The 135,967-nt window shown below is 38.6% G+C and overlaps 3 protein-coding genes and 1 pseudogene across 27 annotated transcripts; 2 read left to right on the forward strand and 2 right to left on the reverse strand.

The window, feature by feature from the left end:
* Window positions 1-266: 266 nt before the first annotated feature.
* CSTF3 (cleavage stimulation factor subunit 3) lies at window positions 267-72,532 on the forward strand. Of its 8 annotated transcripts, XM_036326296.1 has the most exons (22): window positions 15,845-15,880; window positions 16,000-16,095; window positions 19,071-19,128; window positions 25,151-25,268; window positions 50,754-50,786; window positions 51,108-51,205; window positions 52,186-52,252; window positions 52,335-52,369; window positions 52,453-52,579; window positions 54,075-54,152; window positions 54,985-55,147; window positions 56,597-56,706; window positions 57,329-57,445; window positions 57,706-57,780; window positions 58,979-59,122; window positions 60,541-60,643; window positions 63,566-63,635; window positions 64,931-65,126; window positions 68,059-68,212; window positions 69,130-69,224; window positions 71,402-71,462; window positions 71,882-72,531. In XM_036326296.1, the coding sequence occupies exons 4-22, from the start codon at window positions 25,230-25,232 to the stop codon at window positions 72,082-72,084; spliced, it is 1,968 nt and encodes a 655-aa protein (XP_036182189.1). In that variant the 5' UTR covers window positions 15,845-15,880; window positions 16,000-16,095; window positions 19,071-19,128; window positions 25,151-25,229; the 3' UTR covers window positions 72,085-72,531. The 8 variants fall into 8 exon arrangements, with proteins under 8 accessions (XP_036182187.1, XP_036182189.1, XP_036182193.1 ...); XM_036326294.1 differs by lacking the exons at window positions 19,071-19,128; window positions 25,151-25,268 and adding an exon at window positions 267-468 and having other exon boundaries at window positions 15,779-15,880; window positions 71,882-72,527; XM_036326298.1 differs by lacking the exon at window positions 25,151-25,268 and having other exon boundaries at window positions 15,846-15,880.
* Window positions 72,533-76,529: 3,997 nt separating this feature from the next.
* Window positions 76,530-103,518, reverse strand: TCP11L1 (t-complex 11 like 1). 17 transcript variants are annotated; one of them, XR_004970560.1, is made up of 12 exons: window positions 103,381-103,518; window positions 101,184-101,268; window positions 100,081-100,264; window positions 95,750-95,882; window positions 92,356-92,476; window positions 90,751-90,971; window positions 87,336-87,472; window positions 84,751-84,947; window positions 81,261-81,442; window positions 78,583-78,755; window positions 77,836-78,147; window positions 76,785-76,923 (listed from the first exon to the last, which is right to left on the reverse strand). XR_004970560.1 is itself a non-coding variant. In XM_036326305.1 (11 exons), exons 3-11 carry the CDS (start codon window positions 100,238-100,240, stop codon window positions 76,721-76,723), a joined length of 1,527 nt encoding a protein of 508 aa, XP_036182198.1. In that variant the 5' UTR covers window positions 100,241-100,264; window positions 101,184-101,268; window positions 103,381-103,518; the 3' UTR covers window positions 76,530-76,720. The 17 variants fall into 17 exon arrangements, 3 of the variants coding, with proteins under 3 accessions (XP_036182198.1, XP_036182200.1, XP_036182199.1); XR_004970561.1 differs by having other exon boundaries at window positions 100,081-100,288; XR_004970564.1 differs by lacking the exon at window positions 103,381-103,518 and adding an exon at window positions 102,924-103,149.
* On the forward strand, window positions 92,487-93,122 carry LOC118664090 (annotated as a pseudogene).
* Window positions 103,519-106,903: 3,385 nt separating the features above from the next.
* On the reverse strand, window positions 106,904-125,300 carry DEPDC7 (DEP domain containing 7). Of its 2 annotated transcripts, none has more exons than XM_036326303.1 (9): window positions 125,169-125,300; window positions 113,808-114,198; window positions 112,155-112,282; window positions 111,171-111,360; window positions 109,078-109,289; window positions 108,171-108,313; window positions 107,854-107,979; window positions 107,520-107,598; window positions 106,904-107,224 (listed from the first exon to the last, which is right to left on the reverse strand). In XM_036326303.1, the coding sequence occupies exons 1-9, from the start codon at window positions 125,239-125,241 to the stop codon at window positions 107,031-107,033; spliced, it is 1,536 nt and encodes a 511-aa protein (XP_036182196.1). In that variant the 5' UTR covers window positions 125,242-125,300; the 3' UTR covers window positions 106,904-107,030. The 2 variants fall into 2 exon arrangements, with proteins under 2 accessions (XP_036182196.1, XP_036182197.1); XM_036326304.1 differs by having other exon boundaries at window positions 125,122-125,253.
* Between the last annotated feature and the right edge of the window lie 10,667 nt (window positions 125,301-135,967).

The raw sequence follows: 135,967 nt of genomic DNA on the forward strand, positions 1-135,967 counted from the left end.
CAGGATTCGACGGTGAAGAACCGGGACCCACAGCTTGATAATGAGATTCCAAAAGCCGCGCGGGCCTTCCTGCAAGTTTCCCGCCTCCTAGCCGGTAGCAGCCAGTTCCGCAACAGTCGCCGCAGCCCAGCGCCGTGACGTCATCCCAAGCCAGGAACCCGCCCCCGGGATCTCTGCTTCTGCGCGGCCGAGTAACCGGCGAGTTGCGCTCTTAGCCCCGCCCACTGCCCCGGAAGTTAATACCGAAGCCACGCCTCCCCTCGACCGGCTGGGGCGCAGCCATTTTAATTCATAGCTGAGTGGGCGGTGGCGTTTCGTGTTGGCCGTCTGGCCCTGCTGGGCAGGGGGTGACTTTATTGGTTTGGGGGTGGTTTTTAGTTTAATTTTTCTTCCCTAGCTTCACATCTCGGGCCAACTTGCGCGTTCTAATTATCTGAGATCATGTCAGGAGACGCCGCCGCGGAGCAGGTGAGGAAGGAGAGCGGTGGGGCCTCGTGGCGACCTCTTCTCTCCATGTCTCTGTTCGCCCTGATTCTCCAGCCATGTTCGCTTGAGGAAGGGGACCAGGGGGCACGGAGTACAGAGAAATGGTGGGAATGGGGCGCAAGAGCTGACTGAGATGTACAGTTATCTTTCGGCTTTTCTGTTTTAGGCATTAGTATGAGTACATTCGGTTTAGACAGTAACGGGGAAGCTGCTTCCACCAGTTTAGGTTCGTGGGACAACCTCGGTTGGATGCCTTCCTTTCATACCATTTCGGTAGGAATTGATTGTTGAAACATGTACTCGCTGATAGCGAAAAACTTGGCAGTCTTCCCCCGCCTCTTCTCCGATATATATATACTGTACCCAGAAATAGGTTAATAGCCCGAGAAATAATGTGAGGTTAGACTAAGCTGGGAAAATAGACGCTTGCTCGAGCGAATGAGGGAAACAGCCTGGGAGTAGAGCAGAGTTTTGCGGGGTAAGAGTTGGGGATTTTGTGGCTTTCTCCCACTTCCTTCTTTATCTCTCCTGTTTACATTTCATTTTCGTTCGCACGAGACAGATATTGCAGAATTTGATAAGTCGAAACTGAGAAGTCTGTTTCGGCCCCTCTAAATAAAACCATCGGTGTTCATACTGGATATAAGTGATGTTTAAATATTTCAAAATGAACAATTTTAGATAATTTGTTTCTTTTGCTCTTTATTCAGAATTTTGTGGGATAGTGTTTACCTTTTAGTTTGAAAGATGAAAACTGATATTTAATGATAGATGTTAATTAGTTTTTACAATTTAAGTTTTGGTATATGTTTAGGTAAGTAGTTTTTGAAATGGGAGCTAGCTGGCCTGCAGTCTCAATTTTCTGAAATTTCCCATTGCCATAGCAACGAGATACACTTAGGTTTTCATTTTCAAGTCCCCAGCTTATAACCTGGAGGTAGTCTGTGTGACTAAATTTTGGGAAAGCCTGGCTAACTGAATTTTGTGTTTGCTCATCGACTGATTTCAGTCCTAAACTCTTGGCAGTGTTTACATTTTACATGATGCCCAAGAATGCAGTCTTATAATTAGTGTATCAGATCTGTTTATGCACACTTACCCTTTTTCTGGACTCATTTTTTTGTTATCAGAGATTCAAGGGAGGAGTAATATACAGAGGTTTCATTGAAAGTTTCCAGAATTCATTGTTATTTCTTACATTTTTCTAAAATTGTAAGGACATTGAAATGTTGCTGTGACCTCAGATTTTTCAGAACTGTGGTGTTTTAAATGGGAGAGATGTTGGTGAAAATTTACAGGGGGGGAAAAAACCTCATCCAAAAATTTTATTGTTTAGAACAGAAAAAAGTTAAAGTGCAATGAACACCTACAGTACAATTATTCACTTAAAATCAACAGTTAAACATGTTGCCGTATTTGTTTTATCTCCCATACAAATTTGTCAACACATATTTCAGCATTACCATTATTCAGCATCAGCCCCACATCATTCAGCATTAATGCTTTTACATAACCATCATGCCATTTTCCCACCTAAGGAAATTGATATATGATTTATAAAATCCAGTCCATATTCAAATTTCCCCAGTTGTCCCAAAATGTGATTCATAGGGTTTGTTTTGTTTTGTCAGAATCTAATCAAGGTTCACATTGTATAATTTGCTTGTCTCTTTGAATAGTCCCCCAATTTTTACCCCCTTAGGACAGGGGTGGGAAACGTTTGGCCTTCGGGCTGTATAAGACCTGCAAAATAATTTGGTCTCTACTTTTAACAAAAAAAAAGAAGAAAAAATTGGTCTGGCCATGCCAAGGCATTAGGGGTGAGTTAATTAAATATCTGAGTAAATATAGCAGGCTAATTGTTAAGTTGATAATTTTGTATGGCCCTTGAATGATACTATAAATGTCCGAATGGTCCTTGGCAGAAAAAAGGTTCCCCACCCCTGCCCTAGTATGTCTACTTGAAGAGTCCAGGACAGTTTTCTTCAGAACTCTCATATTCTTGGATTTCTTTTATTTTTGTGTATGCAGTGTCATTTAACTTGCCTTTTCATCTTTTGTATTTCCTGAAACCTAAACTCAACTTTGACAATATTTTTGGATAGAAAACTTTATAGCATTACATAAAAAGGCACTTATTTCATGCTAGATTGTTCCACTGTTAGTGATGTTTAAGTTTGATCACTTGGTTAGGGGGATACTGCTGTAACTTTTACAATGAGTAAAAGATTATTTTCCCCTTTACAGTTAATAATCTGGGTTGATATTGTGTTCCTCAGTAATCTACCTAGTTACTTATCAATTGATAATCATTGAATAAAGCAGTTATTACATTGGAGATAATCATTGAATTTTTTTTTTTTTTGGAAAAGCAAGCAAGAATTTGACTGTAACAAAAACACTTAGGACAGTGAAACAAGGAAGGGCTCAGAAGAAGCAACAGGAGAGCCTGGGCTGGGCTGCTTGACTCACTGGAAAGTCAGAGAAAAGGGGGCCTTGGAGATAGGTTTGGGGGATTAGCCTGGGAGGAGCTACCAGTGCCCATTGCTCCCCTGGTTACAAATCTCCTGGGGTCCCTTGGAGATTAGGAGGTAGGTGCTGTGGGAGAAGGGGCGGGGGGAATGGCACAGACATGCTCTCTGGAGGGACAGTGGGCTGGGACCTTCTTCAGGGGTTTCAAAAGCTAGGCCTTTAGGGGAGGGTCAATAGAATATTAAGCATTATGCTGGTGAACCAAAAGGAGATTTATTCTCTTACTTTGTCCTTGGGTATGGTTGACAAATGTCCCTGATTGGATTTTTGTTATCTGTCCCTGAGTAGGGTGATTTAAGCTATTTACCTTCTGGTTGGGGAGACGTGCAAATCATTTACTCCCCTGAGTGTCCTTGGTTTAGGGAAGATAGGATTTACTAGGTGGCTGCAAACTGCTGTTTAGCTATCTTAGTTTTCCTATCCCGTTTGTCCTGGAATTTTCCTAGCTTCTTACTATACTGTAACATTCTTCCCTCAGAGATTTTCACCCCTAAAATCTTTTAGGATTGAGAGGGAGGATGGTCTGTCTTTAGTAGTTGTTCCCTGCTGAAAATGGTTTTTTAAAAATTCTAATATTCTGTCTCTACTTACTGGCTCATATTTTTCTGTAAAGAAGTTTCCTCTTTTTTTCCCTTTCTCCTTTTCAAAGATTATTGAGTATCACTGTGAATTTATAGGTTTCTCTTTATTTCATGTTTTCAAATCAGTTATAACCATTTTCTTTTGGATGTTCATCTTGTCCCAACTTTAATGGTAGCTCCTATATCTTTTTCCTATCAATCTAAAAAACATTTTTTGACATCTCATTACCAACAGAGTCATCTTCATATAATACTTTCTTCAGTTTTTTAATGATATATTTCAAACATTCAAAAAAGGAAAGAATTGTATAATGTTCCTATCATAGAGTTCAACTCATAGCAAATCTTGTTTTTCTCCACACTTTCACTTGTTCTTCCCACCTCCATTATTTTAAAGCAAATTCTAAAAGATACCTGGAAGAGTGAGATGATTAATTATGGATTAACTAGCTTAACTAGCTTGCTTTATTAAGTGTAAGACAGCAGTCAGTGAAAATTCAGAGGAAAAGAGGAGTGCCTGAAATGATGGACAAGAAAAAAGAGACTAAGTAAATGTGAAGAATAATAAGAAAAAATCAAAACCACTCTGAAACATGGATTTGCTTTGGAAAGGTGTCAAGGGATGGAATAGACAAAGAATCCTGCAAGATAACGAAGTGTGGGTTTCTTTTAGCCTTTTAGCATTGAAGCTTAAAAATGTTTGTTGAATAAACCCAATATTTATAATTTGTTACTCAAAATATGGATGATCATTTCATTTCTTTCTTGGTACTGAATCTCTGGATTTGTGCCCTTTGAAAGTGGGAAATGATTGTAATCAAAATCACTGCTAAGGTTTATTGTAAATTTTTTTACTCTTGTAAGGAAGGAAGTTTGCATTTCTAGAGTTATTTAAATGATCTTCCAGTGTTTGTGGGTATTCTAGAGTTCATGTTTACTGTCTTTACCAGTTTAATGGTGACAGGACTGTGTGTACTAGTATTTAGGTTCCCCCCTACTCCCAACAAAGTACATCTTCGTCCTTTGTGGAATTATGGCTATAGTCTTATTTTGTAGATACTTTTTTTAACTGCTCAATTCAACTTTTGATCTCATTCTTCCTTAGCTCTGTTTTACATTGTGTACTACTCCCTACAGTGTTTAGTAGACTGTTGTTTAGCGTTCCTCTACTGAGTTTGAGCTTGGATTGAAGGTGCTTCCTTACTTATTGTTGCATCTTACAAACCTAGGAAATACATATGGGTGTTAAGTAAATGAATGGATTAATTTGGACCAAAGCTATGTGTTATATGTTACAAAGTCTCAAATAATTTAATCTCTTGAGAAAACAAGTACATAAATAATTAATAAAAACTAAAATATTTGGGGTGTAAATGGATGGTTTATAAAGTTTTATTGGATAAGAGGGGGAGAAATGGGTTAGGCCAGGTCAATCGATATGAACCTTTAAGTCCCTAAAATGTTTCTACATTCTTACCTTTTGGAAATAAGACTTCACTTTTTAAACAAACTATATATAGCCTATTCTAAAATTAGGGGAAGGCTCAAATATAAACAAAATGATCCTCATTTTGGGAAAATGCCCCTTATTTTGGAAAAATGTTATGACTTGAAGAAGCTCAAAGGAATTGCCACTTCAGGGCCATAAGTCAATATTTTACTTTTGGGGAAAAATAAGCTTGTGGAGAGATAGAAAATGAAAAATGTGTGTTCTGTTATATACTTATCAATGAGGAAAGGGAGATGAAACACCCACAGTGTTGAAACCTGAAGCCTGGTTTATTTTGTTGGGTAATTACTAGTCCTTATTAGCAGTTAAGAGATAACAGAAGTGCCAACTAATTTTATTTTATTTTTTAAATATATTTCTTTATTGACTTCAGAGAGGAAGGAAGAGGGAGGGAGAGATAGAAACATCAATGATGAGCCCTGGCTGGTTTGGTTCAGTGGATAGAGCAGCCGTGGGCAAACTACGGCCCGCGGGCCAGATTCGGCCCGTTTGAAATGAATAAAACTAAAGGAAAAAAAAAAAAAAGACCGTACCCTTTTATGTAATGATGTTTACTTTGAATTTATATTAGTTCACACAAACACTCCATCCATGCTTTTGTTCCGGCCCTCTGGTCCAGTTTAAGAACCCATTGTGGCCGAAACCGGTTTGACTCAGTGGATAGAGCGTAGGCCTGCGAACTGAAAGGTCCCAGGTTCGATTCCGGTCAGGGGCATGTACCTGGGTTGCGGGCACATCCCCAGTAGGGGGTGTGAAAGAGGCAGCTGATCGATGTTTCTCTCTCATCGATGTTTCTAACTCGCTATCCCTTTCCCTTCCTCTCTGTAAAAAATCAATAAAATATATTAAGAAAAAGAAAAAAAACGAACCCATTGTGGCCCTCGAGTCAAAAAGTTGGCCCACCCCTGGGATAAAGTGTCGGCCTGTGGACTCAAGGGTCCCAGGTTTGATTCCGGTCAAGGGTCTGTGCCTTGGTTGCGGGCACATCCCCAGTGGGGAGTGTGTAGGAGGCAGCAGATCGATGTTTCTCTCTCATCGATGTTTCTAGCTCTCTGTCCCTCTCCCTTCCTCTCTGTAAAAAATCAATAAGATATATTTTAAAAAAGAAAAAAAAGAAACATCAATGATGAGAGAGAATCATGGATCGGCTGCCTCCTGCATGCCCCCCACTGGGGACCGAGCCCGCAAGCCAGGCATGGCCCTTGGCCGGAATCGAACCAGAGACCCTTCAGTCCGTAGGCTGACGCTCTATCCACTGAGCCAAACTGGCTAGTTAATTTTAAAGCCAAACTGAATGTGTGTGGGGTGGGGGGTAGGAAGAGAGAGGGAGAGGGCCAAGAATGTATGTTAGATAATGTTTTCTTTGAACCCAATTATCTTTATGTTTTTAACAACAAAATCTGTAATAGCATTTTCTACTTTCCCCCCTCTTTTTTTGTTTTTTTTGTGGTTTCTTTTTTAATTCTCACCTGAGGATAATTTCCTATTGATTTTTAGTGAGAGTGGAAGAAAGGGAGGAGAGCCACAAAGAGAGAAAAACATTGATGTGAGAGAGACACATCTATTGGTTGCCCCCTGCACGTGCCCAACCTGGCCAGGGATTGAGCCTGCAACCAAGGTACTTGCCGTTGACCAGAATCTAACCTGGGACCCTTCGGTCTTCGGGCTGACACTCTATCCACTGAACCAAATCGGTTAGGGCCCCCTCCTATTTTTAAGTGATATTTATTTAGTATAGCAGTTTGGGCAGGCAAATACGATTTGGTCTTTATTGTTTTTTTGTTTTGTTTTTTTCCTTTTTTTTTTTAAATTAAATCTTTATTGTTCAGATTATTACATTTGTTCCTCTTTTTTCCCTCCATAACTCCCCTCCTCCCAGTTCCCGCCCCACCCTCCGCCCTCACTCCCCACCCACTGTCCTCATCCATAGGTGCACGATTTTTGTCCAGTCTCTTCCAGCATGGTCTTTATTGTTAATGTTCATTAACATATGAACTATCCTACATAATAAAGAGGTAATATGCAAATTGTCATTACAACATCATGTGTAATGATCCATCAGCAGGAGGGCAGGGAGCGAGCTACCTGGGGTGGGAGAGCTATGAGCGATGGTGGGTGGGGCGGCCAGCTGAGGCAAGTAGCAGCAAGCTACTTGGGCACGGATTTGTGCTCAGGGCCACTTGTACAGAATTTTTGGCAATGATTGTTTCTAAGAGATTGATCTGTGTTTACAGAACTATTGGTTTTTCTTAGAGGTACAGCAGAAAGGTACTCTTAAGAGAGATTGCTTTCTCTCAGTGTTAGGATTACAGAAGTTTCTGGGAATACCAGAGTTGACATACTGGATAGACCAGTGATGGTGTACCTCTGACACGCGAACTCATTTTTTTGGTTGATTTTTCTTTGTTAAATGGCATTTAAATATATAAAATAAATATCAAAATATAAGTCTTTGTTTTACTATGGTTGCAAATATCAAAAAATTTCTATATGTGACACGGCACCAGAGTTAATTTAGGGTTTTTCAAAATGCTGACATGCTGAGCTCAAAAGGTTCACCATCACTGGGATAGACCTTCTGGGACAACATCTGTATTCAGATGTTTGTGCCTATTAAGTGGACAATTGCCAAAAACAGTTCATAAATTTAAGGTCTTCTGTCATTGTCCCTGATTCTCTTTAAACAAGACTTACCTGTGAATTTGAGTCGTTCTGTTTTGCAGGATAGTTGGTAATAATGTGAGAATTAATCTAAAAAGGAATTTGAGTTGGGCCAATGTTTAAACTATTTTTAGATTAGTAGATATTTTATAATAAGCAGTAAATACTGAATAAAGCCAGAAGGCGGAACTATGTTCTAATTGGTATTTTTCTGTTCCACTTAGTTTATCTGATGACTTAATATCTTGGCTACTCTTGGTTTAAAGAAGCTACATTTTTCAAATTCTAAAAGATAAAGATTTTTATTTGTAGTTTGTATCTATTTGTTTCCTAGGAGACAAATAAGCAAATATGATAAGTATAATTATTTGGATCAGTAACCTTTAGCCTATTTTTTTCTTAAGTTTTTGGATTGTTTGCATGTTTAGTAGATTTTTAGTTTTTGAAAGGGTTGAAGGGATTATATGCAGGATACATACTCAGATTCATAACAAAGTCATCTAGTAGAGCAGAGCTCTGTTGCACTGGTAAAGGAACACAGGACTAAGCAGGCATCCAGTCCTAATGTTACCTGTCACATAAAGTGCTATATTCTCTAGGCATATTATTTGGCTTAGTTAGGCCTGTACTTGCACATGCTTTTTATTGACTTTTAGAGAGAGAGAGAGAGAGAGAGAGAGAGAGAGAGAGAGAGAGAAAGAAACATCAGTGAGAGAGAAAGATTATTGATTGGCTGCCCCCTGCACACCCCCTACTAGGGATCCAACCTGCACCCGAGGCATGAGCCCTGACTGGGAATCAATCCGGTGATCTCTTGGTTTCTGGGTTGATGCTGAGCCACACTGGCCAGGCTACCTTAGTCTACTTTTGAATTTTTATAGTTTACCTGTTAAGAGACTTCAAGTGTATAGTATAGTATGTGCAGTTTTCTTAATGCTTTAGCCAAAAAAAAAAAATAACTTAGGTCTGATGCCACTTTTTTTTTTAATGAAACAGCATTTGGAAAACATTTATTTACAGAATAGATAAATTGGGTAGTGCTTCTCAGAATGGAGTCCTTGATTCATTCCATCATAATCATTTAGGTGCTTTTTAGATGTGTAAGTGCTGTACCCCAACTTCAGACATACTATAACTCATTCTGTAAGTGAGGTTCATAATATTCTAGATGAGTACCACAGGTGATTTTTGTGTAAATGAAAGTGTGCAAACCACTTAATAGGGGTTGAAGATACCTGGACTTCAGAAGTTGTTTTTGAGTAAATTCCTTTTTTGTTGTTGTTTTACATTTTTTTTAACTTATTTATTTTTCTTCTTCTTGAGTACATTTCTTTTTTCTTTTCTTTTTTTTTTTAAATATATTTTATTGATTTTTTACAGAGAGGAAGGGAGAGAGATAGAGAGTTAGAAACATCGATGAGAGAGAGAAACATCGATCAGCTGCCTCCTGCACATCTGCTACTGGGGATGTGCCCGCAACCAAGGTACATGCCCTTGACCGGAATCGAACCTGGGACCTTTCAGTCCGCAGGCTGACGCTCTATCCACTGAGCCAAACCGGTTTCGGTTTGAATACATTTCTTGATAAAATTAAGTGGGGAGAAAAGTTGCAATTTTTTTGAGAATGGTTAGGCTTTTAATAGAGTGTTTTACTGATTTTCCTCCCTCTACGATAGTCAGTCATTACCCTGAACAGTGGAAAATTCTGAAAAAAACAGGTTTGAGACTCATCCTCTGCTTATTCTGTTGGTCATGGTCAATTGCTTATATGGGTTTAAATCCTTTACCACCACCACCCCATACTTTTGACACTTACACTTGGGTTAAACTTTCATTGACTTGTATTTTAACATAATTTTGGTGTGACCTCTAGAATAACACCTTCTTCATTTACCACAAAGATAGCTCTTTAGAAAAAGAATACTGCCTTTTTTTTCTGTCCACGTTTTACTTCCCTAGTGCCGTGGTCGGCAAGCCGCACCTCTTTTGCCCCTTGAGTGTGGCTCTTCCACAAAAATACCACGTGCGGGCGCACACGTACAGTGCGATTGAAACTTCGTGGCCCATGTGCAGAAGGTATTTTGTGGGAGAGCCGGTATTTTGTGGAAGAGCCACACTCAAGGGGCCAAAGGGCCGCATGTGGCTCGCGAGCCGCAGTTTGCCGACCATGGAGCTAGATAGAGAATCACACAAAAAAGTAAGTCAGTGCTGTTGTTTTCATTATTTTCTTTTTGCTTTGGAAACATTTTTTAAATGAATTTATTTAAAAATGAATTGAATTAATTTTTAAATTTTATTTTTAATATAATAATTTTGGTAGAAATAACGCTCATTTTAAAATAATTCTTTGTCTCCTTAGTATTGAAGAGTGAAAAGTCATTCTTTACAAAGTTTTGAGAATTGTTGCATGGTGCCTGTGAGGCCAGTATCTTAAGTTCAATTTCTTTGAGTTAGCTTCACATAACAAACAAAAGGTTAAGCATGGAAAGTGAAAAGACAACTCACTGAATAGGATAAAATTTTTATAAAATATATATCTGAAAAAGGACTTGTATCTATAACATAGAAAGGACTATTGCAATTCAGTAATAAAGATAACCCAATTAAAAATGGATAAGAATCTGAATAGATATTTCTCCAAAGATATACAAGTGGCCAATAAGGAAATGCTGAACTTTATTAGCAATCAGGAAAATGCAGATACTTTTCACATACACTAGGATGGTTATGTTCATCAAAAAGTAAATAACAGGCCGAAACCGGTTTGGCTCAGTAGATAGAGTGTCGGCCTGCGGACTGAAGGGTCCTAGGTTCGATTCCGGTCAGGGGCATGTACCTGGGTTGCGGGCACATCCCCAGTAGGAGATGTGTAGGGGGCGGCTGATCGATGTTTCTCTCTCATCGATGTTTCTAACTCTCTATCTCTCTCCCTTCCTCTCTGTAAAAAATCAATAAAATATATTTAGCCCTGGCTGGTTTGACTCAGTGGATAGAGTGTCGGCCTGCGGACTCAAGGGTCCCAGGTTTGATTCCGGTCAAGGGCATGTACCTTGCTGCGGGCACATCCCCAGTAGGGAGTGTGCAGAAGGCGGCTGATCGATGTTTCTCTCTCATCGATGTTTCTAACTCTCTATCCCTCTCCCTTCCTCTCTGTAAAAAATCAATAAAATATATTTAAAAAAATAAAATAAAATAAAATAAAATATATTTAAAAAAAAAAGTAAATAACAGGTGTTGGTGAGGAGATGGAGAAATTGGAACCCTCATAACACGCTGATGAGAAGTAAAATGGTTCAGTAGTTGTGAAAAACTGACAGCTCTGCTGGTGTGCTTCAATGTTTGAGCATCTATCTACCTATGAACCAGGAGATCATGGTTTGATTCTCCATCAGGGCACATACCTGGGTTGTGGGCTCGATCCCCAGTGTGGGGCCTGCAGGAGACAGCCGATTAGTGGTTTTCTCTCATCATTGATGTGTCTATCTCTCTCTCCCTTTCCCTACCTCTCTGAAGTCAATAAAAATACTTTTTTTTTTTTTTAAAAAAAAGCACATCATTAAATTCACATTTTTTTTCTGATTTTTGTACTCATTTGAAATTGTATATGTTACTATGTATATCTGTATACTCCATACAGTTGCATTGGTTTTCTGGTTTTTAATATTGTACATATCAAAGAAGTTTCCAAAGTCCTACTAATATCATCGGTAATGTGTATGCCTTGGAAACTAGTCCAGTTTTTGTTATGTTTATTTGATTTGGGGCCCATCCTACTCCCCATTAACATATAGAGAGTGATAATGGAATTATAGTTTATTACAAAGGCAAAAGGTAGATTTTAATAGAGTTTCTTATAGTAATATGTTCTGGGACACATAAGCAGGGGACGGTGGTTCTCTTGCCATAGTGATCAGGGTTCTGACCTCATTCCATTATAAATAGGCACTGGAAACTTGCTGTAAGTTTTTTTAAAGTGACCTATTCCTCTGATCTGTCAATAGATTCAGGAAAAAATAATAATACAACTCCATTCCTTTTTTTAAAAAGTTGATTTTAAGAGAGAGGGAGGGAGGGAGAGAGAAAAAGAAACATTGACTTGTTGTTCCACTTCTTTATGTATTTATTGGTTAATTCTTGAGTATGCCCTGAGATCAACAAACCTGTGCTACATTGGCGTATTGGGACAATGCTGTTAACCAACTGAGTTACCTGGCCAGAGTATATATAATCCATTCCTTAAGGAGGGGCAATCTCCTTGTAGATACTACTAACACACTGTCCAGTTTTCAATTTTACTTTGCCCTATATCGCAATATGATAACCAGGCCAGAAAACAAAGACATTGTGCTGTTAGCTACCCAAATGGTTCATAGCTGTAAGGATGGATGACTTTTTTTTTAATTTTAATTTTTTTAAATCCTCACTGGAGGATATTTTTCCATTGACTTTAGGAAGAGAGAGGGAAAGACAGAAATATCGATGTGAGAGAAACACATCTATTGGTTGCCTCCTGCACGAGCCCTGAACAGGGCCTAGGATGGGGAAGAGCCTACAACCGAGGTACGTGCCCTTGACTGTACTCGAACCCAGGACTCTTCAGTCTGCAGCCCGACACTCTATCCACTGAGCCAAACTGGCCAGGGCTGGATGACTTTTTATTGTGAGAATTAAATATTAAATATGTCCATAATGACCAGAGTATACTTTTAGTCATTTTGGATAGCTTCCATTGTTAATTAATGCACTTGATGGAGAATTATCTATATAGATTACTTTATGGACATTTGTCTACATCCTTGATCAGAGGAAAATAGGGATGTAACAGCTTTTATAAAGAGCTGAGCCATGGTTCTGTTAGCAGTTTTATGTAATTTAATTATATTTCTTATGCAATTGAGTTATTAGTTAACGAGGAGTGATGGTTAATACCGGACATAGATGTTTTTTCACATTTGATCTACAATATCCTTTGTATGGGTCCTTTCCCCCAGGTGTCTGTGAATAGAATTTTATGGGTTCCCTGAACTTGGATGGGTAATATAAACCTTTTCTTTTCACGAATCTCAACTCAAATTTAGCCTTTTCTTTAATCATGAATATAGGCAAGAAACCGCACTAGTAGTGTTAGCAACAGCTATGATTGGGACATAAATATTCAACATATTGTTGCATTCATCACTAGACTCGCCACTGGATCTTGTTATTTAATGTGTTAAGTATCTATTACTACATAAGACTTCGTTTTAAAAAATATTTCAATAATATTTTAATAAAATTGGTTTCCTTTGAAATCCCTCAGAGTTTATATATTTAAAAACATTATTCTGAGAAAGGGTCCTTAGGCTTCACATAGAACTTCACTGGAAAGTTCTGTGGCACCAGTAAAAGTTAGGAAGCCCTGGAAGCCATGGTTTTCTTTTATTTTTTTTCCATCTCCATTTATCCTCTTCCCGCTTCCACCCCCACCCCACCCACCAATCACCACACTGTTGCTCATGTTTGTGAGTTCTCTCCTTTTTATTTTTTGCTCAATTCCTCCAACACTTCCCCCTTATAACACTGCTCCCCCCACCCCCAAGCTGTCTCCCTGCTCTTAATGAGTCTGTCTCTATTTTGCTTGGTGTTCAATTTGTTCATTAAATTCCATATATGAGTAAAATCATATAGTACTAGTTTTTCCTCTTACTGGCTTACTTCACTTAGCATAATGTTCTCCAGGTCCATCCATGCTGTCACAAAGAGTAAATTTTTCTTCCTTTTTAAATTCTCTTTCTCCCAGTTGATTTCAGTGTGCTGCTAGGATTGAGAATCACTAGTGTAATGGTATCTTACAAATTAAGATCCTATTTTAAAGTTTGTTTTTTTCAAGAAGTAAACTCTTGAAATAGGTCTATTTTGTTGTATCCCAAGTGCCCCTTCAACTGCTTTCCTCTTTATCCTCTGTTGAATATACATATACACACACACACACACACTAGTAGCCCTGTGCACGAATCTGTGCGCCCATAGCTCACTGCCGCCCGCTGCCCCACCCTGCTGTAGCTCCCTCCGTCCCCCTATCCCCCTTATAGCTTGCTGCCCTGCCCCCTCCTGTAGCTCTCTGCCGCCTGCTTGTAGCTTGCTGCCCCACCCTCCTGTCTGATCCGTGATCTGATCATTACGTGGTCGGTCGTTACACTTCATGGCATAACAACCATTTGCATAGTACATCTTTATTATATAGGATACTTAAGTATATTTTTATTAATTTCAGAGAGGGAAAGGGAGAGAGAAACATCAATGATGAGAGAGAATCAATCATCCACTGGCTGCCTCCTGCCCCCTACTGGGGATCAAGCCTGCAACATAGGCATGTGCCCTGACTGGGAATCAAACCATGACCTCGTGGTTCATAGGTCAGTGCTCAACCACTGAGCCACACTGGCTGGGCTTGAATATTTTTAATGTGTAGGATCACTATAGATTTCCAGAAGTTCTGAAAAAACGCAGAATGAAACTTCATATAAATTAACATTTATCTGACTTATTGAGAATTGCTTTCTTTTTGTGGTACACAGTAGTATTCTTAACAATTTGGGAACTAATACTTGTTTTCATGCATCGGGTGCTAGCTGCTACTAAGATTATATTTCTACTATCGGGTCTCTAGTAGAAATATAGTCTTGCACCGGTGGGGTCCCTCGGCCTGGCCTGCACCCTCTTGCAATCGGGGACCTCTCGGGGGATGTCGGACTGCCGGTTTTGGCCCGATCCCCACAGGCCAGGCTGAGGGACCATGCATCCGGGCCTCTAGTATGCATATATAATCTTTGGTTAATCTCTTCCCGCCTTCCCCACACCCCCCTTCCCTTTGAGATTCATCAGTCTGTCTCACGTTTCCATGCCTGTGCATTGAGCGTCTGCCCCCTGGTGGTCAGTGCACATCATAGCTAACGGTCAAATGGTTGCTTAGGCATATATATATATATATATATAACTACCTTATTTAAAGGTTTAGAAAATACTGAAAGATAGAAAGGAGGGAGGGAAATCACCTATACTTTTATCATCCATCACCCACATGACCCTAAACATTTTAGTACAATCTTTAAATCTCTTATTGTAGATTTATTTTATAGCTTTTATTATGCTGTATATAAAGTTTTTGAGTCACATTTTTAAACTTTTCTATCAAAATAAGCGTTCATATCATTTCATGCTTTATGGCTCAGGATGAATGCCCTATAGCAGTGCTTCTCAAAGTTTGTCTAGGGACCTTGTGGGTTCCTAAAACTTTCAGAGAATCTGTGAATTCAAACTGTTTAATAATAAATTTAAAGCATTATTTGCCCTTTTCACTCTTAACCTCTTGTGAGTGTATAGTAGAATTTTTACATGATGTGATATTATAACAGATTGAATGCAGAAGCAGGTATGGAAACCCAGCTACATTTTTAAAAGTCGGACATTAAATTTATAAATATGTAAAACAAGGATGTTCTCAATTAATATGTAAATAGTTTTTTAAAAATATTTTTTTTTTATTGACTTCAGAGAGGAAGGGAGAGGGAAAGAGAAACATCAGTGATGAGAGAGAATCATTGATCAGCTGCCTTTTGCACTCTCCACACTTGGGATTGAGCCAGAAACCCAGGCACGTGTCCTGACCAGGAATCTCCTGGTTCAGAAGTTGACACTCAACTACTGAGCCACGCAGGCATGGCAATAGTTTTATTATTTGAACATGAATAAATATGTAATATTTTTTCTTAGTTTTAATTGTAATGGTAAATATTGAAATAAACCACATAAACAACCTTTTTTAAGGTATGTGATTACTTGATTTTGTTTTTATGCAGTTGACTTAAGGTAACATATAGATTACAGAAAATACAGGCCTCTTTTATAAAAAAGAGAACATTTTTATTCTTTGTATTCTGATACTGTATACTGATATCTTGTGCTTGAATAAAATTAGGCATGAAATTTTTAAAATGGTAACTTCAGTTTGTTACTTTTCTCCCCTCAGGCAGCTGAATATGTCCCAGAGAAGGTGAAGAAAGCTGAAAAGAAATTAGAAGAGAATCCATATGACCTTGACGCTTGGAGCATTCTCATTCGAGAGGCACAGGTTTAGTGATATAGGATTACATTTCCTTCTCTATGGGTCCAGTCACACTACTTGGTTCTGCAGTAAATATTTTCATAATCCTAACACTGTAAATGCTGTTTATTGGTTTTCAATTTTAGAATCAACCTATAGACAAAGCACGGAAGACTTATGAACGCCTTGTTGCCCAGTTCCCCAGTTCTGGCAGATTCTGGAAACTGTACATTGAAGCAGAGGTTAATATTTTATTTTATTTTTCTTATATAGCATCTGATGGGAATTGCAGCATACACTATAGTGGTAAAGACAAGTTAGGGACATAGATAGCACAACTCGGACAAGGAGGGTTTAAATGTCTCTTGCCTTTATTTTGTAAAATAGATACAAAGGAGTGATTAAAATGAATTTTTGAAATTTGGGTCTTTACAAGCTGATGATTGTTGCATTTTGCAATTGCAACAACATTAAAACAGTTTCAATGGTATTGGAGTGCTTTAGCCTTTTATTTACTTGTCATGTGTCAATTTATTGCCTCCTGTGTCATTTATTTAGAACTCATTTTTCTTTTGATTCCTGCTTACAAAAATATGAACTACTGGTATTATAAGAAAATACAGAAATGTTAACTTAGTTTCATAGGTTTTGAACATCTCTGGTAAAATGAAACATTTAGATGAAAAGTTATTTCAGATTTTAATTTCATGGAAATACATGGTTTGTCAATAAATGTAAGCACTTCAATAATTTAAAGAAAATTTTTTTCTGTCGGAAGAAGTTTACATTATAAGGGATAAGCTAATGTGACTTAAACTTATGTAATCATAATTTACACCATGATACTTTTTAAAAATTGCTTTTTAACTGTTTTGATATTTGAAGTCAGGTATGTTTATTTTAAAGAGTAAGGGCCCCATTCTTAATTATAATTAGAAGGGAATGTTCCTTTTTGAAGACTGGAATTAGTGGTCAAGATGATAATAAAGTGTTAATGTGTTGATAACATTTGGCACCAAGTAATCCTTTTTCAGGTTATAAGTTAATGGAATGGAAAGGGTGAGGTGGGAATAATTGATATCCACATTATAACTTATGAAGTATTCTTACTTTCAATATTAATTTTGTAATATAAATTCTCAACATAATCAAGTACACTGCAGCCTTGTCATATTTTTACACTAGCTGAAATTTGATAATATGTGGGTCTGTTTTTGGACCTTTTCAAAGGGCTTTTAGTTATCTGTGATACTGAAAAGACTTCAGCACCACACAGTGTTCTTACCTGTGATGTGTGTCTCAGAATGGACTCAACCAATAGCAGCTTTAAGTGGAGGCTACAGTGTACTCATTGTATTTGTGATATAACTTGTATTACTTTGGGAGGGGGACAATTACTGAACAACAGCAGGAACATTGTGTGTGTGTTAAATTTTGTGTGTGTGATTGTATATGTAGTATGTGTGTTTGTATGTTTGTTGTGTAAGAGAGATTGTACCTTATGTGGAGTCTGGTTGTGGTTTTGGCCCAGAATCTTATCCTTAAGTTTTATCCTATGGGACCATTTCTTTTGTTAATATATTTAATCATCAGAATAGACTGGCATGAAATTCAGCAGGTGAGTGAATAGGTCTGTCTGAAGTATGCTGAAGCCAGTGCTGCTTTGTAATACTTACTAAAGCAAGGAACCTGAAGCACATGTACTTGCTCTGCATTCCAGTTTGACTTTACAAACACAGTTTATATGCAGACTCATCAGAAATGAACATCATTGGAATATAATAGTTTTTCTATAATGAAGTAGTATGTTCTGAGTTTTAGAAATTTCAGTTTCTCAAATATTTAGTCATTATTCATGTGCTTTATTATAACGTAAGTTAAACTGAAGTTGGCAGTTAGATTCCATTCTATAAGTTTAAACACAATAAGTCTGTTTCTCCAATTTCCTAACTAAAAATATGAAGTGCATTCTAAAAGAGAATTTCAAGACAGACCAGATGTTATTCCAAGGGGCTGAAAGTTTAAATATCAGACTCATTTCATATATTTCAGAGCTGCTAGCAGTTGACTAATTTACTTAGTTGGTAATGTTTGCAGTTATTTTGCACACATACACACAAATATAAATATACGTATAAAACATCTTTTGAGAAAAAGTGGTAAAGAATATATTGTATATTTTGTAAAATATATATTTCCGGTTTAAGAGTTAAGATGTTAAACTGAATCTTAATTTCGGAAATCCATATCCTGAGCTGTGTTTTTCTCTTTTTTGATTTGCTCTTTATTTTTTAAATTTTTAAATCTTTTACTTTGTTTAGCCTGCGAGAGGCTAAATTTTTATTTGCCCGTATTTCCCAATGTGACCCTTAATGTTTCTGGTGAAGACACATAACCTGTTCATAATATATTAAAATCTAAAGTAATAAGAATGTCTTTACATCAAAGGTAGTACTAACAATGTTTACATAACGTCCTATTTGCATTCTCAAGAAAATAAAATTTGGTAATACATTTGTTGTAACTCAGTACTTCATGGTGGGGAAATTGTAATGTTTCATTTATTTATGTTCAGCTAAACCAACTCGTATGAATCCAAATACATTTAGTTTTTCTCTAATAGAAAATACATAATATCTTTCATAACAAGAGATTTGATTTCCCAGAGAAGTTTCTTATAAATCCTACTTAAGATCAAAGTGGGGGCGGGGAGCATATATTTGCTTTTAAATTTGAAATACCAATTGCAAATAAATAATTCTCAGTAAAGTAGTTAATGACACTAATCTAATATTTTTTAATATTTGCCAATATATCAGCTTTTCTTATATCAGTGAGCATTTAGCAAATACCTGACTTCTTGTGTAAAAGTTGAACTTTATAATGTCATCCTTAATTCATTACCTACTTTTATTTTTTTACTAAAGCATAGAAAGTGTTGGAGATAAATTTTTTTTGTTCTAATGGAAGGGCATTTAGGACCAACATCTTTGTATCTATGATGTTACATAATTTCAAAATTAAGCCAAATTACTTTAGTGTTGTACCTATTATACAGTCATGCGCCACATAACGACAATTGGGTCAATGACGGACTGCATATACAATGGTGGTATACCGTAGGTCTGTAGTAGGCTATACCATCTAGGTTTGTGTAGGTGCACTCTATGATGTTCACACAGTGACAAAATCGCCTAACAATGCATTCATTTCTCAGAAAATATGCCTGTCGTTAAGCAGCTCGTGACCATATAGGCAATCACATTTTGCCTCAGGTATGTGAAAGATAATGTTTTACTCTTGAATTCCAGAACTGCTACTTTACATGATTTAACGTCATAAGAAAAACCAATTGTATGACTATTCTTAAAGTGCTATAAATATCAAATATAGTCTAATTGTAATTGTTACATGAAAATACTTTTGCTGCTGGTTAGTTTTATTTTTAATATATTTTTATTGATTTTAGAGAGAGGAAGAGAGAAGGAAAGAGAAACATCAGTGATGAGAATCATTGATCAGCTGCCTCTTACTGGGGATCAAGCCATACAACCCGGGCATGTGCCCTGACTGGGAATCAAACTGACCTCCTGGTTCATGGCCAACACTTAACCATTGAGTCACACCAGTCAGGTCACTGGGTAGTTTTAAAGTAAACATTTTAATACATTTACAGCCATTTAATTGATTCCTTAAATCTGCAGTGTCGGTGGGGTTTTTTGTTTGTTTTTTCCTGTTCCACTTATTTATGCATTCATTGGCTGATTCTTTTTTGTTGTTGTTCTTAATCCTTACGGGAGGATTTTTTTGTTGTTGATTTTTAGAGAGAGTGGAAGGGAGAGAGGGGACACACACACACCCACACACACACACCCACCACTGCCTTCCACATGCTCCCTGATCGGGGCCAGGGATCAAACCTGCAACCCAGGTATGTGCCCTTGACCAGAAATCAAACTCAGGACCCTTTGGCCAGGGCTCATTGGTTGATTCTTATATGTGTCCTGACTAAGGATCAAACCTTCAACCTTGGCATATCAGGGTGACGCTCTAATCAACTGAGCTATGTGGCCAGGACTAGTGTAGTATATTTTTGAGTTTAAGAAATGTGAGTTTTAAAAAACTAGAGTTAATGGAGTGTCCCTGAGAACCTGAATACTCTTTAAAGAACCACTTTTTAGAGTGGTCAGAAGGGTCACTAAGTATCACAAAATTGAGACAATTTATAGTTTTGCCATTATGTTTTTTAAGTTTTTCTCTCCCTTGTGACTACAGCTTTTCATGTAGCTAGGTAGTCAGTGTGACAGCATGTATGTACATCTTATTGTTAGAAGTAATTTGTTTTGCATTGGGCCACATTCATAAGCAATTGTCCTATGAAAGGATGATGTTTTTTTTATTGGTAGATAAAGGAGAAATGAAAGTAATGCTGCTGGTAATAGCAACAATGTATCTTGCTGTCTGTGAAAGCTGTAATTCTTGAATAAAAGCAATATAGAATTGATTGCATTTTCTTTTAAAGAATTTAAAAGCATTAATACTTAAATAATGGGTTGTAAAGTATATATTTTTAATTTTTTCATAATAATCTTGCTACTTGGGAAAAATCATTTACAAATACCTTTCTTCATGGCAAATGGAAGTGAACTCAGGATGGAACATGAGTGACCTAAATTGAAATAAACTTCTCTACTGTCTTTACTGTTTTAATGCCTCTGAATAGCAGTTTAAACTGTATTATGTTTTGTACATATTGAGCAATGTTATTTTTTTAAATGCAGATAAAATTATGGCCTTATTTATGTAGATTATAATTTTTCTATTCAGCTTGCAATCTTTAAAAAAATTGTACTCTTTTTCCTATAAATCTCTTCCTGTTTGTAATAAATGTTGGTCCATGTCTGTGTGATTATTCAGATTTTACTCTAAAACATAATATGCTCTGTAGTTTCCTAAATACATGTATAATGTAGTGTGGGGGTGTAAAAGAAAACAGGAATTATTTGCAAACACAGACCTGAGTGGTTAAATATCTGAAAGTGCTTTGAATAATAACATAACTATTTTAAAAACATAGGAAATATTTTCATGTTTACTGTAGGCAGTAAACAACTTTTTTGGTTTTATTATAATGTCTCATCCCATATTCCTTTATATTGTAGCATAGATGTTTAGGTGTTGTCACTTCTAACATGGTCTATACATTTTTTTTACTTGAGAGCCTTTTCACCCAAGGCATTGTGTACAATGAAACTACTTGCAAACAGACGTAGTAAATTTAGATAAAATTTCTTTTTTTGATCTCATTTATGTCTTGTAGGTAGTTTATTATTTTATGTGAAATATAGGCATTTAATTTTAAACAAAACCTTGCACTATTCAATCTAATCTAATCTATTTATGTTTCTCAACTTTTTATAAAGCAAAATTATATTTTTTGAAGCCACTGATAAACATTGAAAAAAATGGTTATCTTTTTCCCTCGGTAAAGACGCTTAAACTTAACTCATCTTCTTTATATTCTATTTTTGTATGTGTAATAAGAGTTATGATTTATTTTGAAAATGTAGAAAGGCATCTCTAACCAGATTTTAATAAAAAGTACATACATTATATTTGTTTTGAAACAAAAAGGGCTGTTTGATCGTATAATGTGCAGTTCCCCTGTAGGTGGTGTTTTAGCCTAAATTTCTTGAGCATTTATGGAATAGCATAACATTTAATTTACAATACCTAATAGTTTAAAAAATTATTGGGCATTGTAGTCAATAAGATTTTAGGGGATTATTTTGGTATATTTCCCTCTATGCCTATCTCAAGACGTATTAAAGATATGCTCCAACATGGCATCCATGAATAAGCACAAACATATTTAAGCCCATCATAATATTACCGTTAGAAACTTCCACATTTGGATATAGAACTAATTATAATACACACAAACGTTTTAGGGTGCTCTGTATTTTGGTTCTAACTTGAGCATAAAGGAACCAGGTGGCAATTAATTGACTTTCTCTTAAAAAACAAAGACCTCTTAAAGTCAAAGGTTCAGCTATTTTCTGATGGATTCATTGTGAGGGTTTTTGTTTAGTATGTACTTTCATCTTGCAAACAGCTATTTATTTGAATGAGTCTGTTTCAAGGCACTTCTAAGAAATGAAGATGTTAAAATAATACTAGTAATATCAGTTAAAAGCTGTACTTCTGAGTGGACAAGACTACATTTATTTATAAATAATTTACTTTTTAAATTTTAATTTTTATTACTAAACAGTTTTGGTCTTACAAGTTTGGAGCAGAAAACAAATAGTATAATGGTATAATCAAAGTCTAATTTTTTCTCATACATATTCACTGTCCACAGCAATATCAACAAAATTATGAGTATTTGCTTTGAATACAGCTTGTTGAGAAACTAAACAGCATTTTTAATAACTTGAGTAAATTTTATGGTTTTGTATGCTAGAAGGCTTCCAAAGAACAATTTCCTATTTGGAAATACTAAGTAATAGTTATAAAAACAAAGAATGTTACATCTAAGACAATATATTTAAATATAGTTTTATAATAATAATTTGAAATGTAATATGGTCCAAAGAGAAAATGAAACCTATTTTTAATATTTCTGATACTTTTTAGAACATGTTCAGTTATGACCTTTTTTTTTTTTTTAAGCAAGATTTTAGCTTTGGCATATACAGATAACATTATTGTAAGTCTTTGTCTAATGATTCTTGTATGGGAAATGGTCTTTTTTTCTTTTCTAGTTTATTGAGATATAATCAACATTTAACATTGTATAAGTTTAAGGTGTACAACACAATGATTTGATATATGCACATTGCAAATGATTACTGCAGTGTTTAACATGCATCACCTCACATAGTAACAAGGGAAATTGTCTTTTGTGGTGACATTTTCTGTACATTTTCATATTGAAATTGGAGAAGAAAAGTATTGATCATTTCATGATGATTTTCTTGGAAAAATTTCTATTTAACAAATCCTGAATATGCAGGTATTATGTATTTAAAGCCAAAGTGAACATTGAATTTAAATCAGAAATTTAAAGCTGGAAGACAAAATAAAGTAGTTCAGCCCTCTTACTTTATATATGAGTAAAATCAAGAGATGTTGTTTCTTAAACTCAAAGCTCATAAACCACACCAAATGTATAGGCATTGCAATTAGCATGCTAGTATTGCTGACGTAGTCTCCAAAGAATGGACACATGGAATCTGTTATTAGGTGTTTTGGTAATTGAGACATTGCAAGGCAGCAATTGAATCTGAATGCTGTGAGTATGTTTCTTATCTTGCAGAATACTCCTTAAACTTGTCTGGACTATAAAGTCTGCTAATTCTTTCAAATGTACCTTGCTGTGCTTTATCAATCAGTATACAGTGGGGCCTTGACTTACGAGTTTAATTCGTTCTGAGACCGAGCTCATTAAGGAGCTCGCTAACTCAAATTACTCTGTCAACTCAATGCAAAAAATAGGCCAAGAGACAGCTGGTATCTCAAAAAACTCATTAGTCGGGACACTCGTAAGTCAAGGCCCCACTGTATAATCAATCAAGACTTAATCTTAGAAGCATGTATTATGTGCCTGGGAGTATTCTTGACAGTGTGGTAACTTTCTGAGGCCTGCAGTCAGGATTAGGGTTGTGTAAGATTGGATTTTCCAAGTTCCCAGAATAGTTGTGAGATTTACATTCAAAGAACACACTCCAAGTCAAAAGAACTTATTTATATAAGTGTCTGTGACTTAATTCTTATGTAGTTAGTGGAGTGGTTACTTGCCATGTGCCTCAACTGCAAGGTGAGAATTCTACCCATTATCTGTCTTATTGAAACAGTGGCCTGATTATTTTTTGTAGTGTAGAAAGATGTTTAAAAATTTGTTAATTTTTTTAAACGGCGGGGAATTTGTAGGTTTCTCTATAGAGGACATATGGAGGAATAAAAATGACACAATTTAGAATATGGTGATGTAGGACTTCCTTTTCTTGGCTCTTCCATGGAATTACTGTGACTTTGGGAAGCCATTAATCTCTCCCCAATTTTTATTAGGAAATTTTTAAGATAAAAATTGAAAGAGTAGTATGAATATTACTGTAGATGCCTCTGTACCTTCCATCTTGACTCAGTATTTTGTTTTGCCATGCATGCTTCTTTCTCTGATTATATAAAGAATATAGTCCTCCATAACCACAATATCATCACACTGAAAAGGACCAGCGGTGTTCTAATATAACTGGAGGCCTGATGCACGAAATTTGTGCAAGGGGCTTGGACCTTGCAGCCCCGGCTTTGTCCGGAAGGTCGTTTGGCCTGGTCTAATTAGCATATTATGCTTTTATTATTATAGATATCGATCTCATGTTTACCTTTTTCTGTCAGATTTATCATTTCTAAAATTCCCTATTTCTATTATCAGTGAAATCATTTGAATTTCTGCTGTGCCTTCTGTGTATATCAGTTTACCACACAGATTTCATACTATTTTTATTCTCATCCCCTAAGAATTGTGACATAAATGGAAAAGTTTCATTCACTGTTCCAGGCAAGAGTTTTCTTTAGACTGCCATAATACTGAGGAATGGGGTGGGAATTTTAATTTTTGTGGCTCCTACCCAAAATATGCATGGAACTGTACTGGAGTTCTTAAAAGCAAGCAGGTGCTTTTCAGTTCTGTTATATTTTAGGTGTACATCTGCAAAACTGAATTTTATGGAAAATAGTATTCTATATGAACATTATATAAGCAGAAGTATGTGAGGAAGACATTTTGAAGGTGAAATATTCTAAAATAGAGTTTTAGAAGAACAAAGATAGTCTTCATTTTAAAAATCCATTTTAAAATGAATTTTCAGTTGTATTTTGATGGTGATTTTTTTTTCTTTATTCTGATTACTTGCCTCAACAGTAACTAAAATTTAATAGGCTTTTAATATATTCTGGGAACTGTTTAGTGCTTTATGTGAAATTCTAGGTTATCACATTTTACCATTTGAGTTAGGTATCTATTATCCCTCATTTTCTTATTTTGTTCAGCTTTTCTGAGATTTAGAGGCCTTAAGTAGCTCTCCTAAGCTCAAAAACATTAAAGGTTATGCTACTGGGAAGTAAGTGGAAAAGGTGGTATTCTAATATCTGGGCCTAGGCTCCTAGTCACTAACCAGTATACTAACTAAGCTAAGGAACCTAAAGTACAGTATATTGTAGAAATAACTATATAGTGGATTCATAACTGACATTTTTCTTTGCTTAAGAGTATCTTACATTCTCATTTAGTTATTAGGATTTGGGGTTACATTTGAAAAAATAAACTCAGCAACTCAGCCACATAAAATCTCTACAAATCTTTTAGAAGATGACATGTTACAATCACTTCTGTGCACCTCATCTCGTGGTATGTATAAAATCTTAGCTCTGAAACTCTACTTTGCCATTTGTACTTTCCCCTTCACAGTTTGAAGTGTTTTAGTCATATGTACTTGGATCTAATTTCAAATAGCAGGAATCCTGTACACAAAACAGGCAAGTTTTAGTAATTACGGACCTTTAACTTTAAGAACAACACATTCTTTACAACCCCAAATGCTTATTTACATTCAATATTAATGTGAGGACAATAAGTTTTACTTTCTGGTCTAACAATTAGGAGTTTTATTAGAATGGAATATCTGCTTACTAAACAGTGTTCTTTATATTTTTCTATCCATTGAACTGTATAATGTATAAGACTTGCAAAATACGTTTTCTGATGGCATAGACTATACTTTATTGTGATTTTTTTTTTTTTTGTATTGGATGGGAGACCTTTAAAATATTTGAAATTATTGCCATGGTGGTGTGGCTCAGTTGGTAGGTGCATCGTTCCATACAGTCAGAGCACATACCTCGGTTGCTGGTTTGATCCTTCGGGGCACATGAGGGAAGCAACCAATTGGTGCTTCTCTCTCCCTATCCTTTCCCCTCTCTAAAAATCAATGAAAATGTCTTCAGGTGAGGATTTTTTTAAAAGTTGAAATTGTGAAACAAAACATAATGAAATAAAATATTGAAGTCAGAGGCACACAATATCTAGCTCTCTTAAAAAAACGGTTTGAAGGAGGATCTTGACTCCTGTAGTTAATGGAAAAATCACATTTATTGAAACTGGACCAACATTTCCAGTTGTTTGTATTTTGTGCTTTAGCAGACAGACATTTAAGAAATATTTTTGAGTACATCTCTCTGTCACTGGAAACTGAACTATCTTCATGCAGCCTCCTGATATTGCTCAGTATATTATAAGTAAACCATTAGGATATATCCAAACTTGAAATTACCTATGAAACAGTTTTGTAATTTTAAGTTTCCCACAATGGAACTGTAGAAATTTGGTGTATTCAGTGGTGCTTATCCTAAGATACTTTTTGTTTTTTGTTGGATTGTTTTGTTAATCCTCACCTAAGAATATTTTTTCCATTGTATTTCAGAGAGGATGGAGGGGAGGGAGGGAGGAATAGAAAAGAAAGAAAAAATCTGTGTGAAAGACACACATCAACTGGTTGCCTCCTGCATGGAACCTGCGACCTTTTGGTGCTTGTGGCCAATGCTCTATCCACAAGCAACACTTGTGGGGCCTATGATACTTTTTAGATAGGAAGAAAAGTATAAGCTGTAGTTTAACTTTCATGAGATTCTCTGCAAATTAAAATATGCAGAATTTTGTACCCTAGCTGGTTTGGCTTAGTGGATAGAGCGTTGGCCTGCAGACTTGAAGGGTCTGGGTTCAATTCCAGTCAAGAGCACATGCCCTGGTTGTGGGCTCAATCCCCAGTGTGGGGTGTGCAGGAGGAGGCAGCCAATCAGTGATTCTCATCATTGATATTTCTATCTCTCTTCCTCTCCCTCTCTGAAATCAATAAAAGTATTTTTTTTAAAAAAAATAAAATATGCAGAAAATAGTTAGCGAATGCTTTGGCAGGTGATTTTATATGTGGAGCCTTTGCAAGTACCCTGAAACGGGTGTTTAGTAAAATGACTTAAACAGAAGCCTATTCACATACAGGGTGAGGCAAAAGTACATTTACAATTCACATGGAAAATAATAAGTAATACAAGAATAAACTCTGTTTCGTGTACTCACAACTATAAACCTACTTTTGCCCCACTATGTATTTGCCTGGGTTATATTCAGAAAATATTGCCAGAAGTGTTACACTATTTTTCAGTGGTATAATTGATGAATTTATAGGTTCTCAAAGTCATCTTCAGGCCCCACATCATCTATTTTCATAGGTTTTTATTTGGCTACAAGCAGAAAAGTACATAAAAATGTTTCAGGTTCTTGCTTTGACTTTATATATCAGAGGAAGATGGTAATTACTTTTTAAGTATGTAGTAAGTGCATGATAGACACTTAGATGCTATAGACACCTCTGAACAAATTTACAGTTTGGTATAGGAGATGATTATAATAAGTGGTATGCTATAATTGAGAAAATACCTATGTTTGATAGAAACAAATATTTGCTGAAAGGGGAGAAAAACATGCTTTATTTGAGGTATTGAAACAATCTGATAGTTTAAAATTTTTATTGATTTTAGAGAAACATTGATTTGTTATTCTACTTATGCATTCATCGGTTGATTCTTTTTTTTTTTTTTTTAATATATTTTATTGATTTTTCACAGAGAGGAAGGGAGAGAGACAGAGAGTCAGAAACATCGATGAGAGAGAAACATCGATCAGCCGCCTCCTGCACATTCCCCACTGGGGATGTGCCCGCAACCCAGGCACATGCCCTTGACCAGAATCGAACCCGGGACCCCTCAGTCCGCAGGCCGACGCTCCATCCACTGAGCCAAACCGGCTTCGGCTCATTGGTTGATTCTTATATGTACATTGACTAGGGATTGAATATGCAATCTTAGTGTATCAGGATGATGCTTTAACCAACTGAGCCACCCAGCTAGGGCCACAACTTGATGGTTTTTTAGCTGAATTTTGCTTCTAGTTCTTCCAAGTATTTCAGGTGACTATTACATAAAAAATTTTTAAATTACGAAAACATGAGCTTGATAGTTAATCTGGAATTGTAGCTAAACTGTTAATTAAAGAACTGGAGAAAAGGCATAAATATCTGAAATTTTATAAAGGCCAAAATAATGTGAATGTAATTTTGCTCCAGGAAAACCTTAAGTTGAGATATTTATAATTCTGGGCCCTTGTTTTAACTCAAATGCCTACATGAATTTAGAAGTGAACTGAGTGGAAGTTTCCTTTTCACAGAAAAATTGCATATTGGCTAGAAATTCTTTATTGGTTTCATTTTTATATTTGAGTCTTAAGAAACTAATAGAAATAAGAAGCCATGAAACCTTATTGCCTTTAATAATCTTCATATAGTTTTGGGGAAATGTGACATTAATTGAACAAAGTATTCATTTTGGGAGAGAAGGGAAGACTTTTTTTCTAAGGGAGAAAATTGAGGAGTTCTCTCAATTTGATTCCTAGAAAAATTTTCACCATGAGTAAAATGTTTGTACCACATTGCCAGTATTTATTTTTCAGTAACAGTTTCCAGATTGATTCCTGCACAGAAAAAAAATGATCCTCGTTTGTTATGTGAATTGTATTAATGAAAAAATTTGAAACTATCTCCTTATTTTGTTAAATGCATACGTTAATATGCAAGTGTGCACTAAAAGGGACAGTTATACCAACAGGACAAAGAATTGATTACCAGGATTTTAAAATGCCACTTTTATTAATATCAGTATCAAAAATCAAAACCCTTGAACTTATGTCCTGGCATCTTGTGAATATTAATAGAATACTTAAAGACTGGCTAAAATTAAGAAAAGTGAAAGCACAAGAATTGGTTTTCAAACATCTCTTTTTTTAAAAAATATATTTTATTGATTTTTTACAGAGAGAAAGGGAGAGAGATAGAGAGTTAGAAACATCGATGAGAGAGAAACATCGATCAGCTGCCTCCTGCACATCTCCCACCGGGGATATGCCCGCAACCCAGGTACATGCCCTTGACCGGGATCGAACCCGGGACCCTTCAGTCCGCAGGCTGACGCTCTATCCACTGAGCCAAACCGGTTTCGGCTCAAACATCTCTTTAACAAAAATTATTGGTAAATCTACATCAGTCCCTAAATTTTATTTTCAAAATTTTGTAAAGTCCAAAAATATTAGGGAATATTTTTTACCTATGGCAATATGTTAGATGAATAATGAGAGAAGTATGGAATTGTATTAAGGGGATAGTGATTTATTGTATTTTTTTTGGAATGGTATATGGAATACATTGTTTTTATAGCAGTAAGTAATTGAGGATTATAATGGAAATTTGGTCATTAAATTAGTGACATGATTGTTGATTGGGTGATTCTTGATTGGGTTTGGCCACTTTTGGAATCTTCCAATACATTAGAATAAGCAGGGTTCCATTACAAGTAGAAGTTGGATATAGTAAAAAAAAAAAATCAAAATAAGTCATACATTTATATGAATTTATATTTCTGTCTAACATTTTTATATGTTTCATAGACAGTTATTAGTCATAAATTCAGATAGGTTGTTTAAATAAATTTTTAATAATTAGAAATAGTGTAAGGAGTAAATTAGGGTACCAACTTAAGTATAGGATTTTGTGCTTGGTATCTTTGGTAGATAATTCACATAGTAGTCTCTTCAGTCACACTGGCTTTATTAAACATTGACATATTCCCACCTCAAGGATTTTATTTACATTAGCTCTTTTATCTTCTCTAAAGAAATTTATCCAGATAGCTGCCTGATAAAATCCTCTGGTTTCTTCAAATTTTTGCTGAAGTGTTATCTTCTCAGTGAGGTCTGCTATGGCCATCCTATGTAAAATTACCACTTTTATTTCTAACACCTTAAAAACTTGTCCTTTTTTTCACCTATATAATACCATCTTCTGATAAAGTAACCAGTTTACTGTGCTTAGGGTTTGCCTTCTGTGCATTGTTATGTTTTAGGAACCTAGAACAATGGTATAATAGTGGCATTCTAAGTATTTGTTGTATGAAAAATTCACAGCGGAAAATAAAGTTCAGTTTATCATATTTTACAACTTGAATTTAATTTCTAAGATTTAGAGTATGATATCAATTTATAACAAAATATATTATTTTTTATAAAATTATAGGTGGTCAATACCTTTACTGTTAACTAACATTAAAAAACTTATACATTAAAAATATATCTTTACAGCCGAAACCGGTTTGGCTCAGTGGATAGAGCGTCGGCCTGCGGACTGAAAGGTCCCAGGTTTGATTCCGGTCAAGGGCATGTACCTGGGTTGCGGGCACATCCCCAGTAGGAGGTGTGCAGGAGGCAGCTGATTGATGTTTCTCTCTCATCGATGTTTCTAACTCTCTATCTCTCTCCCTTCCTCTCTGTAAAAAAATCAATAAAATATATTTAAAAAATATATATATATCTTTACAGTTTTTATAAACATACAAAACATATTTGAGTTAGAATAAGCTTCATTTGTATTTAAAATTCATGTATGACCAAGAGAAAGATTTTTAAAGAATTACTCAATATAAAAGGCATAACTAATTTACCTAATGTTTGGAAGTACCTTTTTTAAAAAGTTTTTTTTTTTTTTTTTTTTTTTTTTTATTGATTTCAGAGAGGAAAGGAGAGATAGAAACATCAGTGAGGAGAGAGGATCATTAATTGGTCACCTCCTGCATGCCCCCTACTGGGGATAGAGCCCGCAACCGGGCATGTGCCCTCACCTGGGAATCAAACCTGAGACCTGGTTCATAGGTCTACGCTCAACCACTAAGCCACCCCAGCTGAGCTGGAAGTACCTTTTAAGAAAATGTTTGCTTGTGTTTTCAAAATACTTTCAGAGAAAATTTAAAAACCTGATACAGAAGATAAATCCCTGACTGGTTGCAATAAACTTTTAGCCACATATGGGGCATCCCCCCAAAATATATATACACACTTTGACTAATTATAGAGGCAGTTATTATTAAAATACATTTGTTTTCAAAATTGAGCTATCAGCTGTTAAAGTGTGCACACATTTTTTTGGGACACCCTATATATTGGAGTAAAATTTCCAAGCCAATTGTATGTGTATATATGAGATGCAAACTTGAGTTTTCACAGCTTTTGTCACATTGGTGAGGCATAAGTATTCCAACCCCCTAACCCCCTTTGCACAACTTTGATGTCGTGTATGTGTATAATGCCAACATATAATTGAGGAGAGGACATTCATTAAGACATATTAAATGTCTATCCCTCTCCCTCAGGATTTTCCCATTCCACTCAGGATTACAGATAGCAACTTATTTAAATTAAATTATTTTAATTTAATCCATAAGCTTGACTTTATATAGGTTTATTTTTAAAACCATGTAAAAGATTACTCTAGCTTTTGTCTTTTAAAAAAGCTGTAGAATTCGGTGTTAAATATTGTCATTTTTCTTTTTTTTTCTTGTGGCTTTCACCCAAACTTTCTTTACTTATGTATAGCAGACATTAAAGGTAAGCTCAAATTGGTGGATTTATAAAGTGTTTCAGAGAACTGAGTTACACCTATTTGGGAATGCTATAAAATATTACAGGAAATATATTTGATTGAGTTCTATAATGTTTTTAACCTTTGGAAATGTAGAGTTTCAATGACATTGGGTTTTAAAGTTTTTAGTTTTTTTTTTCAGTAAGAGTATTTGAGCCAAACTGACGACATTGCTGGGAAACAAGATCACAAATGCTCCTTTGGTTGCTTTAAATTAGTTGCAAATTTTTTTGAAAGCTATACTATGTAATAAAGAACTAATATACATATGATCGTCACACCCTCGTGCCGGGGCCGGTGGACCTGAGGCCGCACACCCGCCGGGCTGAGGGACCTGAGGCTGCACCCCCCACCTGGCGGGGCTTGATGGGGGACCTGAGGCCATGCCCGCCACGCGGCACTGGGCCGGGGGACCTAAGACTGCGCCCCCCCACCCTGCAGGGCTTGATGGGGGTGGGGCCAGCTGGGTCTGGGTCTTGCACGATTTTGAGGCACACACAGGTGGATGGGGACTTAACTCTTGGTCCCGTGGTGTGCCCCAGACCTGACAGGAGGGAGATTTTTTTTTTTTAAATATATTTGATTTTTTACAGAGAGGAAGGGAGAGGGATAGAGAGTTGGAAACATCGATGAGAGAAACATCGATCAGCTGCCTCCTGCACACCCCCAACTGGGGATGTGCCCGCAACCAAGGTACATGCCCTTGACTGGAATCGAACCTGGGACCCTTCAGTCCGCAGGCTGATGCTCTATCCACTGAGCCAAACTGGTTGGGGGGGGGGTAGATTTTCATGTAAATTTTACAAATTTTCTTTCATCTCTGACACTTCTATTATAGAGAAAGGGAAAATAGCAATATTAAAATATTTCCTCTAATTCCCTTTTAATGTGCATGAATTTTGTGAACTGGGCCACTAGTATGTTAATAAAATATATTTAAGAGGATTTGGTTAATATGATGAGCTCTTCTATGTAGATCAGCTCTCACTGAAAACAAGGCAGGCTGCTGAACAGAATTTTTGAAATATCTTAAAAGCATTGAAGAACTAGTGCATTATAAAGAATTACCAAGTGGAAAACAAACACTTTCCTCCTCTCCCCCAAAAAGAACATTGGGAGATAAGCTGAGTACCTAAACTTTTTATTTTGAGAACTGTTGCCAAACTGAGAATACTTAGGCTGAAATTTTGAGTGCTTCTAGAGGTTAAAGCAGGAAAAATCAACGTTCAAGGCATACCCAGCAGGACGTCCTCTCCCTTTAAAGCTGTGTGCAGGCAGTACTCAGGATGACAATGACCAGAAACAAATGAAGGCTACCTTCCTAACCTTGGGAGGCTGAGGAAAGTTGCTATCTGTAATCCTGAGGAGAGTGGAATGGGAAAATCCTGAGATTTTACAACGATAAGTTGGCCCTTGCATGGGTTTGTGGTCCAAATAAACATCACTTGGGTATTTCAAAAGAATTTGAACCGTGAATGTTAGTGGACTCGACCTGAATTATGCTCTTAGGTGCCTAGTAAAGCTTATTCAAACCCATTAAAAATAAATTTTTTAAAATTGAATTTTCAAGAGTGAGAGGTAGAGAGAGAGAAACGTCAATGAGAGATAAATATCGATCGACTGCCTCCTGTGCGCCCCCTACCTGGGCATCTGCCCTGAACAGGTATTGAACTGACAACCTCTTGGTGCATGGGATGATGCTCAACCAACTGAGCCACACTGACCAGTCTCGAATCCTTTCTTGATGAAAAGTAGTTCAATTGTTAAAAACTAAGCAAATAAGGAAATGGCATATAGTAGAAACATCTGCAAAGATTTCAAAAACTAGAATTAAAGTTGAAATAGGTTGATATAACCCTTTAGAGCTGAAGAGAGAATTGGAGAATTGAAAAACAGACTGGAGCTTAAAGAGACTGAGAGAAAATAAGAAACTAAGGATTAAGAGCCACAATGGATAGAGTGAAAATTTGCAATTGAAGTTTCAGAAGTAGAAGAGAAATGTTGGGACAAATCACAATTTTAACAGAAATACTAAGAATTTTCCAGAATGGCTAAAGAATTCAACAGTTTCGGGATGTTCAATGAATCCCAAATAAGAAAAATTACCCACCTATCCTTATGAGAATGAAACTAGAAAACTAAGGACAAAAATATAAATCACAGAAACAGTTGGATACAAAGAAAAATGACCAAAGGATTGGCAGTTAACCTGACAACTCCCCAACAGCAACAATGGAAGCCAGAAGACTGGAATTGCCTCTTGAATTTGCAGAAGAAAATGAGCTGTCAAAATTCTGTATGCAGGGGAAAAAAATCTATGGAGTGAAAAAAGATATCCTACTGGTAGACACAGTGAAATAACATTGTTAGTTACATGTGTACTTTTGGGCATTACTGATTGTAGCATAATTTCAAAAAATACAGGAGCACTGTTTTATGGCTGGTTTTCTCTAAAGCCAAGATGGCAGCCAAGCAACCCCTCTCTGAAGAGTATAGGGTTGCTATTAATCATGTGGCACATAGTGATGTTGGTTTATCTACTAGAGGCCCGATGCATGAAATTTGTTCATGGGTAGGGTACCTAGGCCTGGCTGGTGATCAGGGGCAATCTGTGGGGTGGGGGCCCCCTACTGGCACTGGCCTTGGCTGGCCTGGGGCCTGTGGGCTGGGGACAGCTCCTGCGTGGAGTGTCTGCCCCCTGGTGGTGATTGCACGTCATAGCGACCAGTCATTCTGCCTTCCAGTCGGTGTGCATATTAGGCTTTTATTATACAGGATGGCCTGTTATTGAAGGCCCAGAAGAACCTCATCTTGCCACATTCTGTGAAAATCAAGCTGAGGTGAAAAGGAAACATGGAAAGCAATTCATAAGATACCTAAGAGAAAGTAAAAGTACAATCTTCCTTCTGGTGATTAAGAGGCCTGAGAGCCCTAGATGGTTTGGCTCAGTGGATAGAGTGCCCACCCTCAGACTGAAGGGTCCCCGTTTCGATTCCAGCCAAGGGCACATGCCCGGGTTGCAGGCTTGATCCCCAGTAGGAGGGTGCAGGAAGCAGCCAATCAATGACTTTCATATTGATGTTTCTCTTGCTCCCTCTCCCTCTCTGGAATCAATAAAAATGTATTAAAAAAATAAGAGGCCTGAGATAGATAACTGGGGAATAGGCGTACAAGCTCTAGAGCAGGGGTCCTCAAGCTATGGCCCGTGGGCCACATGCAAATACAAATATTGTATTTGTTCCCGTTTTGTTTTTTTACTTCAAAATAATATATGTGCAGTGTGCATAGGAATTTGTTCATAGTTTTTTTTTTAAAACTATAGTCCGGCCCTCCAACGGTCTGAGGGACAGTGAACTGGCCCCCTGTTTAAAACGTTTGAGGACCCCTGCTCTAGAGTCTGCTCTGGAATTGGAGAACCAGTTAACCAAACCCCTGTTAGACGTGAAGACCATAGCTTCTGCCAATAGCGACACTAATATCTTATGCTTCATGGATGAACAGAAGAGTAACACAGAATACCTGCAACACCAGCTAGTATATCTTAAGGAATTAGAAAATCAGGCCCAGGAGGAGGAAGACCCATTGAAAAAGCCTGAAGTGTTGGGTAAATAGACCCAACATCTGAAGGCAACAAAGCAAGTCTTGCCATTGTAGTCGGTCCCCAAATCAGCTACTTACCCTTAATCTCCATTTGTCAAAAGACTGCTTTCCTTCATTGGTGTGTATATAAATCCTTTTGCATTATTAAAAAAAGAAATAGATTTGTATATTTTTTTTTTCTTTTTCCAATATATTCTATTGATTTTCCACAGAGAAGAAGGGAGAGAGATAGAGAGCCAGAAACATCGATGAGAGAGAAACATCGATCAGCCGCCTCCTGCACATCTCCCACCGGGGACGTGCCCGCAACCCAGGCACATGCCCTTGACCGGAATCGAACCCGGGACCCCCCAGTCCGCAGGCCGACGCTCCATCCACTGAGCCAAACCGGTTTCGGCAGATTTGTATATTTTAAAGAACATCTTTTCATTTAGTAAGAATCCATCAAGTCACTATTTTTGTAATAAACTGTCTTCCCCCAAGTCATTCTGTCATAAAATTAAAGGACTTTCATTAGAATTGTAACAATGGTATTTTTTAGCTTCCTTTTTAAAGAGTTAAATGATTGAATTTTTTTTTTTTTAAATATATTTTATTGATTTTTTACAGAGAGGAAGGGAGAGAGAAAGAGAGTCAGAAACATCGATGAGAGAGAAACATCGACCAGCCGCCTCCTGCACATCCCCCACCGGGGATGTGCCCGCAACCCAGGTACATGCCCTTGACCGGAATCGAACCTGGGACCCTTCAGTCCGCAGGCCGACGCTCTAGCCACTGAGCCAAACCGGTTTCGGCTAAATGATTGAATTTTATTTTTATGTTTATTTATAAATAAACTTTGTAAATCTCACTTGATTGGTTTAATGCCAGAAGTTTATAAAGTCTGTGGCTTACAACAGTTTCTTAAATGTTGACTTTTAGTCATATTTTTACCCATGTATATTACTACAGTAATCTCATTATTAAACGTTAGAAATAATCTATAAAACTTTTCTAATATAGTTCAAAAATCCAAGATAACACAAGGGACCTACAATGAAGTCTTTCATATACCTGTCTTTGAGGCACCCAAGTGTTCAGTGTGTTTGCTTTTTTTCTCCTTTTACAGGAATAATTTAAATAAGTACTTACTTTTCCGTATTTTAACCTATCTCCTACTGAATGACATTTAGTTTCTTCCCAAACCAGTTTTATTGTAAACATTTCTGCATTGACTATTATCTGTATACGTGTCTTTTCCATTTGTATCAATATATCTATATATAAAATTTGTAGTTGAGGACTTGCTGAATCAGAGTATGGGATTGAAAACTTTTTTATATCCAAATGGCTTTTCACAGAGTTTTTAACAATTTAAAATTACATTGATAATGCTTGAAAGAACCAATTTTATATTCTCTTTACAAAATATGTTATTACACTTTAATTTTTTGCCAGTTTTCTTAGGTAAAGAACTATAATCTCAGTGTAGTTTTGATTTTCACTTCTTTTATAAATGAGATTGAGTACATTTCCTATTTTCAAAGACCTTTATATTTATTTTTCTGAGGACTGATCCCCTTTACCCCAATTTTCTGTTGTTTCTTAATTTGCAGGAACACGATATATTAGGAGAGTTAAGGGAAATGTTTAACTTTTGCATGATTACTAGAAGTTCAAATAATTTTGATATAACTAAATAGTATGTTATCTTTACTGCTAATGTTTTTCTTAATGTCAGATGAGAAGGAATGATAAGTATCTTTGAAAGACCAATATTTTCCTTTGTTTTGGTGTTTTACTTTAAATATTTTTCTTTCAAAAACATGTCGTGCTTATAATTTCACTTAGTTCATTAAAACCCATTTCTCATTTAAATCTTGTTTGCAAATTATTTTTCTTACACGTCTCAAATCTTTTATATTGCTACTCAATGTTAGAAAGACATAAGACTTGAATTGCCAATATGTAATAATAATAATTTTAAATAGATTTAATAAGAGTATGTTCTGTTGGTAGTTACATTTTTCCCCTTAAATTGATTTGCCTATAAAGTATTTGTGAAGAAAAATCTTGATACACAGTATACATTTTCTTAAGTTATTCAATAAGGTCATTGAAAATAGAAAAATGAAAGCATCTTTTAGGAATTATAGAGATCCCTTTGATGTAAGTTTTATGTAGCATATGGATTATATTTGTACTATTTAATATTAAATATTTTAAAAATTAGTTTTCCCAATGGTGAGGTAATTAAACATTTCATAAAATCTAGTTTATAATAAAATATATTGATTCCCCCCCCCCCCCCCGCACCCTCTTCCCTCTCTTCCCCAGCTGCAGGATATTGATTGATTGATTGATTTTTTTTTTTTTTTTTTTTTTTTTTTTTAGAGAGAGCGGTTGTGGGGAGAGAAATATCAATTTGTTGTCCTATTTTTTATGCATTGATTGGTTGCTTCTTGAACCTGCAAACTTTGCTAATTGGGACTGGACAACCCTCTAACCAAATGAGTTATCTTATCTGGTCAGGGCACATACAATCTAGTTTTCCAACATGCTTGCCTTCCTATCCAACAGTGTATTTCAACTGTAGCAATTGAAAGCCCATCCTTAAGATTATTTTAATAGTTTTTTTGTGTGCATATTGTGGGATGATGGACGGAGAGGAACAGAACAATGGTCTTGTTCCTGTTCTTCAGGTTTAGGTAGTGATTAGGAAAGGGCTGTCGGGAGCTCAGGTTCTTTGGGAAACTGAGTATTAGGGAAATGTTATTTTTCCTATTATTTTTTCTATCACAGCTTTTGATCATCTGACAGCTCTTACTAACTTGTTACATAAAGCCAGGACAAAATTAGATCTGTATATTAGAATCCACCGGAAAGAATGACCATGTATTTGTTAGATTACAGGAGCCTTCCTCCAGACTTCATGTATAGGATAAAATATCATCTTGACCCAGAGCTTGTAGGTTTTTTCCTCTTCAACTTTACTTACATTTCAGTGATAGCACAAAAATCTCCTTTTAATGGCAGGAATTCCCATCTGGTCTTTATTTCCTTCTTGTCTACTGAAATCTTAGTGGGTATTCCATATAGGATTTCAGCCTAATTTGTTACTTTCGGTGGTATCACTTTGGGAAATATCATCAAAAACTTATTTTGGAGAGGTGAAATGTAAAATACTAACCAAACATTTCAAACCAACGGATATAAATAAAATTCCAGAGAAAATAGTGCATGCTTTTGTTCAGTCTTTAAATGTGACCCTGTTTGGAGAAATGCACTTAGGAACTTAAGAAGTAAGGGAAAAAAATTTTAAATACGTACCTATTAGATTACATTATAAACATTCTGGAGATAATACTTAAAATTTCCAAATAAGACTTAACTCATTAAAATAGAACCAAAATTTCATCTTTGGAACATGTCTCTCAGCGGAAAATGATTCATCTGTCTCTTAATTGTGCTGGAATTTAATATTTTAACCTGAATTTTTTGTTTTTTTAAAAATATATTTTATTGCCAAGACTGGTTTGGCTCAGTGGATAGAGCGTCGGCCTGCGGACTGAAGGGTCCCAGGTTTGATTCAGGTCAAGGGCATGTACCTCGGTTGCGGGCACATCTGTAGTAGGGAGTGTGCAGAAGGCAGCTGGTCGATGTTTCTCTCTCATCGATGTTTCTAACTCTCTATCTCTCTCCCTTCCTCTCTGTAAAAAATCAATGTTTCTCTCTCATCGATGTTTCTAACTCTCTATCTCTCTCCCTTCCTCTCTGTAAAAAATCAATAAAATATATTTTTTTAAAAAAAAATATATATATATATTTTATTGATTTTTTTTTTTTACAGAGAGGAAGGGAGAGGGATAGTTAGAAACATTGATGAGAGAGAAACATCGACCAGCTGCCTTCTGCACACTCCCTACTACAGGTGTGCCCGCAACCGAGGTACATGCCCTTGACCTGAATCAAACCTGGGACCCTTCAGTCCGCAGGCCGACGCTCTATCCACTGAGCCAAACTGGTCAGGGCTTTTCTTGTTTTTTATAAAGGTAATTAATTTGATAGGTATATCTACGTATTTAAACCTCCACTTTCAAAATCCCAGTTTTTCACCTTTTACTTGGTTATTTGAGGCAGTGTTATATGGGAAATCATGTTTTCATTCAAGAGAATTAATGAAAAATAAAATTGATTTGGGTGTTTACATGGAATTCTAATAAGCCATGTAAAAATCTTTTCAAAATCCGTTTTAGAGTTTTAATGGGTCCTTAACTATTTTTAAAGATAGTATTTTATTCTGAATTGACTGGCAGTATAATTTGTATCATTCTTCCTAAAACCTTTTATTTAAGTGTGGTGTTTTTGTTTTTTTTTTTAACAAGAATAACAACTCCTGAGCTTTCTATACAAGTTCCATGGTTTCATTTTTATATTTCCATTACTAGTTAAGTTAGTATAATATTAATTCCACAAGTAATAAATATTTAATCAGTGACAGATTTTTAGCCACATTTACTTAGCCATATTTATTGAATGTCACTATATGTGGGCACTATTCTAGGTGCTTGGAAATAAACTGATAAAAATCTGTGCCTTTGTGGGATTTTATTTTATTTTCTGAAAGACAATGTTTATTGAGCCATATCTCAAAAAAGGACCAAGTCCTGGAACATACAGTCTAAATTACCAGCAGCAGCACTAGATAGAGAAATCAAACATGTCCTGTGGGATTTTTTTTATGATGGAGCTAGAGGTCAGGTGCACGAATTTGTGCACCAGTGGAGTTCCTTGGCCTGGCCTGTGGGATGGGGCCGAAACTGGCTCTCCGACATCCCCCGAGTGGTCCCAGACAGTGAGAGGGCCCAGACTCGGCCGAGGGACCCCACTGGTGCATGATCGGGGCTGGGGACACAAGAGGTTGGCCAGCTGGGGAGGGACCACGGGAGGGCTCCAGGACATATCTGGCCCTTTTCTCTCCGTCCCCAGCAGCAAGTTAACCTACTGGTTGGAGCATCTGCCACCTGGTGGTCAGTGCACGTCATAGCAACCAGTCGACTGCCCCCTGGTGGTCTGTGCACATCATAGCAAGAAGTTGAGTGGCCTTAGCATGTCATTAGCATATTATGCTTTGATTGGTTGAACGATGGACCAGACATTTAGCATGTTACACTTTTATTATATAGGATAATACCTAGATGGACTACTGAAAATATAGTTAAACAGTTGTCACTGAAGCTAAATATGGGGATGAATGAAAATTTTGGAATTAAATGGTACAATTTTACAAAGCAAGCATAATGATATATCAAATGAATGGAAGTTGAAAAAAGATGAGGAAGGAAAAACAGAACTTGTTTTTTAAAAAGGAAAATAAATTTAAAAGAGTAATACAGCCCTATCCGGTTTGGCTCAATGGATAGAGCATCAGCCTGTGGACTGAAGGGTCCTGGGTTCAATTCTGGTCATGGGCACATGCCCCGGTTACAGGTTCCATCCCCAGTAGGGGGCGTGCAGGAGGCAGCCAGTCAATGATTCTCTCTCATCATTGATGTTTATATTTCCCTTTCCCTTCCTCTCTCTGAAATTAATAAAAATATATTTTAAAAATAAACAAAATAGTACTATAATGTGGTTATTGCAGGAAAATTTGAAAAGTGTAAGCATAATGGGAAATAATTCATATTTCCACTATCTTTTACCACTGTTAGCTTTGCTAGATACAGGTTTCTATAAAACAAAAACTCAAAACTTTATTGTAACATGTTTTTTATATTTTTGTTGTTATTCGTTATACGAAATTACTTTTAAATGTGCTAAATTAGTACATACAGATGTATGCTACTTAACCAATCCTTTATTGTTGTATATTCATATTTCCATTTTTTGCTTTATAAGAAACTAACATACAATTTTACTTAGGTATCTTTAAACATTTATGGTCATTTCTTTAAACTGATCATTTAGAATTGGTATTTCACTATCAAAAGTTGCTGGCATGATCTTTCAAATTGAGTTAGGCAATGAGATTTTTTTTTTTTTTTTTGGCAATGAGATTTTTTAATTGCCTCAGAATTTAGTAAAATAGTTTGTCCAAGTGTAAAGAGGAAAAGATTAAGTAAATGTATGATTTTGGTGAAAAGGATGACTTGGAGAATATTTGATGAACATTTTAAAGGAATGTGCAATTAAGTCATTTAAATTAAAAGTAAAAATAACATATGCATATAGGATTGAGAGAACTAGAATTGGCTCATAATACAAATGCTGATTTTATTGGATACAATGATTAAAAGTATCAATGGCAGAATTGCATAATGTAATTGAAATAATTTCAGATCTAAAATTAAGAGTTTGAATAGCATATTTGGATAAAAACATGGTATTTTAGTCTGAGGAATGCACTATAAAAGTTTTATGGAACAAGGAAATGTGTTGTTTTCCGCATTCATAAATCTATTGATAGAAAAATACTAGACGAGTAGGCACATTGCTCAAAAAGTAGAGAAATTTAATCCAGTTTTTGAAAAGTGATTTTAAGAAAGACTAGGTAAAGCATTTTTCTTGATACTAGATGTCTATTATAATTGTTATTTAGCAGCATAACAGTAAATCACCTATCAGCTCTCTTTTTTTCTTAGTGTTCTCCTTTGATTTTTTATATGTGATTTTATCCTTTCTCTTATCTCAAGCACTCTGAGTTTCTGTTCCTTTTCTCTGCCTGGTAATGGCTGTTTTTCAGAAATTAAATCAGTGACTCAAATACACATCTTGTTTTATTTGAAAACCAATACCTTATGTCCTAACTTTAAAAAGTTTCTGAGTTAGTTATGGTTACCACATTAAATCCAATAAAATGTAAACTTGGCTCTGGCTGGTGTGGCTCAGCTGATTGCCATCCTGTGCGTATAAAGGTTGCCAGTTTGATCCCCAGTCGGAGCAGCAGATGGATGTTTCTCACATCAGTTTTTCTCTCTCCCTCTCCCCTCTTCTCTAAAATCAATAACAAACATTAAAAAAAGAAAAAGTAAACTTGCCCTCGCCGTGTAGCTCAGTTGTTTGGAGCATTGTCCCCAGGACTCCAAGGTTGCAGTTCGATCCCTGGTCAGGGCACATACAAGAATCAACTAAAGAATGCGTGAGTAGATGGAACAACAAATCAATGTTTCTCTCTTTTTCTCCCTCCCTCTCTTAAAATTAAAGCAATAAATAAAACACTGCATTAAAAATAGTAAAAAGTAAACTTTACAGTAATTACCATAACATTTTTCATTTTTATTTTTTTTCATGAAAAAATACACCTCTGGTTTTTCCCCTCTGTATTACTATTTTTCTCTCCCTGCCTGGCCTTCTCCCAAAGCCCAGGCCACTGTTACCCCAGTTAAGGATGATAGCAACAGCTTCTTAGCTATTTCTCTGCCAGTGCCTTGCCTGATCCCATGAGACTGAAAGCCACCTTTCTATCTTCCCCAATTTCACTCTCCTTCACCCCCCAACCCCACTGATGAGCCATAGTTTCTGTACTTTCATTATTGGGTGACATCCAAATTTTGTGTATATCAGTTTTAAACTCTGCTTGGCTTTTTGTTTAGGCCCTCTGTAATGGACTGCCACTGCAATTAGCCCGCCTGCTTTCCTAATACATATTCTTTCCACTCTTCCACAGAAAACTTCAGAGACTCACACAACCTTTTTTTCTGGATTTCATCTGCTCAGCAAAACTTTCCTCAGTAACTAATTTGCATGGGACTCCTTTTCCTCTTAATTTTATAGGACATGGTGATATATATAAAATTAAATTTAGTCCTCTGTTCTTCCCAGTAATTTCGTGTTTCCAACTTGATTATAAGATCTTTAATAAAATCCAGATCCATGGACCCATATCCACCTGGTAAATCTGAAGCACACACTGCAAATATTTTTTAGTTGGTTCAGAAAAGTGGAAGATTAATAACAAATTTGATTAGTACAAAAAATAAAAATGGCCCTGGCCAGTGTACTAAGTGGGTAGAACATCAGATTGCATGGTTACTGGTTCAGTTCTTGTCAAGGACATATACTTGGGTTGCAGGTTTGATCCCTGGCCCCTGTTGGGATGTGCACAGGAGACAACCAACCGATGTTTCTCTCTCTTCCCCGTCCCCCCTTCTGTCCCTTCCACTCTCTAAAAATCAATGGAAAAAATGTCCTCAGTAAGGATTAACAAAACAAAAAAAAAGGAATGTAAACTCAATCTAAAACTAATTTGCCCTGAAAATTATAATTTCAATTATAATGTTACTATAACTGGTTTATATTCTCTACTCAGATAATGTTGTTTCTGTAACACAACTTTAAGTATCTTGAACAAAATTTATGGGATAGCAATAGGTTTTAGCCAACTTGTTAAATCTAAATCGGTGTATATGTAAGCATACATTTGTTTTTTAGTTTTAAAAAAAATTTAAATCCTTACTTGATATTTTTTCCATTGATTTTTTTTTTTTAAGAGAGAGGGAAAGATAGAAATATCAGTGTGAGAGAAGCACATCGATTGGTTGCTTCCTGCACACACCCTGACCAGGGCCTGGCCTGGGGAGGAGCCTGCAACCAAAGTACCTGCCTTTGGAAACTGGGGACCCTTTGGTCCATAGGCCGATGGCCTATCCCAGGGGTGGGCAAACTTTTGACTCGAGGGCCACAATGGGTTCTTAAACTGGACCAGAGGGCCAGAACAAAAGCATGGATGGAGTGTTTGTGTGAACTAATATAAATTCAAAGTAAACATCATTACATAAAAGGGTACGGTCTTTTTTTTTTTTAGTTTTATTCATTTCAAACGGGCTGGATCCGGCCCGCGGGCTGTAGTTTGCCCACGGCTGGCCTATCCACTGAGCCAAACTGGCTAGGGTAGTGTTGACCAATGATCCAGGAGGTCACAGTTCTATTCCTGATCAGGGCACATGCCCAGGTTGTTGTCTTGATCCCAGTAGGGGGCCTGCAGGAGGCAGCTGATCAATGGTTCTCATCATTGATGTTTCTATCTCTCCTCCCTATCTCTGAAATCAATAAAAATATATTTTTTAAAAATTTGGTAGATCTTAAAGTGCCATTCTTCAATATTTTCCAAATTCCTTAAAATAACTTAGGTCTGTAATATCCAGTACACTTTTTTCTGGGTATAAGGAATTGGAGAGTCCCAGAAAAAAGTAGTGAAAAAGGGGAACTGAATGGAAGATGGGGTTTGTGTTCAGGATGCCATTTGCTTTTAGGTTTCCGGATTGGGGCTAAGCTTTTTAGAATGAAAAAGACAAGCAGAGCCCTAACTGGGTGGGCTCAGTGGATAGAGCGTGGGCCTGCGGACTGACGGGTCCCAGGTTCGATTCGGGTCAAGGGCATGTACCTTGGTTGCGGGCACATCCCCAGTAGGGGGCGTGCAGGAGGCAGCTGATCAGTGTTTCTCTCTCATCGATGTTTCTAAGTCTATCCCTCTCCCATCTTCTCTGTAAAAAATCAAAAAATTATATTTTTTTTAAAAAGAAAAAGACAAGCAGAATCAGCTTTTACAGCTCCAACTCAAATTGATTGTCTCAAGTTCCACAAAAGTGCAAATCTTGAGAACGATATGGGAAACAAATTAGGACGGTGTGTTTGCAATTAATTCATTTATTCATCCCATTTGTAGAAGCAACTGCTATGTAAACTCACTTGAGATGGGGTCTAACCCTGTAGTGTCTTAAAACAAGCATTGGCTTGTCTCAAATGGTGATTTTATATGAAGACCTAAACAAGTATATAGAGACTTCCTTTAAATTGTTTGGTTTGTTTACTTTCCTCGATGCCACTGGTTCTCAACCTTCTGGCCCTTTAAATACAGTTCCTCATGTTGTGACCCAACTGTAAAATTATTTTCGTTGCTACTTCATAACTGTAATGTTGCTACTGTTATGAATCATCATGTAAGTATCTGATATGCAGGATGGTCTTAGGCGACTCCTGTGAAAGGGTCGTTTGACCACCAAAGGGGTTGCGACCCACAGGTTGAGAACCGCTGCTCTATAGGATTATGTCTGTTAGATTCACTTGTCAAATACGTTTTTGAATTATTTAAAATGAATTGTATAGTTACTTATTAATAAGTACTTCTAAAAATAACATTTAAAAAATTCTGATAACAAAAAATTTGTTATTGAGGAAAACAGCCAAAATTTTCTTTACATGTAGAGATTTCTCTGTTAAGGAAAATGTCAGCTTTATAGGCATTTACACCATTTTATAAAATGTTCAATGAAATATGAAAAATATTCCTAATATTACTTAGGGAAAACTAATTTATTTTTAAACAGTTAAATATTGTAGCTTCTTTACATCTTCATATAAAAACTAGAGGCCCCATGCAAAAAATTTGCACACAGGTAGGTCCCTAAGCCTAGCCGGCAATCAGGGCCGACCAGTGGGGCGATCGGGGGGGGGGCCCCTGCTAGCACCCGCCTTAGCCAACCTAGCGCTGCCCCCTGATCGCCAGCCAGCCCTGCCACCACCACTGGTCGCCTCCCTCTGTGGGCGTTTGGGGGGAGGGGGACCCCCCGCTAGCACCTCCCTTGACTGGCCGGGGACCTGTGGGCTAGGGGCAGCTCCTGCAATGAACGTCTGCCCCCTAGTGGTCAGTGCGCATCATAGCGGCCAGTCGTTCTGCCATTTGGTCGATTTGCATATTAGCTTTTATTATATAGGATGTTCCAGATAAAGGGCACAGATATCTAAACTTAAAAATGGATGTTACCACAGTTAGTAGTTTATTAGACATTTCTTCTGATAAGGTTTACATTTTGCAAAGTTAAATAATCTGCTGTGATTATTAGTTTCAGTAAATGCCCAGAGGGTAGTTTTAGTTCCAAAAGATAATTAATGTTCAATTATGCTTGAGAATAATCATAGACGTTAGCAAAGAACTAGAATTAAGAAGTGTTTAAAAGTATCTGAGATCTTGCTTCCCGCCATATGCAGTTTGACTCAAACTTATAAAAAAAATTTTAATGTATCAGGAATAGATCTATATTTATTCATTGTTATACTTGTTTTACTCTTCCCCCAATAACCAGTCTAATTTTGCTAATCTAATTATCTTCCTTTTTTACAAAATAAAAATAGGGAGTTGACAATTTAAAATTTTTTCTTCCTTTCCCTCCACAGCATCTTTTCATATCTTGGTAAAATTAAAATGACTCAGCAAAAGAATAAAATTTCAAGTGCATGACAATTTTATTTTCTCTCTTTTCCTCTCCCATCACCATTTATCCCTTCATACCCTCTTCCACCTTAACCCATCTCCTGCCCCTGGCAGTCACCACACTGTTGTCCAGATCCATGAGTTCTTTCTCTGGTTTTTCTTTTTTTGCTCAATTCCTCCACCACCACCCTCTCAAAACCCCTCTATTAGAGCTGTTTGTCTATTCTCTATGAGTCTGTCTCTATTTTGCTTGGTAGTTTAGTTCATTAAATTTTACATATGAGTGACAAAAAATTCTACATATGAGTGAAGTAATATGGTACTTGTCTTTCTCTGATTGACTTATTTTACTGAGCATAATGTTCTCCAGGTCCATTTATGCTGTTGCAAAGGGTTAAATTTTCTTCCTTTTTACGGCTGAGTAGTATTCCATTGTGTAAATGTACTATACCTGTTTACTCATTTACTGGTGGACTCTTGGGTTGCTTCCAAGTCTTGGCTATTGTAAATAATGCTGCAGTGAACATAGGGGTGTACATATTCTTTCAAATTAGTGTTCCGGGTTTCTTCAGATAAATTCCCAGAAGTGGAATGGCTGAGTCATAAGGCAGTTCTGTTTTTAATTTTAAAAAAATACATATTTTATTGATTTTTTTACAGAGAGGAAGGGAGAGGGATAGTCAGAAACATCCATGAGAGAGAAACATCGATCAGCTGCCTCCTGCACACTCCCTACTGGGGGTGTGCCTGCAACCAAGGTACATGCCCTTGACCCTATTGAACCTGGGACCCTTCAGTCCGCAGGCCGACGCTCTATCCATTGAGCCAAACTGGTCAGGGCCTGTTTTTAAGTTTTTGCGGCAACTCCATACTACTTTCAATAGTGGCTGCACCAGTCTACATTCCCACCAACTGTGCACAAGGATTCCCTTCACATCCTTGCCAACACTTGTTTACTGATTTATTGATGATAGCCATTCTGACAGGTGTGAGGTGATAATGATTAGTGACATTGAGTTTCATTTTTTTAAATATATATTTATTAATTTCTGAAAGGGTGAGAGACATAGAAACATCAATGATGAAAAAGAATCATTGATAGGCTGCCTCCTGCATGCCCCCCCCCCACCCCAGTGGGGAGCAACCAGGGCATGTTCCCTTGACTGGAATCGAACCTGGGACCCTTCATTCTGCAAGCCCACGCTCTGTCCACTGAGCCAAACCAGCTAGGGTCCATTGAGCATCTTTTCATGTCTGTTGCCCATTTTTTCATTGTTTTTTTGTTTGTTTTTCTTTTTGTTTTTTGGTGTTGAGTTTTATAAGTTCTTTATAAATTTTGGATATTAACCCCTTATGAGATGTATTGGTGAACATGCTCTCCCATTCCGTGAGTTGTCTATTCATTTTGTTGATGGTTTTCTTTGCTGTGCAAAAACGTTTTAATTTCATGACAAATTTTTATGACTAGCAGTAGATATATCAGAAAGGTGAATATTAAAAATTATCCTCAATTTTTTCTTGTAAGGATTTTTTAAATTACAAAAATAATATAACTACATTATAGAAATTTTGAAAAAACAATTATTCCTTCACACTAACACATAAATTGGTCATATGTTGGTATATTTCCAACCATTTTAAAAAATCTTTGCATTAGTATAACTTGTGATTCCTGTTAAAAACAGAATTCTACACTTTTACCAACTCAGATGGGTTGCACATTGAAGTTTGAGAACTAAGAACAAAAATAATTTTTAAGGGCCCCTGTCATTTATAATTATATAGCATTACTTTTAGTAGATAGATATTAGCAAGTTTATGTATGCTTTTAAAACTATGTGTATGGATATAATGGACTTTAAATGGAGGTATTTTTGATTGGTTAATGATAGACTTGAGAATCTGATGTCAGACAAACTTCAAAGCAGTATTAAGAATTTTTTAAAATTGAAATCAAGCTTTGGTTTTCAAGTAGAGCCCTGTAAGCATGTTTATATTTATTATAATATAGAGACGTAGTTTTTACTGAGATGCATAAATGAAATCATGTACATGATATAAAGCCTCTTTTTTCTTATCTCTATTCCTCCACTGATAGAACTCTGCCCATCAACTACATTAACAACTTTGTGTATGTTCCTTATTTTCTCCATGCTCATAAAATCATACAAACATACATGTATACAAATAAGATTATTTATTATTATTTTTAATCCTCACTCAAGGATATGTTTCCATTGATTTTAGAGAGGCAGAGATGAATATGTATATGAGAGAGAAACATTGATCAGTTGCCTCCTGCACATGTCCAACCAGAGATGGAGCCTGCAACCTGGGTATGCACCCTGATCAGAAATGGAACCCGTGACACTTTGGTGCATGGGACAAAGCTCCATCCAACTGAGCCACACTGGCCAGTGCAAGATTTATTTTTTGAGCATTGTTTTACAAAAATGTAATGTATTATACACATTTTAATCTTTTTTTTATTCAATAAAATCTTGTGAAAATTCCCTCAAACTACCTGCTACCAGTCCTAATTTATTTCATATGGGTATATAATATTCCATTATATGAATGCACCACAATTAATTGAACTATTTTTCTATTGATGAGCATTTACTTTGTTAACTGTTTTTGTTTTTCCCATTTTGTAAGTTTGCATGTGTTGCCATATTATCTTTTTTTTAATTTTTTTATTTTTATTTTTTTAAGTTTTATTGCTTAAAGTATTACAAAGGGTATTACATATGTGTCCTTCCCCCCCCCCCCCCCCGCCCTTGACAATCCCCCGTCCTCCCCTACCCCCCAGTGTCTTATGTCCATTGGTTATGCTTATATGCATGCATACAAGTCCTTCGGTTGATCTCTTACCCCACTCCCTCCTGCCCCCCAACCCTTTCCAACCATTTTCATTTTCTCTCCTGGAAATCACCTATTCATATTCTTTGCCAATTTTCCCAGTAGTTTTGGTTTCCCTAACCTATTGTAAGAACTGTATATAATCTGTCATTGCCTTTGGAAGCTAATGACTTCAACTCATCTTACCTCACTGCCATTCTCAGCCTATTTACCTCTACTGAGCAGAGCAGCTGGATTCAAGGAAACCTCAGGTTTTGTGGCTGTCTCAAAGAAGAGGGCTGGTGGAGAGCCTAGGGCAAGGTATTAGAAACTGACCCATAGAAACACTTGGAAGTCCTGGACTTTCTACCCCAGAGGAATATGGACATCAGGCGGGCTGAGCCCTCCCTACTCTTGAGCAAAGACTTCTTTCTGGATCTTTGTCAGAGGACTACCAACAGCCTATTTCCTGTCTACACCTGCTACATAGCTGTCATGGTAGGGAAGGGATCAGTTACTATCCTAAGACTGCCAACACAGCGTCAGGGAACAGACAGAAAAAATAATTGCAGTTAATGATGCAGCAACTGTCAGGATAGGCCCCAACAAAAGAGCTGCTGAAGGGGAGAGACAATAACTTGAACAAAATAATATGAATGCAATGAGATTGAAAGGACAGTATTAAAATCTGGAGCCAAAAATCAACAAATTCTTTTACACCTAGATCAAAGAAAGGGTAAAAATAAGCAATTTTGAAGGTAGAATAAGGAGGCATAATGTGTATAATAGGAGTTCTAAAGGGAAAAGGAACAGAAGGAAGAGAGACAATTTTAAAAAGAAGAAAATTCCCAAGCTGAAAAAGAGACCGTCAGAGTTCTCACCTGCAATATCTTAAGCCAGAAAACTGGGAAAGTTGGTATATATACTGCTGAGAGAAGGATCACAAGCCAAGATTTCTCTAACCAACCCAATTATTCACTTAGAGTAAAACAAAGACTTGCTGATAAATCATAATTGAGCAACTAATCCTACCTACCATCTGATGAAAACACTTGGAAAAGAAAAGGAAATCTAATTATATTTAACCTTGGTCTTTGCCTGGAATAACTCCTCCCTTTATTCACCAGTGTAACGCATCATTCTTAATGTCTTAACTTTTTAGGAGATCTTGTGCAACTCCCCAAGTCTGAGTCTTGTGCTCCTCCTAAATGCACCTAGCACCCTGTACTTCCCCCAGTTTGGCATTTATTCCCATAAAATCGTCAGCTCTATCAGAACATGGGCAGACTGTGCAGGTTGTGTTCACTGTAGCCCCAGTGCCTGGAAAATAGTAGTTTGCCTGAGTGACTAAAATTTAGTCAAAATGAGCAAAAAAAAAAATTTCTGTTCTACTCTGCTTTGTATGTCTGTATTCATCTTGTTGACTATTTTACAAAATTTTAAATTCACAAAATTTCAACATAAATGAGTACAAGAAAATATTCATATAGGATGAATTTGTATACGGCATATATTTATAATGCATATATCCATAATTGGGTTCAAACTTCTATTATTTATTTTAGAAAGGCAGGATTAACAGGAAAGTATAGAGATGAATTTGCAAGATTAGTTTTTTAAAAATGAGAGGTAGTGTTTTAATACTTTAAGAAGAGTGATGTTAATCTGATATTTTTCTGTTTCTCTTCAGATTAAAGCTAAAAATTATGACAAGGTTGAAAAGGTGAGTTCTGTTAAAGATACTTTGACTTTTATGCTGAAGCTTAACTGAGGACTTACCATATTAGGAAAATATAGTAAAGTGTTAACAATTATTAAATCTAGGTAGTGATTATATAGTTCATTGTACTTATTCAGCACTTTTGTATGTTTGATAGTGTTTATAATTAAAAAATAAGAAGTAGGTAGGAGTTGTTTTTGCCATTTGCTTTGTTAAGAAGATAGATTCGTGAAAGGAGCTAAGTTTGTTTTGTAAAGTTCCATTTTACCCACGCACCTGTGAAATTTACCCATGGATTCTGATAATGTTTTCTTGTATTTATAGTTATTTCAGAGATGCCTTATGAAGGTTTTGCACATTGATTTATGGAAGTGTTATCTTTCATATGTCCGAGAAACCAAGGGCAAACTACCAAGTTACAAGTAAGTTAAATCAGGGTCTTAAGAATGCAAGTGATCCCAGGCACACAGTCAGTCCCACAGTAACTCACCTTCTCTTAACGCCAGGGAAAGAGACAGGCTTGTTGTCAAAACTTAATAAAGAGCATTTTATCACTTGTCATGGCACCACTTTTGGTAGGTGGCAATGCAATGTGCTACTTAAGTATTCCAAGGCACGTTTGACAGTTCTATTGTGTAGTTTCCCTGCTCTGACTCTCGCCCACCCATCTAACTTCACTGAGTCTAAGTAATGGACCTTCCCAAATGTTAAAACACACATCTCAGTTTTATCTATAACTAGAATTCTATCTTCCTTTCCTCATTATCCTTTATTGTCTTATATTGAAGAGGAAGTTCTTTTACTCTAAATTTTACTTCAGAGCTAATAGATCTTCATATGTCACTTACCTGCTTACACCAGGTATTTCCACATTTTACTTTGCTACATATAAGATTAAACAATTTAAAGGATATAAAAATAAATAAAACCTGGGCCTGATCATTGATAAGCTCACAAGCAGAAGGTAAAAGAAACAAGTGACATTGGCAAGCTAACCAAAAGAAGCACTTTGTGTACTTGTAAGGATACCTTTACATTTTTGTTTATATATACAAAAAGTTCAAATGCTGTTCTGATACTGTGATCAGCAGTTATGATTGTGTTTTAGTTGTAGATACATTTTTAAAAATATGTATTTTTATTGATTTCAGAGAAGAAGAGAGGGGGATAGAAACATCAATGATAAGAGAGACTCATCCATTGGCTGCCTCCTGAATGCCCACACTGGGGATTGGGCCCATAACCTGGGCATGTGCTATGGACCAGAATCAAACCTGGGATCTTTCAGTCCACAGGCCGATGCTCTATCCACTGAGCCAAACCGGCTAGGATTAAAACAAACTTTTAAAATAAATAAATAGAATTTTTTTTTAAAAAAACATGTCTTTCACATTTATTTCAGAGAAAAAATGGCTCAAGCATATGATTTTGCATTGGATAAAATTGGGATGGAAATTATGTCTTATCAGGTAGAGTTAAAATATTTTCAATATATACACTATAAATTTAAAAATATCAAGAAAGATACTAACGTTTTATTTTATTTCTTAGATTTGGGTGGATTACATCAATTTCTTAAAAGGCGTGTAAGTATTTTTATGGATGTTTTTCAGTGTGCACATTTGATTTAGGTATAATATGATTGATGGCATTTCTTACCCAACACCAGGGAAGCTGTTGGATCTTATGCAGAAAATCAGCGAATAACAGCTGTCCGAAGGGTTTATCAACGAGGTTGTGTTAATCCAATGATCAACATTGAACAGCTCTGGAGGGACTATAACAAGTATGAAGAGGTAAACTAGGCCAGAGTAGTTATTATAACCACACCATTTTAATTTTAATTTTAATTTTAATTTTAATGCATTGTGGGCCTGTGGATTCTAGCCTCTCTGATATTAGGTACCCCCATATCAGTGCTGCGCATGTCTGTTTTTATGTTGATTGTAATGAAAGAACCACTTCTGACGTTTTTGCAAGGTTTTGAGAAAGTCATTATTTTTTAGAGACTACTCTGGGAAAATCAAAATTCTAACAAAACCCATTTTTATTCATTGTTAAACTATACCCACACATTGATCCCTTATGAAATGGTACCTTTTTAGAATTGTTTTTCCAATGGTAGTAATCATTGCAATACACCTCTTTTACCTAGTTGTAGATATGATTGTTGGCTTGCATTTGTGAAATGTGGAGCTACCATCCAAGATTTTTGGCTTATTGGCATATGCTTTAATCATCTGAGCTAATAAGTAAACATGCATGCCAAGTAAGCTTCATCATTAAAAGAAAGTTCCTCACATGTCCACTGTGATTTGGAAGAACTATGTAGAGTATTAAAATTGTTCCCTCATACATATGAACAGTAGCTCTCTTAACTTTTTATTTTTGGGGTTTTAAAAAGTATTGAAGACTACAAAGAACTTTTCATTTTAATATGGGTTTTATATATCATATTTTGCATATTAACATTAAAACTGAGAAATTTTAAGATACTTTTTAATCATTTAAATTTTACAATAATAAACTCTTTACATTTTAACATAAATAGTATTGTAACAAACTGTAATTTCCAAAACAAGAAAAAATTTAATAAGATTGGCATTGTTTTGTATTTTTTTAAATTTCTTTAATATTGAGTTTAATAGAAAATAGCTAGATTATATCTGCTTCTAAATTCAATCTTTTATAATAGTGAATGTCACATAGTCTCTGAAAAGCTCCACTGTATATTTGTAAGAGAGGCAAATGATGTCTAGTATTATATGAAAATTGTTTTGATCTTATGGACCTCACTGAAAGGGTCTTGGAAATCAGAGTTTCTTGGTCTGCTCTCTGAGATCTGCTGGTCATGAACGATAATGTTTATGTCTACTTCTACCATTGCATTTCTTTTTCTTTCTTTTTGTCCTGCAGTAATTTTGCAAGTTATGCAAACTTAGAAAAGTACTTTTCAGGATTAATCCACAGCTATTCTGTCAGATGAATCTGTACATCATTCTTTATTAAAATTTTATATGAAATAGAATTTATATCCTTTCGAAATCATTCCGTAACTTTAGAAATTCCTGATCTATGGAAATTTTTTGCCAGTTTATATCAGACTTTAGCACATCTTCCTTGATCTCTGAAGCATATAATGTGATTGAACCTTTATTTTATTAACAAAAAAAATCTTTTAAAATAAGAAATTTAAAGTAATTTAGTACATGAATAAATTTAACTATATTGTGCTAATATGAAAGTATAGTTAATTTAAAACTAACATGTTTTCTTTTGTTTTTTTCTTAGGGTATCAATATTCATTTAGCTAAAAAAATGATTGAAGATCGGAGTAGAGATTACATGAATGCTAGGCGTGTAGCAAAGGTATGAAATTCTGTCAGGCCACTTATTTTAATGATTGTTATGAGTTTGTTTACACAAGAGCTTTTCCTGTATGGTATTTTTCTTAATATTTTCAATCATTAGAAATCTTAATGATGATTAGTTGCATTGTCTGAGCAGATGATATATTTGAAATGAAATACCTCTTTTTTTAAAAAATAATTCTTTATTATTGAAAGTATTACATATGTCTTCTTCTTTCCCCCATTGACCTCTTCTAGCCTGCCACTGCAAATGAAATACCTCTTTACAGACATGTTAAAGGGCAAAAGAGAATAAGTTGAGTTTGGAAGAAAAATTTTAAATATTGAAAATGGTCGTAGAGACAAGGTTCCAGCTATAATTGATGAAGTTCTTATCCTCCCCTCCTATTTGCTCATGCATATCTGAATACTATATTACTCTGTTGTCTATTAACAGCTCTCAGAGACAGACTTTTGTCTTGGGAACATAGCTTTTCACTAATTGACACGGTGAGAAGTTAGGGAAAATAGCCTAGTGATACAGGTTTAAAGAGACACAGTTTCTCCAGAGATGGCAGTAATGATGCCCCGGGTCATCAGTCATGCTCTGTGCTGGAGAGTGGCCTCCTGGATTAGCCCACAGACCAGGGGGGTTCTTGTCAGCCCGTCCTGATAACCTGTGCTTGGGTAGGTAACTTGCCGTAATCTTTCTCCCTGATTTTCAATATTTAGATTATATTAAAGTGGTATTTGGAAGAAATGGCATTTTAGCAAATTATTCCAAACTGATCATTTTGTATATCTGAGTTGTTCCTATGCTCACCACAGAATGCTAAATGCTTGTTGTCTAGGAATACGAGACAGTAATGAAAGGTTTGGACCGCAATGCTCCCTCAGTGCCTCCTCAGAATACTCCTCAAGAAGCTCAGCAGGTAGATATGTGGAAGAAATACATACAGTGGGAAAAGAGCAACCCTCTTCGTACAGAAGATCAGACCCTTATAACAAAAAGAGGTAATGAGATTAACCCTTCTGGGATTCCAGTTACATGCATGTTACACCACTTGATATTATCTCATAGGATACTGAGGTTTTGTTTTTGTTTGTTTTTTTAAATATATTTTTATTGATTTCAAAGAGGAAGGGAGAGGGAGGGAGAGATAGAAACATCAATGATGAGAGGAAATCATTGATTGGCTGCCTTGGACCAAGCCCGCAAACCAGGCATGTGCCCTTGACTGGAATCGAACCTGGGACCCTTCGATTCGCAGGCCAATGCTCTATCCACTGAACCAAACCGGCTAGGGCAAGGGACATAATGGAAAGTACAATGTGTTTACCCAGTCCATGAAACTTGATGGGACTCAATTCCAAACTTGGTCTCCAATACAGTGGGCAGCTTCAGCGATATCTATTCAGCTCTTTCAACCTTCCAGCTTTGCTTTCTACTTACTACATTTTATAGTTGCTCTCTTAGTGTATTCTCTCCTATGCATGTCCATTTGGGGTATCAGCTAAATATTTGGGGGCATGTTTGCCCAGATTTTCAGGCCCCACCTTCGATGGCTCTCTTTTGGGGAATTTCCTCCTTAATTTTCAGCTGTTTTCATAGCTCAGAATTACATCTTACTTATCTCAAGCCAGTAAGTCTTCAGCATTTGACTTGAGTCCTAGCTATCCCAGAACTATACACACAAGGGTATGCCCTTGAGGGGAAAAGCCATATTAAATATGGATCTCCCCAGTGTAGCTCTGATTTTTTAAGGGCTCAGTCTTCTCTGGTTTCTGTTCTTTTGGTCATTCTCCAGTGCCTTTAAATAGTTGCTTTTGTATTTTTCAGTTTATGAATTTCATTTTTGGGAGAGTTGATCTGATACAAACTCCTCTGCCACTGCCAGAACCAGAATTTGGAACTTTAAAAAAATTTCTCAATCTTGCCTTGCTTTCCCACCTATAGGCCTTTGCAAATACTGGTTTTTGTTTTAGTTTTTTGCCTACACCATTTTTGTGTCTACTCCTGACATTCCTGCACTCCACTTACTGTCTCATCTGACCAGCTTCTATCCCTTCTTCAGGTTTCGCTTTAGATGTCAGTTCCTTAGTGAAGCCTTTCTTGAGTCCCTAAACTATGTTAAGTCCTGCTGCTGTAAGTTTCAAGAGTACCCTGTACTTACCTAATCACAATACTTATTACATTTTGAGTATAGGAAGTCTTAGATTCACTGGTGTATTCATGGTGTTTTTTATATTCCTAGCATATAGTTGGTGTTCAATAAATATTAATAAATGATAGATAGGGCTTGGGAGGATGATGGTGCCAGAAATCACTAAAACTTTTTATTTCCAATTACCATACATTATTGAGTGCATTGATGTAGCCTAATCATTTAATTATGATGCTTGTATTGATAGTTTTGTAAATAATATTTATCTTAATTGAATGTTGTGACTGTCTTTCCTTAGTTATGTTTGCCTATGAACAGTGTCTGCTTGTGCTGGGCCATCACCCTGATATTTGGTATGAAGCCGCCCAGTATCTTGAGCAGTCAAGTAAACTGCTAGCAGAGAAGGGGGTGAGTATTCCTTTTGGTCCCTTCCTGTCTTTCCATGGTTTTGGCATAGTAATAATTTGCTAAATATAGCACGGAGCCCTGGCCACTGCCGCTCAGTGATTAGAACATCACCTCACACACTGGAGGGTCTTGGGTTTGACTCCTGGTCAAGGGCACATACCTGGGATGCAGGTTTGATCCCTGGCCTTGGTCAGAGTGCATGCAGGAGGCAACTGGCAACCAATTGATGTTTCGCTCTCTCTCCCGCCCCTCCCTCCTTCTGCTCTTTCTAAAAGTCATTGGAAAAAATATCCTCGGGAGAGGACTAACAAAATTTTGGTAATAAAGAATAAGTGTTGAAAACTTTAATTTATGTCAAAATGAATCTTAGGGACACTCTTACATAATTAGACTTCCTTAGTCAGAATTAAAACATAGTAGCTATTTTTCAAGGTATTACAGTGATAAATCATTGACAGTATTTTATGATTCTTCTGTTAAAATAATGAGATGAGTCTTTGAAATATTCTTAAAATCCAGAAATGCATATGTGTCTATATGTGTGTGTGTGTGTATGTATTTTATTCTCTTTCAGCTATATTAACATTATTATAGTGAGCTTTTCTTTTGTTTTTCCTCTTAGGATATGAATAATGCCAAACTATTTAGTGATGAAGCTGCTAATATATATGAAAGAGCCATAAGCACTTTATTAAAGAAGAATATGCTTCTGTATTTTGCATATGCAGATTATGAAGAGGTGAGTAAAAAATATTTAGAACTTTCTTATAATTGGATTTTTTACTGCAGGACTGAATTTTTTTCTGGCTGCCTCTTTGCCTAAAATATTATTTTTGGTAGACAAAGATGATATGAAATGAACATTTATTAGTCCTCAGCTCATTACATATTCATGCTCAAAGCAGGTGCCATTGTGGGGTGCAGCCTCTGGATTCCTCAGAGCTCTGATGTGCTTGTTTAGAGTATATATTCATATCCACTTCTTCTCTACCACCTTAGAGTCGCATGAAGTACGAGAAAGTTCACAGTATATATAATAGACTTTTGGCAATTGAGGACATTGATCCCACATTGGTGAGTACATTACAAATCTCTTTCCCATCTTTGCAGTCTGCTTTAACAAACAAAAATTTATGTACATACAACAAAACTCACTGTTTTTATTGTTCAGTTCTATGAATCTTGACCAATAACAGTGAATATTGGGACCATCATGATGATGAATTATGGGAATCATCATCCAGTGACATTTGTTCATCATAATTAAATATAAAACACTTCAGTGGCTCCCAAACATTCTCACGTGACCCAATTGTAGTCAACCCTTCTTTTTCCCCAATCTCTGGCAGTTACTGATCTGTTCTCTACTCAGTCTTCTTTTTTTTTAATGCAGCAATATGGCATAGCTGCTGTGGCACTTTCTCCGACACCTTCATTGTGATCGTGGTTGGAGCCATTTATGCCACATAACTGTAGCATAAAAAATATTTATTTTTAAATAAATGGAGGCAGGAGAAACAAGCATCCTGAGAAGAGATTGGACAGAAACTCACTTTGACCTGAATACTGCTCTGTAATAATGGTTTTCCAAGTCCTGAGTTTTGTAAAAGTACCATGGGTGTGAGATCCAGAAAACGTAATGAGGATGAAGATTCACCGAAGAAGCTCTATCTCTTGGTCACCTATGTACCTGTCACCACTTTCAAAAATCTGCAAATACTTAATGTCGATGAAAACTAACTGCTCATTGTTTACTAAAGTTATAAAACTGCCTCCTCCCCCACAAAAAGTGAAATTAAACATATATTTTAAGTGTGCTTGAATTATATAAAAACTTGAGTTTTCTATGTGGTATTCATTAATGGAGTGTTTTCTAGTAGTTTCACTTTTATTAATAGGGAAATTAACAAATTCCTTAATTACTAATTTCACGATCTGAAATTACATAGTGGTAATAAGTGCACAATCTTGTAAAAAAAAGAAACTCATTGAATTGAATTAATTACACACTTAAAGGGTGAATTTTGTGGTATGTGAATTATATCTCAATTTTAAAAAAATAATGTGCATGCATCTTTAATACCGGAACGAATTTGCTCATGGATTTAAATAGTGCAATGTCTATAATCTTACTTTCTGATTTCTTGGTTATTCAAGATTTATTTCTTATACAGAAAATATATTAATATTAAAGTAACATAAGCCAGTTTCGAACACTACACGGATCACATTCTGCCTTATTTATAGAACACAAATACTTGGTTTTACATAGGTATATATCCAGTATATGAAATTTGCAAGAAGAGCAGAAGGTATCAAATCTGGAAGGATGATATTTAAAAAAGCAAGAGAAGATACCAGAACCCGCCATCATGTCTACGTTACTGCAGCACTCATGGAGTATTACTGTAGTAAAGTAAGCACTGAAATAAAATACAACGATGAAATAATTTCTTTCCTCTGAGATACTTAATTGAAAGAAAGGTAGTTCTAGTTCCTGCCATTAGGCTTTAATTACTCTTGTCATAAAGGAAGTCTTTTAAAAATATATATATTTTTATTGATTTTAGACAGGAAGGGAGAGGAAAAGAGAGAGATAGAAACATCAATGATGAGAGAGAATCATTGATTGGCTGCTTCCTGCACGCTCCCTACAGGGGATCGAGCCTGCAACCCAGGCATGTGCCCTTGACTAGAATCAAACCTGGGACCCTTCAGTCCGCAGGCTAACGCTCTGTCCACTGAGTGAAACCAGCTAGGGCAGTGGTCGGCAAACTCATTAGTCAACAGAGCCAAATATCAACAGTACAACGTCTGAAATGTCTTTTGAGAGCCAAATTTTTTAAACTTAAACTATATAGGTAGGTACATTGTTATTAACTTAATTAGGGTCCTCCTAAGCTGGCCTTTGCTAAAAACGTCCTCAATCTGATTGAGGTACTTTCACTGAGGTGGACCCCTTCCAACTCTCCCATCCACACTTGTCTTGTATACTTGTTTTGTCTATCTTTTGTCACCCGCGCGCGATTTGTGGACGTGACTAGCACTAACCACTGCACAATGGGACTGCTGACTGACTGGCTCACTCAACTCGGGCATGAATCGCACGCGCCTCCCCGCGCTGCGTATCCCGCGGTCCGCCTGAGCCGTGTCTCCTGTCCACCGACCGACACCCCCCACTTCTTCTAACGCCACTTCTTCAAAATAGACTCGCCCAGGCCGAAAACCGACTTCTGCACATGGGCCACGAAGTTTCAATCGCACTGTACGTGCGTGCCCGCACGTGGTATTTTGTGGAAGAGCCACACTCAAGGGGCCAAAGAGCTGCATGTGGCTTGCGAGCCACGGTTTGCCAACCACTGAGCTAGGGCATAAAGGAAGTCTTAAGTGCATCTGTGCAATTACATGGAGCATCATCCCAAACCCTCACCGCCTGCTCATTTCTACCTTATTAAACTCCATATTTCTGAATCTAAACCCCCTTGAGTGGTTTTTAGCACAGTAATTTTTACTTAATATGGTATTAATTTTCATTTTATTGCTCTTTTTTAAAAATATATTTTTATTGATTTAGAAGAGGGAGAGTGATAGAAACATCAATGATGAGAATTATTGACCGGCTGCCTCCTGCAAGCCCCCTACTGGGGATCGAGCACCCAACCTGGGCATGTGCCCTGACCAGGAATCGAACTGTGACCTCTTGATTCAACGGGCAGGGTTCCATTTTAATTCTTAATGTAACTTGCCACATTTAGGTACTGTAGTTTTAATATCCTTTTGAGTATCTTGTCTGACACTTCATGGAAATCAGTACTTTCCTCTCTCTATTTCTAGGACAAATCTGTTGCCTTTAAGATTTTTGAGCTGGGGCTAAAGAAGTATGGAGACATTCCAGAATATGTTCTGGCCTATATTGACTATCTTTCTCACCTCAATGGTAAGTAGATCTATAATGATTACATAATATTAAGCCATCAATGTTATTCTCTGAAATTATGTTGTTGGATTTTTTCCTTCTCAATGTATTATAATCATGTTATCACACCAGAATCAGGCACTTGATAGTCACTCAGGAAATATTTGTGGCCTGTCAACCAAGAATTTATATTTATTGAGAAATGGTGGGTGCCTTTTGACTCTGCAGAATCATCTTCAGTGCATCATCAGTAAATTCCCATCAATAGTAGGATAAAGCTGTATATTTAGAGTTGGAGACAGAGTTGTCCATGCTCATCTCTGATGACTCTGGGTAAATTGTCTCTTGTGTGGGGAAAGGGGTAAGGGGTGATAGGACAGGACAGACAAAAAACTATAGCCAACAAAACTCAAAGGTGCCCAAGCAGTAAAGTAAGATGCTTTGAGGCTACTGGGGAACCAACTTCAAAACCAAACATTATGTTTATTTAGCATCTTTATTTTATTTCCCTGTTCTATTATAATAATAATGGCCATCCATTGCTGAGTTCTTACCTTATACCAGGCACTAAGCTAGGGTATTCATATATACTGTACATGTATATCTCATTTAGTCCAGTTACCCACAGCCCAGGATAGGTTTTGACCAAAAAATGGTATCATAAAAGTTGATTTAAGAAAGAAATATACAAGTATATGCCATGTGAATGATTATAGAATTAGATATCACAGGTATTGACCAATGATTTTAATCATAGTTTCAGGAAATATATAACATTCTGTATACCTAAATAGTAGAAAAGAATACAACTTATATATGATTTTGTATTTCAGCTTAGTGATTCTACACTCTGGAAAAGGACTTAACTTCAAAAAGTGAGACAGTGGAGCATTTAATTAAATTTTTTTTCTTGTATGAAATTAATGTTCCTCACTAATTTTTAACTATTTTGCTTGATTTTTTTTTAGAATAGTTACTAGTATGTGTAATATTTGCTATTCTAAAATTGAGGACGATATCTGCTGTAGGCATTTTTGTCTTCCAGCCTCAGTGTTTTAGATAGTCTGCCATTCATTTATCCATCCACTCATCTATCCATCATTTATTTATTCAGTACCTTCTGGTTCCTAGGGCCTGGGAATAGCAAGGTGAATAGGACTCCATTCTTTCCCTGAGAGCATTCTCATGGGGGAATCATATGTATAAACATAATTGCATCATTATTTGGTCCTTAATTAAAGCATGAGTTCTGGGATTAGGTGTATGAACTTGTTTCAGATTTCTCACCTGCAGAACAGTCATAGTAAATACCTTTCATATGATAAGTTGAGAGGATTATATGAAGTTTTGACTTTTATATGGATGTAGTAAGCATGCTATATATAAATGTTAACTACTTAGGATATGGTGGCAATCATGAAAAAATGTGCTAAATTCTGTAATAGAGCCCCGGGTGAAGTACTTTGGAGGCATAGAGAGGAGACTATAATTTAAGTTCTAGAGCTATGCTGTGCTATTATGGTAGCCATTAGACTACTTAGTTTTGAACACTTGCTATGCAGCCAGGCCAAAATGAAATGTGGTGCAATCAGATTTCAAAGAGTTAGTATGAAAACAAAAAAAAGGTAAATAAAATATCCTAATTTTTCACATTGGTTGCATGTTAAAATGATAATAATTTAGATATATTGGGTTAAATAAAATATATTAAAGTAAATCCCACCATTTTTACTCTTTATTTTTTTATTTTATTGATTTTCCGAGAGAGAGGAGAGGGAGAGATAGAAACCTTGATAAGAGAAAAACATCCATCGGCTGCCGCCTGCATGCTTCCTACTGGGGATCGTGCCCTTAGCCCAGGCAGGTGCCCGGAGCCAGCAACCTCTTGGTGCATGGGATGACACTCAGCCAACCAAGCCACACTGGTGGCATATTTTTACTCTTTTAAATGTGGCTAGCAAAAAATTTAAATTTTCTATTTGGCTTGCATCATACTTCTGTTGGGCAATGCTTTCTAGAGGGTGTCATAACGAAGGGGACACAAGATGGGTCGTGAAGGATAAGCTGTAGTTAGCCAGGTAAAGAGAGGAAATGTGCTATTCCAGGCAGAGAACAATATGACAAGCAGTGGAAAGTTATATGGAATGGCAAAATGTGTGCCTAAAGCAAAGCGTGGAACACAGCAAGAAGAATAAAATGCAGGATTTACTTGCCACTCTTTAAAGTACAGTAGAGCTCAGGCTGCCCTGGCAGGCACCTGCCACCCTGGGCACGAGAAAGGGATGTGGGCCGCACCCCCCCCCCCCCGCCGCCCCCCCTCCCCCAACTGGCCCAGGGAGCACAATGCGAAGAGACAAACTTTTGGGGAGCTTGGGAGCCGAGACCAGTGTGAGACTTTCTTTTCAATTTGGGGCAAAAGAGAGAGAACCTAGAGCGGGCATGTTCTCCTCATTCTTAATTCATTTTCCATTTGCATATTTGTCTACCGGTCTAGATATTATTGTACCTATATAGGAATTTAAACCTAAATACCTATATTTAGAGCAGTCCTGGTGTTGCAAAATAAGAAACTCAACTATATCTCAATTTGAGTTTGCCATCCTTCCCACTCATTGTATTTAAAAATATCTACAGACTGACACTTCTAATGTCAGCAGATATGTAATTTTCATTATTTTTAAAGGCAAATGATGCCAAGCTTAGACCTGGTGATAGTTTTACATTACAACTGCAAGGCGGGCTGAACTACAGGTAAAAAGACTTGGTTTCAAGTTATAGCTCGGTTACTCAATAACAGTGAACCAGATCAACTACCTTAGTTTTGTGAACCTCAAGTTCCCTCATCTATAAAAATTGGTTGTGATAATAGTTAATGCATGTGCAAATACACTGCTGAATTGTGAAACTCAATATTTTTAATATTTAAAAACTCTTTTATCCTAGAGGACAATAATACCCGAGTTTTGTTTGAACGCGTTTTAACGTCTGGAAGCCTTCCTCCGGAAAAGTCAGGGTAAGCCATCGTGAAAACTTGCTGGTCAGGTCCTAATGTGGCTTGAATACTTGAATTGTGAGCTATGGAATGAACATTTGCTTGTTGAGTATAAATTTCAGGAGAAATTTCCCATCTCTCTTGAAGGTTAACTTACAAATGCCTACCCTCAATATTTTCATATCTGTTTAAGATAATTTTTTTAAAAATTTTTGTTTTGTTTTTAAAGATACATTTTTAGTGTTTCATACTGATCAGAATTGTTTTGAGAGAAGCCTTAGCAATTTATTATTGACTATTTTAATATATTTTTCTAGTTTACTATATCCTTAGAAATTGATCTGAACAAATAAGAGACGTGTTCTGAAATTTTACCTCCCTTGAGAGCAAAGATTCTTATAGATTGAAAGTTTGTTTGACACATTATATTCCTGATTTATGGTTTTACCTCTATCAGTTTTACCAAACAAAGGAACAACATGAAGTAGTCATATAGTGGAAATAGTAAGGCTTGAAGTCTTGGGTTCAAATTCCAGCTTAGCTAACTACACCCTGGGCAGATTTCATAACCTTGCCAATCCTTACTTTCCCATCGAGTAACAATAATCTCTACCAGTGTTGGATTTTTGTGATAGTTTTATACCTGGTATGTAATAGGTATTCAGTATATTACTTTAGTACAGTGGCGCTTAATGACACTTAGAGCCTCAGAGAATTAATTTTGGCTGTTAGAATAGTAGTGAGGCATAAATTGATCCTCAGTGATCCATACTAATGGGAAAAATAGAGAGCTTTTTTATATTTTTATTCATAAAATTGAATGAAGAATGTATTCTATGTTGTAATTCATGCCACTCGACAAAAAGTGAAGCCACATTATTCAGGAGAAATTGGAAATCTATCCAGATTCTTTTTTTAGCTCTTCCACCTGGAGTTTACCTTTTCCAGGGTAAATATCTGTCTTATTGACCACAAAGAATAGGAAGGTATGCTAAATAAAAAATCACAACAGAGCTTAAATATAAAAGTATTTAGGGTGAAATATTATGATGTCTATAATTTACTTTCAAATACTTAAATAAAAACAAGATAAAGCAAATATGGCAAAATATTAGTAATGATTAAATCTAGGTAATTAGGTAATGATATATTTGTTGCACTATTCTATTTTTCTATAGTTTGGAAGTCTTTATAATAAAAAAAGAGACATAATTTTTAAAAGGGAGGGGGAAATATAAGGCTTTTTTTTAAAATAAATGGATTTCCTGCCCCAAACCCAGAACAATTAAGTATTGATTATATTTATTTTCTTACAGAGAAATCTGGGCCCGATTTCTAGCTTTTGAAAGTAATATTGGTGATCTAGCTAGTATACTCAAAGTGGAGAAAAGACGGTTTACAGCATTCAAGGAAGAGTATGAAGGCAAAGAAACAGCTTTACTGGTAGATAGATACAAGTTCATGGATTTATATCCTTGCTCTGCAAGTGAACTAAAAGCACTTGGTTATAAGGTATGTACTTAGGGGCAAGATGTGTGTAGTGTCCTTACTTTTCTGAAGTTTTAGAACACTTCATGGATAAACTTCACTCTAAATTCTGAAGTAGAAAATAATCTAGTTTTAGAATAGATTTGCAGAAAACAAAAAAGTTCAGGGAATTTTCTTGGTTTTATGAAACACTGAATATCAAATGTACTGCCCTGGCCAGATGGCTTAGTTGGTTGGAGTGTCATCTTGTACACCAAAAGGTGGTGGGTTCAATTCCCAGTCAGGGCGCATTCGGGAGGCAACCCATTGATATTTCTTTCTCTCTCTCTTCCTTTTTCTCTTTCTAAAAATCAGTAAACATATCCTCGGGTGAGGATTTTATAAAAAAAAAGTACTGAACAAAATGAAATTTAACAAATACAACAAAATGAAAATTTTTTTTAAATGTATTTTATTGATTTTTTACAGAGAGAAAGGGAGAGAGATAGAGAGAAACATCGATGAGAGAGAAACATCGATCAGCTGCCTCCTGCACATCTCCCTCTGGGGATGTGCCCGCAACCCAGGTACATGCCCTTGACCGGAATCGAACCTGGGACCTTTCAGTCCGCAAGCCAACGCTCTATCCACTGAGCCAAACCGGTTTCGGCAACAAAATGAAATTTAACAAATACTTTCATTCCCTGAAATTGTCAGTGCCCTAATGTCTGATGGGCAGATAGATGGAGGTGTTGGGTGGGAAGAAAAACAAAAGAAAATATGACTGTCATCTTAGGTATTATATATTTTCCTCAATAGTTCTTAAAACGCAATGTATTTGGATAGATCTTAAACCAAATGTAGCTCCTGGTACATATTTGTAGGTATAATGAAGAAATGTTACAGTTTGTTAAGTAAATTTCCTTGAGGGATCTATATCTTTGAAACATCAATCCTTCCACAGGGCCCTTGAGGAAATTAGCTTATCTAGGAAAGGAACTCCTCTGTGTAGACCACTGAGTCATAAGAAAACAAATCTGGCTACCTGAACCTGTTCCGACCAGGAGGAAAAGTTAATGCTTACACGGCCCCAGAAATAGCCCTTGCTGAGAAAACCGTTGTTGTATTATTTCTTGATTTTTCTTGGTCATGTTAGCAAAGACCAAGGTGGAAATTCAAAGGGAAGAGTCCTAGATTGGTCCCCTTAATCCAGCCAGCATTAGGGTATTCCTGACCATCATTCTCCATTTCCTCGCTGCCCTCTTTTGGCCTGGGTCTCACTGGTCTGCTGTCCAAACCAGGTTGAAATATTTGAGAAAAATTACTCATAATTAAACTTCAGACTTTTTATGAATGGATGTTCCAGTTCTGTGCCAGTCCCAAGCTCCTTTTCTGAACTAAGGGGTTACTGCCCAGGGCTGAGCAGGTTCTCCTTCTAGTTTAACTATTTCTCAATGAAAAGCCAAAGATTACCACATGATCTCACTCATTTATGGATAATAAAGACCATTATAAACTGATGAACAAAAATAGATACAGAGGCAGAGCAGCATCGAATAGACTGTCAAACTACAGCGGGCAGGCTGGGGAGGGTTGGGGGCGGGGCGGGGGGGAGGGGGGTAAGAGACCAACCGAAGGACTTGTATGCATGCATATAAGCAAACCAATGGACACAAGATACTGGGGGGTAGGGGAGGCCGGGGGAATGTCAAGGGGGGAAAAAAAAGGAGACATATGTAATACTCTTTGTAATACTTTAAGCAATAAAACAAAATTTTAAAAAAAAAAGAAAAGCCAAAGATATTTTAGACTGTGTGACTTTATTAGAAAAAGTCTCAACTTTGCAAAGATGAAAATGGAAATTCTGGAAGTTAATGAAAATAAAGAGCTATCTCCAAGTAGAACGTCTTGAATATGAATTTTCCATCTTATATTGCTCTTTCTACTCTTTTATTTGGAAAGATTCATGTGTTTCTGTGTGTGTAGCATGTTAGAGAGGGAATGTGAGAAAAGAGTAATTCCCAGTGGGCCTACTCATTTAGATTTGCCTCCAGCTGCATGTGAGCAGAATTTGAGGTGGAAGCTTGTATATCCCTTGATGGTGGCAAAAGAACTCTTGATTCCAGACAGGTAGAGCGACACAGGTTGCCTGTAGCAGAGGCACTTCTCTGGGGTGGGGTATCTGCTAATGGGAGGCTTCCTTCGGAGAGTTGTTCTCGGCCCTGGTGGGGCACTGCCACATACTAAAGTGAAGACGGTGATGGGTTTGAGGTCAGAGAGGCCGGTGCTCCTAATCCTCTCTACTTGGCTGTATGACCTTGGAAATACCACAGCCTCTTTGAGTTTTCAGTCACTTCACTAAAATGGAGATGTTACTATTTGCCTCATTAAAAAAGTAATAAGAGGCCAGAATTATCTGACAAATAATGGCTGCTCAGTAAGTGTTCCTTCTTCCTGTAATTGTATGTTGGGAATATTTTATTTCATTAACAAATTCTTCTTAATCTTAACTAGTGTAAGCAATGATAAACTTTATTTTAGCTTTCATGAAGCAGGACCTCACTTAATCTAGCTTCTTCATTTAAATGGATGTTGTTCAATTCCAGTGGAAGAGAGGTGTCAGAATTGCAGATTTTCTTCCAAATTACCCTAGTGTACTTGGTGCCCAGTCTTACGTATTTACCCACAAAAGATTGTGTCTATCTAACAAATGTCCTAAATGATTTTTCCCCACCCCTAAATGATTCTTAACAAGTTGGGTAAGGTTAAAAAACACCAAATCTTTAGAGCCTCTTAGCTTTCCTTGTTGAGTATTTACAATCTTTACCATCAGCAAGTTCTTGCTTATTCCTCTCCATTCTCTCTTTCTGTGGTTTTTACCCAATTATTCAGTGTATCCTCAAGATTGTAGAATTGCACAATTATACTCTATAAGTCCCTTTTTCAGGTTTAGGATTCTTCTGTTCTGCATTTTCAGGATGTCTCCCGTGCTAAGCTAGCAGCTATAATTCCAGACCCAGTTGTAGCTCCTTCTATAGTGCCTGTTCTGAAAGATGAAGTGGATAGAAAACCAGAATACCCTAAACCAGATACTCAGCAGATGATTCCATTTCAGCCACGACATTTAGCACGTAAGCCATAACTTTAGATCCAGTACTGATTTAAATCCAGAGGTGTGGGGGGGCAAGAAATGTGACCTTTCCATTGTAGGTTCACTATTAGACTAGGGTCACTATGACAGTGACTAGACCAGGGGTGGGCAAACTTTTTGACTTGAGGGCCACAATGGGTTCTTAAACTGGACCGGAGGGCCGGAACAAAAGCATGGATGGAGTGTTTGTGTGAACTAATATAAATTCAAAGTAAACATCATTACATAAAAGGGTACGGTCTTTTTTTTTTTTTTTTTTTTTTTTTAGTTTTATTCATTTCAAACGGGCCGGATCCAGCCCGCAGGCTGTAGTTTGCCCACGGCTGGACTAGACTGTAATCTTTGACCTATGTTAAGAATGTCTTTAAAACAAAAAAACTCAATAACCCAGATTCCAGTGACCCATTTTGGCAGTGATACTTAGACAGCTTTCAGAAATGCTGCTACATACAGATTATCTGTACAGCTGGAAACTTACTTCAGTCATGTTGTTTGGTATTATTTATACTTACTAATGGACAGTAGTCCCTCTAGATCCTATTTGAACCAGCCCCTTATGATTAAATATGTTGTTGAATACCTAACTGACTTTAAACAGGATTGCTAACAAATGGCTTTGTGAGGCTTAGAAATGGTCTTTGACAATGGACTTCAGTTCAGACCCTGGGTTGTCTTATGCAAAGTCATCTAAGTTTACTCTCTGCCATGGGGTCGAGACGGCTTTCACTATCTCACCCTCTTGAGTTTGTTCAAATGTGTAAAGCCCTGAACACAACTTTAAAATGTCCAGAAAAAAGCAACATAGACATAGAACATCTTTATGTACAAATTACTTATTTTAGCTCTTAAATGTACAGAATTCTTCCATCGTCTGATTCTTGCTTTTCTCTCTTATAGCTCCAGGTTTACACCCTGTGCCCGGTGGAGTATTCCCAGTACCACCTGCAGCTGTTGTTTTAATGAAACTTCTCCCTCCTCCGATCTGTTTCCAGGTTAGTTCACAGTTTTCTTGATAGATACTTGCTCTGTGAGTTAGAGTAACTGCGTACTTTTCCTCTTGTATTATGGGAAATATAAAGTAGTGCTTTTTTAACTTGTCAGATTTGGGGGATTAAAATTTGTGTCAACCTCACTAATCACCAGAGAAATGCAAATTAAAACCACAATGAGATATCACCACACACCTGTCAGAATGGCTATCATCAATGAATGAACAGACAAGTGTTGGTGAGAATGTGGAGAAAAGGGAACCCTTGTACACTGTTGGTAGAAATGCAGACTGATACAGCCATTGTGGAAAATAGTATGGAGGTTCTCCAAAAAATTAAAAATAGAACTACCGTATGATCCAGCAATTTTACTTCTGGATATTTATCCAAAGAAATCCAAAACACTAATTTGAAAAGATATATGCATTCCTATGTTCACTGCAGCATTATTTACAATAACCAAGATAAGGACACAACCTAAGTGTCCAGTTGGATAGTAGACAATTGTATAAAGATGTAGTACAGCCCTAACCGGATTGGCTCAGTGGATAGAGCGTCGGCCTGCAGACTGAAGGGTCCCAGGTTCGATTCCGGTCAAGGGCATGTACCTTGGTTGTGGGCACATCCCCAGTAGGGGGTGTGCAGGAGGCAGCTGATCGATGCTTCTCTCTCATTGATGTTTCTAACTCTTTATCCCTCTCCCTTCCTCTCTGTGAAAAATCAATAAATTATATTTTTAAAAAAAAGATGTAGTACATATATACAGTGCAATATCATTCGGTCATAAAAAAAGAATGAAATAATACCCATTTGCAAGAACATGGATGGACCTAGAGCAGCCGTGGGCAAACTACGGCCCGCGGGCCGGATTCGGCCCGTTTGAAATGAATAAAACTAAAAAAAAAAAAAAAGACCGTACCCTTTTATGTAATGATGTTTACTTTGAATTTATATTAGTTCACACAAACACTCCATCCATGCTTTTGTTCCGGCCCTCCGGTCCAGTTTAAGAACCCATTGTGGCCTTCGAGTCAAAAAGTTTGCCCACCCCTGACCTAGAGGGTATTATGCTAAGTGAAATAAGTCAGACAGAGAAAGATAAATAAGATATGATTTCACTTATTTGTGGAATCTAAAAAACAAAATAAATAAAATAAAATAGATTCATTGATACATAGAATAAACTGATGGTCGCCAAATGGGAGGGGGGTTGGAAGACTGGATGAAAAAGGTGAAGGGATTAAGAAGTATAAGTTGGCCCTAGCTGGTTTGGCTCACTGGATGGAGTGTCAGCCTGCGGACTGAAGGGTCCTAGGTTCGATTCCGGTCAAGGGCATGTACCTTGGTTGTGGGCACATGCCCGGTGGGGGGTGTGCAGGAGGCAGCTGATCTGATCGATGCTTCTCTCTCATTGATGTTTCTAACTCTCTATCCCTCTCCCTTGCTCTCTGTAAAAAATCAATAAAATATATAAGAAAAAAAAAAGAAGTATAAGTTGGCAGTTATGAAATAATCACGTGAATATAAACTACAGCATAGAGAATATAGTCAATAATATTTTATGCCCTAACCGGTTTGGCTCGGTGGATAGAGCGTCGGCCTGGAGACTGAAAGGTCCCAGGTTCGATTCCGGTCAAGGGCATGTACCTTGGTTGCAGGCACATCCCCAGTAGGGGGTGTGCAGGAGGCAGCTGATCGATGTTTCTCTCTCATTGATGTTTCTAACTCTCTATCCCTCTCCCTTCCTCTCTGTAAAAAATCAATAAAATATAAATAATAATAATAATAATAATAATAATATTTTAACTATGGCCCTGGCCAGGTAGCTCAGTTGGTTAGTGGGTCATCCCAGTGTGCCAAGGTTGCAGGTTTGATCCCTGGTCAGGGCACACAGAATGAATGCATAAATGGACCAAGAAATCAATGTTTCTCTCTCTCTCTCTCAAATCAATCAATAAAACTTGTTTATAAAATCTGGGAATTAAAAAATATTTTTTTTAACCATGTATGGTGCCTGGTGGGTACTAGATTTATCAGGGGTTCACCTCATAAATTACATAAATGTCTAACCACAATGCTCTACACCTGAAACTACTATAATATTGAATGTCAACTGTAATTTTAAAAATATTTTTAATAAAAAGTTTAAGAATAAATAAAATTTATTTATATCAAAATAGGGTCCTTTTGTACAAGTGGATGAACTGATGGAAATTTTCCGAAGATGCAAGATACCCAATAGTAAGTCATGAAAACTCCACTTCTTAGAGTGGAATTCACATTGTTGTCTCCTATGCAGGAGAGATTGTTAATCTTTGCCACTTAAGTTTCCAAAACCAGCTAGCCATCTCATAGAAGTACAAAGAAACAGAGTGACCCTTGGCACAGAGACTTCTTCATATTCTAGTTTCACTAAGTAACATGTCATAAAAGCTTATCTTTTCTATTCATGTGAACAGGCACTATTAGACTTCGCCTATGAAAAGTTTTATTGAAGTTAGCAGCTTTTGTCTTTTCCCTTAATTATTGTTAGTAGTACTATACCAGGCTTTGCTAATAGTAGGCTATGAAATTAACTACAAAGTAGCCAAAGTAGTACATACTCATACCAGTGTGATCTTCAACATCTTCCAAAAGCCCTTTTTGTTTTATTTCAACAGCTGTTGAGGAAGCTGTGAGGCTCATTACTGGCGGAGCCCCAGAGCTCGCTGTGGAAGGCAATGGCCCGGTGGAAAGTAATGCAGTACTCACCAAGGCCGTCAAAAGGCCCAACGAGGATTCAGATGACGACGAGGAAAAGGGAGCTGTCGTCCCTCCTGTTCATGACATTTATAGAGCACGGCAGCAGAAGCGAATTCGGTGAAACGGGCTCAAAACCTGCCTCTAGAAGAAAACTTTTATCCGGGATTCCCTTTTTGCCTCCTACGTCATATGTTTAAGAGACAATGCTTTGTTACAAGGTTCTTGGAAACAAAGTTGTATTGTCATTGGTGCCTCTATCATATGGTTCTTGAGAAAGAAAACCAACCAACCTGTGTGAATTTTACAATATGGAACTGAGAACAGTGCAAAATGGCAGAACCACATTTTGTTCCCTCTTCAAGGGTGTCTTGTATGTGCCACTTGAAGATTTTGTGAGTTTTCAATAGTTTTATTTTAAAACTGGATGGCTTATGATTGTAAAGCTTTTATCACATTTTTCTGAAAACAGTTGTTCTCAGTTTGCTTATGTAGAGTCCTGCCTTATTGTTTGTTTTATTTATGGCAGAATGTATGGAATCTGTTTTGTAGTTTAAAATTTTAAAACAATCCTTTAAAAAATAAAAGGATCTAAAAAAAAAATAAGTCTTGTCTCCTTCTGCTGCTTTCATTCAGAATTTGTTTAAAATAGCTCCTTAGGTTATTTAGCCAATACCATCAACATTACAAGGAAGGGTCATACGTTATTTACTGTGTGTATACTTAACTGCATGTCCTCCCTAATCTTTTTTGGTACTAACTGAAAACATGAGGGATCCATTTTTTCAATATGTATTTTTATTGATTTCATAGAGCAAGGGAGAGAGAGACAGAAACATCAGTGATGAGAGAGAATCATTGGTCAGCTGCCTCCTGCATACCCCCGACTGGGGATCAAGCCCACAACCTGGACATGTGCCCTTGACTGGAATTGAACACGGGACCCTTCAGTCTGCAGGCCAATGCTCTAGCCACTGAGCCAAACCTGCTAGGGCCCTTAGTGATAAGAGATTCCAGGAAAAAAATTGGCTCACTTACCTTCATAGAGCAACAACAAAACAATTCAATGTGAATATTGTGCTTCTGAACTTTACCTCCTTCACTCTTGGCTTTTGCCACTTGCGGAAGGAACTCCATCAGTGGAAGGAGGTGGTGGGGGGGGGGGGTCATGAGAGTCTGTGAGGCATTACAATTTCAAACAAACTTAACTTAGTCAATTTAGGAACTCATGAGGGAAAAAATAATACTGTAAGAGTTAATTCTTACAAAAGAAGGCAAAAGAATTCTTGAGATTTAGGAAGACTAACTATAGGAAGTGTATTTGGGGGTAAAGCTCCTCTCCTTCACCCTTGGAGAGGGAGGGAGAAAAGCCCCAATACTCTGGGCTGAGGTAGGCAAAGGAGTGCTGCCCCTGGGTGCTCCGGCTTGGAGCTACTATCATATAGCACAGCGGCCACAGAGCAACCTTAACCATAGGACCAATCCCAGAAGTGACCTCACTGAACACACTAGAAAAATTGAATTTTGATTTTTTTAGTTCTACTTACTTAACTTTTATCACTTTCCAATAAAACTAGGGAAGATTTGTCCTTTAGTCTTTAATAATATGACTTCTGGCCACAGAATACAGCATGCATCTCTGACTACAACAAAAAATACATAAACGTGTAGCATGTACTTGGAGAAATTGCATTCTTCCCAATATAATCAACCCTTCCCTCCTCTGAAGCCTGGTTTACGTCTACGGGTTCAGTGTTCATCTGGCTGCTTCCAACTCCGTCCCTCCAGCCTACCCTTTTTTGCTTTGTTTCAAGGTATCTTTTAATTTCTTCCTTGACCTATTGTTAATCCATTCCTCGTTTAGTAACATGTTATTTAGCCTCCATGTCTCTGTGTGTTTTTCAGGTTGTTTTTTGTGTATGATTGATTTCTAGTTTCATACCACTATGGTCAGAGAAGATGGTTGATATTTCAATCGTCTTAATTTTATTGAGACGTTTTGTGTCCCAACATATGATCTATCCTAGGAAATGTTCCATATGCACTTGAATGTATATTCTGCTGCTTTGAAGTGAAATGCTCTAAAGATATCAATTAAATCCATCTGATCTAGTGTGTCATTTAAGGCTGCTGTTCTCTTATTGATTTTGATGTCAATGGGGGTGTTAAAACCCCCTACTATGACTGTATTACTGTTAATCCCTCCCTTTAGGTCCATCAAGATGTTCTTGACATATTCAGGTGCTCCTATATTGGGTGCATAAATGTTTATCAGGGTTACATGCTCTTGTTGGATTGCTCCTTTTTTTTATTATTATTATGTAGTGTACTTCTTTGTTTCTTACAGCCTTTGTTTTAATGTCTGTTTTGTCAAAAATAAGTATGGCTGCCCCAGCTTTTTCTTTCATTTCCATTTGCATGAAATATAGTTTTCCATCCTTTACTTTTAGTCTCTGTGTCTCATGTTCCGAGGTGGGCCTCTTCCAGACATTGTATATATGGGTCTTGTTTTCTTATCCATTCAGCTACCTCATGTCTTTTGATTGAAGTATTTAAGCCATTTACATTTAAAGTAATTATTGATAGGTATGTATTTATTGTCACTTTATTTTTTAAACTATATTCCTCTCTCCTCTTCCTCTTATTCTTCTTAAAGTAGGCCTTTTAAGATTTCTTGGATCTTTAAGAGGGTGCCTGTGGCCCTACCATGTAGCTCAGTTGGCTAGAGCATTGTCCTGATATGCCAATGTTGCAGGTTTGCTTCTGGGTCAGGGAACATACAAGAAGCAACTAATGAATGCATAACTAAGTGGAACAACAAATCGATATTTCTCTCAAATCAGTAAATAAAAATTAATTAAAAATAAATAAGTTGGTGCTTGGTCTTCAGTGGACGTTCGTCTTTCCCTGGCAGACACAAACCTCACTGCTTTTCACAGCCAGATGTTATATGAGTTCCTATTCCAGGCCTAGTGCTCTAGGCTTAGAACCCCCCACAGCTGAGATATACTTCTGGGACCCCAGCAGCTGTCCGCTGGAGTGGGGCCAATGCTTTCGGATCTCCGCCTTTCCTACTAGTTTCAAAGTGGCTTCTGTAAATCCTTGGTTATAAGACTTCTCCTCAGTTAGTCTTCAGTTGTTTATTCGGGATGATTGTTCTATGTTTCAGTTGTAATTCGTTTGGTCCTTGGAAGAGGTGACTGTAGCTTCCACCTATTCCACCACCACTTTGGATCTCTGTCCTCATTGCCTTTACTAAAGGGATTCCTTGCATTATTTCATCCCTTGCTGTTCTGACAGCTAGAGGCCACTCCAATAACTTCATGGCTCTGCTAATACAATGTCTCTGTCTAAAATACACATGCACATTTTATATTTTTTAATAGAGCAGGTAGTCTATGAGACCAAAACTCCTCTTTCAGTTACAAGATATGTTGGTAATTCTGGTCACTGAAGTTCCTCAAAAAATAGTGCTCAACACCCAGGGATTTTTCTATGACTTTCTTATCAAAGAAATAGTGAGTTCACACTATTTTATCTGAAATTCTAATCCAATCAATACAACAGTTAATTGTATGACAGTGAATTTTTCAGTGAAAACGCCAGACATTTATCTCTTTTTATATTACTATATTTTAAATATATATAATTTCCTCCTCAACTCTCCAAAGTTTAAGAGTCAAAGAACTTCCTCTCTGTAGATCCCATAAATCATGTAACTGCTATCATTCAGGCTCAGGAATAATCTATAATAATAAAAGGGTAATATGCTAATTAGACCAGACAGCTGGACATCCTTCCAGATGAAGCCAGGGCTGCGAGGGCCGAGCCCCTTGCACGATTTTCATGCATCGGGCCTCTAGTTCTGTATAAAAGAATAAAGTATTTAAAATCAATTAACTCTCCTCTAGAACAAACGGGTTCTGGGGCTCTGGCTGAAACAGGCAGGGGAAAAGCAATAAATAGGGTCAATGTCAGGGTAGGGGATGGAGGTGAACAATAAGACTATAGCCCTTTTATTTTTATTTTTTAATGTATTCTTATTGATTTCAGAGAGGAGAGGGGAGAGAGACAGAAACATCAATGATGAGAGAGAATCATTGATTGGCTGCCTCCTGCACGCATGCCCCACACTGGGGATCAAGCCCACAACCTGGGCATGTGCCCCAACCAGGAATCGAACCATGATCTCCTGGTTCATAGGTCAATGCTCAACCACTGAGCCACACCAGCTGGGCTTATCTATGGCCTTTTAACACAAAATACCTGGAAGGAGAAGGGGTTCGAGGCTGTGCCAGAGGGGCAAAAGTCTAGACAAGGTCATGGCTTATGCTCTTTCATTATTGGGTGTCTGAAAGAAAAATTACCCGGTAACAGAAGAGAAGTCCCAGCTTTCTGGGAGAGACAGCTACAGTCTTGAGAGAGTGGGGGTGGAGACACATGGCAGTCAACCATTCCAAAGTTGAGTGCTTCCTGTGAAACTCAAGATAACAAATGCTTTCTTGATTTATAAACTTGCACTTATACATACAAACCCTCAAAATAGAATTCAGTGCATTTTTCAACAAGTCTTTTCTTTCTTTTTCTTTTTTTTCAACAAGTCTTTTCAATAGTGATACACAATAAATATATTCTTCCTTTTGGAATCAATGCTATTAAATAGAAATGTACTAAAGAGCCATTTTCCAAAGCAACATTAGAGTTGAGAACAGGCAATCTGAGCAGAGTAGATAATATTGCTGCTATTGGGAGCACACGTGTTAGGATCTAACAAGGATCTTACTGAGGACTGCATCATAGTAGGGACTGAAGACCATCTTGTTATAGTTGACCAGACGAACAAATTTAATAGCAACTTCCTCCAGCTCTTTGTGGACTGGACCCAATCCCCCAGGTATTGTGGGCAATGCCTTCTCATGGCCTGAGGCAAGGTAGGTTTCTAAGAAGGTCAGGATTCGGGAATCTGTGATAGAAAAGAATGCAATTAGTTGTTTCTTGTCCAGGGTGACTTTATAAACATGATTATGCTTCCATTTTTAACTTAAACATCACCTTTTTAGGAAAGTCTTTCCTGACCACCTCCCAGATCAGGTACCCAGAGCCCCTTGCACTCTGAAGAGCCATCACATTTGCATTGTTTCCTCTCCCCCTCTAGGTGGTTAGTTTCATGAAGGTAGGACTCATGCTTATTGTGTTCTTCTCTCCCCAGCATCCAGCATAGTCCCTGGCATGAAACCTGGCCCCTATAAAAGCTCAAAATACATTTGGAAAGCAAGAACAAATGTATGGATAAATACTGGGAAACCAGAGCATTAGCAGGCTCTGCTCTCAGAGGAGCAAGTCATACTGCGACCAACATGAGCCATGGTTGAAGATCACATAAAAAAAGTGGGAGGAAAAATAAAGCAGGAATCACAAGTTCAAAAGCAAAAAGAAGATTCCAGCACTGATGGCTTGTGATCTGTCTTTTCCCACTAAGTCCGTATGAAAGAAGCATGAACTTCCTTCTTCAATGCCTACCATGGGAGGCCATGGAGTTGGTGGCATTTGTGAAGTTGTCCTACTCTGAGGAATAATTTAGGTTGATGCTTTTTTAGCCCATTCCCTTCTACAATGCTTCTGCACTTTCCTGTGTGTCCTCATTAGCCGAAAAATTGTGAGTATAAGCCATATTTCTTACAGATTTTATTACAAAAGCAATAGAAACATTTATATTGAATGGGCTTTTCCACACTACTTGCCCACACCCTGCCCTGGGGAACCCTCTCAGGAATAAATGACTCACACCCTTCAGAACCCAAAAACGCAGAGAAACTGCTAACTGATCACCAAAGTTAGTTTGGTTTTCCAAGGTTCCCAGAGCTGGAAGCCTCACCCAGAAGTGGAGATCCTTGTGTCATTCCTTTGTGAGGGCAGGTTTCTATCTCCATGTCTATAACTGGCTGTTACTAAACAACCAGGATGGCAGGACAAGGACAGCTCTATTTACAGGCACTTTCCTGCTTCTCAATAATATTAATCTTGATGGTCAGAGGGCACGGCAATATCTTCAAGAGGCTGCTCCGGAGTGACGCACAGGTGAAATTGTGACCATTGCAGGACTGGGACAAAATATTTTTTTCAAAACCACTGATCCACGTACCTCTTTTTTCATAAATATGAAAAAAGTAAAAAAAATATTCTTTTACTAAGAATAAAAAAAAAAATCATAGTATTAGAAGCAGACCCACCACTGGTCCACCCTTCTATCCAACCTAATATCTAATAACCATGAATCATTCAGCTTTTGCTGGAGCAGGATTTTTTTTTTTTTAAAAAAAGTATGTTTTTATTGATTTCAGAGAGGAAGGGAGAGAGAAAGATGAATGATGAGAGAGAATCACGCTCCACAACCCGGGCATGTGCCCTGACCGGGAATCGAACCGCAATCTCCTGGTCCAAAGGGCCACGCTCAACCACTGAACCATGCTGGCAGGCCTGGAGCAGGCTTTTGGACCAAGGGCTGTAATTTCAAACTCAAAGCCTTCAAAACAATGATGGCTGGCTGGTCATTTGCCCAAACCTTTGGGTCATCCTAATGGCAAGTGGTGATCCCTGCTTCCTGCCTTCCCCCAAAACGTACCCATGATCCTGCGGATGGGGTTGTCAGGACTGGCCACCGCCTGGATCTGGCCCTTGAGCACGATCTCCTTGTCCGTGGTAAAGGGGGTGAACCCACACAGGGAAAGGCAGCTGCTCACCTCCAAGCAGACTTTCTCACCAATGGTTGTCAGGGCATCCTTCAGATGGAAGGAGCTTGAGTAGAAAAGGGAAAGGAGAAGCCAGGGAAGAAAGAACCTATAAACAAGGTGCACCTCTGCCCATGTCCTGATAAAAATCATACAACCAAGTTGTGGGCTGATGTGTCCAAAGGAAACATCTGTGACTCTTCGCTGCCCATAACCTCTCCCCTCTACACTCTCTCCCTTCCTCTCTCTTTCCTCCCAACCCCAGAAAGGACAGTGGGGAGGGGAGAACTCAGAAAACATCAGGACCAACAACTCAAAACCCAACTTCTTGCTAGCATGTGTGGTAAAATCAGCCTGGAACTGACTTAGAATATCCTGAATAACTCTGGAACAATACACAAGACACCAGAAATTAGGTAGCAATGGGACAGAAGTGGGAGAGAAACTTTTCATTCAATACACCTTTTCCCGTTTAATTTTCAAAAGACGTGAGTATAACTACTTTAAAAGAATGAGTAAAACTGAAATCTAAAGGTTAAGATAATTAATATATGGATTTCTTGGGGGCCCAGGTCTGCTGGGAACCCTCCCAGCAGCTGGGTATTCTGGGAGGTATTCTGCTGGTCTGCTGGCAGGTATTTTGTGAGAAGGCAATTAATTGCCTTTGTTGGGGGTCTAGAGTCTTAAAACGGCAGAACTAGTGGGAGCAAATGTGCAAGCCCTGCACTCACTGCTGGCACCAGCTCTGACTGCCAGGGTGAATATGGCCATGCAGGGCTGGACTCCTAAGGACTCGCTGAACAGGGCCCCTCTCATCAGTAACTGACAGAGCAGTGTTACTGGAGGGGAACCTTTGTGACAGCTCAGGGTTACACCTGCACGAGAGCCCCAGGCTAGGCCTCAGCTCAGCAAACACCCTCCTGCCCTATTGAACCCCTAGTCACAACATGTGGACGTGCCCCTCACTGCACCAAACACATGCATGCTTTATGCAAACTCAGCAGTAAAAGTCCTCCTTTCGTAAGGATGAAAATGTTTTGGGGACATTCCCCTTGAGGAATCTTCTCAATTAGACCTTGTCAGACCTTGCTTACTTAGAACCATTCTAAATTTTCCATATGCTATAAACCACATAAATGGCCTAATCTGACTTCACTGTAAGAGCAGTTACAGCAGCTGCCCTTAAAAGTTGGATTAGCCCTGGCTGGTTTGGCTCAGTGGATAGAGCGTCGGCATGCAGACTGAAGGGCCTGGGTTCGATTCTAGTCAAGGGCACATGCCCAGGTTGCAGGCTCAATCTAGAGTAGGGGTGTGCAGGAGGCAGCCAATCAATGATTCTCTCTCATCACTGATATTTCTCTTTCTATCTATCGCTCTCCCTCTCTGAAATCAATAAAAATATTTAAGAAAAAAAAGTGTGCATTAGTGCTGGTTGATAAAATAATCCAATATACCCAGCACAAAATGTCTATGAGAAATGTGCAAAGGGCAGAAAACTTAAAAAATATATTTTTATTGATTTTGAGAGAGATAGAAAGGGAGAGAGATAGATAGAAATGTAGATGAGAAACATTAATCAGCTGCCTCCTGTATGCCCCATACTAACCCAGGCATGTACCCTGACTGGAAATCAAACTGGTGACCTCTTCGTTCATGAGTCGATGCTCAACCACTGAGCCACACCAGCCAGGCACAAACAGTATTTTTATTAAAATATATTTTTATTGATTTCAGAGAGGAAGGGATAGGGAGAGAGAGAGATAGAAACATCAATGATGAGAGAGAATCATGGATCTGCTGCCTTCTGCATGACCCCTACTGGGGATCGAGCCTGCAACCCAGGCATATGCCCTGGACTGGAATCAAACCTGGGACCCTTCAGTCCGCAGGCCGACGCTCTATCCACAGAGCCAAACCAGCTAGGGCAGCAAACAGTATTTTTTAATGGAATAGAATAGAAATACCTGGGTGTATTAAACATAGTTAGGGTAGATTGCAATTTTTGAAATCTTTATTTACATATGTGATGTGTGTAAGTGTGTACTAGGTCACAATAGAAAATAAATTTCTTACTATGGGTCCTGGTCAGAAATATGTGAAAGCCACTATCCTAGAGCCTTTCTAACATGGAGTTGATGCTAACTTTGACCATATGACTGAATAAATTCTGCTGGAGTAAAGAAAGCTGGAGAGCAAGGTCTCTCGATTCCTAGAAGGTGGCCCTAGAGCAGGGGTGGGCAAACTTTTTGACTCGAGGGCCACAATGGGTTCTTAAACTGGACCGGAGGGCCGGAACAAAAGCATGGATGGAGTGTTTGTGTGAACTAATATAAATTCAAAGTAAACATCATTACATAAAAGGGTACGGTCTTTTTCTTTTTTTAGTTTTATTCATTTCAAATGGCCCGCGGGCCGTAGTTTGCCCACGGCTGCCCTAGATCTTGCCTTACACTTGGAGACCTCAGTTCCTGCCTGCTCTCTGCCCACCCACTGCCTCCACCCATCCATTAAAGGCCCTCTACACACAGGGGACAATGCCCTGGGAGGACCCAGGGTATCTTTAGCCACTTACGGCAGATGCATATCTGTGAGCAGGATCTTCACGATCATCTTGAGTTTCTCAGCGAAGGTGGCCTGGTTGGAAACACCTGAGGCAGCCATGCTGAACGTGACCAGCAGCACCGCCCCCAGGACGGTGAGGTGTTCCAGCTGGAGCTGGAGCTCTTGGAAGCGAGCCTGGTCCATCAGCACTGTCTGTGATGAAAACAGAAATCACCCTTGAGCTGTAGACTCAGGCTGCCAGCAGAGGGCGGTGGGGCCACAGCCTCTAAATTTTCCCTCAGATTTCCTAGTCATTTCACAGCCATAAAGAAATCATGTGTGAATTATCCTTCCATTCACACGTGGGCTAAGACTAGGAGCCCCTTCTTCCTCAGAGAGGCTGCAGTAGAGCACACCCATTAAGAACACGAGACAGCCCTAACTGGTTTAGCTCAGTGGATAGAGCATCGGCCTGCGGACTCAAGGATCCCGGGTTTGATTCCAGTCAAGGGCACAATCCCCAGTGGAGGGCATGTAGGAAGCAGCCGATCAATGATTCTTTCTCATCATTGAAGTTTCTCTCTCTCTCTCCCTCTCCCTTCCTCTCTGAAATAAAAAATATATATACTTTTGAAAATTTTAAATAAAATAAATAGAAGTTACATCATTAGATAGGAAAGGGTAATGAGGTACAGAGCACGGGTAACCAGCTCATCCCAGTTTGTCCAGGGCTGTCTCGGTTTTAAAACAGAAACCAAGTCCTGTGAACGACCACCACGTCAGAGTGAAATGCCCCACCTCTCCGACTCCGCGTGTGCAAGGCTGCCTCGTTCCAGGCCTCAGGCCAATAGCTCCTGTGTGTCTGGCACACAGACATGCTTATCACTAGAGGAACTCTGCTGTGGCTGGAGCCTTACAAAATCAGCCCCGCCCACATTCCATTGGGCTGGTGCAGAAGAGGCCTGACCTCTGTACTTCCAGAAGGTGGATTTGAGGTGAGGCCTCCCATCTTCTTGGTGCCTCTTGATCAATAAACCTCCCCTTACTCTAGACTCTGAGGTTTTGAGTTTTAGTTTTTCCAAGCATTGAGCACACCCTCCCCACAACACATACACACACACATCAGTCCTGGGCAAACCAGCGATTCACTTATCTGGTACCAGAGTGAAGGAGGAAAGTCCTTGAGGGCAGAGCCTATACTTATTCACCCTCATTACCCAGAAAGGAGATGCTCAAGAATTGGTAAGTGGTTAAAGAAAGAGAAAAATAAACAGTAAACGGAAAAAGTGGGAATGACAGGTAATAACCCAAAGCCTCCTGGAAAGCAGTCAGTGGTGAATTTCCATGGCTGTGTCCTGTGTTAAAGACACCCTGGGTCCTCCCAGGGCAATGTCCCCTGCATGGAGTGAGGGAAAGAGCAGAAGAAAGACTGAGGAGATATGACTTCTGATCTGAGTTTTTACAGGTTAATCAAATGAACTTTCAGGACCAGTCTTGCTATAAGAAGCTGACACACCAACTCAAGGCAGTAACAATTTGGGGTCTTAGCCCAGAATTCGTCTCAAGGAGTAAAAATTATCCTTGAAGATTGAGATTCAGTTGTTAAACACAAATGCCCTTAACCAACTCGGTCTCTTTTTTCACTTCATTTTGCTACACAGCAGCGTCCTTACTTTGATGCCTCCCAATAGAATGCAGTATAGTGAGTTTAGGACGCCAAAGATTTCCAAAAATCAATTCCAAAAGTAATCATCTATCCCCAATGAAAACACCGTCCTCTTCACAGCTATTTTTTTAAGGCTGAGAACTGCCCTCCAGCAGAGAACCCGCTCCCGACTCCCTACCCCTAATTCAACACCCTCTTGAGGCACAAAACACGGAACTCAGAGGCAAGAGATGAAACCTTAGGCTTTCAATGTCATGAAAACAATCATAAGGAACTTAGAGATAACGATATTTAGAGAAGTAGCAGTGCCTGCGGCTAGAGATCAGAAGCCTGAGTGCCCTCAAAAAAGAGGGGGAGTCTACACACCAAACCAGCTACTTGCAGACAAAATGGGGAAATTCCTTGTTAGTCATCTCCTCAAAGGACTGCTGCAGTTACAACTTACTGTGAAAAACACAGTAAGAAAAAATATCGCTCGGCATGGAAAGGGAAGAAGTTTCTTTAGATAAAACTAACAGGCACCATCAATGCTACTGTTTGATCAAGATGAGTAACAACAGGATAGCGGTTCAGCAGTACAAGTTGGAAGCCCCATACATTGCTGATGGGACCATAATATGAGCAGCTACTTTGGAAACCAGTTTGGCAGTCCCTCAAAATGTTAGAGTCACCACATGACCCAGAAACTAATCGTTTGAGATACCCAAGAGAACTGAAAACATACGTTCACACAAAAACTTGTACCCAAATGTTCACAGCTGCTTATCCACAACAGCCAAAAAGTAGAAACAATCCAAATGTAATCCAAATGTTCATCAACTGGTAAAGGAATAAACAAAATGTGGTATTGCCATGAAGCCTTAAAAAGAAATGCTGACACATGCTACAACATGGATGAACTCTGAAGACGTTATGCTGAATGAAACAAGCTAGACACAAAAGGACAAATATTGTATGGCTGAACTCATATGAGGTACCCAGAGTAGTCAAAATCAGAGACACAAAATAGAATGGTGGCTGCCAGGGGCAGAGGGAGGAAAGAATGAGTTACTGTTTAAAGGGCACATAGCCCTGGGTGGGGAGTTCAGTTGGGAAGAGTATGGTCCCGAAACACCAAGGTTGCGGGTTTGATCCCTAGTCAAGGCACATACAAGAGGCAACCAATGAATGCATAAATAAGTGGAACAACAAATCAATGTTCCTCTCTCTCTTTAAAATCAATGAAAAAAAAATAAAAATTTAATTTAAAAATAAAATAAATAAAGGGTACAGTTTTAATCTGTGAAGATGGAAAAGTTCTGGAGATGGATGGTGGGGATGGCTGCACAACAATGTGAATACTTAAGGCCTTCAGAGGCCCTGGTGCATTACTGAACTATACACTTAACACTGATAAATTCTGTAATGTGTATTTTACAAAGAAAAATACAACTAAAAAAAAAATAGGAATGACATACTGACACATGCCACAACATGGGTGAACATATCTTTAGTGAAAGAAGCCAGACACAAAGGCTGATACTGTATGATTCCACTTATAAGAAACGTCCAGCATAGGCAAATCCACAGAGACAGAAAGTAGATTCGTGGTCAGGGATGGAGGCGGAGGGTGGGGAAGGTAGTGACTGCTAATGGGTACAGGGTTTCTTTTTGAGGTAATGAACATGTTCTGAAATGAAATAACGGTAATGGTCACATTACTCTGTGAGTATCCAAAAAAAACCAAACACTGAATTGTACAATGTAAAAGGGGAAATGTTGTGGTATATGAATTATAGCATCACAAAACTATTATTTTTTAAAAGTTCGGCAGCACAAAAAGAAACGAGCAGTCACCCTGCTCTGGAGCACTTACCTCGGGGAAAGGTTGCTGGAGGTGGTCCCACTTCAGAAGCTTCAGGTACGCGTGATTCTGGACAGCAACGGGACTAGGCGTGGGACTGCCCCCCGATCCGGCGGCCCCTCCCACAGCTGGCAGGGCATTTTTATACGTCTGATGCATAAGGTCATCTGCGGCTTCTCCCAACCACTGGGTGACAAAGTCCAGGGAATCTGTGAAAAACAAGGCTGTGGGCATTACTGTAACCATCAGGAGGGATGCTTCTCGGAATTACCTTTGGGAAGGCCATCCTGGAGGTGTGGTAGAGTACAGAGAATGGACTTTGGAATCAAATAGAACTTGGTCCAAATCACAGTATCACTAATTACTGGCTGAGTGATCTTAGGCAAGTCATAATCTGTCTGAACATCAGATTCCTAAAATAAGGAAGTGTGCATCACGTGACAGTCTGTTGTGCGGATGAAACAAGATTGTGCCTATAAAGCACCTAACCTGGCCTTGCCACCTACAGATGGTCAATGAACTGCTCTCTTCTCTCCCACCCTGGCTTTTCCTTGTCTAGATCTTAGTCTCCTTTCAAGCTGGTTTACCATTAGCCTTGCAGGAGGTGAGCTTTGTCACACGTTTGATGTGTATTATGCAGCGTTTGGAGCACTGTCTTTCATCCACTATCACCCTCTCCCTACTTTTCTAAGTAGAGTAAGGCACCAGGGACTCTGAAGGACACAAGAGAAAGAAAATGAGGCTCCTGCCACATTATCTGAGCAAGAAATCCCTCTGGCAGGTCCTGGAACGGGGCTCAGCTCTGCCAGTGGAGTCCACCTGAAAGCCCGTGGGCAGCCAAGGCCAGGGCTGGAGTTCACTCTTGGTTGATGCAGGAGACACACCTCTGCTTCTGTCAACACAGGGATCACACGGAGCTCTTGGTTCTGAGCTTCGCTCTTGCTTTAGCCTTCTTCTGCCAACAGCATTCTCCAGGCCCAGCAGCTTTGGGAAACCTTAGCTTTTATGCTGTGAGTATTAAGTTCTAGACTCTGGCCACAGTGTGCCCTTTGCGGGGTCCCAGCTGCCGGACCTGGCTCTCACACTAAGTCTCTTCCGCCAGTCAGACTGCAACCCTGCATGTCTCCTGAGAGGCAGGACAACACTGGATGAGGAAGTGAGCTGTGTGGTCAATCAGTTCTAGCCAAAAATCTCTCAAATCTATGTCCACATCTATAAATGAGGTTAAATATAGGGCCCACCTCAGAGGCTTAGTGTGTGAGGGTTATACTTGATAATGCACGTACACCCTGGGCACAAGCCTGGGACGGAACAAACATCAGCCAGTCTTCCTCTGGTCTGATACTTCTACTCTGCTCTGTCCTTCTCCTCCTGGCCCAGCACCATCCCAAACGTCTCTGTCTGGGGCTGGATGAACAACTGCTCAGGGCTGAATGAACTATTCTGGTCCGGCAACACAGTCCATGCCGAGACAGGCACTTTCACTTTGTGACCAGCAAAGTTACAGGTTAAACGGGACTAGTCTTAAAATAGATCTGAAGATTGCAATTTACCCAGACAGTAGCTGCGAATCCAGAGACCCGCAAGTCACCCTCGAAATGCAACATAATTTTGGATTCTATAGTCATCTGTTTTCCTGCAGTCATCTGAGAGGTTCATAAAAGTAAGACTTTTCTGGGTCTGAAGACAGATTTATGAATATGAAACCGAAGCAAAGTGAAATTTCTTGATGTACCTCACAGGGAAGAGAAAAGTGAATCCAACAGTCACAAGAAGTTTGTCATGTTTGTTTCATTTTTTAATTTAATTTAATTTTTTATTTCAAAGAGGAAAGGAGAGAGAGAGAGAGATACCAACATCAATGATGAGAGAGAATAACTGACTGGCTGTCTCCTGCAAGCCCCACACTGGGGACCCAGTCCGAAACCCCAGGTGTATGCCCTGACCGGGAATCGAACTATGACTTCCTGGTTCATAGGTTGATGCTAAACCACTGCGCCATGCTGGCTGGGCTGTCATGTTTTAAAATCAAGGCCAAGCATAAAATTTATCTCAAATTGGTGTCATCATTAAAAACCTATTTAAGATCATCATTCTTTCGATATGGGGGGGAAAAAAGGAACAACTGTAATAATCTGAACAATAAAGATTTAATTTTAAAAAAAATCACCATTCTTTCAATTTTCTATTCTTTTCTTTAATCCTTACTCAAGAATGTGTTTTTTTATTGATTTGAGAGAGAGAAACTTCAGTTGCCTCCCATATGTGCCTGGACCGGGGATTAAACCCACAACCTGGGTATGTGCCCTGACCAGGAATCAAACATGTCACCTTTTGGTGCATAGGACGACACTCCATCCAACTGAGCCACACTGGCCAAGGCTTAAATTTGTATTTTTATATCCTACTTATATTTCTCTTGTTTGTCAATTAAACTTTCTTTTCAAGTGCTAATGTCTGTGCTTTTCTGTCTTCAAATAAGACTATTCTTACACTAAAGTTTTGCTTTGAAAATAATATTGTTATGCAACAAGCTACAGCAACTAAATTAAAAAGAAACAGACAACAAAAGAACATCCCAAAACATTTAAACATACTTGGCTGCTTCTCCAAAAGCTCTTGAAACTTCTTCCTTTCATATTCAACTGACTGCTGCATGAGATGTGGCCTGATGCTACTGACAGCAAAGTTCGCCATGTCCACTTTCATCAGGTCCAACACAGAAAAAATTGCCCTAAAAGAGGAGAGCAAAGGATTTAGAACTGGACACTGTAAAGTAAACATAGTTTTAACAAAAAGAGGTGATCTGAGATAGTCTTTTCATCTCAGAAAGGTTGGCAGGAAAAGTGAGAAAAATCATGAGGAAGTGAATTAAGAAAAACACATTCAGAAAACACAAAAGCTTAAGTAATAGTTTGAAAAGACTGCAAATTTTTAAGCTGCTTTCTGTCCCCACCCCTTTACCCCGTGCCCCCAAGCAAACATAGCTCTCCCCACTGCCTGTCTAGACCGGAATGCATTCCTTGGCTTTGGGGCAGCCCTCACAGCAGCCACAGAGGAAGGAAGGAGCCCAAGATTCGAGGTTAAGGGCAGAGAGCTCATCACCCAGTAGCTATTCTCACATAGGTTAATTCACGTTCCTAGGGGAGAAAGGAAATTAACTCTCCTCTCTCCTCTCCTCCTACCTCAGTGTCTCTTACTTCAGGGCATGCTTTACATTCTAGTTCTGGTGGCAGAACTGCTGTTTCATTCTCCGAATGTACCCAATGAGCAGACTTGACACAGTCATCCCATCTTAAGAACCTATCTTTAGGAAATAACCTAAAATACAGGTAAAAGTTTTGTGCACAAAGATGTTCATTGCTGGGTTAAATAGTAAATAATTATACATAATCTAATTGTTGATTTTCACACACAAAAAAAACACCTTAATTATATTCAAATGAATATTTTGCAGCTATTGAAAATGCTTATAGGGAGTTTTTTAAAAATCATATAAGTTGGTTATAAAAGGGCAATGCAAGAGATCCTTGTGGTGTTAAAACTGTTCAGTAAATTAAATGTGGTGGCAAATACACAAATTCACACAGATAATAAAATCATATAAAAATACACAAACACACAAATATATATACAAGTAAATCAGGAAACCTAAGTGAGAGTAGTAGATTGTATCAATGTCAATATTCTGGTTGCAATACACTACATTTTACAAAATGTTACCATTGAGGGAAAACTGGATAAAGTGTACTATATTATTTCTCACAACTCCATGTGAATATACAATATCTCAATGACACTTTAAATTTCCAGAGACATGGAAGCATGGAACAGATGCAGAATCTCAGAGGGAAGGTGGGGGAGAGTAGGTGGGTGGGGGGTAATCAACCAAAGACCTTATATTCATATATGCATAACCCATGGACACAGACAATAGGGTGCTGAAGGCCTGGGGCAGGGAGCAGGGGCAGGCTGGAGGGAGTCAATGGGGGGAAAAAGGGGACACATGTACTACTTTCAACAATAAAGAATTATTTTTTAAAAATAAGTGAAATGATTAGGGTATAATGTTAACAGAGAAAGGCCTGCAATGCTCACTAAGTCTCCTCAGGTTCATCTGAATATTCACACTCACAAGACTATCATAAGCCACAGCCTTGGCACCATCTAGTCACACAGCTTGCCAACAGGGCAGCTCCAAACATTCCTCTTCAACAAGAGTTTCAGTACCAGCCACAAGCACACAACTCAGACATGTGAGAGCCACCTGGCTTAAAAGCCTCAGGTGAGAAAATATTTTTTTAAATTTGTTTTATTGTTTAAAGTATTACAAATAGGAGTACATATGTCTCCTTTTTTTCCCCATTGACCTTCCCCTGGCCTCCCCTAGGCCGCCCCCCCCCCCCCCCCCGCGCATGCCCTCACCCCCCCGCAATGTCTTGTGTCCATTGGTTATGCTTATATGCATGCATACAAGTCCTTCGGCTGATCTCTTACCCACCCCCCCAACACTCCCCAGCCTTCCTGCTGTAATTTGACAGTCTTCAGGTGAGAAAATATTTTGTAACAACTCTATAGCATGGCTTCCAGGGTCCTCACTAGGGGTCCAATTATAAAAGCTACCTCACTAAAGGAAGTTCAAAGTATGGTGTCCCATCCAGTATTTATAGTTCATTATTATTCCTTTCAGTCCAGACGCAATTCACCAATCAGAGTTCACGTGCCCCATAAGCAATGTTGCCTAGTGCCATTTTGATACAAAACATCTTTATCTGTTCACAGGAACACACAGCTAAGCAGTTAACCAAAAGTCAAAATCTCAGGCAGCATCAATCAATTCTTTGTCCACATTAGCATAACAATTATATAAATTTAATAATAATGATATATATTTAAATATAAACATGCAAAAGACCAAAGAAAGTTAATATAAAATATGTTAGTTAATAGGATTATATTAAAGTTAAATTTATTGAATGTCTTGTTTGTATTCTGATTATATAGAATGTCTACATTCTTAGGAGATGCTGAAATATTTAAAGGTGAAATGTCACAATGTCTGCCATTAACTCTCACAAGGTTCAGGAGAAAAAAACATACACACATGCATACATACTCACAAGTATATATAAAAAAAGCAAATTGGGAGCCCTGGCTGGGTGGCTCAGTTGGCTGGAGCATCATCCCGTACACCAAAAAGGTTGTGGGTTCAATTCTTGGTCAGGGCACATGCCTTGGTTGCAGGTTCCATCCCCGGTAGGGGCATGTATAAGAGGCAACCAATCAAGGTTTCTCTCTTACATCAATGTTTCCCTCTCTCTCTCTCTCTCTCTCTCTCTCTCAAATCAATAAAAACATATCCTCGAGTGAAGAATAAAAAGATAAAATAAACAAAATATAAAGAAAGCAAATTGACAAAATGTTAAAAATTGGTGGATCTACATAAAGGGTATATGAGTCATAATTATACTGTTTTTGTGACTTTTCTGTAGATTTGGAATAAAAAAACATTAATGGTAAAAAACTAAAAAAATATATATCAACATTATAACAGTGATTGCGCCTTTTGGTGGTAAAGTTATGGGTGAACTTTTCTCTTCTTTCTACCTTTCTATGTTTTATAAAATGTTTCCTGTTTAAAATTTTTTTAAATGCCTGAGTTATCTGCCCTAGCCAGTTTAGCTCAGTGGATAGAGTGTCGACCCACAGACTGAAGGGTCCCAGGTTCAATTCTGGTAAAGGGCATGTACCTCGGTTGCAGGCTTGATCCCTGGCCCTGGTCGAGGTGCATGTGGGAGGCAACCAATCAAAGTGTCTCTCTCACATCGATATTTCTCTCTCTCTGACTCTTCTCCACCCTTCCACTCTCTCTAAAAATCAACGGAAAATTATCCTCGGGTGAGGATTAACAATAACAACAAAAATGCATGAGTTATCTGTATTTGAGAAGAGGTTTTTGAAAAGAGGTTCTGTGTTCTAGGTGCACTGAGGTGATTAACACAACTCTCATACCTGAAAAGGGGCACTATTTCCTTAATGTCCTTTAGCTTCTTAACTTCCTCATCTCGAGCAGGTGCACACAGTGTCCCCATCATGCCAATAATGAATTCAACTAGCTTGGAAATGTCAAGGGCCCCATTCTCTGCCTCCTGCTTTATGAGATCCAGATCCAAGACTTCCGTAATCTGGTTTCTCAGTCTAGTGTGACCAGGCAGCAAGAAAGATAAGAGAGTCTGCAAAAGAGTACAGCCAACTTTAATCAGTTTCCTAGTCAGACATCATTTTTTATTATATATACAGGAATTTACTCCTACCCAAATGAGGACTTACCAACTGTTACTATAAGGTTGCACATATTTTAACCCCTCATTCAACAAGTCTACAGAAAAACATGTCTACAAATCATTTAGAGCTATTTAAGTTTCCATTTAAGTTCTAGGTAACGCTCAACTGAATAGAAGTGAGAAAAGTAAAACACATTAACACAAGCCTGTGAACCAGCCACAGAGGCCAATTTCCACAGAAACATCTCTTCTTTGATACTACTGTAAAAGGCATCACAAAAACAGCCCTTTCACTTAAGGCCTTCTCTATTCCTCAGGCTGAATCACTTTTTGGCCACTATAAATTGAACGTGTCCACACCTATTGAAAATTTTATAAATCACCTATATTTCATAAAATAAATTTTCTCTAAATAATTCTGGTTTTTTTTAATTATTTTTATTTTTATTATTTTTTTATTTTTATTTTTTTTATTGCTTAAAGTATTACAAAGAGTATTACATATGTCTCCTTTTTTTTTCCCCCGCCCTTGACAATCCCCTGGCCTCCCCTACCCCCCAGTGTCTTATGTCCATTGGTTATGCTTATATGCATGCATACAAGTCCTTTGGTTGATCTCTTACCCACCCCCCTCCTGCCCTCCCACCCTCCCCGGCCTTCCTGCTGTAGTTTGACAGTCTGTTCGAGGCAGCTCTGCCTCTGTATCTATTTTTGTTCATAAGTTTATAATGGTCTTTATTATCCAGAAATGAGTGACATCATGTGGTATTTTTTCTTCATTGACTGGCTTATTTCACTTAGCATAATGCTCTCCAGTTCCATCCATGCTGTTGCAAATGGTAAGAGTTCCTTCTTTTTTATAGCAGCATAGTATTCCATCGTGTAGATGTACCAGTTTTCTAATCCATTCATCTACAGATGGGCACTTAGGCTGTTTCCAGATCTTAGCTATGGTGAATTGTGCTGCTATGAACATAGGGGTGCATATATCCTTTCTGATTGGTGTTTCTTGTTGCCTGGGATATATTCCTAGAAGTGGGATCACAGGGTCAAATGGGAGTTCCATTTGTAGTTTTCTGAGGAAACTCCATACTGTCTAATAATTCTGTTTTTTAAAATATTAATCTTTTCTTTGTCTACAAAGGAATGCCTTCAGGTTATCATAGCTTGTTTGAAACATTAAAAAGGGCTTTAAGCCAAAAGTACTCAATCCACATTTTGGCAAGTAATTTAATTTCATCCTTAATTTCTTTAGTCTTCTGGCACAGTAACACAGAGAAGTGGAATATTCCTAACACACCAGAAAAGCACCACAATTTGCTCTTCACCTTACCTCTTTGATCTCCCCGAGAAGTTTAATGGCATGGTCATAGGTTGGGGGGTCCTCACTTAGCTGGACACTCAAGCAATCCCAGAAAGCTTTATGTACAATCTCCTTCACTTTCTTCTCCAAACTGGAGGCAAATGGGGGAGGGGGGAAGCAAAAACAAATAAAATATTTGAGCTCAAATCACATTTTAAAAATTAAAACAGCTTTTTTTGAACTATGATTTACATACTATAAAATTCACCTGTTTTAAGCATACCATTCAAAGATTTTTAGTAAACTCATCAAGTTGTGCAACCATCACCACAGTCCAACAAAACATTTCTATCACTTCAGGAAGACCACTCGTGCCCAAGTTGTGCACCAGGTTCCAAAGATGCCTGAAGGCATTCCCAGAGTACAAGCCATTGGGCTTGGCCACCCTGCCCCTACCCTCAACCTAGTTGAATACGACATATCTCCAGAAACCTGGAAGGCACAAGCTGAGCAGGTGGCCATAAGATACCTGCTTACAAGAGAGTACCTGCTTCAGTACAACGAACCCAGTCTCCTAGAGCCCATCAAAGATCCTGCTTTGAATCATTGGGCCTACACAAGATCAGCAAATGCCTATCCCAATTTCAGACCCATTCTCAAGGCCTCACTCTTAGGAGCTGTGATTAGAATTGGGTCCCTCTTCTCTGGTATTACATTTTTAAAACTGATAGAGAGATAGGAAAGAAAAACTTATCCAGGAAGGAAAATTGGATCAAACATTTAACATCTCACATTAAGTCTACTATGAGTACTATATGTATTATTGTTTAAATAAGTCTTCTATTAATTATTATAAAAAACAAACATCCTTGTGCCTATTAGGAGTCACTGCCCAGTTCCACCCCAACCCAGGCAATCACTAATCTACTTTCTGTCTCTACAGATTTTCTTCTCTGAATTTTTCATGTAAATGAAATTGTACAGTATGAGGACTATGGGTCTGGATCCTTCTACTTGGCAAAATGCTTTTAAGCACTGTCATCCATATAACATGTATCAGTGCTTTGATCCTTTTTATGACTGAAACATATTCCATTACATGGATATACCACATATTATTTACCTATTCATGTGATGATGGGACAGTTGGGTTATTTCTACTTTTGGCTATTATCAAATCACTTTCAAAAACACAAATTCTACAGGTTTAGGGTGAGAATTTTTTTTTAATTGGAATAAAAGAAAGATTTACCAGACATAATTAAACTAATCACATGTCTTCTTATTTTTAGTTAGTGATTTATTTCAATAAGTACCTCACTGGAAAGAATAACTTTCAACTAATTTGACAGATGGCATTAAACCAGTTAACAGCATTAACAATGCCATATGATAAAAAGAATATTGGAAAGTTTAGAGCTGTTAATTTTTAAGTTTTTTTATACCATCAAGTTTCCTAAGGTATTTATGATTAAGTAGTTTAAAATAACAATCTGGCATATATATATATATATATATATATATATATACATACACACACACACACACACACACACGCATACACACACACATACACACATACATACATACATACACATACATATCCTTTATTTCCTAACAAAATCCTATTTCCATGTGATATATGAAACAACTGCTTAGACGAGGTACCAAACTATAACATCTTATAACACTTCATTAAAACCAGTAATTATCGCCCAGCCAGTGTGGGTCAGTGGTTAGTCCACCAGCCCACATACTGATGGGTTGAAAGTTCGGTTCCTGGTCTAAGGCACTTATCTGGGTTGTAGGTTCGACCCCCGGCCCCAATCAGGGCACATGTGGGAGGCAACCAATCGATGTGTCTTGCCGGGGTCCAACCCCAGCAGGTCCAGGGGTCCCCAAAGGCGTGGACGGAGTCGGCGAAGAAGGAAGGACATGGAGACAGTGTTCAGTTGATCAGCAGCCTAGCCAGGATGTCCAGCCAGGATCTCCAGCCAAGTTCTGGTCTGGATCTCCAGAGAGGTTCTGGTGTTTATTGTCTTGTTACATCCATATTTATACCAGTTGATTTTAATCCTGTCAATTTCTATTACAAAGGTTAGGGCGTTTCTTATCTCCATTCCAGGGAGTAAAGATTATGTAGCTTAAGCATGATTGTTTGTAGTTAAAATGATTAACTACCCACCTGGCACTTAGTTAAGGAGTTTCATCCCCTCCCTAACTTCAGGGAAAAATCCCTACCTGGGGAAACAACCTTTCTCGGAGAGGTGACCTTGGTTAAAACACACAGCGCTAAGGGGAGCAAACATATTAAGAACAGTATGCTATATACGCCAGGTCCCTTGAAACATATGCTGTGCAGATGTTTCTATCCTGCAGCGACTGTGTCAAGCAGCAAGGATGGACCGGCTTCCGGCAGTGTCTCCCTCATATCGATGTCTATCTTTCTGTCTCTGTCTCTTCTCTCTCTTCCCCCCTTCCTCCTTCCCTTCCACGCTCTCTAAAAAAATCAATGGAAAAATATCCTTGGATGAGGATTAATAAAATAAATAAATAAAACTTGTAATTCTACTACGAGAGCAAAACAAGTAATTCTGCATTATTACTGTGAAAAAGTACTATCTTGGCAGAACACATAAGAAATGTCTGTAAAGTCATATTTAAAAGCCTATTGTGGGAGACACTAGCACTTGCCAACCCAGCAGCCATTCCTCCTCCTTTCTTTTTTCCATGGCCCTTTCACAATTATAATGGCCAATGATTTTTCTTCCTTATGACCATACATCTTAAAAGGTGCACCTTACAATCAATAGAGTATTAGATTCAATATGGTATTTGCCAGGTGCTAGGGATACAGAGAACAAGGTATAGTTCTTGTCTACAGAGCAGGGTGGGGAACATCCAGCCTGCCGGGCCATACAAGGCCCACAAAATCACTTGGGCTGGCCCTGCCAAAGCATTAGGGTGAGTTCATTAAATGTTCGACCAAATATAGCAGGCTCATTTTCAAGTTGATAATTTTGTATGGCCTTTGAATGATGCTAAAAATATCTAAGTAGCCCTGGGCAGAAAAGGTTCCCCACCCCTGATGCAGTTTACAACCTGGTAAGAAACACAAGTAAACCAACAGCTACAGTGCAATGTGATAGTTACGAGAAATGAATGAAACGAGCAATGAAAACACAGTAGGAGGCAGCTAAGTCCTATGGAGAAGGGAGAAGTGAACATGAAAGATTTTTCTTTACATTTTTGAAGGATCAATGGTCCTTCGATCCACTTTCAAACTCGAGTAATTCTTGGTAGAGGAGTATTTTTTAGAAACATACAAAAGGAGAGGTGTATTTGAATATAATGACATCAACTGAAGAACAGAACTAGGAAATGACAGTATTCTACTAAACAAGTAACTTAGTAACCACCTTACCTGTCTTCTGGTAATTCAACAGGTTTAATCTGGAAGTCTCCATTGACTACAATTTCATGGGCTAGAGCCATGTTAGTGACTCCTTTTGCTGTCTCTAGAAGCTCTTCTACTGTCACAAAGCGAGGAGGACTGGCTGTAACAAAAAATCCAGTGTAAGAGATTTGCTTCTCTAGATTAGAATTTCTATTAAAGTAAGGAGAAGGAAGTAGTTCTGGCACTAGCTAATAATTTTTGGTTAGGCCTCTACTTACGAAAATATTCCGGCAATTTCAAACAAAAAACCTGTATTATTATTATTTTTTTAATCTAGAGTCCTAAAAGCAGAAATTGTTTACAATGCTCAAAACATGTTTTGTTTTACTGAGACTGGTCAATGAGAAATGATTACAATTAACTGAGACAGAAAAACTTTTACAGACTATCAATCCTTAACGACAAATGAGAGACGCCAGATTTAAGATTTCCTGTTTTGCTCCCATGAGCAGTTTACATTTTGCTCCACCAGTAACACTATCCATGAATGAATCTCCCAAAATTAAAACAGCAGCAAGTACTTTAGGTGCCAGGTGCTGTTTAAACATTGCCAAAACACTACCCTGTACAGATACCAAGAGAGAACATGCGTTCTAAAGCTGACCAATGAAGAAATCAGAGGGTGTGTGACCCAAGAACTTTGTAGAATACAGGCTCACTGTGTCAAAGCCTTGAGTCCTCTGATTTCTCCCGTCCCACAGCTCTGATATCCAAGTCCTGTAGATTTCACTTCCGTATCAACAGCTGCAATAACTAGACTCCATCTCTCCCTCTCCTTGGATAAAACTTGTGATTTATCTTCCAGAAATCTCCCCAGGTGTTCTGAGCCAAGGAACACTGGATAATTCTGATAAATACATGGATTTTCTTGTATATCAATAAAGCTGTTTTTAAAATAAAGTCCATGATAGCAGTGCTTTAGCCTATAACAGAATTGGGCGGGGGAAGGGGGAAATGCTTGTGAAAACAGATTGCTGGGCCCTCCTCACAGGGTTCTGATTGAGCTGATCTAGGGTAGGGCCAGAGAATCTGCATTTCTCACACATCTCCAGCTGATACTCATGGTTGCAGAAATCATACTTTGAAAAGCAATGGCCTAGAAGATGACAATATTAATTTTATGTCATCTGAAAGGACCTGGGCTTAAAATGAGGTAAATAATGTCACTGGTTTACACAGGGTTTAATAATTACAAAGTTTTTAAGTTGGTGAAAAGTAATTTTCCTTCCTCTTTTACTTTTTTCTTTTGCTCAGCAGAAAAAGGGAACTAAATCCAAGAGCTGGTCATACACTGTCTGGTAAAAAATTTTATTTGGTCACACAAGGGGAAGTTGGAAAAACGCAACAAAATTCTAAGCATTTCCAGAAAAATATTAATAAAAATAATAATTTGCTTCATTAATATTAAAAAATAGAATACCCAAAATCAAAGCCCAGACAGAAATTCTCAATATTCTCAATATTATTAAGATGTCAATTTTTGCCAAATTGATCTATTGATAAAATGCAACCACATTTGCAGTCCCGGCAAGATTTTTTTTGTTAAAATTGCCAAGCTGATTTTAAAATTTATATAAAAATGCACCAGACCTATAAAAGGCAAAATCATTTTGAAAATGAAAAAAGAATGAAGTTGGAGGCCTCATACTGACTGATTTCAATACCACATAAAGCTACAATAATCAAGACAGAGTGTTCTTGGTACGGGGATAGACATAGATCAACTAAAGAGAGCAGAAGATGCAGAAATAGGCGAATACAACACACACATACAGGAACTATACATGTGGTCAATAAGGCAAAATTAATTTTTTGATCAAATGGTGCTGGAACAATTAGATAGCATATGTGTAAAAAATGATTCCTGAACAGGCCAGTGTGGCTCAGTTATTTAGAACGTTGTCCCATACACCAAAAGGTCATGGGTTTGATTCCAAGACAGGACACATACCCAGGTTGTGGGTTTGATCCCTAGTCTCAAGTACAGGAGGCAACCAATTGATGTTTCTCTCTCACATTGTTTCTTTCTGTCCCTCTCTTCCTCTTCCTTTCTCTAAAATCAACTTTAAAAAACCCACATATCTTTGGGTGATGATTTAAAAAGGGGGGGGGGGCAAAATTATAGTGACAGAAAGCAGATCAGAGGTTGCCCAGGGATGGTGGAGAAAGGGGAAGATTTATGTGAAGGGGCACAGAAAACTTTGGGGTGATGGAAATGTTCTAGCACAGTGGTTCTCAACCTTCCTAATGCCGCGACCCTTTAATACAGTTCCTCATGTTGTGGTAATCCCCAACCATAAAATTATTTTCGTTGCTACTTCATAACTATAATTTTGCTACTGTTATGAATCATAATGTAAATATCTGATATGCAGGACTTATTTTCATTGTTACAAATTGAACATAATTAAAGCATAGTGATTAATCACAAAAACAATATGTAATTATATATGTGTTTTCCGATGGTCTTAGGTGACCCCTGTGAAAGGGTCGTTCGACCCCCAAAGGGGTCGCGACCCACAGGTTGAGAACCGCTGTTCTAGCAGCTCATGATCATGGTGGTAGTGACACAACTGTAAATGTATTGGTCAAAACTCATCAATCTACACACTTAAAATTGGTGAATTTTACTATGCAGTATAAATTATGCCTCAATAAAGTTGATTAAAAATTTGAAGGCACTCAGTAGGGATTTACTATATATACAACAATTACTAAATTTCTTCAAGCCATTCATCAGAAAATGGAACGTCCAATGTAGTATATCAATATCATGCATCAGGAGTTATTAAACTCCGAGTTCTTAATCTCTTAAAAAGAAATCCAGAGATTGTCACCAGGGCTTCCAAGTTTGTTTTAACCTAGGTTTTGCAAAATCTCCAAATGTATAATCATCTTAAATTTATGAAATAACAGAAACACACCAAGTTCTCCTAGTAATAAAAAGGGTCCAATGCTTGCTATAATAATACAACGTTAACTTTCGTCTTGGCTGCTGATACGCCATCCAGACCGAGGAAGACCTGGAAACTTCGGGGCCACATGAGCCACGGCCACAGCCGCATCAGCAGGCACTGGAAGCCCCTGGAGGGAATGCTGGTGGCATGCGTCATCCCAGGATCAACTTGGACAAATATCACCCAGGTTACTTTGGTGGCATTACCACTTAAAGAGGAACCAGAGTTTCTGCCCAACTGTCAATCTTGACAAACTGTGGGCCTTGGTCAGTGAGCAGACACAGGTAAATGCTGCCAAGACAAGGCTGGAGCTGCTCCTATCATTGATGTAGTGTGATCGGGCTACAACACAGCTCTGGGGAAGAGAAAGCTCCCAAGGCAGTCTGTCATTGTGCAGGCCAAATTCTTCAGCAGAAGGGCTGAGGAGAAGACTACGGGTGTATGTGTGTGTGTGGGGGGGGGGGGGGGGCGGGGGGGAAGAATGGGAGGGTCTGTGTGTCCAGGTAGCTTGAAGCCACATGGACAAAAGTTCATGAAATACTCGTAAGTGCTTCCCTTTCCCACCCGCAAAAGGGTACTATGTTGACTAATAAATTATCTGGAAACACAAAAATGTTTGTACTTCTTCCAACTATGAAGAATTACTGATCATCTACACTTTAAAGAGATAGCATCAGCAATGACATTCTTAGACTATGACATCCCCTCTTAAAACTTCCATTTTTGGACTCACTTCAAAAAACATAAGTATTCTTAATAAAAGACATGAGTTGGGGCAACTGCTGGGAATGTCTGCAAAAACTGCCACCCTTTCATCTTAGGAGGCCTGCTCCCTGCCAGGGATCTGAGGTATCTTTACCATGTATGTTCAGCAATTTGAATTCCTTCAACCTGTGAGAACTCAGCCTCCAGGCAATGAACCTAGGGTGTGGTGAAGTCACTCCAGTTTAATACCCGCCCCCCCTTTTGTTTTAACCTGCACAGGCACAGTCCTGGCTGGAACCTGCTTCAGCCTTTCAAACACTCTTTTAATTCTTTTAATTAAAACTGCAATATAGAATCCAACCTCCTATTTTTCAGAGCACTTCGGAGAAACTGGAATGTCACTGAGGCTGCACGAAGACAGGAACATTCTGGACATTATTCAAAAACTTTAATTTCTCATGCAATTGAAAACCCACAAGTGACTAGGCTGCCAGTTGGAAGAGAAAGAAGAAACTGTTATTGTTCTTAAATGCTAATTAGTGGCAATGTTATCATATTATTAGAACCTAGCTCAGGGAGGCCTAATAAAAATATCATCTGAAAATATTGTTTTTAACCAACGTTAGATTTGCTTACAGTGAGGTCTTTGCACTCTTTGGGTGCTAGGAGAGCCTGACTTTTTTTTCTGTAAAGCTTCATCAGAACCTTCCATGGCATCTTCAAGGCCTTGTTCAGAATCATTTGATTTTGATTTTCCTGCTTCATTTATATTGGACTTTTCAAGATTTTCAGACATTCTCAATTAAGTTTATTCACTTTCCTAAAAAGAAAAAAGATAATGAACCTGGGAAGACAAAAAAAGGAGCAAAATGTTTTAGCTCTGTCAGTAACTAGCAGTGTGACTCCTCACAAATCATTTAATCTCGTTGGGTTTCAGCTTTCTCATCTGTAAAAGAAATAGGCTTGCTAGGATCTTACCAGTTATAATATTCTACTCCAATGATTAAACATACACTTTTGTTATTTATCAAATTAATGGACCTGTATCTCAGATGGAGAGTAACAGGTTTGAGTATTTTTGTCCCTTTCCTGAGTACCATGTAACATTAGCACACAGGGCTATAAACTGCCTGCTTCCATTTTAATTCAAAGAGTGATTCGACTCTTAAAACTCTTTACTTTCACCCCTGAGTGCTGGTAGGAAAACTTTGGAAATAATGTGTTAATGTTTAATCAGGCTTCCAAGTGAACACACTGGCTGAGGAGTTGGTTCCCGGATCCCATTATGTGAATGAGATACGTTGGATGACAGATAGAAGATAGAATCTTATGAAGCATTTAAGAAGAATGTGTGGGGCAAATACTCTTATTAACTCCTTACCAGTCAGCAGAAAAGGATGATGAGTAAAGCAGGAAGTTGCCAATAACCATGATATATGTGGCTGGGTGCAGTTTTAATTTTTTTAGTTGCCGATTAGAATAGAAATAACATGTGAGTTTGGGCCAGTTAATAAAGGCCTGGAATAGTACCCTCTTATTTACTGTATAAGTTTTTGTCAAGTTGGTTTCCACCCCTGTTTTAGAGTTCTCTATTCCTAAGGTATTTCCAATTGAGGGAAGAGAAAGATGTAACGTTCCATTCCTGCACTTACACTACTGAAAATAATCAGTCTTGGTATTATTAGCATTTGAAGATCACAAAACATTTTCATAAACACTAATTAAACTTCATTACACACCTGGCAGGTAATCCAGAGATCAGAAGAAAGAGTCAATGGCAGACTCTCTTCTGCACATCAGAGAAGAATCACTTGATATAATTACCTGAAATTTTAGATACCACCATTAAATAGAATGAAGTTACTGGAATTTACATTTTCAGGCCTGTATTATTCATACGAAGACTCTTTTCCTTCCTTCCTTCCTTCCTTCCTTCCTTCCTTCCTTCCTTCCTTCCTTCCTTCCTTCCTTCCTTCCTTCCTTCCTCTTTCCTTTTCTTGAATGGCAGGTTGCCACATGCAGCACCTCATTTGAATGTGTCTGGAGTCTTGGAAGCTTGACTACCCTATGCTCTACAAATGGACCCTGAGAGCTGGTCTGGAGATTCTAGCAGGAGAGTGCAGCTACTGGTTATACCCTTGACCCAAGAACAGTTAGTCCTCGCCTCCAGCAGGGAAGGCCCTCTTCGACCAAGAACACAGCTTTGGGAGAAAGGCAGATGGAGTGGTGAGGGGGGAAGGGGACACCTGCCTAACCAGCCAGATCAGCCAAATCAACCCTGGCGATCAGTGGGGTGACAGACTTTGCAGCCAGATCACCCTCACGTCCTGAAGAGTCCACGTGGCTTTAAAACAGTTCCCCTTTACCTTCCAGCATCTCACTCCAGACACCCATCTCCTCTCTGTTCTAAATCCTATTTGGCTCTGGAAATGCTCCAAGAGCCAACAGATAACATTACCAGCAAATCCTAAGAGAAAGGACAAACAAAAACACTTCTAATTTTATCCCTTTCACATGCTGGGAATGAGCTCAAGAAGGATGAAGTAATTCATTCTATGCTCTGCGGAGGAAAGGCAGGAAACTTACCTACATAAACTAACCCGTCCTGGTAAAATTAGGCTCGGGTCCACGCTCCTCCCAGGACCTTCCCCAACCTCACCAGTATTTGCACCTTTCTCTGAACTCCTGCAGGACTGGTTACTAGACATCTGGCACTCACCGTTGCCTTAAATCCAATTCAAAATACGCTTCTTTAAGTAGTAATAGGAAGATGAAAAGGCATGGTCTAGGGAGAGTCATTCTGACAAGGAAACACGGTGAAACTTAAGCCTTCATGGCATTATGAAATCACTAAGGAAATAGAGCAGCGGGAGAAACTAATTCTGCCTGCAAGGAGGTTGGTATTCCCAGAAAAGGGGACATTTGAGCTGGTCTTTTAGAAAAGAGTAGGATTTCATTCAATTAAAAAAAAAAATGTCTGGAGGGGGAGAGGAAGAGCACAAGTGGAGGCATATAAATAAGTAGCTTAAGAGCAGGTGAGGAAGGTAAAAAGACGGGTCGGGGCCAGATTGTAAAATTGCTAGTTTTCTTTAAAAACAAACAAACAAAAAACAACTTTTCACCTAGATTTTTAACTTCTTAAGGGCCAAGACCAACCATAGCCCCCACGTATGCTCCATGCATATATGCCCCAAACAGACACCCACTAAGGATCTGTTGACAGCTGTGTCATCTCAGTGACGTCGGTGTCTGCGGGAGGGATGGGCGTTGGTCTCGGACATGCACGGGTCCCCATTCTGGCCCTTTACCAGCCCCGCTTCCCCACCTGGACAACGCCGCTAGCCTACGCCGCTCCGGTCTGGGGGACGTTTAAAGGCAGACCGTGCATGACAACAGCTGGCTCCCGACCGGCTTCCCGTGAATGGCAGGGGCGGTTCCGGGCTGGAGGATGCATTCACGCACTCGGTGCGCTCACTCACTCAACACTCCCCAGTGCCCGCCAAGCCTGGAAAGGGCGCCGAGGGGCGGGGTCCCCGATCGGGCCGTGAAGACCGCCTCTCGGAGCTTCAGCCCGGGCCGAGCTGGACACCAGAGACGCCCCCGCAGAGAGGGTCTTTCGGCAAAACGCAGGGGCTCGGGGCACCGACGCCGGGAGCCACGTCCTCCCGCACGCGGCGCCACTCCTCCCAGACGGCTTTGTAAACAACTGTTTGGGCCGGCGAGGGAGTGGCCCAGGCGGGGAGCAGCGATGGAAGCGGGGCGCGCCCGGAGAACCGCCGCGAGGGGTGGGACGCAGGCCGCGCTAAACCCGCCCGCGGTCCCCGCCGCTTCCTCGCCTCCACCCGCCATCACCGGGACCCGGCCCGACGCGGGGAGGCGAAGAAGTGCCTGTCATTTCGAACTCGTGCTGACAGCCTCCGCGCCCGCTCCCCTCACCTGCGGCGGAGTCGGCGTTTTCCTAGCTGCGTCCGGGGCGGGGAATCTGGCTGGACCGGCGCCCCGGCGGAGGCGGGGAGAGATGCGCGGCGGGCGGGGCGTTCAGCCTCTGCCCCTCAAAGGCCACATCCCTCGCCGCGCAGCGGGCCGTCCCTCCCGCAGGGTAGCGGCCAGTGCAGTCGCTCCTCTGAGTCGGGAAGCGGGAGGCAGCTCTTCACCTGGAGGCTTAAGCCCAAGGTGGGAGGCGCCATTTTCTGTACGGAAAGGCAGGGGGCGTGGCTGAGCCCAGGGCGGCGCCATGTTTGTGTACGGAGAGGGGGCGTGGCTCAGAGCGGGCGGCACCACGTACGGAGAGGCGGGGGCGTGGCTCAGAGCGGGCGGCGCCACGTACGGAGAGGCGGGGGCGTGGCTCAGAGCGGGGCGGCACCACGTCCGGAGAGGCGGGGGCGTGGCTCAGAGCGGGGCGGCGCCACGTACGGAGAGACCCGGGCTGAGGCCGGGTGTTCGCCTCAGAAGCGAGCGGCAGGAGAGGTGCGCGAGGTAGAGGAGGTGCGGCTTCAGGCAAGTGAAGGAAAAGGGCTGGTCGCCCAGCCTCGACGCCGTTCCCAGCTTCCCGGCCCAAGCTTCCAAATGTAAATATGACTTCAGATGTTGTAGTTGCACGTGGTTTATTCCCTTCCCCTCATCTTGGCTGTTAAAGTCATGCCCATCCCCTGGGCAGCTAGGCCTCACGTTCATGGCACAGACGAGGTTTGGCTCTGGGGTCACCTCTCAGATTTTAAGCGGCTGCTACACTTGGTCGATAGGAAGAGTGAGACTTTAGCCCTGAAAAGACGGAAAGCTTGGGGCAGACGGTTCCCTCGAGCGCTCAGCCCGCTTTCGGGCCGTGGCACAGGGAACGTCCAAGGCAGCCCCCGAGCAGGCGTCCCTCTGAGCTCGGACGAGGCCGTTTTGCAGCCTCCCCTTCCTCCGTCCCAGGTGGTGGGGCCTGACTGCCTCGAGGCTGCTCCCTGAAGCCGTTCTCCCCTCAGCCGGTAGCTGTAAAACAGCGCACGCGAAGAGAATCGTTTTTTGTGCCTCATGTTAAAAAGTTAAAAAAAAAAAAAAGTGCGTGACTCCTCACTGTGTTCATTTGTGGGAAAAAAATGCTCTTAAGACTGAGCACTAGCCGAAACCGGTTTGGCTCAGTGGCTAGAGCGTCGGCCTGCGGACTGGGGGGTCCCAGGTTCGATTCCGGTCAGGGGCATGTGTCTGGGTTGCGGGCACATCCCCGGTGGGGGATGTGCAGGAGGCGGCTGATCGATGTTTCTCTCTCATCGATGTTGCTGACTCTCTATCTCTCTCCCTTCCTCTCTCTAAAAAATCAATAAAATATATAAAAAAAAAGAAAAAGAAAAAAAAAGACTGAGCACTAAATCATGCTTTAAACAAAGTGAAGGTAATAGTTGTCTTCTACCTGTAGCTTACGAACTTGTTTTATTAAAAGAACCAGAATAAAGCAAGAGGGAGTGGAATTGGTGCTTGCAAGCACCGCTTCCGAAAGGGTGGCTACCCCGACAGTAGAGACCGCACGAACACCGCCCTCAAGCTCTTCCCTCGCCAGCACGTGCACGTCCTCAGACCAGGGTTCACTTCCGGAGGGGGGAAAAAAAAATTATCCAACTGGAACTAAGATTCACGAAGAAAACATGCAGTTTTCACTTCTGAGTCCAGGCGGCTGTGCCCTCGAGTCTCTAGATTGGGGCATCTCAACCCTGACTACCCCTCGGCGTCTTCTGGGGACAGTCTAAAGCTGTCACCCGAAACTTGGGGGGCGAAGTGGGGGAAAGGGGGTGATGCCAGGCAAGAATTGTTAAGCTTCCCAGGTGACCCTAAGATGCAGCCAGGCTGGAATCGCCTCCCTAGCAAGTCCCACGCCCTCCCCCCGGCCCCGGTGACCGTGCTCGGCCTTCCTTGGATTAATATAAACGATGTTCACACGTGGAGAGGACCGTGTGACAACACCAAAACCTCTGTTTGACTTAGTTCACCTTGTAACCTTTTGATATATTTTGAATTGCTTCCTTCAGATATTAAAAACATACTGACTCGTGTTTCAGTTTTGGCTACAAGGACTGGAAACAAATTACCTCAAGGTAAAGGGAGCTCCTGCAAGGCTGGCTGCACTCGGGTTTGGGAGGAGAAAGCTGGCAGCTCTAGAGATCGCTCCTGCTCTGTCATCCCAAATCATCCCACCCCGCTTCCTGCTGCAGGCTATCGCACTCCCCTCTCTGCTACAAGCTGCTCTCTCTTTTCTTTGTTGTTTCCTCGGAGTTTAGTGTTTTGTTTTTTTAATCTTCACCCGAGGATATTTTTGCATTGATCTTTTAGAGAGTGGAAGAGGGAAAGACAGAAACATCTATTGGTTGCCTCTTGCATGCACATGTGTCTCCCCCCAACCCCCCCCCCCCCACACACACACACACCAGGGCCCAGGCTGGGGAGGAGCCTGTAACAGCAGTGTGTACCCTTGACATTGAACCTGGGACCCCACCAGTGCACGAATCTGTGCACCAGGCCTCTAGTTTATAGATAAAATGATATGTCTGAAATTTGCTGGGGTGGGACCAAGGAGTGGGTGGGAGTATAGGTGAAACAAGATTGAGCATGAGCCCTAGCCGGTTTGGCTCAGTGGATAGAGCGTCCGCCTGCGGACTGAAGGGTTGCAGGTTTGATTCCGGTCAAGGGCATGTACCTTAGTTGCAGGCACATCCCCACTAGGGGGTGTGCAGGAGGCAGTTGATCGATGTTTCTCTCTCGATGTTCTCTCTATCCCTCTCCCTTCCTCTCTGTAAAAAAATCAATAAAATATATTAAAAAAAAAAAAAAGATTGACCATGAGCTAAGAGTTGTTGAAACTGGACTGGATAAGTATGTGGGAGTTCAGTATTCTGTTCTCCCCATTTTTTAAAATATATTTTATTGATTTTTTACAGAGAGGAAGGGAGAGGGATAGAGAGTTAGAAACATCGATGAGAGAGAAACATCGATTCAGCTGCCTCCTGCACACCCCCTACTGGGGATGTGCCCACAACCAAGATACATGCCCTTGACCGGAATCGAACCTGGGACCTTTCAGTCCGCAGGCCGACGCTTTATCCACTGAGCCAAACCGGTTAGGGCCTCCCCATTTTTTATATATGTTTGAAATTTTCCACAATAAGTTATAAAAGATGTTGAAGTTTTCAAAAGCATTAGGAAAGTTCAATTTCTAATTTGTCTACAGTCTTTGTTAATTAGTAAATTTACTTCATCAAATTTTGTATCTTTAAGGAATACCTCTTAAGGTACAAACCACATTCCTATTAACTTGTAATTATGGACATTCTTAATGTTTAATACTTTCTTATGTAAACACTATAAGGTCATTTAAATTCTTATGTTTTAGAAAGTTTTATACACAAGAATTATAAATCAACTCACGTAAGAGATGTCAATACTTAACAGCAATACACCATCTAATAACTCAGTTTCAGACACAAAAGGTTATACAAAAAGGTTTTATTAAGTACAGTTTCATATTTAGAAGAACATTCAAAATTACAAATGTGATTGGGTCTTTAAGATACATAATTCTTAAAAAACACAAGTGATATACAGACATTAGAAATTTAGTCTCCAAAATATTCAATAAAGATGTCTGGGTGACACTTATAGAACTGACCTAGCATTTTTTTCTTCTCTTTGGCAGACAGTTTTGGATCCTTATCAATAGTTTTTAATAAACTCAATAGCTCATCCTTGGTTGTCTTCTGTGTATGGTCCGAATAATCACTTTGATCAATTCTCTCACAAAAAGTATATCCTTAAATATTAAGAGTAAAAAGTTCAGTTAATGAATCTATTCTTTAGGTTTAACTATAAAAATCAATATTTTTATATTTAGTCCCCATGTTATAAAATGCACGGAAGATGTTAAGCACTGCCAACTTTCTAACGCTGGTCAATCTGCATCTGAGTTTAAGGAAGCTCTGCTAAGTCTGAGGAGGTTGTTTAAAGTTTAGTTGAAATTAGGTACAATTACTTACAGTAAAACACTTTCTAGTAAATAGTAGGAATTTATCTTTGGACGATCATTAAAATAATATTTCTCAGATTACCTGTGCCTGTATTTGGATCTCTTCCCTTCTGAATGGCCATGAGCTTAACACTGACAATTTTATGTAGAGTTCCAGGAATCTTAAAAAAAAAAAGAAGAAGAAGAAGGAAGAAGGGAGGAAAAGGAGGAGGAGGAGGAGGAGGAGGAGGAGGGGAGGGGAGGAGGGGGAGGAGGAGTGGAGGAGGAGAAGGAGGGGGAGGAGGGGGAGGAGGGGGAGAAGGAGTGGAGGAGGAGGAGGGGGAGGAAAGGAGGAGGAGACATTGGACATTATTCAAATGCATTTTAATCTAGTGACCTATTATATAAATTCAAATGAACTACTTTCAGAGTTTTACCTTAAAGACATCTTTTTGATGATCCATTAAAAAGAGTACCAGAAGATCAGTCTTGCCTTTAGATAAATTTTTATTGTCAACAACAGCTTTTGAGAACATCCTTTTCACAACCATTCGGTTGTCACTCTATAAAATAAAATAACACATACCTAATGGAACATATTTAAAAGTTTAACATAAAAGGCAAACATTAAATATTAATAACTATTATCCTAGTTCAGCATGTGATGGAATGCTGATGATGGAATAGTGTGACACGTGGGTCCTATGAGTATTAAGGATACTGAATACAATTAACATTTAGACAAAAGACTTACTTCTTTCTGTAATTTAAATTCAGAAGGATGTGCTGCAACAGCCATGAAATACAGTAGTCTTCTAAACTCTTCTCTGCTCTGGGAATCCAGAAGCTTTAGAAAGAGCTGAGTAGCTTCTAATGCTATTTCAGTCTTCCCATTCACTTTAGCCAAAAGAAAAGTGCTTTTAATTTTGACCAAATATGACTATATTAAAGGGAACAATATTAATATAAAGCTTAAGCTGAACAGTAAATGTATTCAAAATAATTTTCAAAAGCAAAAAACAAAACAAAAAGACTAGGAATTATAATGAATGACTGATACCATGAAGGAAGCCAATTCTCGAATTGGCAACTAATATCCTAAGTCCTTGTCATATATTACTCTTAGGATGTTAAATCCAAGTCTTGTCTTTGGACATAAATTTCCAGCCTGTTTTCCATCCATTCAATACATTTCAAGGGCACACTATAGGTACTGTATTGCTATATCCAACCCTCCCTGAGAAAAATAGCTTGGTATATTGGTAGAGGGACAAAGCAGGAGTCCCATTTTGAAGAGACTGAAGGAGAATGATGGTGGTACTGGTGTTCCTTTCTAAAGAAGAGAACAGCTACTCTATGCTTAATGAACTTCCAACGAATGAGAGTGGCATTCTGTGGGCACTAGAAGTTGTAGGTCACTTCAGAATTTATCAAAGCCTCTTTCCAAATGATCCCTAGATCTGTGGGCACTAGAAGTTGTAGGTCACTTCAAAATTTATCAAAGCCTCTTTCCAAATGATCCCTAGATGTTTTGAAATAAACATACAATCCAGATTCACTCCTAGCTTGAAGTTATACCATTCTGATTAATTTTGAGAACAATTTTTTTTCTTGTTTCTTCCAAAATACTAATTCTAGTATCCAGTAAGATTCTTACTTACCTAAGAGCTCTGCAATTCCATTATGAACATCACATAAGTGATTTAACAGAGGTTCCCTACTACTGTAATATTTGCCAATGGCATTAAACAGAAGTTCTTTCACTAAGTCTATTCTATCTGGTTGCTCAGGAAAGTTCCTGCTTATGTCCACCACCATCTGGTCTGGTAGGTATTCCAAGCAGTCAGTTGCTGCAGAGAGCCACTCATCTTCCCTATGTGGGGAAAAAAGAACCATTTTAAAAAGCCAACAGTAACAAATATACACATAGTACCCAATTTACTAGCTATTTCCAGTTTGCCACCAGGATAAATTTCTACACACTTAGGTAAAGATATGTGTAATTTTTTTTAATATAGAGAGAGGTCATGTATCACAGATAAAAAGTTCAGCTTATTAAATGTCTTCTTTTTCTTACCTTTTTAAAAAGTGAAAATGGAAGCTATCCAGTACAATATAGAGCTAAAAAGGACATCAAAACTCAAACTCTATTCTTTACATTTACAGTAGAGGCACAGAATCTCTTAAGTTACTTGCTCAAGGTCCCAGACAGGACTAGATCCCAGATCTGATTCCTAGACCACTATTTTTCTAATATAGTGTTCCTTACTTCAGAGCTCTATATATGATGTCATCTCTCACTTTGGCTGAGAGAATAGAGAAAGATAAGGTAGGGTTTCAGAATAATTAAATATTAATTACCATTTCTAATAAAAATACCAGCTGAGTGACTTCAGAAAAAGGCTGTATTTTAAGACATAAAATAACTTTTAATATTTGATTTGTTAATATATATAGTTTAAAAATATTCATGTACTCTACTGCTATAGACTCAGAACAACTGTATCTACCACCCAGGTGCATTATCTGGGGCAGGTCACTTCATCTCTCTGGGCATCAGTTTCATCAAGTTTATAATAAGAAGCAACGAGATGATCTTTAAGGTTACATCTAGCACAATTGCTGATTCTGTATTTAAATTTAAGGTCATAATGCTTTCACGTTACTTTAGGTTGTAGAAATGTAATTTAAATTCCTGTAGAATAATAAGCTCCCATTATACATGCAGAGTTCAATAACTAGTAAGTTGGGATTAACTTTTACATGTAAGGTTTTAAGTTAGCTTTTGACATTCAACTATTTGTTTATTAATAGCTCACTGGAATGTAGATCTGGTGAAGTACTAAACATGTTAAGTTGTATTTCTTTCTAACATTTCCATCTCTCTAACTATGCTGGAACACTATCTGCTAAGGCAAAATTATTAAAAATTAAATGAGCTTAAAATACAAGATTTTAACCTTTAATAATTATATTTAGGAGAGGAGCTCCAAAGTTATAAGGAATATAGCGCTCTGCTTTAAGGGGGGAAAAATCATAATTTCCTTAACTTGAAGTTAATTTAAGCCTTTAAATCTTAAGATTTATATTCAGGAGAATGGTAGAGGTGAAACAAGAGTTACTTTCATTATATTTATTTAACAAAACTAGTTAATTTAAAAATACATATTTAACAGGTATTCTAGAGGCATATAAAATGCACATGTGGAGCCCTGGCCGGGTACCTCAGTTGGTTAGAGCATTGTCCCAATACACCAAGGTTGCGGTATGATCCCTGGTCAGGGCACATACAAGAAACAACCAATGAATGCATAAATAGTGGAATAATAAGTCAATGTCTCTCTTTAAAATCAATAAGTAAATTTAAAAATTTCTTTTAAGCATATGTGGTCAAAAGATTCTAAGAATTTGCCAAATCTGTTCATTTTTTCCAGGTTTCTTTGAAGACCGACACCCCTAAGAGACCTAACAGACCTACATTTTAACAAAGATAAGAAGATGGAGCATAATCATTTTCTTCACTTGATGTACAAGTAAGTTACATGTGAAACAAAAATGAATATGAAAAATAATGAAATATAAATCTCTTTCTAATTTTGACCACAGTGATTTTGTTCTTTACTTTCCCAAATACTGATAATATCAACTGACAATGCATATCTGATTCTATGGACAGAAGAACTCAAAAGATTATCTTAATTAGCTATAACCATCCTACAAGCACACTCAAATTATTATATGTAGTTCCACATACTGAGAGTCACCATAAGCCTTGAGAATCCCTCGATCCAGGTAGTTACTATTGTTGACCAAGTCAGGCTGCCTCTTAAGTTGAGCAACTTTAGATACAACCTCTTGCTGTTTGAGTAAGGAGTCAAGAAGTGGAAGGTCTACAAGTTGTAGTAGACGCGCAATTGTTTCTTCTTGCCAAACTTCATTAATAACTACACAGGAAAAATGACAGGACGAAAAATAACAATAGTTACTAAATGTTCACCATGAGATTTGTCTAGGTAGATATAAGCTAATAAATTGTGACCAAAAAAAAAAGTAAGAGAGAGAGAAATAGTCAACCTTATTAACTGATTTCTGAAAACAATTCAAGATTTGTTTAAAGTGTAGGAGAACAGACTTTGGACAACAGGAATTCCTTTCATTCTTGTACTATAAAAAGCAATATGGCAGAGATAAGAAATCAAGTCATAAAGCATGTTAATAAGGACTTTGGAAGAAAGAATGGTTCATTCAATCTGAAAACTCATTTGAAACTCTTGGCTGCAGATTATTCCACTCAGGGTTTCCACAACTAGAATGGGGGAGGGAAGGTGGAAATCAGTCATGAAACTATATTCCATTTCCACAGACAAGGAAGAATATAAGAATTCTGTTACTATTTTAATGGAATTTTCAAATTTTTATTTAACCTAATAAAATCTTTTAAGGAAATAAATATCTGAGAGCATATTTTAAATAAAAATCTGCATGCAAAACATTTCAGATTTGAACTTCTGCCAGCTGACAGGACAAAAGTCAGTGTTCAAGAATTGCAACACTGATCTATTTGTTAAAGATAATAAGACCTCTGTTAAAACTTAATATAAACAGTTTTAATACACAGTGTGCCCTTTCTTTGTGCTTTGAATATTTAAATTCTAAAAAAGGTTAAAATTGAAACAATTTTAAATAACTTTATTTGAAATTAGCCTTTTGCTTCTTACTTGCATCATCTTTAACTTACCTTGTGGAGACAAAGTTGCAGAGATATTTACATGAGGGGAGTTAGCAGGCTTTAAACTCAGATTTTCCCACAGGTCCTCTAAACTTGCTGATTTGATATCAGATGATTTAAAAAATGCATCTGTATACCTAAAATGAATTTATTTCATAAAATAATGCTTATTAGTAAGCCCACAGAAATATTTTAGTATTCGAGAGCCAAGAGTTTCTAGAAAGTTTATGTATTTGAGTAAAAACACAATACATGCAAATTCTAAGAGTAGAATAACATACAAAAAATCCCACCTTTTTTATTAGGCCTAAATATACATACTCTAAATTCTCCTTTGAACATTTAGATTTAAGTAACTCAATGACTAAAATGTTAGTCTGAATTTTAAAACAAACTTCATTATGCTTAATGTTTTTTATTAGTTATCTCTATTCCTGGGGCATTCTTTTGTAGACAGTGCTAATCATTCTCCAAATACAAATCTACAACCCTTTATTCACAATTCTGAAACCCAAAAAGCTTGGAAAAAATCTAAAGTTTATTCAGAACTCATATAATGACAAAACTTGTTTTGAGACTATCATAGTTTTTATGAATCCCAGTTAGTATGAATGTTTTGTTTACTGCAAAAACATTAATAAGTTGCTTAAAGATCCTTCTAGGGGTGTTATCTAATATATATGTACAAAATACCTTTCTAAACTCTCCTAAGTTCCAAATTCCTAAACGAATCAGTCAGGTCCCCAGAGGTTTCGGATAAAGCGTGTGGACCTGCATCTGGAAAGTGTTGACTTGCCCTACCTTACCCTTATATTTCCTTCCCACATATAGCGGTAAATTTTATTATGTTTTAAATATATAGTTTTAAAATATTTGAAACTCAATACATTAAACTTGTGTCACCTCTGAATTATAAGAGCTTCAATTACCTCTGCACGATTGAGGTGAGGGGAATAAAAGGAAAAAGTTTTGGTTTTTTTTATAACAAATAACTCAGTTCATTATGTACTTATCACCTACATTCATTTCAGTCACTGGGGTTTTACAGTTCTGTCCCACAGTCTCCCTTTATATGTCTCCCTCATCTTCACCATTTGCTTCACCCTCATCTGTAGACTGCAATATTGCAATAGATTCCAAATTGGCTCTCCCCATTAGGCTGATCGTACAGCTACCAGGATGGCCTTTCTAAAATGCAATCTCATCCTGCTTAAAATCTTTCTGTGGCTTCTCAAAACTGTATGACCAGGCACAAACTCCTTAATATGTCATATGAAACCTGTGCATTCTAGCTCCCACATGCCTTTCATACTTCACATCTACCATTTTGTGGAATCTAGTAATACCCTACCTGCCTGTGTTCACCTTCTCTGTTCTCATACCATTTTGTGGATAAGCTAACATTTTTTACACTATAAATTGTAACTTGAAGCAGAAAAATCAGTTTGTTGATTGTTCATATTTTATATTTAGCAGAAACAAACAAGAATTCTAAAAGATAGCAAAAAAATAAAAGTTCACTCTACTTGATCAAATTTATCCACAAACCCAGACTTTAGCCTAATTTACTAATTCAAAAGAAACAAAGCCAGTCAGCATCTTATTAATAGATAGACAAAATCCTGCCAGTATGCCCATGATAACCTTATATTATATACTAACCTAGAAGGTGAATGTAGTTTATTCTCTTTGCCAAATTGATTGTCTTGGTTGGGTATTGTTGTGAATCTATAAAGGCTGCAACTACTATCTTCAAACATAGGTTTTTTGTCTTTTCTAAAGACTTTGGTTGGAACTGCTTCAAATACTTTGTAGTCCATAAGTGCTTGACACACTCTTACTACTTTGGCCCGAGGAATATCTATATCACCAAAATATTTATTCTGAATTAGGTGAGAAAAAATAACATCGACAGCTTCTGAACCAACAAAGCAGTCATTGTGTCTTTTTAAATGGTGCCTTCGTTTTTTCACCTCCACTTGTGTTTGAAGAGTGTTTATAATGCTACTCCATACATATGTGGCTCCAAATGGTTTCTGGGCCACACTGAAACCTGGAATGGAAAAAAATCACAGAGTAACCTTATTTATTTATGGTAAGGTCTAAGCAATCCTTAAGCAAAAAGTGGCAATTTCTAAAGTTATTAAAAGGAACAATTGTGAAGTCAGCTTCTTATTGAAATATCAAATTATTAGTAACAATTCATTTAAAAATGTAATGCCCACTATATGCTAAACACTGTCCTGTGTACTAGGATACAAAGTGAACAAAATAAAGTCTCTGTTCTCATGGATGTATACTTTATGGGAAGATACAGACAATACAGATATGTTAGATCAATGCTAAGAAGAAAAAGTAAAGCTAGCTAAGGAAGAAAATGCTATTTTAGATGGACATCAGGAAACACCTTCCTGACCATGTGATTTCTGAGCAGAAACCTGAGTTTCTGGGCACCATTTAAAAACCAGGAAGCAGCCCGGCTGGTGTTGCTCAGTGGTTGAACGTTGACCCATGAACCACGAGGTTACCAGTATGATTCCCAGTCAGGGCACATGCTTGGATTGTGGGCTCGATCCCCAGTAGAGGCCATGCAGGAGGTAGCCAATCGATGATGTTTCTCTCTCGTCAAAATTTCTATCTCTCCATTCTCTCTCCCTTCCTCTATAAAAACAACAACAACAAAAAACTACAACAACAGAAAGCAAGCTATGCATATATTAGGGGGAAGAGCAGAGAGAACAGAAAGAGCACAGGCCTTGAGAAGAAGAAGGAGACCAGCATGGTTTGTGTGGGTGACAAAGGGAGAGAACAGTAGGAAGTGAGATCAGAGAAGAGTAGAAATAGGGTTTGGGGCTTAGGGTTTGCAGATCAAGTAGGACCTTGTGGCAGTTACCAATTATGTGCAAAGAACTCTATTAAGTGCATTAATGATCTAATCTTCATAGCAACCCTATGAGGGAGATATCATTTCTTTTTAAAAGATGGAAAACAAACTCACAGAGGTTAAGGGTAATTCCAGACATTATAAGAGGTGGTATTGGATTTGGCTCATGTTCTATATAATTTTAAAGCATTATCAATCAGATAGATAGATAGATAGAGATATAATTATAGATACACACACATGGTTGTTGCATTAGTAAAACAGTAAGGAATATGGGGAATTGTAATTAAGGAAACTACTGCTGGAAATTACATTCCTGCCTTCTTAGGTAAAATAGAATATGGAAGGTGAAAGCAAAGATAAGTTCCTGAAGGACATGAAAACTCCACTTAATTCACTAGAATCATAAATTTTAAGTGGTCATTTGGAATTCATCTTTTGTGTTGCAATTAATTTAATGAGTGTAGTCGACCATCTATATATATAAAAGCCTAAGCAACCATTATGACCAGATATATAAAAGCCTAAGCAACCGTTATGACCAGACGACCAAATGACCGGCTGGTAGCTTTGAGGTGCACTGATCACCCGGGGGCAGACGCTCAACACAGGAGCTGCCCCCTGGTGGTCAGTGTGCTCCCACAGCCAATTTCCTGCGGCCAGCCAACCTCTCGCGGTCCCTCTCCCTGACTGGCCAGCCTCGATTGCAGGCCAGGCAAAGGGACCTCACCTGTGCATGAATTTGTGCACCGGGGCTCTAATTATACTATAATTTTGTAGCTACTAGAAATGTTAACATCTTTACCATGAAAATTACTAACATACAAACACACATATACATAAAGCCCTTGACTGCTTATTTGTAGATTTTCAATACCAAAAGCTGATGAGTAATTTTCTATCTACCTATTATTATGATGTTATTTTAAATAATCATCGATTGTTTTTAATTATCAAAATTCTATTTTAAAATTCAAGATACTTTATAATCTAGTAATAAACAAAGAAGGAAGAAATTTCTTCCAGTTTTCCAAATACCATGTGAGCAGTTTTAAGAATCAAATTATAGAGAATCAACTAGATAAATCAAATTGGAACTAGATTTAATGCTGGTACAGTATTTAGTCTCTACTGAATAAAGCCAGAATCAGGCATTTGATGGAATCTCAAAATATGTCCAGGTCATTAATGGTATCCAGGACTCAGGAGCAGCTATGCTGTTTCCAGCCACAATGACTAAACAGAAGGAGTATTAGCCATTACTATGCTTAACTTCCTAAACTACTAGAGATTATAGTGAAGATTTAAATGAACTTAATGTCTGCTTTTTAGTCTTCTTCATATCTTCATTGTATTATTAATAGCTAACATTTAGTACTTACAATATGACAAGCTCTGCCTTCTCTCACTTAATCCTGATAAAATTCTCTGAAACAGTCACTAACAATCCTATTTTGAGGTAATTAAGGCTTAGTGAATTAAACAAACTTGCCCTCAGTTTCATAGGTAGTAAATATATACTAGTTTTTCCTAGTACTTAAATATAAATATATTAAAGCAAGCCACCAATCAATGTCACCCCAATAAATTCTTTTAAAAAATATTTTTATTTTTTAAAATATATTTTTATTGATTTCAGAGAGGAAGGGAGAGATAGAAACTTCAATGATGAGAGACTATCATTAATTGGCTGGCTCCTTCACACCCCCTACTGGGGATCGAGCCTACAACCAGGGCATGTGCCCTTGACCGGAATCGAACCAGGGACCCTTCAGTCCACAAGCTGACGCTCTATCCACTGAGTGAAACCAGCTAGGGCCCCAATAAATTCAATAAAAAGTAAGCCACCAGATAGTTTTAGCCTTAATTTTCATTGAAGAATTGGATTAAGTGAAAGACCTTTAAATGAGCCAATAAGATCAGGAGAAACGAAATACACAACTTTAAGATTTGTGAACCCTTAACTAAGTTATTTAAAAACACTTAGTAGTTAGCACTCCTAAAATAAGGCAGGATATCATAAATTCTATAATATGTCCTATCCACAGTACACAGGGGTAAAACAGGAAAGGAAAATAAGCCAGATTCAATCTTGCAGAGATCAGATTGCCTTTTAAGTACCAGTGAAACAGACTTCTGGTTTAGTGATAATATTAATGATGAAACACATAAGTCAGCTGAGCTACAAGTAGGTTGGCATACAAACTCTAAAAGATAAGGCTGAGTCACTTATTAATTTGAGATCAATAAGACAACGGAAGTGGGTGAGAGGTAGGGAATACACAGCCTCAATGACGTGGAAAAGGCTAATCTGCACAAGGGAATTAAGAAGTACATAATAAATTTCCTTATATTAACTTGCTGCTTAAATATGGGAAATCAGGAAGTTTTTCAGGTTGGATAACACAGTATAAAAGATTAAAGAACAGGTTAGAGCAGGATAGTAGGCACCTGTGAGCCACACAATCTTTTCAGAGTCCTCTAGGCATGATACAATTCAGCCCTTTCAGGTCCCCTCTGTTCTCACTGGCCATTAATTCCCAACCTTTGCACAATGAGATAGTTCCCCTCAAGCACTGCCACCCACAAACCCAAACTAGCTCATGTTCATACAGATACTTTAATACATAATATATCTTGGATCTAACAAGTAAATGTGCCAAAACCCACACCAGGGTAACCTGTTTTTTTAATGCTGACTTCACCAGTTGAACACAGATTCCCCAACATGCTATTTTTAAACTTCTTATTTATCACCATATAATAGCTGAAATGAACATTGGTATAGCAGACCATGTCCAGTAAGATGAATTATTGTGATTTCTAAACAGAATTCAAGAAATCAGAATTGTACAATGAATGCTTTGTAAGCCCAGCAACCAGAATTGAAGCTTTAGCTTATCCTCAAAACTCATGTGTATGTGAGTTGGAAAATTCTTTAAAATTTATCACTGTTTACAACTTTTTTTAAAAATATATTTTTATTGATTTTAGAGAAAAAGGGAGAGGGAAAGAGGGATAGAAACATCAATGATGATAAAGAATCATGATCAGCTGCCTCCTGCCCATCCCCCACTGGGGATGGAGCCCACACCCAGGCATGTGCCCTTGACCGGAATCGAACCTGGGACTCTTCAGTCCGCAGGCCGATGCTCAATCCACTGAGCCAGACCAGCCAGGGTACTGTTTACATCTTGATGCTTCCTTATTTATGTTTGGTCAAATGTGTTCTAAAATCATCATTACCAAAGATTCAAAGAGTCCAAAGACCAGCTGCGATCACCCTGAATAAAAGGTTTACATCTTGGTTGGTTTCTCCATTTAGTGCTATAAGAGTTGAATGCTATGTTTAATGCTGGCTTCAGATCTAAACTGCTGATTATAGGATTTTAGAGACTGAAATTATACCTCTCCATTTAGATGTAGATATTGAGCTCCAAATACAACATAGTATGAAATGAAACATACAAAAAATTTTACCCTATCAGATAAAAAGCTTTTTGGAAGGTGGCCTAACAAGAGGCTCAGAGATTGTTTTAAATCAGATTTGTAGCATACTACACATATTTTTAAGCACTACATAAATCTAGGCTAGTTAATATTCATTTATCAAGCAGTCTCACCTTTATTTGCTTGAAAACAATAGCCTTTTTTCAAAAGCAAACACCTGCCCTTTTATGTATTTGAAGTCTACCAAAAAGAATTACCAATAATAAAAAAGTTAAGCTTCTAATATTGAACTCTGATATGTATTTGTGATACAACAAATAACCATCTTCACTTCTAAAAATGCACACTAAATAATCAAGCTATTACTATAATAGTTCCTAAAAATCAAGTCATAAGGCAGACATGTCAGGAAATGACACTTACTCAAGAGTTACAAGGGGATAATCAACATCAACCATGATCTGTGCAGTCAGCATCAACTGTGGTCCTGCTAGCAAAACCTATTTAAGGACTAAAACACTTACATAATAATTGAAATAGTGAGTTTATGTTAACTCCTTAGATCAATATACACATTACTAGAGGCCCGGTGCACAAAAATTTGGGTACTTGGGGGGGAGATGGGGTCCCTCAGCCCAGCCTGTGCCCTCTCGCAGTCTGGGACCCCTCGGGAGATAATGACCTGCTGGCTTAGGCCTGCTCCCGGGTGGCAGAGGGCAGGCCCAGTCCCTAGGTGCAGCCCCTGGTCGGGCTCACAGCAGGGCTGATTGGGGTGTTGGGGCGCCGCCCCGTCATGCACAGAGCAGGGCGATTGGGAGGTTGTGATACCACCCTCAGTCACGCTCAGGGTAGGGCCAATTGGGGGTTTGGGGCATCGTCCCCTGTCACACTCTAGGCAGGGTCAATGGGGAGGTTGCGGCACCACCCCCTGTCACGCACAGAGCAGGGCCAATCAGGGGGTTGGGGCACTGCCCCCTGTCATTCACAGAGCAGGGCCCATCAGGGGGGTTGGAGCTCCGTACCCTGTCACTCACAGAGCAGGGCCAATCAGGGGGTTGGGGCGCTGCCCCCTGTCACGCACAGAGCAGGGCCCATCAGGGGGTTGGGCGCCGCACCCTGTCACACACAGAGCCGCAGGGCGATCAGGGGCTTGGGGAGCTCCCCCCTATCAGGCACAGAGCAGGGCTGATCAGGGGGTTGGGGCGCCTTCTCCTGTCACGAACAGAGCAGGGTGGATAGGGAGGTTGTGGCCCCGCCCCTGTCACACACAGAGCCACAGGACGATCAGGGGGTTTGGGTGCTGCCCCCTGTCACGCTGATCCTGGTGCTGGGAGGCATATTACCCTTTTACTATATAGGGTAGAGGCCTGGTGCACGGGTGGGTGCCAGCTGGTTTGCCCTGAAGGGTGTCCTGGATCAGGGTGGGGGTCCCCACTGGGGTGCCTGGCCAGCCTGGGTGAGGGGATGATGGCTGTTTGCAGCTGGTCACACATCCTTCAGGGTGGGGGTCCACACTGGGGTGCCTGGCCAGCCTGGGTGAGGGGATGATGGCTGTTTGCAGCTGGTCACACACCCTTCAGGGTGGGGGTCCCCACTGGGGTGCCTGGCCAGTCTGGGTGAGGGGCTGAGGGCAGTTTTCAGGCTGGGGGTGACTGAAGCTCCCAACAGCTCCTTTTTTTCTTTTTTCTTTTTTATTCTGGGCCAGCTTTAGCTTTGAGGCTTGGCTCCAGCTCTTAGGCCTCCGCTGCTGAAAGTAGGTTTCTGGCCTTTGCTTACAATGTTGCGATCCTGCTGGCTGAAGCCTGGCGGACTAAAGCAGGTTTCTGGGGTTTTGTTTAGCTTCTATATTTGTTACATAGTTGCTTAGAGTTGCAGCTCAGAGGCCTGCAGCGGCAGTCGGGGAACGTTGGAGTCCTCCATCACTGAAGCAAGCAAGCCTCATGTTAGTTTCAAGCTGCTTGGCTGCTGGCCGCCATCTTGGCTGGCAGTTAATTTGCATATTGCCCTGATTAGCCAATGGGAAGAGTAGCGGTTGTATGCCAATTACCATGTTTCTCTTTTATTAGATAGGATAAAATTGGATCCCATGGCCCTGGTCAGGTAGCTCAGTTGGTTAGAGCATTGTTCTGATATGCCAAGGTTGCAGGTTCAATCCCTGTCAGGACACATACAAAGAAGCAACCAATGAATACATGGAACAGACTGACAAATGTCAGAGAGGAGTGGGGTGGCGGGGACTGGATAAAGGAAGATAAAGGGATTAGCTAAAGAACATATGTACATAACCCAAGGACACAGAAAATAGTGTGGTGAGGGCTGAGGGAGGGGGTGATGGGGGCTGGGTGGAAGTGGGCAAGGGTGGGGAAATGGGAGATCTACAATAGTGTCAACAATATAAAATTCAAATTAAAAAGAAAAGGAGAAGAAAAAATAGTCCTGGCCATTGTGGTTCAGTTGGTTGGAGCATTGCCCAATACACCAAAAGATGGGTGTGTGTGTGTGTGTGGGGGGCAGCCAATCAATGTTTTTCTCTCACATCTTTTTTGTTGTTATTGTTAATCCTCACCCAAGGATATTTTTCTCCATTGATTTTAAGAGGGAGGAGGAGAGATAGAAAGAAACATAAATTGGTTGCCACAGGCGCCCTGACCAGGGCCTAAGATCAAGCCTGCAACCGAGGTACCAGAATTGAACCTGTGACCCTTCAGTTGGAGGGCAGACGCTCTAATCACTGAGTGAAACTGGCTAGGGCTTTCATATCTTGTTTCTCTCTCACATCAATGTTTCTCTCTTTATCTCCTCCTTCCTCTCTCTAAAATTAGTTTAAAAAAATAGAAGCAACCAATAAATGCATAAATAGGTAGAACAACAAATCAATGCTTGTTTCTCAAATCAACCAATAAAAATAAATAAAACTGGATCCCAATGTAATATAAACATTCACACAGAATTACTAAAATATGCTACAAATGAATATGTAATAATTTCATTTTCAGGCATTAAACTACCCCTTTACCACCCTCCAAATGCAGATAGCTCATAGGCAGTTTCCACAAAATTTTATTTTTTAATCCTCACCCAAAGGTATTTTTTCCATTTTTTTTTTTTTAAGAGAGAGTTGAGGGAGGGAGTTGGGGGAGGAGAGAGAGAAACAAACATCCATGTGAGAGAGACACATGGATTGGTTGCCTACCACACATACCCTGACCACCTTGCAACCGAAGTATGTGCCTTTGACTGGGAATCCAACCCAAGACCCTTCAGTCTGATGGCCAACACTGTAACCACCGAGTAAACCCGGCCAGAACAGTTTCCACAAAATTTGAAGAATAGTGACCTGGTGCCTTATTTCTTTCAAATTTCCTTATAGTTTACAGAGACTCAAATTATTTAAATGACTTATGGAGTGCTTCACATAATACAGTTGGTTATTCAATACTTGTAAATTATTACCAGCTTTTTAAAAGAAGGGTTAACACAGTGATTCACAGTGGGTGATTTTACTCCCCACTAGACATTTGACAATGTCTAAAAGACATTATGGTGTCACATGCTGAGGAGGGGGGATGCTACTGGCATCTAGTGGGTCGAGGGTCCAGAGATGCTGCTAAACATCCAATAATGCACAGGGCTAGCCACGAAAACAAAGCAAATGTCAATAGTGCCAAAGTTCAGAAACTTTTGGTTGATCAAATATGGTTCAGACTTGGAAACCTGTGTTAATGCAGTAGGTACAGTGGTAGGTTCTGTGAATACAAAGCATAAAATAAGAGCATAGGTTTTGAAATCCCAGAGACTTGGGTTCCAATCTTGGCTCCATCATTTACTAAAATAATGCAATCTGCCCTAGCCGGTTTATCTCAATGGATAGAGCATTGGCCTGTGTACTGAAAGGTCCCAGGTTCGATTCTGGTCAAGGGCGTATACCCGGGTTGTGGGCTCCATCCCCAGTAGGGGGTGTGCAGGAGGCAGCCAATCAATGATTATCTCTCATCATTGATGTTTCTATCTCTCTCTCCCTCTCCCTTCATTTATGAAATCAATTTTAAAAATATTTTTTAAATGTTACCAAATAAAAAATAAAATAATGCAACCTTGGACAAACTACCCAACCTTTTTGTTTCAAAACAGAGTTAATTCCACTTCTCTCAGTTACTGTGAGGATCATTTGAAACAACATATGTAAAGTGGCTAGCACAGTACACAGCGATTAACAGAAAATAAAGGGGGAAACTGTCACAATCTAGAAGAGCCTAATGAGACATGGACTCAATGTAATGTAATCTCTTAGGCGGATTCTGGAATAGAAAAAAAAGACAGGCAAAAACTGAGGAAATCTAAGTGTGGGCTTAGTTAATAATAATGTATCAATATTGGTTCATTAATTGTGACAAATATACTATACTAATGTCAGATGTAAATAAAAGGTAAACTGAGTGAAGGACATATGGGAACTTTTTTGTAAATCTAAGTCTATTCTAAAATTTTAAATATTTATTCAAAAAGTAAAAAGACACCTAAAAATCCTCTACTTAAAATGTTTTCTCACACACACACACAAAGTAAAAAAGAAAAGTGACAGAATCTTTCTTCCTCTTTCTTTCTCTGAACTAATAGGACACAGTCTCTACCCTCAAAGGACATAGTCCCTGCTCTTTACCTATTCATACCACCTGGATGATGATGTCAAGCTCTGAACAATATCCAATTAAATAAAGGCCAGTAGCAGATGTGAGGACAAGATGTGAAACATGCCAGAGGATTTAACTCTTCATCAGAAAATATAAGAATTCTAAATCATTTAAGATTTAAGAGAATTTTATTTCAGAATTATATTTGTCAAAAGATGTTTTAAGACATTACTTAATTACAGAATTGTCAGGACAAAGAAAAAGGACTATATTTATTAGATACTAACCAAATCCTGACAATAGATAAAGGTAGAGAACTGTGTTCTGAGTGTTAAAACTGGGCAGCTGTGACTGAGTGGGGAAAAATTCCTGTACACTGATTCCAGTATTGCAACACTTTTACTGCATATTGGTTTGGGAGTCCAAAGTTTGTTTTCCTCTTATATGTCATTAGAATTGTCATGCAGAAGACTGAGATTGCCTGCAGGCAGGTAAAGTATGTAAAATAAATCTCTACTAATAAGGACAATTTAAAAATATGTTAAGAGAGCTATCAACAAAAGTAGGCATTGGCCACTGCTTTAATTCATACAGATTAATGAGATAGCATATGGGAAGTACTTTGAGCTCCCTGGAAAAGTGATACCAGGTGAATTCAAAGAATTAAGTTACAGTATAAAGGGATAGCAGGATAACATACCACTTTCTTGTTTGTCTATATTAAAAGACAAATATCTTTGAAGTACTTACTGAAAGTTAACATACAGACTTTTCTACACAAATCAGGTCCCTAGTCGTACAGCCCCTTTAAGGTATGGCAGAGTTATTAATCGGTAGAGAAACAAACGTGCAAAGCTGCTTGCCAGAGCACACAGAAAGGGAATGGCAAGGAACCAGGAACGGAGGCTCCTATTACTGTGCTTACTGGGACTGGAACAAGGCAACTAAAGGGTGGAAGAGGTAGGTTGCTAACAAATGCTAACAGGTAGGTTGCGACAGTAGCAAGCCAAACAAATGAGAAAAGGCAGTGGGCCCTTTTCTGCCACTGCACCTGGTGTGCAGAGAACAGTGGTCTTGTCCTTGGGTTCAAATCCACTAAGCAGAACTTCAACTCTTCTTTCTGAAAGTCCTCTACTTAATTTTGAACACATATTCCCTTCCACCATCTAAGAATCTGTTCACAAAAGCCCCAAGCTTAGAATTGGTATTTCAGTTGTTGGAGAAAATAGGATGCCATATTTTTAATTATGTAAAATTTGGGAATTTCTTTCACTCAGAAAGTGAGCCTAAAGATTTCTCATGACTATTTCCAGTATCATTTGATTTAAATTCTCAAATGATGAAAAGTATTTTCCTTCACAATGTAAAACAAGAAAAAAATTCTGAATGTAGATATCATGTGCTTTTCTGAATCCTTTAAATTGGATCAGAATAGGTCAATATTATGATTGTTCTTAGAAAAGTACAGAAGAAAAGCAGTTCTTAATCACAATTTGTCATTAACTTTTGAAGATTAAAAGGGACATTACTAATTATAAGTCAAACACAAGACTGGGGCCACTGAGGTGCACCCATTTGACCCAAGTCAATTCACTGACCACTGACACCTGGTTAGCGTTTTACAAACGAAAAGCTTTTTGTCAGATAGGAACCAATTCACCTAATACCCCACACTGCAGCTACAGAAAGGGGGAAAAGTTGCAACTTATCAAAAAGGGGGGAAAAAAAGCCAAGTGTTATCTGGATATCTTAACTATATTTACTGAGTTATAGATATGCTAGAATGGAAATTTTGTAACTGATCATCCGATTCCGTTTGTTTGGACATTTAAAGAAACCAAGATACTAAGCAAAGTGCCCCCAAAGATATGATTAAACTGGTGGCAGAATTCACCAGCGTCTTTCCTAATGTCATGCAACCATTAAAAAAAAAAAGTCAAAAACCTGTATTCATTGAAATATTCCATATTCAGAAAGTGTATCCCGCGCGAGAACAGTAGCCTCAGCTCACCTGCCCGCCGACCCTTCCCCTCCCCGGACAGGGTCCTCAGCACCTACCGGGAGGCCTCTGCGCCGGGCTGGGAAGAGCGGACAGGTTCAGCGCCGCCGCCTTCTCCCGCACCGTGGCCATGGCCGTGGCTACGGGAACACCACCGCCTTCGTCCGCTGCGCCTGAAGTAGGAGCCCGCCGCCGCCAGTTAACTGGTCCCGGACGGGGCGGGGCTCCCACCAGGCCCCGCCCCCGACGGAGGACTGGCCCGCCCCACCGCGGCCCCCGCGCGCCCACACCGCCAGTCACGTGCCTGCCGGGGCCGCGGGTAACCAGCCGCCCTGCGCACGAGGGGAAGGTGCGGGCCCCGCCTCAAGGAGAACGCCGGCCATTCCCCACGCGAGCAATGGCCAGGTAGCAAGTCTGTCTGTGCCCCCACGCGGCCCGCATCCCACAGCCGCTCAGCACCGTCCGAGCGCAGGCGAGGGAAAGTGCCCGAGGGGCCCTGCGCAGCCGGGCGCAAACCACGTTCCCTGGTTGATGAGCTCTGCGACCCTTCGCTGTGCCTCAGCGTCCTCACCTGGGACGCGGCGGTAGTATTAGAACCCGCTTCGCGGGGTTTTTTATGAAGATTACACGAACTAATTGATGTTCAGCATTTTAGTAGTTGGGTCTGGAACATAAGTGCTTATTGAAATTATGTCATGGTAATAAGAGCATCTGGTTTTTCACACATTCTCTCCATGTAAAGACCAAACAAATCTTTATCTGGCCCAGGAGAGCAACGTCTAGAGGTCACAGTCAGGAGGGCATCTGGCTGGCCTTCGGGCTGGCGGCCAAGGCAATGGGTGCTGCCTCCAAAGTAACTGCGTGTCAGACGGGTGGGGACAGAGTTGGCTGTGGAAAGGGAGTGAAGGCGAGGGAAGCGGGGAGGGAGGACTGTTAAGGGCAAGTTGAAACCAGGGAATCCAGGGGTCCGATGTTGGGGTACCTCTGAAAGGATGAGTGACCTAAGAGAACAGTAATGCAACTGCCAGATATTTACCCTTTTTTAAAAAAAATTGGGTATTTTGCAATTACTTTAAACCTTTTGTACATATAATAAATGTCTTCTTGGAAGGAGGAAGCAGGTTATAAATTAGAATGGTGTTTAAGTGGGAGCTCATTACTTAGCTTATTGGAAGAAGCTCTACATGTTGTTTCATAAAATACATACTAAGAAGCTGTGTCCCTAGGGGCCTGAGTTTGGTGGGCAATTGCTCTTCCTAAGATTTAGTAGATTGCTAATGGTTTAGCCCTTTTTTTATGTGCTCTCTCCCCCTGGTGGTTATAAAACCTGGCCTCACTTCCCTTAAAGGAACTTCCTTTGTAATTTCTCTGTTGGTTACTGCTCAGAGATAAGATACAATTTAGGATCAGTTTCCAGCTCACAGTAGGCCTGTTGGTATCTTTAGTCTGTCCCAGGTTACATAACTGCATGAACACACAAGTCCATCCTCACTACTTGAGAGAAAAAAAGTTCTTCCTATTTCTGAAAACAAATCTTGACAAACGCCAATATTGGGTCTTTTGGTAAGGTTGGTTACTTCAGTGACCATTTTGATAATTTATATCACCTATCAAAGAATTTTTACCAGCTTGTACTATATTTGTCTATCTCACCTGAAATGCTCTCTTTCCTCTTCTCTACCTAACCACATTCTATGTACCTGGAGGCCTAACTCAAATCCCACCTTCTTTACTGGACATATATTTCAGATTATCTTGATATATTTCTTCTCTGACCATCAATGGCATTTACCAAGTACCTTACTATTTGTATAGATAGATGCTACCTAATTTCAGCATACACATCTTGATTAACAAGATTGGAGAATGGTCCAGGGCAAGAAGCATATTTAACCTTTCAGATTTCTCTCAGTATCTGTAGTGTTGGGCACAGAGTAGATGTCTTGATTGTCCCTATCAGAAAACAGAGCTTTTGAAAAATATCAGCTTCATACTTTTTAAAGTTGAATGGTTAGGAACCTCTATTAAAAGGAACTGATAAAAAATTTCTCTCATCTCTAGCAAGTATTACAATCAGACAGTTTATGACAAGGGTGGGCAACCCCTGGCATGCGTGCCAAAAATGGCATGCCAGTAACTTTTGCTGGCACGCGAAACCCTCTCTTATAATCTTACATTTACAATTTTTTTCTTAATATCGACTTTTTTATTTTTCAGATAAATTCAGCGTAAGTGCATCTTAGATAAATAAATAATTTTACATAACAAGTTATCTTAAAGACCTAAATTTAAGTTATAGCCTGGCTGGTGTGTCTCAGTGGCAGTTGAATTCCCCATCAAGGCACATGCCCGAGTTGCTGCCTCATTCCCCGGTACAGGGTGTGCAGGAGGCAGCTGATCCACGTTTCTCTCTCATTAATGTTTCGACCTCTCCCTTTTCCTCTCTCTAAAATCAATCAAGACATATTTTTAAAAATATTATAAACAAACAAACAAAACAACCAATCAACACCTCTGGTTTCTCTAGCAATGTAAACTAATGATGAGTAAGATTCTTTTGGAGTTTTTAAAATTTTTATTAAGGTGGTAATCTGCCATCTTTCACTATTAAAACATTGAAAATATAATTTTGGAGAATCACATATCAGGTTTATATCTTAACCAAGTTCACCCTACCAAAATTTGTAGTAGACTATTTGTGTTTAGGAAATTTATCCCATATTCATTCTCATATTTTGATGGGGCCAAGTGCTAGGGGAAAATGAGGATACTAAAAAGAGAAGGGAATTAAAACTTATTTTCTGGAAAGGATCTGGTACATAATTGATAAATTTTGTGTGAACTGGTTAGTATGTTACCTTTTCCAGGGTTCTTTCCATTGTAATCTTAATTTTTATGTATTTTTAAATATATTTTTATTTATTTCAGAGAGGGAAAGAGAGATAAAAACATCAATGATGAGAGAGAATCATTGATCGGCTGCCTCCTGCACGCCCCCTACCGGGTATATGCCCTTTACCAAAATTGAACCCAGGACCTTTCAGTCTGCAGGCTGATGCTCTATGCCAGTGGTTCTCAACCTTCCTAATGCCGCGACCCTTTAATACAGTTCCTCATGTTGTGGTGACCCCCAATTTCATTGTTACAAGTTGAACATAAATAAAGCATAGTGATTAATCACAAAAACAGTATGTAATTATATATGTGTTTTCCGATGGTCTTAGGTGACCCCTGTGAAAGGGTTGTTCGACCCCCAAAGGGGTCGCGACCCGCAGGTTGAGAACCACTCCTCTATGCAGTAGGAATATTAGATGCTCTATCTGAGCCAAACCGGCTAGGGCTTAATCTTAATTTTTAAATAGAGTACAACAAGATTGCCCATTAAAGAAATTTTGAACAAGAGTACATTAGATGATGAACATCCGGGAAACGAAGTCTTTTTTAAAAAGTTATTTTTATTGATTTGAGCGAGAGGAAAGGAAGGAGAGAGCAAGAAAGAGAAGCATTGATTTGTTTTTCCACTTACGCATTCATTGGTTGATTCCTGTATGTGCCCTAACTGGGGATAGACCCTACCACTTTGGCATATTGTGAGGATGATCTAACCAACTGAGCTACCTGGCCTGGGCAAGGAAGTCTTGATATGAGACAGCCTTGAGGCTGGCCTTTAAAAATTATTGGATATGCCTTAGCCAATTTGGCTCAGTGGATAGAGCATCGGCCTGTGGACTGAAAGGTCCTAGGTTTGATTCTGGTCAAGGACACTTCCTGGGGTTGCAGGCTTGACCCCCAGTAGGGGGTGTGTGGGAGGCAGCCCATCAATGATTCTCATAATTGATGTTTCTATCTCTACCTTCCTCTCTGAAACAAAAAATATATATATTTTTAAAAATGATTGGATATTATAGGGGGGGACAGTTTATAATTCCTCTCTATTTTTTAAACTTTTGTTTATTTATTTAGGCTATTTCAATATCATAAAAGATTAAATATACACCATGATGAAAATATCCTCTTTTGTCCTTTAAAAATAATATTTTTCTTAGAAGTAGTTTATATTACTTGGTACAGATTAATGTCAATTCTAATGAGTGTGTTTTAACAGGTTTGATCCATCTTCACATAAATTAGATTTTCATGTCCTTATAATGACCTTTTAGAGGCTACCAAAGATCCTGGATCTATGAGGACTTCAAATATACTCTAAAAATTACATTCTAATTTTTTTAAAACTGAACATACCTTCTACTATTATGTGCTATTTTAAATGCAACTTCCTGTCCTCCATTCCACTTTATTTCTTGTTTCTGGGGTGGTGTACCTGAGAATCTCCATAATTTTTAAAAATTATGATAAAATAAACAAATCATTTTTTAAAAAATCTATTTTCATTTTAGAGAGGAAGGGAGAAGGAGAGAGAGATAGAAATATCAATGATGAGAGAGAATCATTGATCAGCTGCCTCCTATATGCTTCACACTGGGGATGGAGCCTGCAGCCCAGGCATGTGCCCTGACCAGGAATTAAACCATGACCTACTGGTTCACAGGTCAACACTTAACCGCTGAGCCACGCCAGCTGGGCATCATCATTTTTAACATGTACCACTGATAATTAGAATGCAGAATTTCAGAGAACCATTTTTTTGAGAATTATACCTCATAAAGTTTCCTTTTACCTGGCATAACAAGTTCTCTTTTTTGCCTCATATATTCCAGAGTTAGAGCTAAAGAAGCCAGCAACCTGGATACACCAATGGGCACAACAAAAGAGCCCCAACAAAAGCTTGCTCCCTGTAGTCAGCGAAGTATGAAGACTTCATGGTAGGAGAACTTGTTTATAGACTGGCTCTGCCATTAACAAATTGCAACTTGGTAGATACTCTCTCCAGCTCTTCATTATCAGCCAATAGCTAAGTCCAGCATTATGATTCCAAGTTGGATGAAGAAAGGAGTTGTGTTTAAAGCAGTTTACTTTTATTGCTTAAAATAGAAATAATTGCACACTGGAGAATATTTGAAATTAAAGAAATGCATTTAAAAAATTCTACAATCCAGAAGTAATCACTATTAACATTTGAGGCATTTAAACATTTTTTAAATATAAATTCTTTATTGTTTAAAGTATTAGATGAGATGAGTCTCCTTTTTTTCTCATTAACCTCTTCCTGGCCACTCCCAGCCCCTCAGCACATGCCCTCACCCCTCTACTGTCTGTGTCCATTGGTTATGCTCATATGCATGCATACAAGTCCTTTGGTTGATCTCTTACCTCCTCACCCCCCATCTTCCTTCATAGGTTGGACAGTATGTTCAATGCTTCTGTGTCTCTGGTTCTGTTTTCATTCATCAGTTTATGTTGTTTATTATATTCTACAAATGAGTGAGATCATGTGATGTTTATCATTCTCTAACTGACTTGTTTCGCTTAGCATAATGCTCTCCAGTTCCATCCATGCTGCTGCAAATGGTAAGAATTCCTTCCTTTTCACAGCAGCATAGTATTCCATTGTGTAGATATACCACAGTTTTCTAATCTATATTCTGCTGATGGGCACTTAGGCTGATTCCAAATCTTAGCTATTGTAAATTGTGCTGCTATGCGCATAGGGGTGCATATATCCTTTCTGATTGGTGTTTCTGTTTTCTTGGGATATATATTACTGGGTCAAATGGAAGTTCCAGTTTTAATTTTTTGAGGCAACTCCATACTGTTTTCCACAGTGGCTGCACCAGGTTGCATTCCCACCAGCAGTGCATGAGGGTTCCTTTTTCTCTGCATCCTCACCAACACTAAACATTTTTTAAAAACAGTGCACATATTTTATCTGAGATCCTACTGTATGTAAAATTTTTCATTTGCATATTTTACTTAACGCTAGAACATATTACAAACCCATCATAAACATTTTATAGTCTGCATACTCTTATTGTATAAATATATCATCATTCACCTAACCATTTCATAAAATTTATAGGGTTTTTTTCCAATTGAAATCATTAAAAAAACTTTATTCATGGCAACTCTTATATTTTGCCTCTTGTGCATTTATTATTTTTTTAATTTTAATTATTTTATTTATTGACTTGAGAGACAGAGAGAGAGAGACCTCAATTTATTGTTCTACTTATTTATGCATTCATTAGTTGCTTCTTGTATGTGCTCTGACCAGAGATCAAACCCACAACTGAGGCATATCAGGACAGCTCTCTAACCAACTGAGCTACTCAGTAAATGCATATTACTTTTAGTTTACATTTCTTTGGAACATTGACTAAACTATTTGATAAGGCCCTTAAAAATAAAGGGTCATTTGGATGTTTGGAACCAGGCATTCTTCCTATGTTTTCTCCTAAGGCCTTGCAATTGTCTATAGTAGTGAGACTTTAAATAATGGGATAAATATTAACTAAGGTAGCCTATTAAAAGTAAATATTAAAAGGAAACATAAGCCCTAGCTGGTTGGCTCAGTGGATAGAGCACCGGCCTGCAGACAGAAGGATCCTGAGTTCGATTCTGGTCAAGGGCACATGCCTGGGTTGCGGGCTTGATCCTTAGTACTGGGCATGCCGGAGGCAGCCAATCAATGATTCTCTCTCATCATTGATGTTTCTAGCTCTCTCCCTCTCCCTCACTCTCTGAAATCAATAAAAATATATTAAAAAAATAATAATGAAAAAAATAAAAGGAAACATAAATTAGGACTTAGATTTGGTTTGGAATTACAATTTTGCTTCTTTTGTAAGTCTTGTTTTCTTTGTGTCAGGAGGCTGTAAGTGAGTGTGTGTGTGTGTGTAATCATGTAATGTGATTCTTCTTAACTAAATAAACATTTATTGGGAAACACTTCCACAATGGCAGAGTAAGGACTTCCCAAAACCTGCTCCCCCATAAAGCAGTGAAATAACTGGCAATAATTGTCTAGCTCAACTTTTTCAGAATTCTAGAAAGTAACCAAAGCCTTGCAACGACCTGAGGACTGTTCATTTGAGAAAAATGGCTGATCTCAGAACAGAGAGATTTGTGATGTTTATTATTTTTTTTTATTGATTGATTTTAGAGAGAGGAATGGAGAGAAAAAGAAATCAATTTGTTGTTCCACTTATTTTTCATTCATTGATTCTTTTTTTAAATATATTTCTTTATTGATTTCAGAGAGGAAGGGAGAAGGAGAGAGAGATAGAAACATCAATGGTGAGAGAGAATCACCAATCGGCTGCCTCCTGCACGCCCCCTACTGGGGACCGAGCCCGCAACCCAGGCATGTGCCCTTGACCGGAATCGAACCCGGGACCCTTCAGTCTGCAGGCTGATGCTCTATCCACTGAGCCAAGCCGGCCAGGGCCATTGGTTGATTCTTGTATGTGCCCTAATCAGGGAACAAATCCACAAGCTTGGTGGAGGGGGACAGTGCTCTAACAAACTGAGCTGCCTGGCCAGGGCTGACTTGTGGTGTTTAAATTGCTCTGTTACACCCTGCCAGCATGGCTCAGAGGTTGAGCATTGACCTATAAACCAGGAGGTCAAAGTTCAATTCCCAGGGCACATGCCCAGATTGTGGGCTCGATCCCCAGTGTGGGGTATGCAGGAGGCAGCCAATCAATGATTGTCTCTCATCATTGATGTTTCTCTCTCTCTCCCTCTCCCTTCCTCTCTGAAATCAATAAAAAATTTGTTTTAAAAATTTGCTCTATTCCCATCCCACTCTCCGTAGCTCTACAGTAGCCTCAAAAAACCAAAGTAGTATGTATAAAATAGCAGCAAAGCAGCCGCAGGATAGTGTTGAACAGGTTTGGAGCACCTCAGAAAGTCCCATTGTCTGAGAATTGTCACTATTTAACCTGCATAGCAGCTCTCCGAAAAGCTGCATTCACCTGACCTGATTCAGTCTCTCAGGCCATGTAAGTTTTGTCATAGAGGCAGAATTTTTAGAATTCTCTGGGATCACATAAGAAGGATGGTCATACTCTGTCTAGGGGGAATGTAGAAAGTTTCTCAGTGGGTCTGTGTTAAAGTTGAGCATTAGAGGATGTTTACCACATAGAGGAGGAAGTAGGGCACTTCCAGGCAGGCAGAAGAAATATCATAAGTAAAAGCATGAAAAAACATGTCTAAAATGGCATACTCAGCAATAAAAAGCTGTGTGGCTATGGAATAGAGTCCATAAGGGTAGCGATGGGAGAACTGAAGAAGTTAGGTGAGAAACATAAGGTGGCTACGTCATGAGGGGTCTTTGGTGATCAGGAAACAAACTCTGAAGTTGAAAAGTTCAGTAAATGAATTAATAAACTCATGAGAGGAACTCAGTATGCTTTTGAACTGACAGAAGAAAGAATAAACAATCTTGAAGATAGATCAAGAGATTATGCAAACCGAAGAACAGAGAAAAAAGAGAATGAATAGAAATAAGGAAAGTTTCAGAAGAAATGTGGGACACCACTAGCACAACAACATATGTGTAATGGGAGTACCAGAAGGAAAAGATAGAAAAGAGCAGAAAAAAATATTTGAAGAAATAATGGAGAAGGGAGGTGTGTATTCTCTTCTTGCCTCTTGATAGACCAGGGATCATTTTAAGCCAATCCATGATGACTATGTTCAGGGCTAGCTTTAAGTTTTTCTATGCCATAGTTGACACCTCAGTGGTTATCATGCACTCAATATTTTTGTCCCACCAAGTTAATTTTTGAAATCCTAACCCTCAAAGTGGTGGTATTTGGAGATGGAAACTGAGAGGTAATTAGGGTTAAATAAGGTCATAAGTGTGGGGAGAGTCACTAGAGAGCTTGCTCTCATTGCCATTTGAGGACACAGCAAGAAAGCAGCCCATCTACAAGCCAGGAATCTTGATCCGGGAATTCTAGCCTCTAGATCTGTGAGGAAATAATTTTTTTTGTTGTTTAAGCCACCTAGTCTATTACATTTTGTTATAGCAGCTAATATAGTAGTGCTCAAGTACCAGTTACAGGGATGATTTTTCATCTTTCTCATTGAATGGCAGTGTTTGTTCTTGAGTAGTATGGGCATACTTAACAAAACAAGCAGGTTTTTGCTTTGCAGTGCTTTGTGAATGGTGCTTTAATACATAATCTTTTTGATAGTGGATTGTTTGCAAACTCCTATGATAAAGTTAATGCATTTGCATTAGCATTGGTTGTGCAAAGCCCTAACATCCTGACTTCTACTTAAGTCAAATAACATTATCTTATAATAAACTTGATGGAGGAGTGGCATTTAAAAGACTTTATACTGATTGGCCCATTTACAGTTTTTAAGTCATTGATAGAGTGTATGTAAACAAAGCTAATTTTAAAAATTCATTCTGAAGCCGGGTTCTTTCTGTTAGGCTGTTGCTAGTGTTTTGAATTCTCTTGCTTCACTGCTTAAAGGCACCTGCTCTCTGATAATAGCACATTCGCTTCCATAGAGTAAATGGAAATTAAATATGACAAGAGACTCTGGTCTGTGGAGAAGCACAGTGAGAACTAAGAGAGTGATATGCAAAAGATGGGTAGTATAAGAGAGATTTTCTTTTAAAGACAGAGACAGTTCCTAGCTGGTTTGGCTCAGTATAGAGCATCGGCTCACAAGGGTCTCTGGTTCCATTCTGGTCAAGGGCATGTACCTCATTTGCAGGCTCGATCCCCAGCTCTGGTTGGGGGTTGTGCAGGAGGCAACTAATCAATGTGTCTCTCTCACATCAATGTTTCTCTCTGTCTTTCCCCTTCCCTTCCTCTCTCTCTCTCTCTCTCTCTCAAATAAATAAATAAATAAATAAATAATGATAATAATAAGAAGAAGACATCAATCGAAAAAATATCCTCAGGTGAGGATTAACAAAAAAGAAAAAAATTTAAAAAGAGACAGTTTGCCATTTTTTTATTTTTTAATATATTTTATTGATTTTTTACAGAGAGGAAGGGAGAGAGATAGAGAGTTAGAAACATCGATGAGAGAGAGAAACATCGATCAGCTGCCTCCTGCACATCTCCTACTGGGGATGTGCCGGCAACCAAGGTACATGCCCTTGACCGGAATCGAACCTGGGACCTTTCAGTCTGCAGGCTGACGCTCTATCCACTGAGCCAAACCGGTTTCGGCGAGTTTGCCATTTTGAACTACTCTGAGGCCACCTTGAAAACATCAAACTGATTCCAAATAAACTCTCATTTATATATTCACCCATCTATCCAACACATTCCTATTAAATGCCTGTTGTGTAAAAGACATGCTATTGGAGATAGAGGACTAATTGAATACAGACCTTAAGTACTCCATAATTAACTGTTGATATCAGACTTGTTTCTAATTGATCTTATACTAGTGTCACAAGATGAACTAAATACTGATGGGTTTCTACGTGTGTAAAATTAGCTGCTTAATGATTTTGAGCGTCTTGCAAGTTAGTAAAAGATAGTAAAATAATGTGGTAAGGCCTTTCCATTCTTACTATTTTGCTGTACCTCTTTTGGTGCTGCCAAACTGAACCACTTTGCATTTCTCCTAACATTCCAGTCGACCAAGAACATTAATAGCTGAAGACTTGCCTAATTTTGAGGAAGAGAAAAACATCCAGACTAATATCACATGACATGCCTAGAGTAGAACTAGTTTAGTGGCAACTGAAGCAGAAAACATTCTCCTGAATACAGACTATCATGTGGTCTTTCTTTTCTTTTTTTTTTTAAAAAAATATATTTTATTGATTTATTATTATTTTTTTTAAATATATTTTATTGATTTTTTACAGAGAGGAAGGGAGAGAGATAGAGAGTTAGAAACATCGATGAGAGAGAAACATTGATCAGCTGCCTCCTGCACATCTCCTACTGGGGATGTGCCCGCAACCCAGGTACAT

The sequence above is a fragment of the Myotis myotis genome, unplaced genomic scaffold (genome assembly GCF_014108235.1).
Source record: "Myotis myotis isolate mMyoMyo1 unplaced genomic scaffold, mMyoMyo1.p scaffold_m19_p_10, whole genome shotgun sequence".
Taxonomy (NCBI): domain Eukaryota; kingdom Metazoa; phylum Chordata; class Mammalia; order Chiroptera; family Vespertilionidae; genus Myotis; species Myotis myotis.

Bases quoted from the DNA above. Each gene is read 5' to 3' on its own strand.
- CSTF3 (XM_036326294.1), top strand. From the start codon at position 442: ATGTCAGGAGACGCCGCCGCGGAGCAG. The intron at 54,153-54,984 runs GTATGAAATTCT...CTTGTTGTCTAG, and splicing joins ATGCTAGGCGTGTAGCAAAG to GAATACGAGACAGTAATGAA. The intron at 65,127-68,058 runs GTATGTACTTAG...CTGCATTTTCAG, and splicing joins TAAAAGCACTTGGTTATAAG to GATGTCTCCCGTGCTAAGCT.
- TCP11L1 (XM_036326305.1), bottom strand. From the start codon at position 100,240: ATGTCTGAAAATCTTGAAAAGTCCAATATAAATGAAGCAGGAAAATCA. The intron at 92,477-95,749 runs GTAAGGTGGTTA...ATTTGCCTCCAG, and splicing joins GTTGAATTACCAGAAGACAG to TTTGGAGAAGAAAGTGAAGG. The intron at 90,972-92,355 runs GTAAGGTGAAGA...ACTCTTTTGCAG, and splicing joins TTCTCGGGGAGATCAAAGAG to ACTCTCTTATCTTTCTTGCT.
- DEPDC7 (XM_036326303.1), bottom strand. From the start codon at position 125,241: ATGGCCACGGTGCGGGAGAAGGCGGCGGCGCTGAACCTGTCCGCTCTT. The intron at 114,199-125,168 runs GTAGGTGCTGAG...TTTCCATTCCAG, and splicing joins CCCGGCGCAGAGGCCTCCCG to GTTTCAGTGTGGCCCAGAAA. The intron at 107,980-108,170 runs GTAAGTCTTTTG...TTTATTTTATAG, and splicing joins AATTTAAATTACAGAAAGAA to AGTGACAACCGAATGGTTGT.